The sequence below is a fragment of the Pempheris klunzingeri genome, chromosome 18, assembly GCF_042242105.1.
Source record: "Pempheris klunzingeri isolate RE-2024b chromosome 18, fPemKlu1.hap1, whole genome shotgun sequence".
NCBI lineage: Eukaryota > Metazoa > Chordata > Actinopteri > Acropomatiformes > Pempheridae > Pempheris > Pempheris klunzingeri.
Window position 1 is genome coordinate 18867136 of NC_092029.1, and position 133952 is coordinate 19001087.

The 133952-nt window shown below is 42.6% G+C and overlaps 7 protein-coding genes across 10 annotated transcripts; 4 read left to right on the top strand and 3 right to left on the bottom strand.

Annotated features, from left to right (window-relative positions):
* Positions 1-191: 191 nt before the first annotated feature.
* Positions 192-5458, top strand: LOC139218057 (uncharacterized). Its single transcript, XM_070849592.1, has 5 exons — positions 192-209; positions 449-585; positions 2290-2326; positions 3647-3704; positions 3781-5458. Exons 2-5 carry the CDS (start codon positions 461-463, stop codon positions 3858-3860), a joined length of 300 nt encoding a protein of 99 aa, XP_070705693.1. The 5' UTR covers positions 192-209; positions 449-460; the 3' UTR covers positions 3861-5458.
* Positions 5459-7697: 2239 nt separating this feature from the next.
* znf395b (zinc finger protein 395b) lies at positions 7698-17060 on the top strand. Of its 2 annotated transcripts, none has more exons than XM_070849920.1 (10): positions 7698-7819; positions 10198-10376; positions 10826-11016; positions 11098-11210; positions 11756-11955; positions 12151-12251; positions 12743-13037; positions 15132-15227; positions 15472-15578; positions 16196-17060. In XM_070849920.1, exons 2-10 carry the CDS (start codon positions 10245-10247, stop codon positions 16305-16307), a joined length of 1347 nt encoding a protein of 448 aa, XP_070706021.1. In that variant the 5' UTR covers positions 7698-7819; positions 10198-10244; the 3' UTR covers positions 16308-17060. The 2 variants fall into 2 exon arrangements, with proteins under 2 accessions (XP_070706021.1, XP_070706022.1); XM_070849921.1 differs by having other exon boundaries at positions 12746-13037.
* Positions 17061-19183: 2123 nt separating this feature from the next.
* On the bottom strand, positions 19184-24229 carry LOC139218223 (prepronociceptin-like). Its single transcript, XM_070849784.1, has 2 exons — positions 24092-24229; positions 19184-19949 (listed from the first exon to the last, which is right to left on the bottom strand). Exons 1-2 carry the CDS (start codon positions 24227-24229, stop codon positions 19308-19310), a joined length of 780 nt encoding a protein of 259 aa, XP_070705885.1. The 3' UTR covers positions 19184-19307.
* Positions 24230-42312: 18083 nt separating this feature from the next.
* LOC139218142 (serine/threonine-protein kinase pdik1l-B) lies at positions 42313-46843 on the top strand. The gene is made up of 4 exons (XM_070849698.1): positions 42313-42409; positions 42822-43575; positions 44254-44479; positions 46521-46843. The coding sequence occupies exons 2-4, from the start codon at positions 42853-42855 to the stop codon at positions 46763-46765; spliced, it is 1194 nt and encodes a 397-aa protein (XP_070705799.1). The 5' UTR covers positions 42313-42409; positions 42822-42852; the 3' UTR covers positions 46766-46843.
* Positions 46844-49468: 2625 nt separating this feature from the next.
* Positions 49469-65591, bottom strand: elp3 (elongator acetyltransferase complex subunit 3). The gene is made up of 15 exons (XM_070849775.1): positions 65457-65591; positions 65068-65167; positions 63929-64067; positions 63634-63704; positions 63298-63361; positions 63038-63106; positions 62258-62412; positions 59042-59203; positions 58783-58909; positions 54007-54200; positions 53584-53674; positions 52377-52442; positions 51992-52219; positions 51685-51766; positions 49469-50997 (listed from the first exon to the last, which is right to left on the bottom strand). Exons 1-15 carry the CDS (start codon positions 65476-65478, stop codon positions 50906-50908), a joined length of 1662 nt encoding a protein of 553 aa, XP_070705876.1. The 5' UTR covers positions 65479-65591; the 3' UTR covers positions 49469-50905.
* Positions 65592-65895: 304 nt separating this feature from the next.
* On the top strand, positions 65896-98046 carry LOC139217576 (kinesin-like protein KIF13B). The gene is made up of 42 exons (XM_070848925.1): positions 65896-66046; positions 66178-66269; positions 66562-66644; positions 67616-67709; positions 72023-72035; positions 72186-72246; positions 72750-72842; positions 74386-74566; positions 74814-74901; positions 75028-75162; positions 75621-75733; positions 76119-76230; positions 76639-76851; positions 76957-77067; positions 77430-77564; positions 77672-77802; positions 78895-78981; positions 79125-79315; positions 80306-80537; positions 80653-80815; positions 81077-81223; positions 81420-81569; positions 82818-82946; positions 83535-83708; positions 83844-84001; positions 84667-84799; positions 85068-85214; positions 85342-85371; positions 85472-85571; positions 86321-86447; positions 86949-87004; positions 87107-87225; positions 87365-87541; positions 87643-87735; positions 88812-88964; positions 89343-89420; positions 90073-90129; positions 90536-90629; positions 90932-91050; positions 94565-94630; positions 95471-96815; positions 96920-98046. Exons 3-42 carry the CDS (start codon positions 66575-66577, stop codon positions 97168-97170), a joined length of 6126 nt encoding a protein of 2041 aa, XP_070705026.1. The 5' UTR covers positions 65896-66046; positions 66178-66269; positions 66562-66574; the 3' UTR covers positions 97171-98046.
* A 4333-nt stretch (positions 98047-102379) lies between these two features.
* LOC139217849 (homeobox-containing protein 1-like) lies at positions 102380-116122 on the bottom strand. Of its 3 annotated transcripts, none has more exons than XM_070849322.1 (10): positions 115954-116122; positions 113037-113696; positions 109383-109468; positions 108511-108621; positions 106359-106512; positions 106047-106129; positions 105317-105412; positions 104553-104647; positions 103149-103232; positions 102380-102544 (listed from the first exon to the last, which is right to left on the bottom strand). In XM_070849322.1, the coding sequence occupies exons 2-10, from the start codon at positions 113690-113692 to the stop codon at positions 102401-102403; spliced, it is 1509 nt and encodes a 502-aa protein (XP_070705423.1). In that variant the 5' UTR covers positions 113693-113696; positions 115954-116122; the 3' UTR covers positions 102380-102400. The 3 variants fall into 3 exon arrangements, with proteins under 3 accessions (XP_070705423.1, XP_070705424.1, XP_070705422.1); XM_070849323.1 differs by having other exon boundaries at positions 104553-104644; positions 113037-113699; XM_070849321.1 differs by having other exon boundaries at positions 113037-113699.
* Positions 116123-133952: the final 17830 nt, after the last annotated feature.

Below are 133952 nucleotides of genomic sequence, written 5' to 3' on the forward strand. Positions count from 1 at the left end.
ATTCGGTGATGATAAAAAAAAAACAAAAAAACACAATGGGCTTTTTATGGGCTTGCGTCAACACCCCCTTCGGAAGAGACAGAGCGCCAATGAACTCTAACGAGCCCCTCCCTCAGTCACCTGCCTGCTGTGAGTCACATAAAGCGAAGGCGGTTGAATGACTGACAGCAGAGGAGGCAGAGCCACAGCGGAGTCAAGCAGCACACAATGTAAGTTACAAACCCTGGTTTGAGTTTTCTTTTTGCTATATTGTGTGTGTATGGTTCTGTTTGAAGACTATGCTCATCTGAAAAGTGCTGGACTTGGGCGTGTCAACTTCTGTATGTTTTCTGGACACCATCAGGATTGTAACTTAAGGGTAAAATTGGTTTGAACAAGTTCTCGTGAATCTTGTGTGTGTGCGCCTATTTTGTCGATACCTTTGACACACCTTTGCCATTCTTTACAGAGCACTAGGACGATGGCTCCAGTAGGGATGGTTGGCATGCTGGATTGGTTTTCATCCCCAGAGGTGGGCATCATCTCCCTCATCACGTTCTTCATCCTAAGTATCACTCTACTTGCCCTTTGCGCCAGTTGTCAAAGGTGAGGGAAACATTAAGTAACATTACTTTGAGTATGTTTGTGTCACACCATACCTGTTTTCCCTCAGTATACTAATAAACAGACCTCCCCAAATGATGTCACTCAAAGGAAGGTGAAGGAATTATGAGCCATGGCACCTATCATATGATCACGACAGACGCTGCCACCCAGTACAGAACAAGTCCGCTCCTGTTTGGAGTGGCTGATTCATTTATTCTGTCCCTGGACCTGCGAGGCTTCAATTGCTATTCATCACTTTTCAGCAGCACAGAACAGAGACTTGTTCGACCCGATAGGTGGTTTTTGATGAAGGGTGTTGCCTGTTTGAAGAGTAGAAAGCAAGCAAGAGTACAAGCAAAGCACAGTAAAAGTATCGTTTAAAAGCTGAGGTGGTTGAGCCGAATGGGCAGGGCTTGGACCAGTAACCATCAATAGCCTGATGTTCCCATCCCTCTTTGTGTGTGTGTGTGTATGTGTTAGTGTGTGTTTGTGCACACATCTACGTGTGCACGTGTGTTTGCACACCCTTTTACTGCTGTTGTCACGCCAAGTGACACTGACACAGAGGAACTGTGTGGCGAAACAACAGTCTTATCTTTTGCAGTCTGTTTCTGTACATTCCATGACTTGTTTGTCACTCAAAGGAATGAAACCTGAATGGGACTGTAGTGATAGATGGGAATCAAAACTCATAACTCAGAGGACTGTTTTAAAGGAGAAGGAACGCACTGCTGCTGGCGTCTGATAATTCAGTTTAGAACAGATGTGCTGTTTTTAGGTAAGTTGTCCGATTTGTGATCTCAGGGGTAGTTCAGTGGTTCAATAGTCTGATAAGTGCTGAAAAGTAGGTGCTGGTAATTATATTATTTTTTTCAATTACTAAGGGGGGATCCATTATTATAAACCTGTAGATATATAATTTTTGGAAATGCATATTTTAAGTCTTTTGATGAAGTTTAAATCAAGTTCCAGCAGAGACCGATCCCGGTGAAGTCACGAGGCTCGTCAAAGCAGGTCCAATTCAAGTCTTAAGTCTTCCTAAATCAAATTCTGATCTCACGTCCTTGAGAGCAAGTCCAAGTCAAGTCGCGAGTCCGGTCTCAAATCTTGTCATAGTAAGTTCATTTTTAGTTTCGAGTTTTGTGAAAACAAGTCTCAGGTCTTGTCAAAGCAAGTTCAAGTCCCAAATCTCTATACGTGCTGACTGTTAAAGTGATAAAGCATAATAGCATAAACTTTGTCAATTAGGTTTAGGAGTTTAGAGGAAAACAGTGAGTCCAGCATATTTTAAAACTTTTTTTTTTTTTTTGGTAAGAGCCAAAACTTAAATTAAGGCTGAAATTACTTATAGTTTGCAAGTAATAGTTTGGCCTTCCAGAGCAAGCAGAATTAATGAGAAACTCAGCCTGGGCTCATCTGAGTCAGTCAAGCCTAATAGGTTTAATCGACTCCAACTTTAGTTTAGATATAAATAGAGATTTACTGCATAGTGCATTAGATTGTTGAATGGTGCGGTGAATTTCAGGCCCTTTTGGAAGAAGAGCAGGGGACCAGACCTTTTGCATCCATGTGTGAGTGACGATGATAAAGACAGCAAAGGATGCAAACTTGGAAAAGAGACACGCACCTTTGTCTTCATACACACAGACCTGGGAAACCACCATAACACTTGATAATCTCACTCTTTTTTGCTGTCATTCATAGGAACAGTGGGAACACGTACGATGTGAGCGGCACAGCGGTATGAACTGTCTGTTTTTCATATTCCTTCTCTCTCTGTTTCCAGTTCTTTTTCCTGCATCAGTCTCTCACTAAAGACCTCACCACACTCACGCAGCAGCACCTTCGATATCTAAATATAGCGTGCACTATCTATTGCAGTTCGTTAGCTCCCAATTAAGAGCAATGAGTAGCTGATTATTAGCAATCAGCAGGAGGAGGCTGTGATAGTGCTGTTGCCTTTTTAAAGATTGAAACCATGCAAACCCATGGGACAAATGAAAAAAGATTAGGCCATCAATGAAATGTCTAATTTTGTGAGGTTTTGCTTCAATAACATCACAAAAAAACGTCACTTACTGCGGTGGCCAAGAACCTCACTTTGAGAGTCCCATCAATGTTACTGCATTCTGTGCTTAAAGTCCCACAAACCCATACGTTCCCCAACGTTCTTGATATGCTTCTGTCATCATCATCATACAGTCATGACACTCTTGACTATGAATGTTGCGCAGGTCTCAGTTTTACAGTTGTGAGCTAACAATGACGCACGATGAGCCGAGACGTTTAACCGGGAGATTCTGACAGCCTCTGATTACCAGTTTACACTTGCAAACTGTCACACTACATGAAAGCTACCTGACGCGAGGCCCACAAAAACACACTTTCGTCTCTGTCTTTTACAGACAGCACAAGCGATTTCCATCTTACACTAAAATGAAGTAGGCAAACAGTGAGCACCAGGAATACAGCCAAGAGTTGTTTCTGCTGTTTGGCCAGCAAACCACAGAATTATATTTTTTTAAGTGCAGCTGAGTACCTTTACCAGATTCACTTGCTCGTTAAGACAGGGTTAATTACATAGCTTATAATTAAGGAATACATTTGTCTATGATTAGTAAGAGGCTACCTCCAGCAGCCGGTTAGTTTGGCACAAAGACTGCAAAACTAGAAAATGGTCTGGTGGTATTCTTCTATTCTTCTCTTCTATTTCCTGGTGCGGACTATTTCCTCATCACTATGAGGCTGCCAGGCAACCAGCTGAGATTTCAGGAGGTGACTGCACCTGGTCACTAAATAATACAGCACATAGCCCCTGTAAAAGAATAACATGTTCCACTTTAGGATTTCTTTAATACGGATTTAATGTGAAAGACAAAGCATGTAAGCTTCAGAGATGCTGGTGGATGGACTGTGTTACCTTTTCCCATCTCCAGCCTTTGACTAAACTAAGCTAACTGGATGCTGGCTGTAGCTTCATGCTGAGCAGATTATCACATGTACTGCACATACAGTATGTCCTTAATGCTCTTATGACCCTTTCTGTCTTTCTCTGTGACAGACTGATGGAGCAGGGGGAGCCAACGGGACTGCTGGCACAAAGACGGGAGGAACCACTGGTGGGTTTTTCTGTAAATGGAAGTTTTCAATCAAACATTTGCATTTCAACTTACATTTTCTCATCTAAACTTTCAGATTCAGATACTTTGGCCTACTCGAATTGGAGGAACCACACGCTGCCTGCCAACACCCTAGAGAGACCTCCAACCAACTAACCAAGCCAAGTAAAGTCCTCAACAGTGACCCCACGGCCGCATGAAAAAAACACGCCAGAGAAAACAGAAGTGCCCTATTTCCAAGGCGAGAAGCAGGAAAGTGGACACGTCAAAAACCACATCCCATTATACAGGAACCCAGGTTTCCACAGTTGGCATTGTTCCAGATGCACAGATGGACAGAAAAGGGGAGGAAGGGTAGGAGGGAAGGTTGGCCCTGTCCTCTGCCAGCTTGAGCCACTATCCAGTCTTTAAGGAGAAAACACTTTTCTTTTTTTAAAGTCATCTCTCATTTATGGATTCTGAATCCACCTGACAAGAACTTTTCATCTGAAGACTTTCTATAGATTAGCTACTGACTAGTTTTTCTTACACTGTGCTTTTTTAAAGAGTTTGGATTCCGTATGTTTTTACGGTTGTTTTCTGTCATTACCTACGCGGGAACTGACTGGACATTCAGTGAACTCAGTACAGGGAGCTGAATGAAATGACGAGTAGAACGCAGTGGAGGACAAAAGTTAAAACGACTGTAACAGTAAAACTTTGAGCTTGTTAACTTGTAAAAATCCTGTTTCCTCATCGGTTCGACATTTTGAGAAATATGCTAATTGGTTTTCTTGCTGAAATTTAGGTGAGAAAATCGATACCACTCTGCGTGTCCTATAAATATGAAGCTACAGATGATGGTTAGCTGAGCACAAAGGGGAAAACACCTGGATCTGACTCTATCTATAGTTAATAAATCACCATTACCAGCTTTAAAGGTCACTAATTAACACATTATCATACTCACTGTCTCATACATAATCTGTACAAAAATGGAAGTGTAAAAGCAACACATTGTGGTTTCATATGGAGGTTTAGGCGCAGCACACTGTTTCCCTCATAGTTTTGACGGCAATTTTCAATTCAAACAACGCAAAAACAATTTGGCAGTTTCTGGAAACTGGCTTGAATTTTGTAATCCATCACAGTGAACATGAATTCATGTGGCAACGAGAAATTTTCAAGCGTCTGCTGACTGATTTTTTATACTGTTTGGATCTGAATAGAAACCAAAGGCTAGAACAGTGAGAAAGCTGTACCCAAAACTCTAAAGCACAACGGCAGGGTGAGTTAGGTAGTTTCCAAAAATTGGGATTAATGTATGAAACTATTTAACTCCACTGGAAGATCATGGAGGATATCACTTTTGATTATGTGTACGTTGATATTGATCACTTGTGATAAGAGGGGACTTTTCTAACCCTGGTGCACTTTGATTATCAATGAAGGGATCAGCTCTCTGTTTGTATGTGTTCTTTTGTATTTCTCTCTTTTTGTTTCAGAGTTTCACACCCTGATTTGATCAGCTGGTGCAGATAAAGTCTAGTGTTACTTAGTATTGTCAACATACATTAAATTCATGATACTGTCCTTCCTACCAAGCCGTCTTGGTTGACTGTGATGAGATGGGAGCGGCACCTCAGAGATGCAAAGTGGACAAAAGACCTCAAAGCAGGGTGGAGTTGTCGTTCTTGTCATGCCAGTTGTCATGCCATGTGTTGCCATATTAATCCGCTGAACTTTCCAAATAAACACACACCCAAGTGAGACAACACTGGTGTCAGTGATACTGCTGCTCTTACCATTGTGCATTAAAGGTCCTGAAAAGTGACATTTATAACAAACTGTTATGACCCAAAACTGATTGGTAGAAATATCTGATCTTATATCTTATCCAACTTTAATACATTTGATCTTAAGACCAATATACAATGGTTTAGTCCAAAGTGCAAGAGTGTGTATCGAATTTTGGGTTAAAAAAAATTGCTACTAATCAATATTCTTTTGAGTAACTAGATGGTAGGCACTCAGACACTTTCTGCTTTATGAAAATTCACGAGCATAGTAGTTAGCTTTAACATTTACTTTGATGGATGGCAATGTCAGTCTGTTAACCACTTTGGTCCCGACTGAAATATCTCAACATGGATTGTGCAGACAAACAAAGGATGAATCCCACTGACCTTAGTGACCCCCTTACTTTTCCTTTGGATCACCATGAGGTTGACAGAGCTTTGTTTTAGTGAAACGACTCCACAACTGACCCTTTAGTCGGTTAACTTAAGTATCGCAGTATGATTTTAGAGCTACACTGACAATACGATTTGTTGATGGAGTATTGTGAGCAAGGACGACAACCTGAGGGAAAAGATCACCAGGCACCCCACGCCTTCAGTTTGCTCAGTTTGACAGTGGTTGCATTGCTAACGACAGCATTCACCATTTCGGCAATATTCCCTTGTCATGAAACTAAAGTGTAGCTTGGTCAGCAAGTCAGAAAGAACGCTTGGCAGGCCTCCCATGCCCAGTTACACTAACGCTAACGTAAGATTAGACCGTGGCTGTTGATCCCTAGACTTTTCCTCCAGTGCCGGTGAAATGTCTGGTTTTGATCAAAATGTGTCAACAGCTATTGGATGGATTGTCACGTAATTTGGTACAAACATTCATTTTCCAATCCTTATTGACGATTCAACTTTTCATCTAGCGCCATCGTCTGGTCTAAAGTAACGGCATTCCTAGGGACAGCTGTGTCACGTCTTAAGTCTTTAGTGTGGATTCAGAGTCTTGTTTAAAAGTGGATGCCATTATTTCAAGTGATTTCATTTTGTAATGACCTAAAATTGGACAATTTCAAGTCTCCACCCAAACTGTAGGCAACACTGACCTGCTTCACACTACCCTTAAAATAACAAACACTCGCTGTAAAATAAATCTGCTATTGCCTAATGTCTGTAAATGTTTACTTGGTAGCTCCCACGCTATGTAAATTCATTATCTGTTCACTCCATCGGCCTCAGTCTGTCTAACCAGTGGAGGCAGATGCCAGAGAGCTCGTCGAGCTTACATGATGTCATTAATGAATGAAAAAGGAGGAGAAGGAATTCTGTCTGGTTTAGGAATCAGATTGGGACTAGGATTGGGTTACTGCTCCTCTCTCTCTCTCTCTCTCTCTCTCTCTCTCTCTCTCTGTGTGTGTGTTGGTGCTCAGACCCTAAAATCCCTGCTGACTGGATGTCTGGTGGAGAGGGTGCAGACAGCCGACACTAATCCGGTCTCTCAAACACACACAGAAACACACACACATACAGGCACAGGATCTGCAACACACATGCAAGTCGTGTTTGATCTCCGTGCAGGCCATGTATCCTGTGTCTTTGGGGGTTGATAATATGCTGTGCGCCATGGTGTCAGCAGTTTTATTAGTTTAGGAGCTTTTTCATCAAAACTGTTAATGGTGCTTGAAGGGGTCCGATCACTGATCTGTGCTTTTATAGTTCTTTCTCTGTATCAGCACTAAACTGCTCACACCAGTAATATCCCTCAGTAAACATCACCATTATGATATTGCTATTGGCTTAGTATCGTATTTTTTATTGGATGTTATATTGAGCTTATTTGCATTTCTATTTGTACATTTTAATAAAATGACACGTGGCAAAAACTGAAATCTCAATGCAGTCTCATGTAATGCATTCTATACTATATGAAAATATGAATATTTATTTAGTACTTGTTATTTCTTCTTTTTTTTAAAGCAATGCTCGTGTTGCTAGGAAACATCAGATGAACAAATATAAAGATTTGTATATGCTTGGCATGCAGACAGACAGACAGGCAGACAGACAGGCAGGGAGTAAGGATGCTGCTGCTGCTGCTGCTGCTCTAGTAACCCCTCACCTAGATCATCCTTTTGTGCACGGCGCGCTGCAGGTCGGTGTCTCTGCGCTCTCTCCAGCTGTCACCGCCCGCCTGCATTGGTTCACCGAGCAGACACACGTAGGCGCGTATCCGACCGACCGACCAACCCCCTCTTCCCCCGGCGGACTGGAGAGCCGGCAGGCGGCGGGACAGCCAAGGCAGCGACGGCCCGCTGCTGCAGCTCCGACAGGGCGGACAGGACGGAGCACCGAGTGAGTACGAGGAGATATGTTGCTTTTCTGCTAATCGGACAAGTTTTCGCGTCGCTGCGAGCACAAAAACAATATTGTTTTCCTTCAGCAGTGGGAGCTGGGAGGGAGGGAGGGAGGGAGGGAGGAAGGGGGGGGATATTTCTCCTGATCTCAATCTGCGTTGCCGGGTGGAGATCAGTGATGTAGTTCAAGGATGATAAACTATGACTTGTAGTCGATTATTATCCCACATCACACAACAACCACCACTATGAACAAAGTTCAATATATATTTTAGTGTTTCCTTGAAAGCTCCACTATCATCGCGTGGAATCAGCCTGTTTGAAGGACACGCGGGGATTATTGCCTCTTTATGTATAAATGTATGTAATCTCTCAGTATGTGGGTATAAAATGAGTTTATCTCCACTACATCAGCCAGGCGTTCTTTCTTTTTATTATTATCTTGCACACACTACATTTGATCCTTCTGTTGATCTCTGCACGACGTGTCATGTGTGGAATTTTTACATATTCATGCAACATTTTTTTTTATTTTTTTCAACATTTCTCTTTGCATTTAAAAAAAAAAACCAGGTTATTTCCACCAGGGTCCCTCCGTCCGGCTCCGTTCCTCCCGGCGAAACTCGTGTCTGAACACGTTGTTAGAAAGGGGGTGTGTATCTGAAAACCAGAGCCCAGCCAATGAGCGGCGGCCCCCCTCCCACACTGTGGCACTTGTTTACTACTGGAGGTCGACGCTGATTGGTGGAAAGGTGGGGAAAATCGGGCTTTATGCTGCGTTCGGGTGCAGAGGAAAGAATGGGAGAGTTGAGCGCTCTGTTTGAAAACACTGCAACGGGAAATGTTTTCAGTGGTAAACAACGTGGCACTGATGGGAAAATACTATTTGAGACATTATTCACTTTGTGACACAGGTGCATGTGGTACAATATGAAACGGCACAATTATGGCCTATTCTGATATTTTTGATCACAATAACAATGAATACTTCAAGCTAAAACATTCAAATGAATCATCGTCTCAATAATAACACAATAGAATCATTATTATTTTTATTACTAACTTAACTAATGTTTACTTTTCATTAGCGTTAGTCTGCAAAATTTCAGACTGTTGTGAGGAATTGCAGATTTCAAGGCAACATCTTAAAACTGTTTTTTTTTTGGTCCAAGTAACAGTGTGATCTGTGATTAATTCTTTCAGCTCTGTTATTGATATTATATCTTCATCTATTTGCTCATTTGCTCTAATATCAGCTCTGATGTTCTCACTCGCATTCATCATTCTGAACACGTGGCTCGAAAGATGTGGTTCAGTCGTGAAATCGCTGGCTTGGAGAAATCAGTCATTGAGTTTGACCTGCCTAAAACCGCCTTAAACATAGTAAAATCATGGGTTTTGAATGCTGCAAAAATCACTGCTTTGAGCCATTCTAACATTCCATGAGCATTTTCCCCACCCGCCCTGAACGCAGCACTGCCCCCATTTTACCTCTACGTCCTACAGACCACAGTGAACGCACCCAGACGTCAGATTACGTCTCTGGAACGCGCCGTTAGTCACGTACTCTATTAGAGTAGACAACAAAACTACAGCAAGATTATGGTTCAGCCACTTCCTAAATCCACACGAGTCCATGTTCCCATCAGATGTCTGCAGTCATTTTCAAACCACGGTGGGGGGGTTAGCTCTGCACTGTCAGGCAGAGGGATGCAAGATGGAATTAGAGATGGTGTTTGCCAGCAGTTTATTATATTGATCATAATGGCACCTCCTCTAACTCATCAGAGAAAGTACAATGTTTGGTTCATTAGGAGCATATTGGAAATGACCTTAAATCCCCATCATTTGGTGCTTTTAACAAGGAAGTTGTGCAACCATTACAAAAACACGTATGAACAATGTATGGGGAATGTTGTACGTCTTAAATATGATTATGATTCTACCACCACACTGACTTTAGATAGATAGATAGAGTCATTGTAAATAAATACAACGAAATTCAAAGCACAAAAAAAAAGTGAAACAAAACCATAAAAGTACAAAGATACAAAAACAACAAATGCCAAAGAATAAATTTGGGTTTGGGTCTTTGGGTTGAGCTCTTACGATGGAACATTTTTAAAGATAGATCCCCACTGGTGAGGAAACGCCAGGATAACTGGACTTCTGCATCAGTTTTCATGATTGTTTTTTTCTAATCTGTCTCTTGTGCCTCTTATTTTATGGAAGCGCAATATTGAATTGCTGGAGGAACCATTTGCCCCCCGAACAAGCAGTTTTAGGAATATTGCACTGCTGGAGAAATATTTGAAAATGCCGTCAGATATTTGGATTGGTTCAAATCTCACGCTGTTCCCGGCGTCTTGTTTGCAGGGAGGTGTGACACTGTGCTGAGTCCCTTCACTGTGTGCAGCAGCACCATGGCAGCTATGGGACCCGAGGACAGAGCTGGAGCCGGGCCAGGCGGGGGGGCAGTCTGCCCGTCGGGACTGCAGGCCTGTGTCTCTACGGCGACGCACAACAGCAACAGGCCTGGCACGCAGCACATTCTGGTGAGTAAATGGAGAGGGATGAGGCTCCCGTTCAGGTTGACTGATAAATGTATTATTTTCATGTATTGTATCACACTGTTACAGTTAGGAAAAGACCGCACCCCCAACGTGTAAAGCCTTACTAAGAAAAAGGAAGAGCTCCCACAAATGGATCATTATTTTTTCCCCTCAGTGTTAGACACAACATACTGCCTAGTCAGAGGCTGGCATCCACATGCTTTTCATACTGTTACACTGGCAGATCGTGCTGTCTGCAGGCAGGACGCCACAGATGGACAGGAAATATTCTTTTAACTGCTTTATTCGTGGCAACAGAGAGACTCAGTTGCAGGGCATCAAAGTCTCATGAAAACAGCCCAGCCTAGAATAAGGAAGCGAACCAGAGCGAGGCATAGGAACTGTTGCGGACTTCAACTGAGAACACGTTGATTTCTTCTTCTTCTCTGAAGATGTACACGCAGAGATGCGTCCAGCCGGAGAAAGCATTCGTGGAAAGCGGGCATTACAAGAACAAGACATCGGTTCACCTGCCGCAGAGGGAGGCCGAGCGAGGCTGGAGCAACCTGGTCGCTCTCTCACAAACTGCGGGACCCACGATGCACCACAGCAACATGTCGGTTAGCGGGGAGATGCCATACAGGTGAGGAATCGGTGAGTGTACATTACGTGTGTCAGGGTGGACCTCATCCCGCTACAGTCTATGCTTTTATGTTATCTCCAGTTTTCGTAGCCCAGAATCAGTGGAGATGGATGAAATCATGGCAGCCATGGTTCTGACCAGTCTGTCCTGCAGTCCTGTTGTCCAGAGTCCTCCACAAACGGATCCCGGAATAGGTCTGTCTCAGTGTTCCTGCTGTCTTCAGTACCATTTTATAATAAGACTTGCTTTATGAAGGATATGTTTTAGCAGTCGATATTTTAGCTAGCCCTGCAAAAAATAGATTCAGTGCAATGAACTCTGTCAGCAAAGCATGATTTGTATACTGCCTGGGCAATACATTAGAATGAGCACTAGATAACAAAATGTAATGAGCATTTGTTAGGCTAAAGCATTCAGTAAGACCAGTCGTGGGGCTTAGAAGAAACGTGATGTAGTGGCTACTACTGGGCCTACTTTCCCTGTTTAACCTTGATTAAAGTAACCAAACCTGCCTGGTTAGGGAGCAGAGAGGTAAAGAGGTGGTAAGGAGAGGCTGAGATGATGGAAAAAACTGCCAGAAAACAGATGTACATCACAACCAGTGGCACCAGTGTGGCACACCGGCTGTTTTCTGTGGGATCACCATGTTTATCGGATACACATCTCCACAGTATTGACAGGAAATAGGTTGTCCAGGGGGCTGAGGTGGACACTCATATTGAATGTTCCTGTTTTCCAGCCGGCTCGTCGTCGTCAGCCGACATGGAGTGCGGTGGCGGCGAGCTCTCTGACAGCGGCAGCAGTGGCTACTGGAGCTGGGACCACGGCAGCGTGAGTCCAGCCCCCTCGCCATCCGTCACCGAGATGGACAGCAGTCCCGATGAAGGCCTGCACATGGAACTGGAGCAGGGAGAGGAGCTTAATGCCAAAAAGCCAAAGGTACATAGCTGCATATGTGTGTCACCGATGAAGGCTAAGCATCATGTGGTGGAAAGTGGTGGTTCCTCAAAAGCCTCCATAACCAGCGAAGGAAGCGTGTTTGTGTCGGATCTTGCTGTGGGATTCTTTATTTTCTGTCCCATCCTCTCCTGTGCTTCACCTGTGCTGTCTTCTCTCTCTCTCTCTCTCTCACAGAGCGCTCTCAGAGGTGTGTATAAGTGTCTGTGGCCCAGTTGTGGCAAGGTGCTCACGTCTTCAGTCGGAATAAAAAGACACATCCGTGTGCTGCATCTTGGGTGAGTGGGTGTACTTTGGGTGGCTTGTTGTAGGTGGACATTGGTTGAAAATGCTAAACAGATATAATACCTGACTGTAGGTGCAGATACCAAAGGGATACTTTCTTGATAACCTAGGCACTGTAATGATGTTACACTTCTTAAAAAAAGGGGACATCGGACATTCTAGATTTTCAGCTCTGGAGCCTTTCCTCTACTTTAGACTGAGGTGAAGTGAAAACGAGACAGTTTCGCCCTTAAGAACATTTCTGAGCAGCAAAATAGCATTAAAAAAACAAGAGGGAATAAAATTTTCAGGTGGTGGAAGAGCTCTGACTTAGTTGCGGGATGTGATGAAACATTTTCGAGATTTCATATCTGGGCCACAGTGAGTGCTGCATTCAGTGACGCCCAAACAAACAACTCACTCTTTTTATTCTGTGTCCTCCATGTGCCAAACACACACGCACACCCGCAAACACATCTAACACGCTCCTACCACACGTGCGCAGCAGTGGGTCAGACCAGTCGCAGAGAGAAGAGGACTTCTACTTCACCAAGATCTCCTGTGAGACCACAGACACCAGCTCTGCTCCAGCTCATCCCCAGCAGGCTCTGGTCCAGGCCTCGTCCTCTCATCTCAGCTGGGCTTCTTGCGGCTCCCCTCCGGCCTCGGAGCTCCAGATCCCACCAGCTCACAGGCCCAGGTCCAACTCCAGCTCTGCGTCCGACCCGAGCAAGCCCAGTCAGCTCAGCCAGTCGGCCCCCAGCAGCTTCTGGCAGATCCACTCAGAGCATCTCTATCAGGTGAGCGCAGCAGAGCTGCTCTCTGAGGAGCTTTGGCTTGCTGACTGTGAAGTCATTGCAATCAACCAAGAAATAGCCCCATACATAACGCCCGTAAAACTACAAGTAAATAATGTTTTTTTTTCTTTCTTTGACACATTTTTCTCTGTGTGTTTTTTCACAGAAACATTATAACCTTTTAAAATATGTCACATCTCGTACATGATACGACATAAGTTCCTGCCAGATGAAAACAAGTGTTGTTCTTTTTAATACGAGTGAGCAGATGATAGAATTAGTACAGTGTGGGTGGATGTAGACCGGAATAACACTTCATTGAATCAATAGTCCCAATTTGATTTGAAATGCTTTGTTATTGTCTAAATGCTGTTTGCAGGCAGCAATTTCTTCTTGGAAGACATTCAATCTGTCTAACATATTAGATTTTTTAAGTTTGGGCATAAAATGCCTGTTTTACCGTCGGCATTTATCTTCCCTAGTTTCGATAAATAATTGTTTACTTCCCAGAATTTGAGTTTGAGACCAATGAAAGGAGACAGCGCGGCTCTTGTTAGCATGAATTATTAAACGCCAGGCATAGATTTTAGCGTGTGAACACAGGAATATACCTACCAAACATGTCTTGTTGCCCACATTTAACCAATTTCTCCACGAAATCAGGCCACAATGAAAACAGAAACTTAGGTATTTAGATTGGACAGTTTCTGTGCAGGTGCTTTTATGTTTTATGGTTGTTGTGGTGTTGTTTTTAGAGATCTGCGTGACCCAGAGCTCCCACACAGATACCCCTCTAACAAGCCAACGATCTACAACTTTTGTTCACGCATCACAAAGCAGCACATTTCACTGGTGACCTGCGTATAGCCTGCACCGCTGAGGCTGGAAATGGATGCTTTGTGACAGAGAGCGTAAGCAGTCGCCGTGCTGGCTCCCCCAAGGAGTCTGGAGCCTCAGCAGCCTGTAAAGGGCAGAAAAACACCACATGGATCTTATCATATCTCCATGTCCCCAGCAAAGTTTAAAAATATGCATATTTTTTTTTCTTTTTTCATAGAGATTTCTCTTTAATTTCCTTATAGATGCAGAGATGTAGTGGGGTCACGCTTAAGCGCGAGTGTGCGTGGAATTGTTGGCCAGAGCAGCTGGTGGAGCAGTGTTTGTGCGTGTGTCATGGCTGCCGGCAGCTTGTGACATGAAATGCCTGAACAGTGTAACTCCACATAAACTATGGTATGGCGTGTCAGGAGAGCGGCAGCAGTTACTTTATTCAGACAGGAAAATATACTTTCATTTGTGGCAGTTTGGATGCCACAGCAACTGGATAGAATGAAAAGCTATAAATTGATTAGTTGTAACTTTTTGGCAATTCATCCGATGCAAGGAGTAAAGTAAAACTCAAAGTAAAGGTGGGTTTCACTCTCCATGATATTAATATAAGGTGGTGTACATTTTGCTCCTCCAAATATCACTTTTCAGTGTCATTTTTCTGCCCCATCATCATACAAGCTGCTTTTTTTCTTCTTTTTTTTTTTTTAGCTTTTTTTCCTTTACAACAGGTAGAAGTAGAGGAAGATGGATAGATTATGAAATCCACAGGAGAGGGGAAAAAGTACAAACAAACAGAAACAAACAAACCAATAACACACAACAACAGAATTTACAATTCTAATATGAAATAAAAACAGTAAAGACAATTCCTGCAGCACGGTGGCAGAGACACCAGGCTCTCTGTATTTAAGAAAGGGTTCCTTAAACTTTTACGATACTCTAATGGCATTAAATCAAAAGCACTCTCAGCCAGCATTTAACACTTGGTACTTTTTTATCAATCCACTGCAATAAAATGTTCCTCCTCACTGCATAAGTAAGAATACAATTTTAACACTATAAATGACAGCTGTACTAGTAATGTGAAAGGTGTAACAAACCGTCAAAGAGTTAAATAAAACTCAGATAAAGTTCAAATAAAATGTTTTCAGTCCAGTTACAAAAATGAAACTAACTTTCTTTTCACATAAAATAGGCTGCCAGCCTCTTTAAGACCCCACAGAGTTGATGAATCATGTGTCGTCTCCTCTGTCCTTCTCCTTCCAGGCCTGTGGCCCTGTCCAGGTATCTGTGGCCACCAGAAGCCCCAGCTGCCAGGGTTGGACCCCCTCCACCTCCATCTCTGGCCAGAGTAACACTCCGGTGGGTCCTCTGACCTGCTCTTCATATGTGTCTGCTTGTTTTACCTCCCTGACAGCCTGTCAATCAGTTAGTCTCGCTCAAATGCTGTCGTTAGAACCTGCTGATGGAGAGAGCGCGGTTAAAATCTGTGTTTTGGAAGAGTGCCGGTACTTTTCCAGCACCACCGCATTTCCTCCCTCTGTCGTAGCTTATTCTACAGTCATCATTGTTGCGGTGCTCAGTGTGTGGCTGTGTGTCTCTGCAGTTGGTGAAACCACGCTGCCGGTCTGTCAGTGTTGGCGAACAGTGGCTCCAACAGAACAGGCTGCAGCCTTTGAGTGTGTCGCCCTCCCGCACCCACTGCTCCTTCAGGTGAGGCACCACCTACCTTTCATCGATCCTGTTCAGTGTTTAACATGTTTACCTGCCGTAGACAGATATTCAGTTTATCATCACATCACACGAGACAGAGAGAAGCAGCAAATCCCCGCAATTGAAACGCTGGAACAAGGGAATATTCTGCTTTTTTGCCTGAAATGTATTAAATTACTCAAACTATCAGCTATTGATCAATTATCAAAAAGACTGCATCTTATTTTTCTACATGTTGACTGATTTTTCTGATTCACTGGCACATTTTTTCAGCTCTAATCAAAGGTCCTGTCAGTTGATATGGAAGTGGTACGGTTGTATTCCTGGGTTTTGAAGTTAAGCGGTGATGCGAAGCTGCTGTAAAACTGTAAAGACACTGCAGATCACTTCAAGGAAGGTGACATGTCTTTTGAACATGGAGCGTTCTGCTTTGTTTCCAGTATCTGTCCTTTTATACATTTATTCGATCACCTCTTTGTTTGTTATCAGCCTATTTCCCCCTTTAGTTTAATTTTTTATCGAGATCGATCACGTCAAGCATGCACGGCAGCGCCCTTTACTCTCCCGCCCTCTCGCATCGCTTCTCATCCGCACGATCTGTGTCTTTACGTCCGCAGGAAAGGCCGCGGGGAGGCCAAAAAGTGCCGCAAGGTGTATGGAGTGGAGCGCAAGGATCAGTGGTGTACCGCCTGCCGCTGGAAAAAAGCCTGCCAGCGCTTCCCTGACTAAAAACAGCTATGTGATAGAGAGAGAGAGAGAGAGAGTGAGAGAGGTTGATGGGTGAAAGAGTGGTGAAAGAGACTTTTATCAAAAAGAGGATATAAATCAGGGCCTGAGAGCCTTCAAGAAAAACAACTGTTCTTTTATTACATGTGTTTTTTACTTTCAACCTGTTTAATTTCTTTCCTAAAGAAATGCAAATGGAGTTTTCTGTATCTTTGTAACTTGATCCTGAAAACTGAAGTCCGCAATGGTGCTAACTGTTGACTGACTTTGACCATGTGATGTGCTAAGCCAATACAATACTCTCCCACAAGGGTCATATTACTGCCCCCATAGCTCCACTGTGTTAGACTGCTACTAGGCTGTTTCCTTTATTCCACCCCTCTCTTCCAGTGGTTACACAGTGGTTATGGTGTACATGATATTGTGTGCTTTGAGTTACGTATGAGTATTTTATACCTTTTTTTTTTATCGTTTCGTTCAAGCCCGTGTATTGGGCAGATTATTTTTTTTTGGAATTTTCATGTTTTTTTGCACTTTGTTGGAATATAAACTCACAAGAATAAGCTACATTTGGTTTGACTAAACCAAGTTCCTATTTCCTTCCTGCCCGTTGGCATACGACCAGTGTTAATGGTTTTATCCGTGAAGCTATGGAGTCATGGCAATGGGACTACCATTAGGAGAATGAGTTTATAATAGCAATAAAAAAGAGGAAATATATTGTCAAACACAAATTAAAAAGCACTGAGAATTTGACACATTTTTTTTCTCGTCCTTTTTTCCCCTCTACATGACAGTCCACAAAAGAAATAGCAAACTATTTTATTGTAGTTTTTCTCTATACACATTTTGTATGAAGACTCAGAACAATGGTAGAATGCTAGAAATGTGGTTTGAAATGTACACTGTATTCACAAATTCCATTATTTGTGTTGGTTTGACAGGGAAAAGAAAGCACAAGCACACACACATGCACGTGCACAGTCACACTCAGACTCTCTGCATCCCCCATACTCTCATATGCACCTATTATTACATCTCAACTTCAAATACTAGTGAACATATAAACACTATTAAAATGCAAAAGAATGGATGTGACCTGCTATTGAAGGTAAATATCCTGATGGCAAAAGAAATGAGTATATTTCTTCGCCCAAGCAGAAACATCTTGTTCTGTATGATAATGACCACAGCTGACATGCACACTTCATTTCATCCCTCTGCTCTTCTGTGGTACATTAAGATGGTGGTTTTCAGGGCTTCTGTCATTTAGACACTTTCCCTACAGTGCCATACTCCCCCAATGGCCCTACCAGTTTCTACTGCAATTAGACCAAACAGCTCTGCAAAAAGCCGCTGCAAGAGCTGCAACATTTTTGACAACTGGCTTCGTATTAATATCTCCTCACTCCTCAGTTTCACCCAAGTAACACTTGATCTGTTTCTACGGATACAGGGGACTGTATTGATTAGCATGAAATCTCACTGCAAATTTATGTTTTATATTATTATCTTATTTAATCATTCTAATATTTGGAGAAAATTAATTCAGTGATAGCTGCAACATAACAATGGCTATAATATTCAACATTGTGGATTTGGAAAATTTGGAAAGTTATTATTCCATTTCTAATGCATTCATGTATATATATATATATATATATATATATATATATATATATATATATAAATTTTTAATTGACATTTTGTTATCCAACTGTATTAAAATTCTTTACATTTAGCATTTAGTTAACTCTAGTTTTTTTTTCCAAGTCAAAAAATATAGAACACTGCCAAGGACGTTTTTCTAATAGGTGAATTATAAAATCCTACCCCAATCCTTTTCATGCAGTTCCTTGGATGTTGGCAAATATGACAAATTGTGAGCTGGCAGACAGACACTACTAATACTGTGAAAAGCAAAACAGACATTGGTTTTCTCAGTTTTTTTTAGGAATTTTCTGATTTTTTTGTTAAACTGTTGAGGGACAGGTATCATTAATTCAGTGTAATTGCATGTTTTTCATATAGTTCTAATTTCACTGGAATTGTGAAAAAAGGGAGTCAGTCCACTGACGGCGTGGTGGAAATGATCCCCAGTCAGTGCCCAAGTATCTAACACTAGAGGACAGTATTGTTCCACTGAATGGTGCCAGTGGGAGCCTGCTAGCTAACCTGCTTGCTGCTTGTTCTCTCAAGTGAAACTCATTATTTGCAAGGTTTACACTGATAACCTCCAATTAATGGTCAAATTACTATACAATATAAAGAAAAAAGACATTGCTTTGTCCATACTTAAAATTAAGCAATGAGAGAACAGGCTTTTTTGAGGAGTGTTGCAGAGTTTTGGTGAGTTTGAAAATTGAGAAAACCAATTTAATGTCCATTGTGTTTAATTAATTAAGTTCTTTAAACAGGAAATTAGATTACATCTGATTGAACCACCTTGAAAGCAGAGTGCTGGTACACCTTTCAATCTGATCTGACACAGGGGAAGATTAGCAGTTACGGTCTGGTTAAAAGCAGACATTTATATATAATTTGTTTAGAGCCAAATCTGTAAAATGCCATTTTAAAGGGGAAAACTTATGCAGAGACAAGTAGGTCCATTACATGAGAGCTATAGAGTGCAAAAAACTGCTGGACATGAGTCCCATCCACACATGCATGAAAGTCACATTCTCACGTTTCACCTCCGGTGAACAGCTTGCAGGGTTCCACTTTTCCAATCTCATTTGGCCCTTTTTATTATACCGACACAGAAAAATATATTCAATTGCACATCTCTAATTCTTTTATTTCACAGAATGGCATGTAAATATGCTTAATAAGAAGAACATCACGGTCAAAACATTCCTTGTTACTTAGAGACACAAAGAGAGGTGCAGCGAGATGGCAGAGTCTGTTCTGATTACGATGGTGACGTCAAATTTGAGTGAGCTGCTGAAAACATGATTGGTTGAGGTAACTGGGGCAGGATTCTGTGAGAGCAACTGAAATACATTACAGTTTGTTTTGCCTCCAAACCCGAGTTACAGGGATGTTGTTGAACCTGCCGCTGCGGCTGCTCCTCATGCCTAGGTACTGCCTTAGCAGCTGGTTCACCCGTTTCTGACTGTTCCATTTGCGGGCAGATTTTCGGACGCCTATGAACCCGCCGTAGCGCTTTTGTAGGGGCCTCATTGGTGAGCCAATCAGCTTCCTGTATCCATGGCGCCCCCTCTGAAACCCACCAAAGCGCTTGGATAAGGCGATGGCCTCCGAGCCGTCATCCTCGTCCCCCTCTATCTGGCTGTCACTCTCCACATTCCTGTCCTCCCTCGGCTTCCTCTCTTCTTCCGCCAGACTGAGATCCAGATCCTGCAGGCCCTCCCCCTCCTCAGAGGATTCCAGCAGTGATGAGTCATACTGGACACTGCGCTTCTCGAACGGTGTCTCATTCAGATCCCCCTCTGCGGCTGCAGACTGCAGCAGCTCACTGTCTGAGTTCAGGTCAAGAGAGGTCAGCTGCAGCTCTTCTCCTGTTCTCTTGAACAGAGCACCTCCCTCAGAAAGTGCAGGGTAGTGCGAAAACTTCACGGCACGTTTACACACATCCCATGTGAATGAAGAGGAAACATGACCCTCACACTCCAACAAACACACCTGCAGAGGGAAGGAAAAAGAGGGACGTGTTGAGGTAGTGCATACAAGAATTAAAATAATGTGTTTTTGAACATTAAATCATTTAAACCTGTTGTAGTAGCGAGTAGTAGTAGTAGTGATTCTAAAAGATATAATTGATTCTACAACCTCAGGTCCTCTTGCATGGAGTTCAAGAGCTGAAGGGCCTTGACCGCAAAAGCCCAAACTACTGCTCTTGAGTTGGGACTGAGGCCTTTTTCACTTATTTATAGTGGGACATAAATTTACACATAATTTTGTATGTAAGCATGATATGTCCAAGTGGCAGCACAAATGTACAGAATAACAGAGGATCAGTGATGGAGCCCTGGGGAACACCACAGGTCATGGGGGCCACAGAAAAGGAGGCATCACAGACTACTTATAAAAAAAGTTCTGTTTGATAAGTAAGATTTGACTCAGTCTAGCTTAGTATTCCTAGTGCCAACCCACTTCCAAGGCAATGCAATAGAATGAAATGATGATCAAATGCTAAATTGAGATGGAGAAGATTTAAAATCAAGTAATCTACAGAAACAGCAACTGTAAGTAAAAAATTGTTTGAATTTGATAAGGGCAGCTTTGGTGCTTTGAAGAGAGCCACTGAAACCTGTCTGACATTTTGTCAAAGACAGATGCTCTGATTATTCCTAAAAGAAATCAGCTTGGAATGAAAAACCTTCTCTTAAAAAACTTCAGACAAAAAACACACACTTAAGTTCGACATGTCAAAATGAACAAACTTTGCATCAAGTTGAGTGACTGCTTATATATAAGTTGTCCATGGTCAACATCTCATTTATGGCATGCAATCACACTTCTTTTTTAACCTCTAGACTAGTGTTACAACTTTGCTGCACAACCAGACCTGAATGTCTCCTGACCTGAATGTCTTATGTGTCATAGGAGTTAATGGGCCTTGTTCCTGCTGAACACAGCAGGAACAAGCTATGTGAAAGTTATATGCCAATGTTATGTGCCAGACGTCCATCATTCGTTAAATGTGATGTACACGTCTACAAAATGATCGACACCACAAGATTGGAAGAAATTACCAATCAGTTTGAAGGACAGCAGATAAATTACGTCCTTTGCTGACAAAATGACATTTTTTTAGATTGGCTTCTGGTAATGATATTTTTGCTCTGAAAATAATATGCAGTGTTTTGGAAATGAACCTTTTATAGAGAAGGACCTTTGTCAGTGCTGAATCACTGACTCTCTGTGCAGTTTTAATGACCTTCCTGTATTATTATCATCACACAATTATACCTGTACTCTCTTGGTGGAACCACATCTTTAACAATGTAGAGGTAGGGATATATGAACATTTGAAGTGTATTTTTTGTATTAATAAAAACAGTCATAACCCCCATTATTTATTCTGCTCTATCAGAGATGAACACTTCAGCTCCAACAATGAGTTTCTCATTTATCATTCAATTATTTTGCCCTAATATTTAACCTGCTGACTAAGGCTGGATGTCATTCTTACCCTTAAATGTAGAAATCAAAAAAAAAAAGGGAAAAAAAGTGCATTAGTTCTTCAATATATCTGAAAATAGGCTACAGCTGCTTCTTAACTCCTGAGCCCTCTGAGTTAAAATTCAGTTTGAGGTAAGAAGTAAATCCCATTTACTCTTCAAATCTCGCTCAAATGAGATAAATTGCATTGTTATCAGAAAACCTGCTCACATCAAAGGAGTGAGAGAAGAGGGAGTTCCGCTGTGAATCTATCAACGGAAATTAATTATCCATGGTAAATGAAATGAGCACACCAGGGGATTCTCCACGTCAGATCAATGGAGCAATCTATGAGTTTATGAGTGAGAGCAGATGTGTGTGTGTGTGTGTGTGTGTGTGTGTGTGTGTGTGTGTGTGTGTGTGTGTGTGTGTGTGATGTATTTATATAACTATGAGGGCCAGATGACCAAATGTTGATGTATAGTCCGTTTGCCAAATCTACTTGTAGTGAAATTAGTATAGTAGTACTAGTATGATTCCAGTGCACTTTGTGATTTACATCCAATACCAACATTAAGTGGCAAAATAGGAGGTAATGTGCCTTTTTTGTGGTCAGTTAGGGTGTGAAAGTCGGGATGGAGTGCTGCTGTGTAACTTGTCTGACTTGCAGTTTGACTTTGAGCTTGAGTTTGCTTATACAGACTTACTGTATAATTAGGTTTGCATGTCTGTCTGCCTTTGCTGCAATCCGTCCCTACCCTTAACCAAGTGTTGTAGTAACTTAAGTCTGGCCATAGCTTATTACCACATAACCACATAACCACTGTATTTCACTGACCATAACCGCACTGTAGTTATAAAATCATTGCCAATGAACGTAATCCATGATTGCGCAGCATCTGCCTGTATTGACAAGCTTGTCTGGTGATAGGGGTGGTCAATATGTAGCAAAAAAAACCCATCTCAGATCAACTGGCTAATTGCAGCATACACTTCGGGATAAAAGCAACGGTAATGCTTAATGCATTTGTTATGCATATGGTACAGAAGGGGAAAAAATGTACCCTGATTTTTGTAAATACTAAAGATAATTTGCATAAACTGCTCAGAATGATGTGAATACTGTGGGGGAAACATAATTAGCACAAATGTAAGCAAATGAATGAATGGATGATGCTAGAAAATGCTTGGTGTGTATATCGTTCATGGGAGCGTAGGTGTGTGTGCGCTAATAAATCAGTGGCTCCTGACATTATACAAACACCAGCAGATTCGCACACACTCTTTCAGTCTGGAGTGGGAAACAATGGAATTGCTCAGTGGATTCCATCTGAGGCTCAATGGGGAAGCGGCTAACACAATGAGGAGCTGATAAAATGTGTCAGTCACCGATGTAAGCCTCGGCTGATGATACTGAGCAGCAGTCAATTACAGAGTTCTATTACAACTCCAAAAAAGGTCCCAGCTGTCTTTCTCTGCATCATTATCAGCTAAATTAGCCGCCAAACAGCTATTCATGGGTGCCCACAGACTATTTTTACCCACCGAGGTGTCTCGCACTGTTTGGAAATGAGATTGCATGCTGCACTTGAGGTTTTTGTCGGGAGTTCGTAGAACAATCCCATTCTCTCAGTACTCCCTCATTCTCTCTCTGCTGATATCTTCATGTTGGTCATGAAGCATTTGCACCAGTACTGTAGATACTCAAACCATGAGGCAGAAACAATACTAGTTTTGTCCAGTGGAAACTGGGTATCTCCAAAATGCCAACTGTTGAGGAACAGTTTTGTACTGTATTTGTGTTAGCTGCACTCCCTTTATCCCTATTTTAACTCCCATTATCAGACCCCTATAACCACAATGCAACAGGTGTAAGTTACTGGAGGGATTGCATTATAATAAGATTATATTGGTTCATTTTGTGTCATTATTGATTTAGCAAATAAAGCTGCTGTAGAAATCTCCAGATTTGTTTCAATAATGCCATGAGAAAATCCCCCTGTAACCACTAACAAGCAATCAGTAGCTGCAAATATTCTCAGCAACCAGTTGTTAGGTATTGTTATTTGCCCTAATGTGTACGCTTTTGGTTTAGAAATCATAATCTGCTTTATCTATGTTAGCGGTTCTCTTAGGATGGCGATGTTGGTCTTTTGTTTGGTCTGTTGGTTGGTCCATCACTTTGATCTAAACTAAAATATCTCTTGTTGCCTTTAATTATTAGCGTAAATGGTCGAGAAATGCGCAGAAAATATTCACTTGATGCACATCTTAACCACAAGACAACAATGGCGCCCAATACAAAGTCGAACCAATGAATTATTTGTACTATTTTGGGAGACTGTTTTGAAACACAATATTTCATTGCATGAGAAACGCTCAATAAAGCCTTCTACCCCTTTATTAACTCCCATAAACTCAAAGCAAGCAAAGTGCACACAGCACTATCAAACTGTACACACTGCATTTCGTAGAGGCTGAAACTTAATCACAAACGCAAACACACCTCTCTCAGAGTGTTGAAGGCTTGGTGCAGCTGCGCTTGCAATGACACACACGCTGCAGTGTTGACAAGACATTTACTTGACACTGACTCACGATGACCAACACTGGCACATTCACACACACACATTCACACACACACAGACACACACACTCACCATGCTGTCGAAGGCTTGCTGCAGCTGCTGCTGTTGCATGAGCAAACCGCATGCCATACATTCCCCCTGGCAGTCGCTACGTCCAGGGGTGAAGAGACATGCCAGCACCACCACCAGGTAACACAGAGGGATCTTCATCGCTTAGCACAGCCAGACAGGTAGGGACAAACAGGAGCCCAGCTGGTAGAAATGTAGAAGTGTCTAAAACAAGGGTCTGCAGCAGGAGAATCTGGGAGATGAAGCCTGTGGGATCTGGCCCCAGCCTACAGGGAGAAAGCAGACAGAGTGACAGAAAAATTGCATTAAGTCCATTTTATAGGGATCATTAGCCGGATTTGGGCAGTCAGTCAACGCGTTGGTGGGGAGAGAGTATTCAGTCAACACCGGGAGATGGACAATGTGGGTGGAACGGAGAGAGAGAGCACAACCTGAGGCAATAAATGAGAAAATTGGTATTTTCCAGTGGGCAAGAAGCGACCACTACAAGCTGGAGGCGCAGATCACTGATGGAAATCATACAGCAGGAAATGGAGATTTGTATGAGTGGATCAGTGCTCGAGGAGGTCAGGGTCATCATGGGCCATGCCCTGTATCAACAACACACAACACTGTGGAGGAATAAAGTAGCAACAATGTCAAGGGTAATGACGGGCAGCAACAAAGACTATCAGTGTCTGTGATGGAATGAATAATCGCAGTTAGATAGATAACTAGAAAACAGACATTAAGAGAAGAAATGTTAAACACCGGGCCATGTAATGTCAAAGAAGATGTACTTGCAAGCTGACGGAAGATATACGGAAGGATGTTGCGGTCTCTGGCTTCAGCTACAAATCTGTGAACGCATTTCATGCATGCGTGGATAGAACCAATACAGTGTTACGCACCAGGATGTGCTGGTTCACGCTGGTAACCATGGATGTAAATAATCAAAATACTTTTCAATTAAACCAATGAACTGATTAACTATTAATTAACAGATAACAAAATTCAACACCTGTACATATATCAATGTGATAAGAACTACCTAAAAGGACAGAAACCATCTTTGGGGAAAGCGTACTGTTTTAGTTTCGCCCATGTCCCATCCACTATTATGGAGGGAGAGGACACTATGACCTATACTGCAGCCAGTCACCAGTTTTGGGGAGCTGCCATGTCATCCATCTTTATATACAGTCTATATTTTAGCTCTGTCACCGAAAATATGGTTGCCATAACTAACTTGCTTTCAGGAGCTGATGCAGGAAACTGTTTGAGATCTTATGAAGCCTGGTGACCTCAATAGTAACGCTACCTTTTTGCTGTAAAATCACAGGGAAGGTCCCGGAGAGAAGTTTTTCATATGTTGCTTATTAAAGGAGAAACAGCAACAGTGTTGAACTGGTATATTACCAAATCATTAACTTCAGGTACTTATTTGTGTAACCTGGGGAGTCTTTTAGACCGAGCACAGCCGCTCTAATGAAAATGTCTACAGACAAGTAAATACAGTTCAATACAATAAAGTTTGCAGTAATAATAATGACTGAATATTTACTTGGGTTTCAATGGAGCATTGATTTCCAGAGGCTGTTCGCTAACTTTTTGTACATGACATGGTATTTGTTCTGCAAGCATTTTCAAGGTTACATTTAAGGTTACATTCAAAACCTCATACGAGAATTGTCACATTTTGCGACTCTGTGTCCCCACAGCTTTGGAGCGCAATTCACTTGTAACACCGCTGTCATAAACACAAATCGTGCCGCTTTGTTTCTCATCTTAGCTTCCTCCATCATCGTGCTCTTCAACACCCAAGGTGTTGGTGTGTGAGTGACATGGTGCTGCAAAGCGTTATGCACTTCTCCCGGGAGATCGTACCTACTCCACCTAAATTACATAGTGCAGCAGGATTTTGGGGTGCGGAATGAAGGAGACACCACTCTGCCTATTACCCTGTAGCTATAAGTCACTGTACCCTCAAAATTATGTAAAATAGCTACATAAGGTTGCTTTACTTGCACAACATGTTGTTACAAAAAATTGAGACGATTATCAAATGAAAAATATCGCTAATATAAATATTAGAACAACTTCATCACATATTATTGAGAGCAGCAACAGTAGGTGTTCTTCACAAGAGCATGATTATCAGGTCTTGATGGGGTTTGAAAAGATCCATGAGGACAACAAAGCTCAAAAATGAATATATTGACGATATAAGAGATCCTGTTCATGGATCAGTAGGTCCTGTTTTGTAAATGGAATCAATGTTAAAAAAAAAAAAATTTCAAAAAAACTGCTGAATGCAATGTTACATAACATCAGAGCTGAAAAATGTTTCCAGCGTCACGGCGACCCCCATCTGGTGAAATGTATTCACACGGGTCATGTTTGATGAAGACAGAGAGGAGTGGCAGAAGTCACAGCAAGTGACAGCACAATCCCCACAGTAAAGATATCATATTGATGAGAGTGAATGAAAATCGTTGACAATACACAGAGTAGGTGTTGTATTGATGGGTGCACTCAAGTGGAAAAAAAATTAAATAAAAGAGTAAAAAACCAACACGCCGTGACACTTTACCACATTACCATTCACAGTCAATAGCACATGAAACAGGTCATGTGTGTGACTCCGGCCCATTTGCAAATATATAAATGGCTTTATGGAAAATCATTAGAGGGGCCTGTTTGTTTGCCTCGCTGAGATGTTTTGTGCAATGATCATTTACTAGACTGCTGACTAAGCCCATTTGATATTTGGGAGTTGTGTTCTCCCTTAAGTGGCCCTTGCTAAGTAAAGTGAACAAATGACGAACAAATGAGTAAACACGCACGGTAAAAGTGGTAGTGTGGGCCCGGGATATGTTCCAGCTTTACAAAGACGCAGCTTTCACACACTGGTAATGTTTTGGTGAGCGTATTATTGCGAACGGGCGTTTTGGGACTATCATGACTATCATCGATAAACAAGGCTTGTCATAATTACACAATGGTGTCTCATTGGTTTGCCTCCTCACACTCAATGGTTCATGTTATAATACTGTGATTTAGGCTTTTTGGTGAACAATATAGGGCCCGCATCAGATATTCTGGCGTACAGCAGCACATTATTAGTACAATAATATCCACACGACGCTTTGAATTTTTTTTTTAATCTTTTTTATTTTCTTCAATAGTTTCAGCATATGTTTCTAAAATCTTTTTACACTTGCACTCATGTCATAAGATGGCAAGAAGCCTGCATGAGGTAAACCTTTCAACTGAGTTGCATTTCAGTGCAAACTTACAGTTTTTAACCACATGTTCCTAATGTGTCTGTTGCATTTATTCATTCGTTAGAATTAGCCTGTGGATTTGTTGAACAAAGATTTATTTTAGCTGCATCTGGCTTTTGATAAAGTGGCAGAGGAATGATTGATGTGTTTCTAAAGGCTTGAGGAATGAGTTATCAAGCCATCGTCTGCTGCCATCTCTCTTTGGAATGGAAGCCATTATTGTTAGTGAGAAACAATTGACAAGGATATTAAGTGTTAATGGGCTACAATGTCATGAATCCACGGCCTTGAGATATTTATAGTGGGTGTAACAGTCAGCTGGTTGTAATGATTTGTATTTGTTAACTTGTTGACACAGGGTGGTTTGAAGTGATTGCACTTTATTACGTGCTCACATCTGTTTGCACACCTCTCCTCTCAGCACAGCCCACCACACTTAACCCATTAATACCCAATAAAACATCCCATTAACGGGAGCGTGTCCTGCTTTGACTTTGCCACACAGAACATGCCGTCGCCGTAGTGTGATGCAGTGCACACGACAGGTTTCAGATTTTGGGCTAAACTTATCAGCGTGCACACAGAGCCAAACAATGAGCATCGTAGGTGAACATGAGCTGCTTTCTTTGTGTCTGCAGAGAATAAATGAACATGCTACAAACTGAAAAGAGCCCAAATAACACATACTGAATCCATGCTTTTACGACAGTATGATTTATATTAATGAAGATGTCACCAGGGTTTATCTAGCTCGGATTCAACAAATAAAAAGTTTACGTCACAATCTGGTTTTGACAGAAGGGAATTTGGAGACAAGGGTGATTTGATGAAACATGCCATCCAGTTGCATTATGGGGAGTGTAGAATTTAGTGAAAAAGGATACATCAGCCTCTGCCGATTCAATTTTGTCTTTTTAATACGTCCTTTGTGAGTCCCCCAATGTCATGGAAGTGCAGTACTAAATTGCTTGAGTGCACCGTTAATTAACTGGCTTTGCTCACTAATGAGCAGCGAAGGCTAGAGGATATTATTTTCACCTGCGATGGACTTTGATAATATCAATGGGGGGGGGGGTACTTTAGTCAAGTGGTAAGCAGGGTTTGGTTCTTGTAAACTACAAATTAAGAGCAGAAGGCCATCACGATAAGAGTTTCTTATCTTTTAGTAGGGACCCTGTGGGAGTCACCCAGCGTGCCAGTGCCACAGCTTCACGGATGTTGGTCTGTCATTTTATCCACTGCTTTGGTCTTGACTGGAATATCTCATGTGTACTGACATGAGATATTTCTCATGAGATAATGAATCCTAATGATTTTGGTGCTCCTCTCTTGCCACCATGAGGTAGACGTTTGTCGTTTTGAATAAAATGTCTCATGAAATGTCATGACATTTGGTACTGACATTCATGCTCTGTGCCAACATGTTAATGTTAAGATGGTGCTCAAGGTAAAAAAAAAAAAAAAGAGAGAAAAAAACTTGTTAAACATCAGCGAATTAAAATAGTTCTTGTGGGGAATGCTGACACGGTACAGAGGCTACTACTGGCTAGCATGGCTCTAGACAAAATACAACACTTAATACTATGTCATCATGCTATACAATCCATGTGGAGCTTTCTCCATGCTTCTGATACATCAGATTACAAAAGAATGCAATGATCAAAATCACTAAAAGAAAGAAAACTTAGCTTCATGCGAATGTTGGCACCAAAAACAGGATCAGGGTTTCACTGGCTAAGAAGCCCTGGCTAAAGTTATTTGGTGTAGTAGAACCACTTTATTGTATAGGAATACGGTGAACTGACTTCTTAAAGTCAAACACTTTTTGGGAACATATACAGCAACAAAAAGTTAGGCACCGACAAACCAGTGGATAAAGCGTAATTAATGTATCCAAGAAATGAGCCCCATGTCTAGGTTGTCACACTTCCCTTGGCATGCATGGATTACTAAATGAGCCAGTCACTGTGCCCAGGAGCTCCTGATAACCAGCGGCCAGAGCCAGTCACAACTTTTCCATATCTCAATAACTTCAAATTGAATCTGTGCCTTTCACATCTGTGACACTTTGAGCCATGAACCTACACACTCCTCTCTCTGCTCTCTGCTTTCAGTAATGAAATAGTTCCTAGTCCCGATATTGCCACTGGTCCATTTTAGCCATCCTTGCCTATAAATTTGCATACTATTTGAGCTATCCTTAACATTTCATATCATTTGCATAATCTGTCTGACAGAGCAGGCAGTTGACCGGGTGCAGGAGCTGATATATGATGTAATGTACACGGATAAAGTGGTGATCACTGGGAAAGGGAGGTGCCTATGCACCAAGAGGCTATAATCCATCCAAGAGCCTGAACTCATTACAGGAAGTTTCATATGAAAATAGATTTTCATCATTCACAAATACAAACAGCCTTGCCCTTCTAAATGAATGCTGGCATGAAAGCAGAAAGAAAATGGACTCTAGTGAAGGGCCCGATGTCCCTCCACTTTTAGATGAGTCTTTCCATCTTGGAGAAATGAATGCTCTTACTCACTTCTTTCCAAAACAAATAGATTGTTTTGTACTTCCATTAGACTTAACTAAGACCCTGAAAATGTGACGTGTTTTCAAGAGGAAAAAAAAAATGCTTTTTCTCTTTCAATCAAACAGGAAGCAATCAGAGCTTTCATAAAAAGGACCACTAGTCTCATGCATTTGGTTTTGTTTTCGGAGTACTTTTTTGTCTGAGTCTAAAATGCACAAAAGCGAGCACAAAAAAAAAACTGGACTAATGTTCCACCAGTTTATTGCTCCTAAAGGACTGTATGAAAATTATTAGGGGGAGCTGAGTGGGTCAGAAAAGGGGGAGTATTTGTCTGTTTTTTTCTTTTTGTTGAAGGAAGGTATTACATTTTGGGAGAGCTGGGGAGGGTCTTTAAATCTTTTTTTTACATTGACTATAAAAAAGAAAAAAAAGATGGAGGTGTAAAGATGGATTTGGCCACATTCAGAGGACAATTCTGACTATTTATAAGGGGCTTCGCTTATTTGGTAACTGTAATTATTTAGCAGCTTTATGCTGCTGAGTAAATAGGGAGTTTTTCTCTTTATGATTGTCTTGTGTTTGTAATAATGTATTGTCTTGACATATAAGTGGGAGGGAACTCCTTTTTCAGGGTGGTTTTGTTTTTCAATCAAATGAAATATCAAATACAGGCCTCCTCTCAGCCCCAACAGTTTTTCTACATCATATGGAAGGTTGGTGGTTCAACCCCTGGTCCCTCTTGTTGAAGTGTCCTCGGGCAAGACACTGAAGCCCAACTTGCTGAAGCAAGCATAGCTTCAGTGTGTGAAATTACAGTCTCCTCCTGCGTGAATGAGTGAACGAGGATGTCATGTCAAAGCACTTTGAGTAGTTGAAGTGACTAGACAATTATACAAACACAGACCATTTACGGCCCTTTACATTTTTGTGTGTGTGTGTGTGTGTGTGTTTCTTGCGAAAGACAACAAGTGACTGGATGAGATTTGAACCGAGTGGCCAGTTGCAAAGTGAAGTGCATAAATAAAGCTAATGGTGGCATAAATTAGCATTAGCAGCTTTAATGAAGGGTGGAGAGGGGGCCAAGGTGTCACGAATGTGAGTGGGGGAGAAGAAAAGCTCCATGCTCGTCTCTGTCAAAGCTCTGACTCACTCTATCCCATCCATTAGTCGTCTGCATGAATCCGAAATACACAAAGGAGCCTGCTAATGCATAGATAACCTAGGGGTCTCTCTCTGTCTTTATCTCTCTGTTCCCTCCTTGCTCCCCGTTATTCATTCGCTTTTGCCGGTGTTGTTGCTCTGCTCTCGCCTCAGCACTTCATTTCTTCCTGCACTCATCTCTCAGTGTATATCTCCTAGTCTACGTCCACATCTGCAAAATTATTTCCGAGATCTTTCATCTCAAATGACATATTACAGAGGTGTGCAGTCTCTTCCGGTGGTGTGTAGATCTTAACTACCCATCATTGCCAGGCCACCAAAGATGGATGAGATGAAGATGTGGTCACTTTGTAAGGGGGAAAAATGATTAAAATTCCTTTCTTACCCAATTCCTATCATGGACCATTAACGGTGCTTGAATTATTCTTTATGACCTGAGAAGATTCATGAGTGTTTTATCACCTTACATTCTATAATTGCTTGTTGAAAATGCGTTGATCTGAGATAATGGGCCAATGAAGTGCAGTTTAGTGTGTGAGTAGAGAGTGAAGAAAGACAAAGACAGGCCTCTTATTACTGATTCAAAATTCATAGTTTCGCCAATCTGGTTCATCCCACACTTTTGGTTTAGCTTGTCCTGGTTAAGAATAACAGTCTCTGAGATTCCTCCTTCCATTTTAACACAATTGAGGTAAATGGAATTTTTGTTCGTGGAAAAAAAACAACATGTTTTTAAAGTTCAACAGAGACATTTTCTCCATCAATGTTTCCCCACTGGTCACTGTTATCAGGGCTATTTCTTAAGCAGATAGTAGTGCTGAAAATCATTGACACCAAGGACTGTGGATTAGTTACAGGGACATTGTTTCTTTTGCAAAACATGGTGCTGTTGATTTTTTTTTTTTTTTTTTTAATTAATTACAATTTCAAATGAATTTTCATTCACCTCCATTACGGCGGAGGCGAATGAGATGACAAACACAGATATCTCAAAACCTGAATTAAAAAAAAAAAAAAGAAATCTACCACTAGAGGGAAGAAAAACCCTGTCTCCTAGAGATTCTGCCTATATGCAATCAATTCTTTTGTAAATGCATTTAGACTGAAACATAATGTCACCTGAATTATCAATCAATTTGTTTACTCTACAATATCCATTCTGGCAGTCCTGTGTTGGGTCATACTGTAGCTACTGAGGCACGATTACACTTTTTGCTGGTCGTGCTTAAGCAACAAAAGGAGTCAGTTGAGATTATGGAAAGATCATAGGCCTTTCATTTTAATACAGACACACGAAGCATGACTGACAACATATTTATCAGCATCTAACTGAAACAATAATCTTCTTAACACAGATGGGACACGGGACGTGAACACTGGTCTCAACCACCCGACCTGACCACTTAACAAGGACCTGTCTGTGCTACAAAATTGAATTACTTCCCGCTGGCTGAAAGGCTAATAACTATTTCTCAAAATACAATTGCAGCGTTTTAATATTTTTTTTTATATTCCCCAACAAAATAAGACTTTTGCTGCAGTTGCTATTAAAAAAAACAACATTGCAAAGGGATGTTAACCTTTAATGAGTTATGCTGAGGAGGTGCGCGCTCATGATGTGTATCTTAAACCATTTAGTCTTCTAAACCAGGCTCTTTGCAACATATTACTGCTCATCACGCTGTGACTCATCACGCTGGCCTCTCCACATGAGACATTGTATGTCTTGCAGGCCACTGATTGCCTGCAATTAATCTGTACTCAATAAACCCGTTTAAAATTGAAACTCTAACTGAATTATTTTTTAGATTGGTTTTTGGCTATTTTGCCTCCAAAATATATTGTGAACAGTTTTGGCTTTTCCTGTTTATATAATCAAGGGTGTAATTTCACTGGGGACATGTACCCCTAACTTTTCAAAAATCCTATGTTTGACCCCTCCAATCAGTAGTTTCAGGTTGACTTTCAAAATAAAATCTGTTCTCTGGCTTTCCAGCTGCCAAAATGCAGATTGGAGATCTGGAGATCGGCGCTCTCAGAAATGTTGACACACTCGTCTCCAGTTATTAACATGTGCTCAGAGAGATGACCTCTACAAGCATCAGCGACTGGTGTCGTGAGTGCCCTGAGATTTTTTGATGCCCTGTCTTATTGGTGAAGGTTGGCGGGAATATGTGAAACCTGAAAGGAATACCTGCAGACACTCCTCAAGGCTGAAAATGGCACTGATTCCTTTGTTTTTCAGGTACCTGCAGTTAATATTGTCCTTAAAAGATGCAAGGAATGAACCCAAAAAGGCAAGACAGTACAACACAGTGTGCTGTGGGCTGCAAATGTGTGAATGCAACATTATCATAAAGTACTCAAGTTTTATCTATGAAGGAAACTAAAACCAAACCCGTCCCTGTCACCTAAAACCAGCATGCACTGGCATTACGTTGATGTGTGTTTAACTGTTTATTCCACTTTTTTTTTTAATTAGCTTGTTAATTGGCTAGTATAAAAAAAACCAAACGCACTTTTCCACAGCCCAAAGAGACACCTTCAAATAGCTTGATTTGATTGAACACTCCAAAACTTAAAGTTTTACGGTGACGTAAAAGCGAAAAGCAGCAAATTCCCATATTTGAGAAGCTGAAACGAGCAAATGTTTGATGTTTTTGCTTGAGAAATTACTGCGTTTATCAAAATTGATGCTTCCCCCTCTCTCATTTTGTTATTCCACTGGTCTGAACCAACTCAAAACTCACATATAAGCCCAACGAAAACCACAAGAATCATGCAATACCACTAAAATCAACAGCTAATTGGGCCACCGCTCAAAACACCAGACAATGAGTTACTCCTCCTTCAGTGCGAGGAATGTTTACAGACAGGAGGATGATCTCTCACATCCAGGCTGCACAACCAACTGCACAAATGTTGCAGTTCAGCGGAAAGTTTAGAGGACCAGAAGCGGGAGAAGGTGCGCCTGCAGTTGTGCCCTTCCTCACAGTCAGAAGCATCCTGAAACGACTAATCTGAGAGAATTCGCTTAATCCGATTTAGACGTGTCTGTCACAGCTGCACCAGATTTCAGGATTGTGCCCATTACCTGCCTCACGTCAGGTTATCGTCACACAGAAGCAGGAATTGACAGATTATCGGGTCGTGAAAGGGAAAGAGTTCAAGAATAAAGGGCATCGAGGGAATGATTGTACTGTATATGCAACTAAAGCGTAACAGAAGATAACATGAAAATTCGTGCAATGGAGATACTTTTTTCCCCTCAAATTTTCTTTGTCTTACAATAATCATATCTACTAGAAGTGCCTTTAGGAAATTTTCCTCATGTAAACTGCAGGGCACACAAATCTCCTCATATCCTGCATAGGCAATAACACTCTCAGATACACATTTGTGAGAATATTAAGTGGAGATATGATGCTCCTCATGCTAATATTTGGTTCCTTTCGAGGCACAGTTATATCAGATCAATTGAGCATATCATTACTATTGTTTTCATCAGTCGCACTCGCAGGGTTCCTTTTAATTGGGAACACATTTTGCACCTGAGGGTAGACACTTAACCGGGTGACATCTCCTCCGCAATCATTCCTGCCATCAGATATGTTCTCCATGTGGGGAAAATCACACCAACAATCATCTCATTTAGTCCCCATGAAGCTGCATTTATAGCCCCAAAATAATAATCTCACAGCGCGGTTCAACCTGGATGATAGCACACGAGGAGTGGAAGGGAGAGCAGACACGCTTCTCCTTTCAGTTCGGCTGACAAACAGGCCGGAGCAGATGCGTTGTGTGATGTGTTAAGAGTCTGTGGGAGAGGTGGCCTTTAAAAGGAGAGAAAGCGTGTACACTTTGAGATTGCAGTGAAGTGCGTTCACATGAATCTGAACGCTTCGCTCCGGTGTCACCCCCACAAATTTCAGATGGTTATTTTTTCATATCTACAGAAGACCAGAGAAGGAAGTGGCACACGCTGACATAGGGGGGGGAAATGTTTCACGATGCTGAAATCGAGCCAAGTGAATTGAAAAGCTAAATCAGCTCTCCACTTGTGACAAAACCCCTTGTTTTCCAAAACGGGGACATCACGCCACGTAACGATGCACTCAGTCCTGCAGTGTTACTTCCCACCAATGTTAGACTGTATAGCTAAAACTCTGAAGAGTGTTAGGCAGCTGACATGGTGTCATCATTGATCTGGTTGCTGTTAAGCTGCGTTGACACCTGCACTAATCCATTGGACATGGAGCCAGGGGAAAGCAATCTAGCAGAGCCAGAAAAGCTCCCTACTTCTACTGAGGTGGGGACAGTGAAGCTGGAAAAAGGTATGAACTGCAAAAATACTTGTGCATGGGAGGGCAAGGGATATCTGTGCTATTCCTGTCCCTCAGTAAACCACTTTCTGATTATAAGGAAGATTAGTGATGTAAAACAGTCCAAGTAGTCTTAATGGATATTGACAGAGAGGCAGAAAATTCCTGTAAGCAGTGACATTAGTTAACTCTTCGTTTCTGCAGAGGAAATCCTAAAAGCTATTTTAGCTGATTAGGATTACTCACGATGTACTGGCAAAGCAACCTGTTTTTAACATGGCAAAATAAATCAATTCATGGCATCCTTTGCCAACAACGTGAGTTACGATTAAACAAATTGTATGACTAAAAAAAAAAAAAATGTAGAGTCGGATTCACAAAAATGAGATTAATTTTTATGGATCTTTGCAAGATCTGCTTTTAATCATTAAAACAACCAAATGTTGAAAAGGCCTCTGAAGCACAAAAATATATATTTTTGGGGGTATTTTTTGGTTTAAAGAGTCTATAAACTAAGTTATCTTTGCACTAGAGCGCTTTCCTTTTATGAAACGGGACGCGCTATATGCTTATATGCTATGCATCATCACACAAAAATAATACAGAGACGACTCAGCAGAAATTGAATGATTTAACTTCCTTACTAATTTACTTACTTACCACTTCACTTACTTAAATACATTTGTTCATTTAGTCTGAAATACTGTATCTGACTCCGTCCTGTAAACATGTTCCATTCTTCATAAAATATGGAGTGTGTGTGGAGTCATTTATCTGTGAATGGCACATTAAGCACCCATTTTCTCCCCTGTCTGTGCGAGTCTGTGCGAGTATCTTCTTTATTGATAATGGGAAAAGATTATGCACATTCATTACCATTATCATTAAAATCATCATTATCATGTGCTTGGCATAATAACAGCATTCAACTGATTCCCTTCTGCAGCTTTTTTCCCTGCTTGTTCGGGTTGACACTGCATGAAGCTGCTTTTGGGAGAATGAAATAGCCTTTGTCAGTGTTTCTTTGAAGATTCCATGTGATATATTCAGTCTGACATTGAATACTCTGTGATCAATCAAAAGAGCAAACCATAAATAAGCTGCTTTTGGGGTGGCATTCACCAACTTATATGCCTGCTATTTTGATCAATTCAGCCTGAATATCAGGGAAAACTAAGAACTAAATGAATGATTCTAAAAAGTATTTTTCTACACACTTTTATAGTATCATACATTTAAATTGTTTCATTTTTTTTCATTTATTTATATACTCTACTTGCGTTAGATTTAAGTCAGGTATACCTTAGTCAAATACAAAGTGCACCTGAGTGACTAAGTGCTTTCTCAGCACAATCTGGGACTTTCTCTTTCGTTAATTAAGTACTAATCAGCAGCGATGTGAGTACTGCTGACGGTGATTGTGATACCTTTAGACCCACAGGGAGACAAATAGAGTAATGGAAAAAAAAAAAAAAAAAAAAGATTACTTTGGGTGAGGAGGGTTATTTACTGAATCACCTATGAGGTCAAAATCCCAAATCATAGTGCCAGAAACAGATAGAGCAGAAACGACGGATAAAAAAAGAAATGAAAGAGAATGCTAACGTTGGTTGTCCTTAACAGTATTCCCAGAGGATTTATTAGTCAGTGGTTTGTGCATACAAGAGACACTAAGCCCTTTCCTAATTAACTGTTTTTTCGTCTCTAAACAAGCATCTTTCCTCGTCTCTTATTCATTTAGCTGCACACAGGTAGGCTCACGCTCATAGAAAAAAACTTCAGCACCTTACCTGTATCTGTGACGTTAAGATATTTTCTCAGAGTCCTCCTTCAGTGCCTACAGGAGAGTTGGGCAGCTCAGCTCGTATCCTTAGGCTAAGGGTTTCAACAACTGAATGCATGCCTCCTCTGAGGCTTCTTATAATGGCACACCCCTTCCCTCCTGGCTCAACCCTCCAGTTCTCTCACCCCCTCCCTTCCCCTGTATATCACCATTCACATCTCCATAGAGGAGAGCTAGAGAGAGGGGTGGATTCCCCCATTCTGTTACGCACAAACCGAGGACAGACACACAAACTGTGGCCCACGCTGACGTAGGAGGCGCTGCCTACGCCATTGGTTTCGTCTTCATTGAGCCAACTAATGGGGCTCTAAAAATATGCATCATCCGCCGTGAGATTGATTCAGAATTCCTATGTCTAAGGTGTCCATAAAACCCACAACCTCGACGCCAACCTGCTGCCAAGGTGAAGGGGAACAATAGCACTTTGAATGAGATGTTTACTTCAGGAATGTAAGTTGACTTAAAGTGAGAAAGGCAGTGCCATGGAGACCATCGTGGATCAATAAGGTTGTTTGTGTTGGGGCAGAGAAAAACAACCTTTTTTGTTGGTGGTGATGGCACCCCTGAAAAGGGATGAAAGAACGAACAATGTAGCGTAGGACAGTCAATGGAAAGAGCAAGCAGCCAGTGTGGCTCTACAGACAGGAGGTTAGTATGAGTCATGCAGGAGATTTGGGGATGGAAAACGGGACCTGCCACCTGCCTCTTGAGAGACCTGGATCCTTTCTCTGACGTCTGTGGTCTATAGAAATAAGTGTTTGTTTAAGTGATCAGTTAAACTGATGGTGATGCTGTTAACCAGCAGAAGAGCAACTGAGATTAAGCAGATTCAAAGACTGAAACAAGCGAAAGAAAATGAGGCTGACAAGAAGTAGGAGATGCAGGATTTGAGAACAGAACTACAAGACTAAAAATCATGCCGGCAGCTCTGAAGGGGAGTACTTGAAGCAGAGACAATCAACATTTTTAGGGGGGAAAAAGTACCAAAATGACATTGTGAAAACAATGTGACAATGTGAATTTATCAACTGAATCTGCAGTTCCCCTCAGCTTTGTGCAACCTCATGGTGAATTCATGCAGTAGTTGTTGCGACCTTTCACTACAAACCAGAAAATGGTGGTCATGGTGGTGCTGATGTCAAGGGATCACCAAAGTCATTAGGATTCATCAACTGGAGATCATGAATGTCAATTTCATGGCAAGCCATCTGATAATTGTTGAGTTATCTTAGTCCGGACCCACGGTTTGGACTGACCAACTGACCAACTGACTCCCTGACCCCACAGATTGACACTGCAGTCCTACAGCCATGTCTCTAATTTGACTAACAGCTGAGTAGCAATTAATTATTAATAGGATTACATGGGCTACATGTGATGGAAACAACTACGATCACGCCTCTGACAACAAAAACCTACTTTCTTGGTCTTGAAGTCACACTCTAAATTTGATTCCTTCTTCGCCGTGAGCTGACATTAGCCTTAGCTCCCTGTAGCGTCCTTCAGCTCCCGTGAATGCTGGCACTGAACCTGTGTGAGGTCTGATAGTGATGGATGAATTGTGTACATAGACAGAGCCCTCGGTGCAGCCGAGATAAGGAGCCCCGAAGAACAAGCTGCCGTTGCGAGGTCTGTCTGTCATTGATATTGCTGTTATCCACCAGCTGTCCAGTGCTCACAAACTGGTGGCCAAGAGGCAGTGATTACCTTGATGGCAAAGAGGGTTGTGCTTAACGTGGCATCAAATCACATTAAAATCATGTAAATACAGTTTTGGTATTGACGAAATTGTCCATTTTCTTATCCGTTTAATGAGCATGACATCAGTAGAATCCAGTCACCACCTATTTTATTTCAATACTTAGGGTAATCTATCTGAAATATCTATATTTTTCATAACTTCTTCCGAAGAATGGAAGGGTTTCATCATAAACTAGCCGGTCCGTGTCCACCCTGAGGTTTTGTCGGGATTCTGTTTTTGTCCCTTTTGTTGATCATTCACATGATGCGTAAAAATGGACTCAAGTATCAATTTTAAGGGACAATGTTATTATTTACACAGACAATCTTTTAAAAATTCATATATCTGGTGTGGAGTAGAGTCCAACCCATTCCAGTGATGAAGAACTCGTCTAAGGCTGAAGCTTTCACAATTCAATAATTCTTCACAAGGATTAGAAACGCAAATTACCTTCTACAGAAATGTGTAATTGGTTTCCAACCAGCCACAACACAACATCAAAGCTGGAGAAGGTTCATTTATGCTGATATATTAAAAATAATTGTATGTATTGATTTGTATCAATGGAAACAAGGTAAATAATTATTCTTATTAGCGCTTCAGTGAATCATCCCTTTAGCATGAATCAGAGAATGATGAATAAAATGCTTTATTAAGAAAGAAACAACAGCTTTCACTAGGTATCATGAGGTGTTTTATACGCACCATTTTAAAAAATTGAAGAGAATGATAGCTAATATAAAAGCCGAACTTGTTATGCAATCAGTGCGAATGTATTATCTGTCCCAAGATAGGTCCTTATAATGAACTCTATTTTCCAATACAGGCAGAAGCACTTGGTAGCATTTTCCTACATTTGCATACGCTGTACATTCCATGTTATTGCTGTTATGATACGTGACAAAAGTTATAGTTTTACTTCCTACACTAATACCTACATTTTGAGTGGTTCTAAAGATGAAGAAATGTTGACTGATGGATGGTGGGCTCCCTGCCAAAACAGTTTGTAGAACTCACAGACAGCTGCAACCAAAACTGACTGGTGCTTGGCTCGTGTCTGCTTTTCATTTCAAGCTGAAGCCCTTGTCTCCTCTCCATCTCACTGAGGTGTTTTACCGTCCTGCTCAACAATGAAACCCAATGATGTGAAACCAAGGGGGGAGGAAGGGTGGGGTGGGGTGGGGTGGGGGGATTTCTCTGCAGGTTTATGGCAGTTTGGAGCTTTCAGCTGTCAAGACACAAGTGACTGTTATTAACAGTGGGGCCGAAAATGAATTTTGCCTGGGAAAGAATTTCATGTCCCTACGAAAGCCCCCTTAATTTTGCACGGCAGAAGAATTACACCTCTGCCGGGAAAATCTGCAGTGTCAACAACCAAAAAACTGAGGAAAGTTTTATTTCAGGGTGTAAGCATTCAGCGACACATACAGCAGTATTTCACGTGTTTGCATGTATCAATCTAATTGCATAACTCCCTTCAGATATTTTCTTTTTGTCAGCTGCAGATACCAAGGGGGTGTCTGGAATCAGAAAAAAGCACTTTATTTCTGATGAAAACTGTGATGTAAAGACACTGGGTTTACACAATAAAAACGTGACGATGGTGGCAGACAATGTGACAGGCTTTCTAATGGAAAGCAGGCGTACTGAAGAAGAAAACCATCATTTGTAAAAGAGTGACTGCTGTGAAATTGAGTGCGGTATGCTGAGAAGTTGTTTACTGATGTTTAATCTTTGTGTGTGAGGAGTGCAGGATAGACCTCAGGATTAAATGCAAGAGTCCTGACCTCAATCAAGGAAATAATTACTGTTGCCCCTCCGGTTGGTGGACTCCATAATTAGCAAGCAAAGCCCCCACAGAAACACAATTAGTCTGAAAACAGGGGTGATTAAAACTATAATTCTTTTTGGACTCATTAACAGCTTTTTGGGGTGCCTGGAATGCTTTATTGAATTTGTTGAGAAATTCAATTTTTGATCCTTTGTGTGGTTCCCAAAAAATACGCCCTGGTAAATTCTTCAGCAAGACAGCACTCTATATTATGTCCAATGTCAGCATCCAGATATTTGTCAAGGCAAGTGAGATATGATAATAGAATAGAGGGCATTTGCTCCTGGATAAAAACAAGTCAAGTGTGACTGACTCCATCTTCCTCAAGTAATGAAGAGTATTCATGATTGGCATCACTGATAAAAAGCTATGGATCACATAAGCATGCACACGCACACATATCACATGCACGCATGCACTTCAAAGCTGCTCTTATCTCTCACAGTTTGCTTCAGTGCAATGAATCACCATGTTTCATATTATATTCTCTTAGAGGAACAAACAGACACACACACACACACACACACACACACACACACACACACACACACACCAGTGCTGTTATCTGTCATCACCACTGTTGCTGCTCCACCAAAAAACAGTCAATACCGATGCAGCATCCACTCATTGTACCTGTCTGTATGGGTGTGAGTGTGTTACATTCAGGTCTTTTGTGATTTAATAGGGCTGCAGCAATGAGGGAAGTCTGGTGTTTTTGCATTTTTTTTGTGTTTTTTTTGTTTGTTTTTTTGTCAATAGTTTGATTACAAAACTGTCCCAACTTATAATAGACTACTGATTCAGATTCATTACTTTAGTTTTGGCATTTACAGCCCTTCTACCATGTTTTGTACAAAATGCTTGACAGAACAGAAAACTGAGGACCCACTGCAGCATATATTTTAGTCTGAATGTGTGAATCTATCAAAATAGGCCAAATATAGACCCAACTTGGTATTATATTCTCTCTTTCTCTGAGGAATCTAACCTGTTGAATGATCAAATGTGCCAAAGGTTCTTCAAAATTAAGTAAAATTATAATGTTTCTTTTGGTGGCAGGCTATATATTTTATTTCAAAATTATGAGAAACATACTTGGCTATTTGTAACTAAAGTGCAAATGAAATTAGATATCTCCATGGTGATAAAGATATTAATCTAATGCCAGTATTTTTGTTGATTGCAAACCACGGCATTCAGCATTGTATTTGAGCTAATATTACTTTATCCTGTGAAACTTTTGACCACTGCCTTCTTCCGTAGCTCCTAAACACAACAGTCTGCGTCCGTACGATTAAAATGATAAACACAGCTGACAGAACGCGACAATTTCGTCATCAACAGCTGCAACCTGTAGAAAGCCTGTGGCTGCTTGGACAGTTTGAATCATATTACACTCTAGGGTTCTGCTACCAGCCAATCACAACGCGCGGCTGAATTTCAGTAGCCAATCACGGTGCACGTTTACACCGAGCGGGACGCTACGAATTTAGATACGGAAGTGTGCCCCACTTGTTCAGTGCTATTTTACCAACAGTTGTTTATCACCAATACAAAATAAAAACTCATTGAATATGATGTGCGAAGGCTTGTCAATCAAGTAGACTGCAGATTCAAGTCTAGTAGGTAAGTTAAAAACACTACAAAGATTAGCTCACCGTCAAACTAGCTACTTATACACATCACCATTTTAAATTCTATGGCAGACTGACGTCCTATGGGCTCGAAGCCACTTTAAACACACTCTCAAGGTGTTTGTGTGCCAAATGTGTTCAATGTACTGTTAACTTCGATTTGAACTGCGGTAGCAACGTTAGCTCTAGCACACAAGCTTACAGTACTTCACGTTAGTTGTGAAGTGTAACGTTACGTAGCGTAAAGTCAGCGTAAGTCAGCGACACGTCTGTTTACGTGTAGTGGTTAAAAGTTTGCAAGCTATTTCACAGCTACACTGCTGTTAGTAAAAACGTCAGTCAGTGTAACACCTGTGTCATCTCATTTCATCATGCTAACTTTAGTTGTTTTTATATTTTGTTAGTACTAAAATCACGCTCCAACTCCTGTGACACATGGAGGAACTCTACACTTTGGAGAAGGAGGTCGGACGAGGCAGCTACGGTGTGGTCTTTGAAGGCCACATGGCCAAAACAGGACGGAAGGTGGCTGTCAAGCGGCTGCCCTGCAGCAACCCAGAGTGTATTGAGCTCTACCTGCAGGAGCTGTGGGCCATGAGGGTCACGGCCAAAAATCATGTCAATGTCATTGCACTCCACAGCTGCCTCCTGCAGACGGGACCGAGGACCCTGAAGCCCCTAAAGCCAGGCAAACTGCCCCCACGTCTAGTTGAGAGCGTGCTGAAGGGCAGTGTAGTTGGAGCACGAAAAAGCCACGACACTGAGAGGAGGACTGACACTGTCTGTAGACTTCAAGACAGGACCAACACGGTTCAGGCCAGGGCCAAGCTCCAGGACAAGACGAAATCAAATGCATCCGAACCCACAACTCCACAGAGGCCTCAAAATAGAGCCAGAAAGAGACCGGCCGAGAGAGAGGAGGAGGACCAGCGGGGACCCCTGCGCTGCTTGGCCCTGTGGCTCGTGATGGAGTACTGCGACGGGGGCGACTTGAATCAGTACCTGCTCTCCAGGCCACCAGATGCCCAGCGTAACCACAGCATGGTGCAACAGCTCTGCAGTGCTGTGGCCTTCCTGCATGGCCTGGGCATTACGCACCGAGACCTAAAGCCTGACAATGTGCTGGTCTGTGTGACACCAAAAGGCCCCGTTTTCAAGGTTGGCAGGTTGTTATGTTGTGATGTTGTTTACGTCAGATCAGTTGGCATCATCCTACAGTCAGTATGCTTGTACAGTTCTACTTGTAAGGAAACTCACACTGTTAAAATGTTAAACCATCATACTACTTAGTTTGTTTTTTTTCCCTCTCACGGTGGTTTGGTTTTCACCGTAGCAATGAACTAATTTACTGTGCTTAGCCCTGTGTTCCAGGGTAAATCCTTCATTCAAATGCTAAGTAAAAAAAAAAAAAAAAAAGAATATAACCCTCGCAAACCTTCATCTTTGACATCCTAATGAACACATTATATAGTGACGAATTCCTTTTCCTATTCAAATATAGCCATGGTAATCATGCAAATCAAAACTCTGCTCCCCTTTTCATAGAATACATACTCAAAAGATGTGTTGTAGAGCTTTTTTTTTTCCTTTATCTTTGCCTAAAGCCAAGTTGACATTCAGGTGTATTGTTTTGTTGGTCTAACACCGTCCAAAGGTATTCAGTTTATTGTCATAGAACAGAAAGAAACACAGGAAATAATCACATTTGAAAAGTTGGAATTAGAAAATATTTCACTGAAGATTGTTCATGATTAAGACCATGATCAAAAAGATGGCCAGTTTTTCTGTCAGTGCACTCAAAAAAAAATTAAATGAATCTCCTTCTCCAACCTCTAGGTGGCAGACTTTGGTCTGAGCAAGATGAGTGAGGGTCTGGTGAACGGCGATCTATCCAGGCAGCACTTCTCCTCCACCTGTGGCTCTGACTTCTACATGGCTCCAGAGGTGTGGGGTGGACTGACCTACACAGCCCAGGCGGACATCTTCTCCTTGGGTGTGATGTTCTGGGCTGTTCTGGAGAGAATCACCTTCGTGGAAGAGGGGACCACACAGGAGCAACTGGGTAAGTACACTGTGGAGAGTCAACAGACTAGACTAGAGACGAAGAGATTGATAGTGCCTGATGCTGAAGCCGTGGGAACAACCACAGCGTGCCAACTGGACTAGAGCAGTGAACATATACACTCGCAGTGCACATTAAAAATGCCATTATATGAATACAGATTTTGTTGGAATTCACGTGGGACATGTTGAGTAACACATTAGCATAGGCCTGTCATGCTGTATCCAGCTCACCAGTCAGAGCTCTCGCAGAAAGGCTGGAAAGGTTGAGCGCGTGGTCGGGCAGGTTGATGACGCATCGCTCTGAATCGACTTTGACTTAATTAACTGGCACATATTAAAAATGTCACATACTATACATCATACACTCATCAAGCGTGGACGGTGCAATCATGGATCTAAATGGCAAAGAGATGAATGATTGATGCTAGGTACATTTTGATATGGATTTACATTGGCTTTATTTCTTATAATACAAGCTGACAGTACGTAATTCAGCCTTTGGGTCATGACACGCCGCTCTCGATAACACGAACCCACGTCAGTGATGATCAATTACGCTTTGATCACTTTGATAATGCAGAGATGCAGATGTGTTGGTATTTGTGTGATTTCGTTCACTTATTTTTTTTTTTTTAACGTCCTATTTCCGAGGCAGAGCTCCATGTGGCAATAGGTTGAGGACGCAAGGCCCAGTTGTGCTCCGTGCTCCACTGTCAGAGAGAGATGGAATGGCTGTAATACAGATGTCTCATTTTATTCAGAAAACTGGCCAGAGCCAACCTGGAGGCAGAGGGATATGAACCATTATCCCCAAATTTAGTACTGGGGAACCTCCCTATGTCACTCATACTCCATTACGCTGAATGAAAATGGTTTATTTTTTTTGGGGGGGGGGGATTCAGTGGTTTCAAATATAAAAAAAGCAAAAAGGAATTTAGCAAACCCCAATCACAATGCTCTTTGTCAGTGAGGAAACGGGGAGAGGCAGCTGAGAGCTTTTCACAGACTGACAAAATGATCCATTATTTTACTTCATCCTCTCTCAAGACCCACACGCCCACACAGTTACTTGGCTAGACAGGGGAGCGGCGAGAATATATTCTCAATGAGCGAAGCACAGCCTCTTCCATTTGTTCTCCTTGACGCCCAGCGCTCATTGGCTTTCTGCTCAGTCAGGTCAGGGGGTCACCGCTGGCCCTCAGCTCGGCCAGTCCTGCACTCTTACTGTAAACTTCACATCGAGTGTTTAGGTCAGACGTGCACTCGCGTGACAGATGTGTTAATAACGGTGCTCCATTCAAATTAATCATACTCCTACAAACTTGAAAAAGGAACCCTGAGATTAAGAAACAATTGATGCATTTTAATTACTCTGACATATAATCCTCTTTCATTTTTTTTTTTTTTGAAGTGCTGCAGTGCAGGGATACAGCTAATGATTTTCCTCCTCATTAATCTACTAGTTTTTTTGGATTAATCATTTAGTCTAGAAAATGTCAAAGACAAATGACCAATTTATGTTATTAAAGTCTTGTATTTCTTAATGATCAGCAGCCAAAACTCTGAAGAATTAATCTCATAATGGTGAGAATGAAAGAAGAGGAAACTCATTCTAGTACTTTAACTTTGAAGTCCATCTTCTGAAGTCCAGTCAGCCACACTGACATCCAAGAAACATAATGGTGTTTGTTTCCTTAAACTCTTGTCTTTGTTCCCACTAAATGCAATTAAACGTCTGTTTACTTACATACAAAAACTAGTTTATTGTAATTGTACAATTCCTGTTTAATAGCAGTTCAATCAATTTTGAGTGTGCCAGTGTTTTCTCAAAATCATCCACACACTTGTAGACATAAGGGCTCTTGGGCTCTGTTCGCAATTACTGGAAATATGTCACACCAGTAGGCACTTCCTTCCAATACGCGTGTTTCCCACAGTCACTGAGATCAAGTGGCTCCCTGCGGTGTCTGTTGTTGCCGTCAGTCAGGAACCTCCTGCACGACGACTCAACAGTGTCTCCCCTTGTGTTTCCTCTTTAGGTGCCTATGTATGCAAGGCCCGCTCCGGCTGGGTGATGCCGCTGGGAGAAGCTTTGTGGGAGAACAGCGACCTCCAGCTGTGCATCCCCATGAAGTCCAAGAGAGCGCCCCCGCTGCCACCCCCTCCCGGTCCAGCCATGTGCACCCTGCTTTTAGACATGCTCGCCTCAAACCCGGACACTCGGCCTCCAGCGGATCAGCTGGAGGCAAGAGTGTGCTCTGCTTTGAAAGAGGACTCCCACTGACAGCGGGCTTGCCGAAGAGACCATAATGGCCATTGCTGCTGTGACTGTGGACCCCCTGGCTGCAGTGCCTCCTGCATATGTGAGCAATAGCCTCTTGCTGCCACATGGAAGTGGGGGTAAGAAATATGTACACGTATATGCCGTTATGCAGGTACTATTTTTGTCACAGAAACTGAAGCTCAATTCATAAACTGAGAAGGAAACCACATGAAGGGAAATGCAAATGAATGAATACCCAGAAACGAGGACCCATTGGAGCCCCTGACTGCACCGCAGACGAAACATGCAATTATATTCAAACAAGTCCATTCAGAGATCTAGTGGGACTCACTCAAGCTGTATTTGATGTAAGCCCATGCTGTCGCTCAGGCATTCAAGGCTTTGACATAGAAAATCAATTTTAGTGTGTATGTATGGCTCAAATGAAATGTAAGGGATCACTGCTGCTGCTGGGTCCGCAGCGTTTTGGTGACTCCCCATTATCTGGTTTCATCGTATCATGGCTTTATTTTAGGTTTTCATTTTGACCTGATTTGCAGACACGGAGCTTTTTTTTTTAGTTGTTGAAGTATTTGTACCACACATCAGCGTAGCGTGGATCTGACAGTTCACTTGGCTTCCATATGTCTTAAATATGAGGGAGAAAAGGAGATACTGTGTCAATTCAATGCTGTAGTAACTTCTGAATCCATAGTTTGTTTTTTTCCCAAATACTTTGACTGGATTATATTGAGAGGTGTTTGTAATATAATGTCCAACTCAACACCACCCCAAAATATAGCCTCAAAATGTTAATATAAAAATGACTAATTTACTTAAACTATAAACTAAGCTATACTTCTTGCAGGGCTAACTTTGTACAGGTGTTTTTTTTTTTCTTTCTATGTATTTAAATACTTTTGCGGATGTGTTAGTGTGTGTCATTTGCATTACACACGAGTTTGAATATGACTTGAAAATGTATACTTTACTAAAACCATTTATTTTCAAATATTTTGTTAGCTTTTGACTTTCATAGAAGTTCGTTTTGTCTCAGTTACATTTCAGGATGTTGCTGTATTCAGGCTTTTGAAAGTTAAGTCAGCCCGAGACCGTTTGTGATACCTGCACTGAAAACTAAAAGGGCCAGGAGGATGAAGCCCCGCGGTGACTAACGATCACTAATATGCCATCGCCTCATGAACAGGAAATTAAAGCCAAGCATGAGGAGTGCTGCTGATCATATCCATGCTGAGTCCACAGCATTTATTACTGGTCATCGCTCTTAGTCAGCCACAGTCTTTATCTTAAGTGACTTACTTATTTCATTTTTTTTTTTTGTATTATTCCCAGAAAAAAAGTGTTGCAGCATCACATTTTAAAAAAAATAATGTCATTTAAATAAACATGAAATCTTAACTTGCATAATTGTTAGTTTAATGGTTTCCTTCTACCATCCATGGTAGCCAGTTTCTATTCAAGAAACATGCACAACAAGGTTTCAAGTTTTATAGTTCAGGTGGGTCTTGAATCTTGATCAATCTGAAGCTTCAACTAAGAGACATTTTGCTGATTGGCCGGTCTAAAGTGTCTTTGTCTTCAGAAGTACACTTCTAACGTCGCCTCTTGAGTCAGTCTTTGCATCAATTACTCGGACCCATGAGCCTCTAGGGGCGCTGATGTCTGCCACCACCACAATATCTCCTGTTCTGAAGTTTGTCTTGGTGCGATTCCACTTCTGCCTTGCTTGCATCATAGGAAGATATTCTTTTATCCATCTAGTCCAAAAAAGGTTTGAAACGTATTGGACTTGTTTCCATCTGCCTTTGGCATATAAATCACAAGTCCTTTGGAAGTTGCTGAAGTTGTTGTCAGAGGACGACGTTAAGTATGGCCTCAACATGACACAGAACTGTTTCTAAACTTTTGTCATCAAGAGTTTGCTGCTTAATGATGCTGTAATTCTCTTGACTGAACAGATCAATCTTTCCCACATCCCACCGTGGTGTGAACCAGCAGGTGGGTTAAAGGTCCACTTTACCCCTTTTTGGATAAGAGCATCCTCGTGTTTATGATCATTATCCTTGGCGTCATCATCAGGCAATACTTCTCAATAATTACTGTACTGACGGATGCAGCGCAGTAAAGGCAGCTCATCAAATCCCGATCCCAGTGCCCCGCCCCCCTTAAGGCCTAAACCCTGAACCACAAGTCTCAGGTTCTGCAAGGTAAAATGACTGCTTTTGTCAATGGAGTCTGGTGGCTTTGAAGAGAGTGAAATAATTGCCGTTTCTGGTTAAACAATTGGGCTTGTTGCCCTAAAAGATGACTTTGCAATCTACTGGAACAACTCTAAGCCCTTTTTTTTTTTTTTACCTACCAGTAACCTTCAGTATGTAAAAAAAAAAAAAAAAATAGGGCTAATATTTGAAATTGCCAGATTTATTCTTTTAATTGCATTAATAAAAGTGACAACTACAAGTGATATCTGGCATCCACAATCAGTCATCAGTATTCATATATTTGGGGAGCACAATATGTACACCATCACCTCGATTCTTTTTCTCTGAAAAAAAGGTTACAGGCCCAGTTACCTTCACTTCCAGAGAGTTTAACTGGACTTGCTATATACTTCTGCTCGTGTTGCAATGAAGACTAGACCAAACTCTGCCTTCTCTAAAGCACAAATCAGCCCAGCGCAGACTCGTCAAATGATGTGGTGGTGGTGGTAGGGGAAGGGGGGGGGGAGAGAGTCCTTTTAGATCTCACAAGTGATAGCAGGAGTGAGCAAGCGTGGAGAAAAACCCTGAACGTGGTCTATTCCTCGATGCGTCAGGACTGCAACACCAACACACACAGCACAGTCACGACACAGAGGCAGCATCCAGGAAATTACACATGGCCGTTCAGCTTCAATTGCCCCATGCAGTTAGAATCTATGAGACACAGGTCGCAGCGTGGGTCTTTTGTGCTTTATTGGTGGCTATTTTTCAAATGACAAACCCTTTCCAGTAACTGTGGCTGAGCATAGGGTTCAGTCAATGTTCAATAGACAGGTAACTGATGGAGATGTAATTGGAAAGGCCGTGTCAAATGAGCCAGTAAAACACTCTTATAGGGCAATCACCAAGGGTCTACCGCTAGGTCTGGCACCCTTGACATTGGGGAATACATTACAGGGCAACCCTCTTGCGACGTGACCTTTCTCGGTGGCTAAAACCTTTTAGGCTATTCTGTCGTTTAGGTTTAATCATTGAAATGCCTTTCAAAGATAATTGGCAGGAACTTCACAGGGAAGAATATAAGAATGTAACTGAGATATGCTTTATTCTTTGAGAAGAAATGGTCAGGTGACATGTTCAGCATCTGGAATTTACCAGAATACATGAAGCCGAAGAATGCACGAAAGGAAAAAAAAAAAAAAAAAAAAACGAGAAACAGGATTAACCGTGGGGCTTTAAAAAGCAATTTATGTAACACTAATATTCAATTTCCTGCCCTATAAATCAAAATTGTGCAATTACAAAAATGGCTGGCCAGCGAGGACACTTCCAACTGTTCATTCATCCACTGCCAACCATTAACGAACGCTTGGCTCATAATGGGGTTTCTATTTAATTGCAACATAAACATGATTAACTCAAACCGTGATGCTAAACAGGTTTCCCCGTCCTAGACGGAATTATTGATGGGATACCTAGACATTCAGATTTTTCTTCACCATTGAGTAGAATTAAAACACTTCTCAGCAGTGTTGTTCTCACCTCTTGTCAAACTGAATTGTTGCTGCCTGTTGAAGCTGAGATCTTTGGCAAGGCACTAGTGATACCCATTTGTTTGAATGTGGAGCGCTATCCATACCAACATGCCTTCATTTGTGTTTTTGTTTAGGGTAAAAAGAGGTTTTTTACTGTAACAGTTAAGAGCGTTTGCATCTCAAATTTAACACAAAACCTCATCCGCAAGATGCACCCAAATAACTTTATTCTTACACCATCTCCTTACCTGTGCCGCTAAAATAGCACGGACTGTCGGAAAACCCCGGCCATCATCTCCTCTGACGCCGATAAAACAGAACAAGTTTCAACAAACGTACTGTAGAATAATGTGTGCGAGTGTGTGTATTTGGATCCAGTGTCCACGTAAAAACGTTGTCCGGGTTCAGTTCATTTCAAGTCCATTCAGGTCTTTCACCATATACGGTCCTTCCAACTCATAGCCCATCTTCCTGTAATAGTTCCTTGTTCCTACACCTGCAAAACACACCACAACATTTACCAAGAGGGACGAGGCAGAGGACAACCACTGAAATTAAACAGTCAAAAATGTAACATAGCTGCTTTACATTATCATTATAATTTGGCTGGTGGAATTTGAGGTGTCGGGCCCTATTTTCATGGCAGTGCAACGGCCATGAAACGTTTGAAATGACCCTTCAGGTCCTGATCTCTGTCGGTTTCTGGCACAACTTCACTCTGCTACCGATTTGGTGAGCAAATACTCTAAGTAAAGCAAATGCATACGTCTCTATAAACCATCTTAAAAATGTAATTTATTATGTTACAACGTTCAGTTTTTGAGCTGATATTTTAAAGACGTGATAGCTAGGGTAGGCAATGCATTTTTAAAACACTTTTGATATTTATTGAAATTCTCTTTACATTCCGACAGCAATTAATAAAATGAAAAAAAAACCAAAAGCTGGTATCGTGGCTGTTGCAGACTTATTATAACCCTGTCCAGTCATTTCATGATGACTGGATGACCTGCCTGCCTCCCCTGCACTCATATTGCATGACCTTAGTTTTCCACAGCACTAGGGAGGGAGGATTGAAGCGAGGGGCTTTTCAGCTGGATACTTTCAAAGTCTAGTGTACTTTCACTGGGTTCTCTGCAGACAACAGGTAATCAATGCTCTCTTTTGCAGCTTTGTTTCTCACCTGAGATAACGGCCAATTTGCTGGAGCCATGTTCGTCTCTGGCGATTCTCGCCGCCTCCTCCATCAGCATCATACCAAAACCCTAGACAAGAATCAGGAAAAAGAACAGCTAAAGAGCGCTGCTTTGTCAGAAATCAGAATCAACATTTTGTGGTTAATTTCAGTCTTAAACCTTTCCAGTATCTCGTGGGCCAAAGAAAATGCAGGTTGGGAGTGATGTCTTACGGTGTCGGGCATCGGATTCAAAGCTTGGTAAGTAATCACAGTGCCTTATATGTAGGGTCAGGGTGTGTGAGTGTATAACCACCTGATGCTGGAACTTGCTGGGGTCTCGGCTGCTGACGGGGACGACGCTGCCGTAAACGTGCAGCTCGCGGACGATGGACACGCCTCCTTTGAGCTCCGGACGGAAAGACTGCGGGGAGCAGCGACGCAGGCGCAGCAGGCCAATCAGGATGTCCTGCTCCGGATCCTCGTAGGAGAGGAAGGTCTCCCAGCTGCCATTAGCCACGTAGTCCCTCCGCACCAGCTCCACCTGAACACACACACTCATCTTTGTTATTAAATGGAGCGGTTGCATAAAGAACACGAGCCATTTCATGAATAGAAGCCTTTTTCTACGATTAGCATCTTAAAACAACACAACATTTCATCCACTGATCTCCGTCTCCAGGGATGCGCTCCATCATCACCTGGTAAGGCCGAACTTTGTGGTGGATCTCCTGAATGCCCACTTCCCGAGTTCTCACGTCTCGACACTGCACACAGAGAAACATTCACATGGCTCAAATCAGTTTAGAAAGTCTTGGGAATCTTGGGATGTCCTGAAGAAAAGGCTGTTTGAAATATAACACACACATCAGTCTTATTGTATTTGTACGTGTTTAATAGTCACTTCAGATTTTCTAAAAAAATTAGACCTCATTTTTAATTCTATTTATGTCCTTTTTTTAAGCAATACCCACTCAGTGCATTAACAGTCAGTGAATACCTCTCCATTATAGTAGCTTTAATTGCTAGTGGAGGGCTTACCATTCTTTTCAGACGAAATAATGCAGCAATTAATGTAATGTTACCGTACTGTGAGTTAACAACCATACTGTTTACTTAGCTGATGCTTACTGTTACCACGGTAACCACAAGTGTTGCCAAATCAATGAGAACTGCTATCATAAGATCATAAGATATGATATCAGATCTTACTTTAAAAAGACTTTCGGTTACACGGATGAACTACAAATAATAAGAAAGAAAAAAAAAAAACCTGGTGGAATCTTTGGCATGTACAGTACAGTACATCTGCTTGGCAACTCGCAAGCTGCAAGCCAGAAACTCTGCGGAAAACTAGGTCGAATAATTTTAACTCACAAGATACTGTTTGGTGGAAACAAAGTGCGGGACATGAAATGTAACACATCTGAGATGGTTGCCACCAGTCTGCCTGTACAAAGAGATTTTAATGAATACTGTCTTTAATAATGAATAATGCGATAAAAAAGGTACAAAGGACAAAGTAGAGGCAAGCAAAAAGTTTTACTGGTAGTGGGAACAGAGCAGAAGCTGCCACTGATATCTGCCTCAGGTGTTGTGCTGCTGAGCCTGTTAGGTGCCCCCCCCTCCCTGGTCTGGTGTTTGCAGGCTGAATTATCTACTTTCAATAAATGTGGGGGACTTCTATGCTCCAAAAGTCCTAAACTATAATTGGCAGGTATTTCAATGCGTCGTTTTACTCTTTTAAAGAAATGAATGCAAATCATTGTGACACCCAGCCAGCAGCACCGGAGTTCTACTTTACCAATTTGGATCGCATCCCAGCTTGAAAAGTCCATTCGTTTCCCCAACTCAAAATAAGCTGACGCGCTGTCTTTTAGACTAATTTGAGAGGCGTTGGCTTCTCACCTCAGTGCCCATGTCCTTCATCCTGGCCAGTGCCAACTCTCTCAAGTTGCCGTGCTCCACTCCGGAGCTCACCAGCGGCATGGGGATGTCCCTGATGTGCAGCACGAGAGCAGGAAGCAAGGAAAAGACAGATGATACATGAAATGATTGGCTGCAAACATATAAAAATAACTCTATACCTGGGGCTGTATTGATGAACATCTTAAAGGATAAAAATAGCTCCTGTTGGCTACGTTAGAAGAAATGTATAAACATCTGTGTTAACTTTAAGACTCCATTTTTTTTAAGAATAATTCGCAAAGCAGTTTAGCACTAAAAGAAGTTGGAGGAGCCATTACACACAATGCGTTTTGTTGGAGAAAGAAATCAAAATAAAAATCACCTGCACTACCATCATATGCCAACAAGAAGAGAAATAATCACCTCTGCACCCGGTACACTCGCGTCCAGGGCGGCACCAGTGCCAGGATCCGGGCCACCAGGTCCACCAAGGCACTGGGTGTGTAGCTCTTGTACCGGCCCGTCTTCCACAGCTCATACAGACCGGTGCCTCGGATCACCAGTGTTGGGTACAACTTCAAACCATCGGGTCTGAACGCTGGATTCTCAAAAAACTCCTGCAAGAAACGCATAGATCCACGTCAGACGTTCTCAGCGTCCAAGCCACAGCTTCTTTCTCAATGAAATAGCACTAGTGACGTAAGTATTGCAACATGAAGAACGACAATGAATTCATTTACTGGACATGTACGCTGCTATATCTGCAGTGTGTTAAATTTAACTGTGATGCTAACAGATAGCATACCTGCATAGCCTCTTTAAATTGGGGAAAAAAGAATGAAAGAAGCGAAATAGAGGAGATGAGATGAGATGGCATTGGAGAAATGTATCAGAATTCAATAAGAAAGGGCTCATTTGCAAAGGCACTGACTTCTACATGTAAAAGCAGACATCCATTAGAGCTTGTACAAAGCAGATATCAGAAAGACGGCACAAAGTGCTCAGTTATTCAATTGAAGGAAACAAATTCTGCCGTCTGACTGAGTGCAGTGAAGGGAATTAGTGTGATTTCCAGTCATTCTCCTCCCCTCTGAACTAACTATCGTGAGCAGAGCCGTGAAGATCTGGAATCCAGGCACATTCTCCAAAATAGGCCGCATTATCAGTATCTTCTAATCTCTCTCGTCACAGCTCATAATCACATGAGGACACGTTCCACATGGCCCTGCGCTAAACCTGAAGGGAGGGAAGGGGAGAGACAGAGGGAGGGAGGGGGGGGGGGGGGGGGGCAATCTGACAAACAGCAATGTTTTGATACCAAAAGAAGGGGACTAGACACTATTCAGCAGAGTTTGCACCTGCTTCCATCTTGGATCACATGTCAGAGCTCCTGTTAGTCGGTGGAGAGGAACCCTGTTAAGAATGCTTCCCTCGGGGACAGAAAGCATCTGCACGCAAGAGATAAGTGAGAGAGGATCTCGGGCTAGGAGGAAGTTGTAATCGAATTTCATTATCAGGACAGTCGTGATAGACACAAGGAGGATGCAACGTTCTCCCCGCTGCTGCCCTGTGCGGCTTCTAAACTGGTCTGTCATCCCGGTTAACCAGGACAATACACACGAGCGACAAATAATGACTGAGAAGGCAGCATGTTTGAATAAATGTGATTAATGCCACAGAAAAGCTGCCAGCCAGTAGTGAAGAACTTGGTACCGAGAGGACCTGAATGGAATTATTATTACCAATTTACATGGAGGTTGCTTCATACTTAAGTAAACATCCCTCCGCTGAACACCCGGCTTCTATTTGCGTCACATTCGCATCATTTGCTTCCCATTCTCATCAAATTGGACGCTGCAAGCAAACAAAATCTATAGGCTGGAATTTATTTATTTATTATTTTTTTTATTCATACGGGCCATTCATAAGATTTTCCTGCTTAATCCTTTTAAGGGTCAGGGAGCAGCTGTAGTCTTTGTGTGGGACAGGCTGCACAATTATGGGTAAAAATTATTACCACAAAGATTTTGCTCAGTCAGAGATAAATATTCATCCAGATGTTTCATTTAGGGGAAATGTTAAAGATGCACAGTGGAGTTTTCTTGTAAACAAACAAAAGTTATTGTCTCATTCAGTGTTTCTTGCCAAAATGCATTGTTTTTATCCCCTGAGGTCTAACAATCATGTTAAATGCACTTCCTCCTTCATAAATCATTTGCAAAGCCAGTTTATTTAATATCTAAAATGCATGATACAACTAAAATGGGCCCGCTCCTGAAATACTGCTCCATAACAACACTAGTTGGTCAAAACTCCACAGAGTTTTAGGCATCCTGGAGTTGCAGAATCTAAATGCGTCCCATGATTATGATGATTTTCGAATATTTTCCGCTACTTTCACTGTCTGTCTTCCTCTCGGGATGCACCCTGCGTGTGAAGTGTGGCGGTGGAGTTTTTTTTTTTTTTTTTGGATTCCACGAAAGAAATCCTGAGATGCATAGTTTGGATCCTAGAGTGGAGATGTTTTGAGATCCTGCATATTTTTGCCACTCACTAGCACGAAATATGCCATGGAAGATTAGACGCGATGAAGAGGAGCGAAGGGGAGACAACGCGTAAGTTGTACGATCTGAAAGTGTCAGCGTGATAAGAGAGGAGGGGAGAGGAGCAGAGACAAGAGTGGGTTTGGATGAAGTGACAGGAGAGATGGAAAGAAGAGAGACTGTGACAGGAGTGCAAGCATCAAGTGAAAAGTTACGACAGGAGAGGAAAGAGAAGAAAAAGATTCGGTGAAAAGATAATGGAGACAAGAGAAAAGCACTGGGGAAAAGAGACAAACAAAGAGATGGGAGAGAGAAAATATTGAGACTGTGCACAGACAGAAGAGACAAAGAAAGAAATTAGGTCTGGGGAGAGGAGAGCTGACAGGGGAACGTTACAGGAAAGCAAAGAAAAGAGACTCTGAGGGCCAGATACACATTTAATCTGCCTCCTCTCACTGTGCCGACCTGCTGCTGCCCTCAACATTACCATCAAACACACATTCGCACACAGACGTGGATCGGTACGACACAGACACACGCACAGGGGTAATGTAACAAATCTGCAGGAAGACACAGACTCTATTCCACAACTTCATTTTTTTTTTTCTGTGAAAAAAGCGGTTGATGCTCAGAAAATTAGGTGTCCTAAACGCCTGCCTTGCTGTACACTACACTGCTACTTTCCTCTAACGAAATCACATCAAAACAACCTGAAATAGTCCTTTGCTTCCACACAACTCTAAATACCTCCAGCATCCAATCCAGCGTTTTCAGGAAAATCAATGAGACAACACACTCCTTCTTTCGGTCATTAGACATCCAAACTGTGTTGACATCTGGTCAGCAGTGGGCCAGACATTTTGGTTTCTCTGAGTCTTAGCTCTCTAAACCTCTGTTCTGTCCTTTCGTGGTGTCCATGACCACCTAAAGTACAATGTGTTTTAATTACAACTTAACCAACAGAGCAGCCAATATTAGCTTATCATGGCTACATTAGCATCATCATATATGTTGATCATATATAATAATTAATATGGTTCAGGTATTTTAGGAATAGTCTCCATTCCATTGTTCTTCTACCAGAGAGCATTAATGGTCCCCAGAAGAAGACTTTGGTATTCCCCTGACATTTCCTCTTACACCTGCAGCAGGTTGACTACTATAGTTTGCCACACACCGTCATGTCCTTCTGAAGGTGAAAAATTATCTCTTTGTTGATCCTTTAACGTTGTTGATCTCGCAACATCAGGTCAAAATTCAAATTGAAACTGGTATTCATCTTCCGACTTAACTAAAAAAATGTACTTTACTGCCACACAGTGGCCGACCGGACTTCTGTCATTATTTTACAAAAGCTACGTTTTCCCCCCTCTGCACTAAAAAGTGTTAAAAGTGTGTACAACCACGCTGCCAGCAATCACCAGCTACTACAAAGCACAGAAACACCCGAATTATCAGGCAACAGAGAGAGAGATTGTGACAACTGCTGCTTCTGAGATGAGCTTTTGATAAGAGTCACAGGACTGCTTCGGAGTGCCACTTGTACAGAAATATATTTTCTTTTCCTTCATTGTGTTTTTAATCACTTTCTGCCGAAATTGCGCACAGCCTCAAACTGAGTCGCCATTTACATCCTGCCGTCAGGCGTGTTGGGAAAGAGCATTGTCTGATCCCGCGCATTCATATTTTAGCTGTGTTCCCAATCAGAGCTGTAAAGTGAGCCTGCTGTTGAGAGACATCTGACAGGATTTTCTTTTGAATCGCATCACAGTTGGGACTATGAGTGACTGCCGCGGCTTTTCCGTTTCTATTTTAAGATGCTACATATAGGACTTAGTTGTTACTATACCACTGTGAGATAAGTAGTGATGACGCACCCTGACACCAGGCAAATGATTGCTAATGTCACAAACAATTAACTTAATGATCAACTTGGTGCTTGGTAACTTTTCTGGTATTATTTTAAGCCTGAAGTCTTTTTCAGTCGTTTTGTTGCAAATCATCGTTTGATCATCCCCCCCCGTCTCCCCTCCAGCATCCCTGTCTGTATCTAAACTATTTAACTGTCCAAAGAAGGAAGAAGTCCCAAAAAGGACTATATATATAAAACAGACTATATTTGTGCATCAATTAATACGCGATGTCCATCCAAACGGTTTTCAGCCCGCAGAGGAGTTTTCAAACCCAGAATAGATGAGTTAGATGATAAATATGTGACGCGAGGACGCACACATTTCATCCGGCGCTTGATGCATAATACTGTACACATTCATGACCAAAGCTCTATGCATGCACAAAGACAGAAATATGCTTAACCATTCATTTTCACTTGATACACAAATGCATGGGTGTATGCATGGTTTTGTTACATAAATCTCAATAATTAAAAAAAAAAAAAAAAACCTCATTAGCAGTCCCACAGTTAGCCATAAGTGGATTAAGACTAGCTAAACAAACTGTGTTGGGACAGCGGTATGTTTGTACAAATAGAGGCCTGGCAGCCGGAAAAGGCCGGCGAGAGATAATCGGCTCAACAGAGCGAGGTAGAAAAAAACAAAACAAAAGAACTTCCCAACCCTCTCTTACTCCTGAAGGTACATTTCTGTAGAATATGAAATGTTAGGAATAATGACAAATCATGTTTGTGAAAACTTACAATAAACTGCTCCACGTCCCTCTCCATGCCCACGTTAGGCAGATCTGGCATCATGTGGGCGACTACTTTGAAGCCAGCGTCCTTCGAGAGGTGGAAGGACTCGCACACAGCTCGCACCGTGTGGCCTCTGGAAGAATCACACATTTTTACCTTCAGGCACACTAACTCAACCGCGCATATGCACATCACACAGCACCAGAGCGGTTGCCGTCACACTATGTCCGCTTCCTTCTCGCCATCCCACTCCCGACCTACTGACCTGTTGGTGTCGCGGGCCACGTCCTCGTAGACGCTCTGGACTCCTATCTCCAGCCGGGTGCAGCCGTAGCCCAGCATGTCACTGAGGTGTTTCTTCAGGCAGTAGTCAGGCCGTGTCTCAATGGTGATTCCCACACACTTGGTATTACTGCGCTCGGAGTACCTGCGAGAGAGAAAACTAGAGTTTAGCAACACCAACTGACATGCTGCGAGTTTGCAAGGCTCATTATCCATAAACGCCAACCTCACATTAACAGGACAACAGGAAGGCAACAACAGAAACTGATGATAGCAAACATGTCTGTGATGCGAAAAATGTTAAGTGAGACATTGGAAGTATTTACCTTGCATCTAAAGCAAATAAATACTTGACGATTCAGTGATTTAGAAGCCACGACTGTGGTGCTGATATGTCAGTGCTGTGCTTACAGCTTGTTGTCCTCCTTTCCCAATAAGATAGTTTCGAGTAAAATATGCGGTAAAATGGACATTGTGTGATCATCAAACCGAGCACACTGAATCCTCAACAGCAGGCCGACCTTACACCTCTGCTGCTGATCACTACGCAAGTTTTAAGTGCACGCTTGCGTGACCGAGAATGGAAAATGGAAACTGCGTCTGCTGGCTGAAGAAGAAATAAAGCAATAACAGAAGCAGCCAGAAGTAGAAACTGGCAATAGGTGACGCAGCACAAGCCTTCGTCGATCTTTAAATGTAATCTCAAGACATCTAGCCTGAATCCGACTCCACATCTACTTCTAAACTTATTTGAGTCACTGATTGAAATAGCAAAAAAAAAAAATAATAATAACACAAGTGAGCGACCAGACGAATCTCATCCCGGCACACTAGCCAGCTGTCATTCTCTCCACTTCAGCTGCTCCGCTGACCATCAGCTCCCCTCATGCCAGCTAATATTCCTTCTGATTCTGTATCTGTGGCAATAAATGTCCATCTTCTACAGTGCTGCTGGCTGATTTACACCAATTACAGGAGTTTATGCTCCAGGGAGGATGATCAGCTTGTATGAGATGAATCAATAAAAAGTCTATTATCTCAGGCGATTATCTCGAGGTGTCTCACCGCTATGATCAGATCAAGAATGCGTGAGCATGGTGAGAAACAGAGACGTGAGCATCGTGCACGCACACTCTCCTCGACACACACACACACACACAGATAAGTCCTGTCCACGGCCAAACCAAGTGCCTCTTCCTCCACAAACTAAGCAGCAGCCTCCACAATTACTGCAATCTTACTATCTGAACGAAGAATTCTGATAACGGAGCAGGGCAAATGCAGGCAAACTCACACCCACGGTGAACCCATACACATACGGGAAGAGACACACACTCACACAAACTGGCCTCTCAGGTCTTATCGGGCTTTAGGGAATTACATAGGCCCTGCAGACAAACAAACAGCCTCTGCCCTGTTAAAAAAAAAAAAAAAGCCCCTATTTGTTCAAATCGTCTGTAAGACATCTTTGAGTGTCCAACAAATGGGTATTTCTACTTTGAATCTTTCTCTCAAGTCATCTGAAAAAGTTGCTACTCCTCCACAGTGAGCGGACATCTGGACAATTTCATTCAAAGCTGGCCTGGTTAGGTAAATGAGAAAAAAAACAATTGTAGTAACTGACGAGGACTTATTGAGAGTAGCCTCATTTATTTTCCTCTTGTGGAGATCATCGTCATCATCATCATCATATATTAACTTCCTGCAGGACGCTTGGCGTTTAGTTGAGGAATGTTTGATTGGAAAGAGGGGTGGGGTGGAGGTAATGTAAGCACATCATGCTTGGAAATAGTTCGGAGGGTGAGAACGGGGATGTTAGACTGAGGTCTTCATTATGGTCAGTGTTTTTTATCATTTGTGTGTAAAAAAAAAAAAAAAAAAAAAGCCAAGAATATTGTTAAATAAATTAGAGGAGGGGGCATGAACTTAGTAGGGCTGACGCAAGGGCTGATGGATTTGCTGAAAGACCTTTTGTGATAATAATTATTCAAGTCATTTAACCAAGGAAAAAAATCCATACTTTCAGTGGTTCCAGTGTATGTTCCATGTATGTGTATAAACTAGAAAACACATTGAGTAACAGTCAATAATCTACAGATGAATTGATAATGAAAATAATAGTTTTTTGGTGCCTTAACATTTGGGAAGAAAAACAAATGGTCACACTGCCATTCACAATGAGACCTTATTCATTAGCTCGAACTTTCTAGTTGATTTGAGGTTGATCTTGATGAGGGTTTGTGACTGTCTCATAGTATTGGCAGTGGGGGAAAACTGGCCAGCAGTAGAGGGAAAGCTAAATGAGTCAATGTTGGGGAAATGCTGCGTATGGTGGAATAGCTCACTCTGGTGGAGAATCCTGTTAAATATTCTCAGATATATGGTACTTAGCAGTTCAAATGTAAAAGGCAGCAAAGAAGACCAGCAATAAAATAAAAGCCGGGCTCAAGGGGAACTACTTAAGCAGAAGTATGCCAAGTATAATCACAAAAATGTCCTCCCAGTACTACAAGTAAAAGTACTCGATGCAGAAAAATGGCCTGTGAATGTCGTACCAGTAGATTATTATTACTCAAGCAGTAACTTAAAGCAGGATTTCACTGTTGTGGTTGGTTGAGGTCATTTTGAACCATTTTGTATCAAACTGCAGCTAATGATTATTTTCATAATGGATTCATCTGCTGGTTATTCTTTCCATCAACAAATCGTTTGGCTTTTTAAAATTCTCAAAATAGTAAGAAACACAGTCACAATGTTTGTTCTGCACCGACAGTTGAAACCTTAAAATTATTTAAGATGAATTAAAATAATCAAAAAAGTAAAAGCACTGAATCTTTTCGTGACGATTCTTTTTCTCTCAATGGACTGAACATGTCAGCTGTTCTTGCATTCTACACATTTTACAAACTCTTCATATATTTTGTGTGTTAAAATCTTAATCTGTAAAAGATAAACTAATTGTAGTTGAGCAAAAAGTACAATATTTCCCAAACCATCAATTGCACTAAAAGATTCTCACCATCACAGCAACACTGCATCCTCTTTACTCTGTCTCTATCCCGTTCCGGTCACTGTCGTTAACCTTGTGATGCGTTTACTGTCTCACAGAAGCAGTTGCTAACCGTTATGTTACGTTTGACTGACACGAGACACGGGGGAGGACACGGGGGAGGACACTGGCCGAAGCCTCGCTGAGTACCTGACGGCCTCGGCCACATTGTTGGAGGTGTGTCCCGACAGGGCGTCATGCAGGTTCCTGATGAAGTAGTCTCTGTACTCCTCGGGCAGAGCCATGAACGTCCCGCCCATCACGATGAACTCCACCTTGTCCACGCTGTGACCCAGCTGCTTCAGCTGCACGTCACACACAGAGCACAGAAGCTTTGAGTGCGGTTTGGTAATACTGAGGCATAGTAATTGGGAGTACAGTAAAGAGCAGTGAGGTGCACTGAGATAAGTTTTCTACAATAACGCTAATTACGTTTGAACACATTATGTTAGCAAAACAAATTGGAATTATACTTTTCAAGCAGCAACTGCACATAAAACTCTCTTCCAACAGCCACAGCTCGATGAAAAGGATGGAAATTGCAGCAAATTGAGATTCAGACGTAACATTTTTGCATGAACTGTTTAATGAGTGTTTTTCTTTCTCTCTGCTGCATTAGACTAATGTGGGCATAAATTCAAGCAATGGCGTGATTGGGGTCAGGTTTTGGCAGGCGGGTAAAAGCCACGACACTCATTACTGTATACTAAATATATTACCAGTGATTTAAACATGTATGCAAGCGGACTCTCAGTGCACAGAAGCTGATTTAGAGAAACGGTGGTTTTAGCATCATGCACATATTTTGACTGTGTAGGAAAAAGCCACTAAAAAAAAAAAAAAAAAAAAGAGGTAGTAAACTAAATTAAATGTTGTGTGATGGTGATGCCAAGCTATCGGAAACACTAAAAACTGCAGTATTATTCTGACCTGCTCCACCCGATGTCTGGTCTGAAGGTAGGGGTCGTAACGGGCTCGGATTGCTCTCATGGATGTCGGCTATCAGGAAGCGAGAGGGACAAAAACGATTCAAAATAAGCAATATCTTCAAAGTCAAAGTTAATTCATACTAATGCAAAAGATGCAATGATGAATTTACAGAGGAGCTAACAGAGAAGATTACTGTGCGCCTGAAAACCAACAGAATGGTGGTCCTCTTTGGATGCTGAGGCAGAATTAAACTACCTTACCTCATAGCCGGTGTAAGACTGTGTGGAGTACTCAAAGTCAGAGTCTGGTCCGCCAGGACAGTAGCTGCCAGAGGAGAAGGTGATGTACGAGTCGCATTGAGCAGAAGAACAATAAATCAAGTAACATATTACAAAACTGTACACGTAAGCAAAGATAAATGAAACTGCTCCTGAGGGGGTTCCATGTCGCTTTTTGCAGAATTGGTCATTTAACTTGCCCTTCTGTACATGAATTAACATACCTATTATATGCTCATATCTACAAAAAAAACAACAAATAAATCTTAAATAAATGTAATTAATTATCTGCAACTTAGAAAGCCAAGCAACACTTACACACAGATGTTGCCTGTGAAGCTGATGTGGGGACATCGGTGTGGTTTGCACATCACAGCCACAACTGCAATCTGTGACAAAGACATATTCATTGATTATTTAACTCCTTTATTGATGCATCATTAATAAGGAATCTTTTACTGGCTCAAATTTTGACACATTCCTAAAAATCATCTGTCCAAAAACAGTCTCACCGTCTCTTTCAGTACGCTGTAGTTTTTAATCTTACACAGCTCAGCGTTACTCTGCTGACCCCGGGTCAGTTTATCAGAAAAGGCGCTTGAGGGGTACATACCCCACTGGCAGTGCGGATGGGTTTGGCCTTTAGCTTGGGCACCAGAGCACGACGATACTGTGGTGGAACAGCTGCGATGATGTCTACCAAGCGAGGCTGGGCCTCAAGTCCGTATTTGGCCGAAGTCTTAGTCTTCACTCTTTTGAAAAACAGAGAAGAATTGAAGGAAGAAAGAAAAATAGTATGGTCTGGTGTACATGGTATTAGGAGAGGATCTTTCTAATCATTTGTAGTCCTGGGGTGAGTTACAGCATTGAGATGACTAGCCTAAAGTATCTTATAGTTCCCATACTATATCCAATATTTCTTACACTAATGACCGCTCCTGGCTCATACATACATTATTCAGGGGTCAAAACAGGAACTAGCTGCACACTGGATTAATCTTTGTAGCAATGTTTCATCCAACTACAGGTCTTCCTCAGGCAAATACCCACAGGAATGAAAGGAGGGAAATAAATACTGCACTATGTTATACTGGCAGGTATGTCTATCATTTGAGGTTGGGGTACGTAATAGAAAAAAACCTGTATAATGTAACACAGTTCCACAACACCACAAACTTAGATCCTCCAAAATGACCACACAGGTGAATTTACACCTCTCTAGAACAGATTCATCAAACACATCATGACCTCTGTGAAGGGAGCATTTATCGGAGGGCTGTTGAATAAGACTGCATTCGTTTTAAAATGATCTACAAAATAAACCGTCTTGCACAAACGTCCGAAACAAAACAAAAGATACGATGAAAATATTCGATACTAGATAATATTCTTAGTATAAATGCACAGGAAGACAAAGCTCAGCTTGAAAGACACTTGAAAGCATTTGCAACCAACAGCTGCATCTTTGACAAAAATTACAAGAAAGCCAAATTCCACAATCAGCAAATTATCATCAGTAGAAACTAACAGTTGACTGCCAGTTGCTTTATAAAGCTAATTCCAAGTGTTTATAATTCTTCAGCATTGCATTAAATCCACTGACTGACGTATAAATATGTAAAAAACCCACTATATTATTTCTGATGCAATCTGGAGCACAGCACTAGTTTCCATCCATACAATTAGCATGTGAGTGTAATGAAAGGCTCTGGGTGTGTGGTATGATCTACAGTGATTACAGACAAGACTTACTTGTTGAGGTTGATGTCTTTTCCCTCCTCGTGGGCTTCAACCAGCTGCTTGATGACATCAGCAATTGTCATCATCATCAGCTCAGCTCGGCTGAGATCACCTGCAACAATCAAAGTAGTCAGATTACTTCTTTTTTCAGAACTTCACTGTAGAATCATGGGAGTTTCAGCTGTTATTTACATGGGATTATATTGAGAGCAAGCACGGTCACAGACTCAATATTCAATAAATGGATTGATTGAGGCAACAGCATGACTAACTTTTTCATACCTCTGTCATCATGCAATGTGACGGAGGCAGATTTGCAGTTAGCATTAGCAACGAGCTACAGCCATCCTGCTCAGTTCAAAAAAAGCTATTCCACATATTCAGAGCACTTTGTCACTCACTCTTTTTCTTTGGCTTCCCCATTTCTTCCACAAAATGCACTTTCCAGCGGGTGTACGCTACACTGAGGGTCTACATCGGTCTTTAAAAACCGAGACGGCTGTCAGGGGTAGTAAACAACTCCACGTTGCGTCCGATTACGGCTTCTGCCGTACGTCAGTCGTAACAGTCGTAAAACAGCGCAAACGCCCTAACTGAATGTAACTACCGATTGTTCAAGTTTCTGAAAGGTAGCAAATGTAAAATAGTGCCACAATTTAAGCCTTTGCTATATTCGTTTAATTAGCATTAACTACGGGTGTTAATTAGTAGTTAATTAGTTAATTTCCCCTTCCGTGTTTTGGACGAATCTCCTTGAAGGAAAAGCCCAGACTTGTAATGTATGTGGATCCACGCTGAGGCGCTGAATTCCCTCTCAAACCCGAGTGTGCAAGTGTGTGCGGGGCAGAGCGCAGCAACAGAACCAGGGAACCTCACTAAACCTCACAGCAAATCTCCTTATCCGAGAGTCGACATGGCTTGACTGATCCCTGCGGGAAGTTTCAGGAAATGCAACAGGTGGAGGAGCCGAGGGAATGAACTCTGTACTGCCGTAAGTGTCTCTAAAACGTCCCAGACAGAAACAGCGGGCTCCCACGGCGCACTGTAGTGGGGGGGGGGGGGGGTCAGTCACATTTATGAAAACAGTGTTTGACCCCTCGCTTTATGTCTGCTGTTATCCAGCTCTCGTTAGCGTCCCGGGGCTAGCTGCCGTGAGACCTTCAAGGTGCCTGTTGGTGTCGAACTGGGAAATAAACTGCGCACTGTTTCACACGGTTTGTTCGCTGCTCTTAATAACTAGTTTGCATTTCAGTCTGTTCAGTCCAAAGGGAAGTTTTTACAAGCTGCTTTTAGTCGGCTGTGAATGTGAATATTGTTCTAACAAACAGGAGTCAGGGTTTATTTATAGACTTGGGAGGTGGAAGAACGAGATGTTGCGTTCAGGTGTTTTTTTTTTTTTTAATGCTATAACACGGAGTTGTAACGTACGTAAGCTTCAGGTTTAAGTGCACGCAGCAGAATAATAGTAACTGATGTTATTCGTGTTCATTCATTCGTTTGCCACAGGTCAGGTGGCAGCATGGATGACAACAGCCTGAGTGACTCTAATGTAAAGGTCGCTGTTCGTGTGCGACCAATGAACAGGAGGGGTGAGTACAATGTCGCGCAAATCTTGTGACAGTCACTCGGTCGTAGCAGGTATGAGCTGGACCACGATGCTCCTCGTTAGTTTGTTTTTCACGGGCTCAAACAAAGGCATTTTCAGCAACCCTGCCCTGCTCCAAAGGGACTTATCAACGCTGCAGCAGCCAGGGTTCATTTGTAGTTCTGCAAGTTGAACAATGGAGGCTTCATTCCTGTGTTTTACTGACATGGTTTTTTTTTCCCAGTTAGGCTATTTGCTCCTCTTTGGGAAAGTTTGGAAACATGAGTGTGGCATTCCAAGCCAACAGAGAAGGGACTATAATGCATGTAGGGTGACTTTATGTGTCTGACAACAGCTGAGCAGGACCACAGTTATCCCTTTCAAAATAAAGTGTAAATGCAATCATGCTTGTATACACTTTGATTTTAAATACACGCAGCAAACGCATGTGTTATGGGTTTATTAAAGATCCATAAAGACGTAACAAAGTGTAACAGTGAAAAATCTTACAGCACACATGTCCTAATTCCTGCCGTGACAGGAAGTTCCAGATCCATCTCTGACTGCTCGTGTAGGCAGGAATGAGGAAAAGAAGCTGTAACCCTGCTTTTCCGTCCCTGCGTGCTCAGGGAGCACTGAACTGGGTTGTAATGTTTGCGTAGGCGAGTCCTGGATGACTGGCACCATTAATAAAACTATTTCCTGCCTCTCCATGTTGGGCTGTTTGTGTCACGATCACAAGGAGCTGGCGCACACACAGCGTTATGCCACCTGTTATTCTGTGATGAGTTATGTCAGTGACTACCGATGAAAGTTAGGATGACGAGTGCATACACGCTCTGTAAGATATTTAAACGGTGCCTTGTGATGACGAGGGAGCCCTTTTGCAAAAAAAACCTTTTTCGTTCACAGGACATCTTTTCATGGTATCGTTAAAACACATCCGTCAACTCACTGATTCTTCTTTCAATCTAGAAAAAGACCTAAAGACAAAATGTGTGGTGGAGATGAAGGGGAACCAGACGGTTCTCCATCCAGCCATCACCAGCCTAAACAAAGGGGATCCGCGGTAAGCTGCAAAGAGTTCCACACAAGAGTTTACCATGTTAATACTAGTTGAATGCAGAACCATTCGACTTTGGAAGGCGGAGTCTTCTTCCGCTGTAGCAGATGATAATCTGTGTTTGGTCTGGGACTGTCTCCTCTGAGGTCACATTATTTATTTAGGTTTGTCTCTTATTCATGAAACTTTTTTAGGTGATTATGGCAGAGGTTCAGGCTTGACGCACATGACTTGTAGTCAAGACAGACCAAGGGTCATGTATCTGATGACTTCAGATTCAACTTGTTTGACTTGACACTAAAAACTAGATTTAGGATTTCAGTAGACAAGGAGGTGCCACTACCTGGGAATGAGCCCTATGAGCCCTCTATGGAGTGTGTACACATACAGTAATTACAATATAAGAGCTCCACACGTGTAGTTCCAGCAGGATTACTGACAGAAGAGTCCTTAAAGACTCAAACCAGCCCGTCTGGTTAGCACCCAACTCCCTAGAAGACTCCTGGAAGATTTAACCCTAACCCTAACCCACCACACCCATCCTTCTTCTGTTACTCCACTCCAATTCTTCCCCTCCCTCTGTGTCCTTCCTGCATCATTCCTGTCTTTACAAAGGGTGTGCCTGTTCCAGCTCAGCCATGCTCAGGTAGTCAAGTCATGAGCTGAGGGAAAAAGAACAAAGGAGATAACAGTGTCAAGATCCAGATTCAGGACTGAGAACATAAATTGCACTTTATACATCCAGTCAGTGTGGAGTAGTTAAATATTCTGATATTAGAACTCGCATCACTGCTACATATTGAAATAAGGGGGAAAAAGTGCATTGATCGTGTTAAATTGAAAATGTGCCAGTGGGCATATGTTATGTTTTCGCTTGCTGTTGACAAAGCAGTCCAGTCCTACTGTCCACAGTCAGCCTGGCTGTTAGTCAAAGCAGCGTAGGTAGATGCTCCCCGGAGATTTGGCCATTTCTCATGTTACATTGATCAGAAAATAGGCCTCAGGGCAATCCCCTCCAGACATGACAGTATGTGCCTCTGTCTCGTGCTTCCCAGTTATTTTATGCATTTTTTTTTTTTGAATATGTGTCTGTGCATCTCTTCTGTCCTGACACGCTTCAGCCGTGGTATGCTGCTTTAGGACTCAGTGCGAACAGGTTTTACAGGCTCAGTGCAATACAGAGGAGCACTTCCACGAGCTCTGAGCAGCACAGGGGTCACACAGAAGCAAAAGTGGGAGACTGATTTTGAGCAGCCAGTAAGCAAGTTTTCACTGAAAGGATTCGGTTAGATTCGGAGCAGACTTTATTCTATTATGAGCACGATCTGTGTTGTAGAAAAGCTTTTGTTTGTTGGAGGAGTGAATGATCAGCCAATCAGCCACAAGGTTTGTGCTTAGTCAGCTCGCTACCATACAGGTTTAACTCAACTGCTGCATGAGCCTCAGGGGGTCTTAATATGTTATGGCACCACTGGTAGCTGCAACCAGGAATACAGCAGGGGCTGTCAGACCCTCAAGATGGTGGAGATTAATTAAGCGGTGGGCACCACTCAAGTTATGCAAGCAGACCCAATAGTGAGAAGCCTGTAAAACCATGATGCCGTGGATCCCATTTTACTGCACATGCTGTAAACAGACTTCGAACTGTTGCTGGAATATTTATCAGCCCCTGCAAAATAATGTTAAGAAAATGAAACCGGAATTGAGTGCCTCTCTTATCTGGACTTGGCTTTGATAAGAAGCCCACTTTGAAGAGTTTTCTATCTGTTTATGCCATCACAAATGTGTTGCTTGTTTTTATATTAGCTTTAAGAACTCCTATGCGCAGAATCTCTGTGTGACCATTCACCGGGACGCACTGTGCCTTATCAGACTGCTCAAATGTGTGTGTGCAGACCTGTATGTTGTTGGCTATAGACCTGCTGATTGACCTACCTTCCTCCTCCCCTCTCCTTTAGTGACTCCTTGGAGCTGCAAGGCTGTGACAGTTATCTCAGGAATGTCCTTGCAAGCCCAGGAGACGACAGGACTTAATATTGCTCTTTCATGGGCCAGCCAAGTTCCACACAGGGAGGCCTTGTTTCATTATAGGCCTCCCATGTGTGTGGCCATGACTACATTTGCAGCGTTTAGACCCCAAATAGATATTTCTGCCTTAGTGAAGACTGTGTGTTTTTAAGTTAAGTGTGGTGCCACACTTCAGAAGGGTCTTCCCTGGAGACTGGATGCCTTCTGACAAATATAACGACATGTGTTTCTCATATGTTTGATGGTAAACTCAGATAGATTTGCCAAACAGTTGAGTGTTTTTGTGTTTATTATTTCTTCCTTTTTAAATGGCTATATGGAAATGCATTTGAAAATCCAGATTGTTTGAATTGTGCCAGAATGGTGCATTAATGGTGGTTTTAACATAGAATGCATTTTGTAGCCCTCCCACCCTCAGTAGGCAACCACCATAAAATAAGTATCTATTTGTGGGATACACAGCAAATGCTGACTCAATTTGTTATCCTTAATCCTTCTGTGATGCAGTTTTGTCTTTATTCTAGCTGTCTTTCTGCTCATCTCTTTCGGGCAGCGCTCTAACACTACATAGTAGTGTTGCTCAACCGATAGTGTGAGGACTGCTCTAGACTCAACTAGCATCTCCCTGAATACTCGACAGCCACTGTGAGAAATCTGGTCAAGCACAGCTTGCAGAATTTGTCATGAGCGGAAAGGAGGGCAGGAAACGGCTAAATGCAGACACAAAGCTGCCTTAACTGATTTTCTCCAGCTGGGGGCAGCAGAAACAAGCAGTAAAGCTGACATATCATCTCTTTAAGGCAAACTTGTTAACAAATAGTTGCTTGATTACTCATCCAGTGTTTCTGGCCACCTGTCAAACAGTCACTCTCCACCATAATCTAAAGCTCTTTAGCTCCTAAATGCTTCAATATGATCACAAGCTAACTTGGCTAGTTGCTAACTGTGTCTGTTGTAGTGCTGTAGGGCGTTGGGCAGGGAGCAAACAGTGAGGTTTCTTTTGCTGCTAGGTGTGGCTGCATACTACACTAATATCCCAAACTGTGAGGTTAGGATGCCTTTCCACACACAAGTTGATTGATTACAGCTGCTTTAAACACCACAGTGTGATTAGTGCTGGTTTACACTGTAAAGAATAGAATACATGAGCGGTTCTTCAAATTTGATGCACGATTGAGGATTAAGTCTCTTCTCTTGACATTTCCTCGCTGGAATGTGGTGATGTGTTTGCTGACTGATGCATGGGATACTGTTGTTGTCTGTGCTGGGATGAACCTAAAACCTAGTCACTGTATTTTAAGATGTTCTGGTAAGACTGCAGTGATTTATGCTCAGCCTGTGTCTGCGTGTGGCCCCGAAGGACACAATCCCCGCTTCATTCCCTGTGAGCCAAAGAGGATTATTCACCTTGATTTTTAAGCTTTGTTACAGTGAAAGCACCTTTGACTTTATGTCCTTGAAACTCTCCCTTCTCACACCGCCTGACTTTTCAGGTCAAAGGAAGTTTGCTGTACTTTTCTGAACTGCTACAGAGCACTTAGTTTTTGTCAAGTAAATGAAGTAACAAAAATTTGAATACAAATAAATATCAGATTGGACTCTGTATGGGTGGATACTTACTATTGACACGACTTTGATTGAGATCAGGAGGGCCAAACATGATTAGGACATCCCTCCTTTTAACTGAGCTCTGCATACAGTTCATCTAGCTTAGGGGCCAGTAACCGGTAAATACAGCCGGTCTCCTCTGTTTGCTTTATTTAGTTAATTACACAATGATGACTAAAGCTAGTAAATATTTCAAAAGTAAGCACAAAATAGACATGACTACACAAAACAGGCATTATAATACATTTGTATTAGAGAAATGTGTGTTTGTTTTTTTTTTCTTCTCATCCAAGAACCAGAACTAAAACTAGCTTGTGATGACAAGGTTGGCCACCACTGGCCTCCAGGTTAGAGAAGCAGTCTTGTACCTGAAAGGTCGGATGTTCCAAGACTTTGGGTGGGAAGATGCTGGTGGGGAAAAATAAAGTAGTCAAGCTTTAACAGCTACTACCAGGGCAGCTTATAGGCGTGGATGTGTGTCACAGTATGAAAGTGAAGTTGAGAGTTTTGCCAAATCAGGGCTAAGCTGACTTTCAGTTTTCATCATATACCTGGACCAAAACACTAGATGAATGCAATTCTAGTGCTGATAATGTTGTGATGAATACTAGTCTACATGCTCACGTTTATTTTAAAACCAATTGCTGACAGATACTTCCGTTTCTTCCCTCTGTTGCCCACAGGAATCAGCCAAAGGTGAGCGCCGAATGAAACCATATCATATCAAGATCACACAATGCTCTTTTAAAACCATTTTGATGTCGAATGCTGTGTCTGCCTAGTATCAATGCGTTAGTTGTTTTTGAATATCAACCCACCCTCTCGTACCTTGCGTGTTCTCCTCAGGTTTTTGCCTATGACTACTGCTTCTGGTCAATGGACGAATCTCAAAAAGACAAGTTTGAAGGTTGGTGCACGTTGTGTTTTGTACTCGACTTAATTCGGTGCCTTCTGTTTTTAGCTTGCAAGTAATTTCACTGTTTCACACATGTCTTAAACTTACCTCCTGTTTCCTGATATTCTCAACTATTTATGGAGTCTAAGAAAGGGAGTCGGGTGGATGGGCTGAAGAATTACACACTGTTTACCTCTAGATTGGTTCTTTGGATCTGTATAATGAAACGGGGTAGAACAAAACCGTTGCCAGGGGGCTTCTTAACAATGTGAGGGGTATTAATAGCTCAGCAGCCTGAGTCAGATGTATTGAAAATGAACAAAGTGCCCACCATGTCTACTCTGGGCTGTGAGTCTTGTGTAGAAAAAGAGAGAAAAAAGTCATGTTTCCCTTAAATATTCTTCTCTGTAGCTTCCTCCCCACTGTGCTTTGCTTGTAAAGTTATCTTGAAAGCACAGTTTGTGTTGCAGTTTGTGCTTTGAGATGTTAAAGTGTGTTTTTGACTGTGTGTGCAGGCCAGGATGTAGTGTTCCAGTGCCTTGGGGAGAGTTTGCTGGACAATGCCTTCATGGGTTACAATGCCTGCATCTTTGCTTATGGACAAACAGGTAACATTAAAACCTGCAAACATCAGAATTATGGGCCCAAGGTAATGTGAAATAGTACCACCGTGCTATTGTCATAAGCACAGGATATTAAGTTCATTGAAGGTGCTGTCACACTTCTCTGTAATTTCTGATTACAGTTCTTCTAAGCCCTTTTATATTGTAAGCTGTAGAACTCATTTAAATGTTTTCACGATAAGACTGAACATTCTCAGTAATGAAACTGTACTTGGTGACCAGTTGTTAGACACACCTAGCTAAACCTAATGGATTTTAATACAACAGACCTGCAATATAAATGACACGAAAACATGCCTAGCCGGTAGTTCCTACCTTTTAAAGAACATTCTAATATTATACCATAACCTCTGATAGAAAAGCTGGCATATAATAACAACAGTTCACATTGTAAATTCAGTATGATGTCCATTTCGACAGCACCAATCAGGACACACACTGCAGTCATGTTGTGCTCACCACCCTCTGCTCTGGGGAAAAATCTATTTTCATACCCTACTTCCAGTTTTTTTCTTCTTTGCTGTACTCAATCGTGATCAATGTCAACTAAACGCAGCACTTTCTGGTGTTTTATCACATTAAACCAGACTTTTGGAGGAAGTGTTGAGTTTTGTTGGCTTAACAACGTTAAGAGGAGAAAGCTAAGTGGAACACCTAACATTTACTGTTGTGCTGATGGAATCATGGCAAAAGGTAAATGGAGATGTTTTGAGAACAGAGAAAATTTGAAATTTGAGCCAAATAAAAGCTCTCTCTGCCATTGAGGTAAATCATTTGATTATTATTACATCGAGTTCTTGTTAAAACCGTTTTAGAAACATGATTTTACGACATTATATTGAAACGTTTTCTGGGTGTTTTTGTTCACTTTATTTACACATTCATAAACGAAGATGTCTGTCTTTGACAACACCTGTATCTACAGTATATATCCAGAAAGTTGTGTATTTTGATATCGTTTCTGACTTCACTGTGCTCCGTTACAAACCAGCCTTTCACTTCACAAATACAACAAGCTGTTTAATTTGCTTTTTATTTGAGGGTATCTCGTATCTCACTAACTCATCTGAATCTCTTATTCTGGAGTGTTAATTTATCCGTATTGAATTTGTCTGAAAGCTTTAGGTGTCGTGGTACATCTGTTTATTTATAGTCTTGCCTTCAGCTTTTTTTCTGAATCATTAGCAGTACTCTTCAGATCTGTGTTAATTCACTCTATGATTTAGCCTTTTTATTGTTCACTCGCTTCCACATTCAAATCACTGAAATCTCGACAGAGAAGCATCTACATAAAGAGACAATTCCTTTGTCATTTTTTAATGCGTGTCATACTTGATTGTTCTTTATGTTACGTGGGACTTATGTGAGCAGCTAATGAAGCTTTATTCATTGTACTGCGTGTGTACTTACTGAATAACTCTATTTCTACTTCTGTCTTCTATCTTTCTATCTACTCCTTATTTCCCCTTCCTCCGATTCTTTTTCTGCTTGACTTTTGGATATATAAACTATAGTTGTTTGTCTGCAGGCTCTGGGAAGTCGTATACCATGATGGGCACAGCAGAGCAGCCTGGTCTGATCCCTCGCCTCTGCAGCTCCCTGTTCAGCAGGACTGTCCAGGAGGCCCGGGAGGGAGAGAACTTCACTGTGGAGGTCTCCTACATGGAGATTTACAACGAAAAGGTCCGAGACCTGCTCGACCCCAAAGGGTGAGGAACTGTTTGCTTTGGTTGACTTTGGCTATGCTTTGTAGCTACTTTTGCTGTCATACAGCCCTCATATTTCAGTCTGGTACAGTGCAACAACTCTAGTTCTTGATTTTAAGACTGGATATTGTTTTGTATATTTTGAGAATGGAGAAACACAGCTGTCCAATGGAATCTCTCCTTTTTGCATTTGGGTTAGACACAATAGGGCTGAAAGATGCATGCTTAATAATCTCTCTTCCTTGTGTAGAAATCGACAAGCGCTGAGAGTGAGAGAGCACAAGGTTTTGGGGCCTTATGTTGACGGCCTGTCTCGCCTGGCCGTGGCCAACTACAAGGTGCTTGTGAACTGCTTTATGAACCGTGTCTAATTTCTGCTCCGTTGTTGCCCAGGGAAACAAAGAATTTCATAAAGTATGGGTAGAGACCAGACTTGTTTGTTTGTGGCGTTTCTACATCTACAGGACGTCGAGTCTCTGATGTCAGAGGGAAATAAATCTCGCACGGTGGCGGCCACAAATATGAATGAGGAGAGCAGCAGATCCCATGCCGTGTTCAACATCATCCTCACACACACTCTCATGGACCTCCAGTCTGGGGTAAAACGCACTCTCACACACACACACACTCACTCAGCATCAACTATTGACAGCTAGCAGGATCCTAATCCTTTTTATTTTAGCTGTCTGTTGACACCCTCTATTTCAACATACCTGTATGATACTGTATGATGCTCTTGATTATTTTTTACCGATCAGCTGATTTAAATGGCAAAAGGTGGTGATAAATGCCCCTCACCTGTTTCCAGAGCCCAGTGGACAAGGCCAGTTGCTTTTTTGGCCAAACTACAATCCAGACCCCAAAAACATTACATTTACTCTGACATAAAATTGAAAAAAGCAGCAAACTCTCACAAATGTGACCCTAAAAACAAATAACGTTATGCGATGTGTGATTTTTTTTTTTGCCTGATACATGGACAAAATAATTGATGATTTTCTGATGAGGCAGTTTAATGTCTTGTATATTTCTATGTAATGTTGGGTCTCCGCTGCAGACGAGGGGAGAGAAAGTGAGCAAGCTGAGTCTGGTGGATCTGGCTGGCAGCGAGCGGGCAGCAAAGACTGGAGCAGCAGGGGAACGGCTGAAAGAAGGCAGCAACATCAATAAGTGAGTCAACAGAAAATAAATATATTGCACAACACTTAATACCTTTTTACCCTCTGTGATCCAGTTTTTACTTCCAGGAACTAAATCAAGTTACCAAGCAGTGTTCCTTAAAGGGGATTGCTGGCTTGGATTGTGTTTTGTTTTCTGTCTCCACTCACTTTTGTTTCCTGCTCGTCTCAGTGGCTTGAGAGGAGGCTATTTCCCTATCATACTACTTTTACAACATAAAGAGTACTTCACATATTTATCAGGGTTTCAGGCCAAGATTGCCTTGTGGATTTGTGTTCTTTTTTTTGTTCTTCTCTGTTGCATTGTTTGCTATAAAAATGTCCCCTCTGTTTACGTGATTCTCCCAACCCTACCCTCTCTGTGTCCCTCACTCCAGGTCTCTCAGCACTCTGGGTTTAGTTATCTCAGCTTTGGCTGACCAGGGAGCTGGGAAGAACAAGAACAAGTTTGTTCCCTACAGAGACTCCGTGCTCACCTGGCTGCTCAAGGTACGGAGAAGAAAATATCGAACCCTGGCAAACACTTGCGCGCCCACTCTATTACAACAACACAATATGCAAGTTTTAAGGCTTTGCTGATAATTTTCATTAGGTATGCTCAGTTGAAAAAAGGCTCCTTATGCCAGCTTTGAGTCTTTAATTTCTGGTTTTTAAATTAGTCTTTAATTTGGCTCCTTATAGCATTGTGCAGCTGTCTAAATCTGCTGAAACTCTGTTCTCCCTTAAGCACAGCATGCTTTTCCACATTTAGAAGTAGCTTTATTCGTCCTCTTTAGTCCTTATTTATTTACTCATTACTTATTCATCCTTATTTGTCCTCTATACCAAAGTAGGAGATTTTCCTTATTTTGCACAGTGCAGTCTGACATGACTGAGTGTCTGTGTTTTTACCTGCAGGACAGCCTAGGAGGGAACAGCCGCACGGCCATGGTCGCCACCATCAGCCCATCTGCAGACAACTATGACGAAACGCTGTCCACCCTGCGTTACGCTGACAGGGCCAAGAGCATTGTCAACCACGCTGTGGTCAACGAAGACCCCAACGCAAGGATCATCCGGGAGCTCCGAGAGGAAGTGGAGAAACTGAGGGAGCAGCTCACAGAGGCTGAGGTTCAGATTATTTTAGCCTGGTTTAGCCTGTACAAGTACTAGATATTGTGAATAACACAGTAACGTGTCAAGTCTGGAGTGTAATGCAGCTTCTGTCACTGTCAGTCTATGAAGGCCCCCGAGCTGAAGGAGCGGCTGGAAGAGTCTGAGAAACTGATCCAAGAAATGACAGTCACCTGGGAGGATAAACTCAGGAAGACTGAGGCTATTGCACAGGTAACACACATACACATGCATGCACCTACACACACAGACACACATATATGCACTCTCTACACCCAGTAGAGATCAAGTTAAGAAGTTTGTCTTATTCTTGTTTTGCCAACCCATAAAAAGTGGAACAGACTCATTTAATCAAACTGAGATTATTAACCAGTGCAAATTAATTTTTTTCTGTTCATTCAGTGTGATTTAATTTAAATAAGTTTAGCTCAAGTCATTCTCCTACTTTTATTCAGAATGTAGATTATTGTCACAGTATTCTCTTTTTACCCTTGTATTTCTTTCACCGAGCAGCTAAAGAATAGAATAATCAACTAATACATGTATGCATTAAATATGCAATATGTTTCCTGTAGGAGCGTCAGAGGCAGCTGGAAAGTCTGGGCATATCCCTGCAGTCCTCTGGAATTCGAGTGGTGGATGACAAGTGTTTCCTGGTCAACCTCAACGCTGATCCTGCCCTCAACGAGCTGCTGGTCTACTACCTGAAGGTGCTGGGCACACACTCATCCAGTCCAGTCTGGTGCTGCTTACTGCTTGCATATACACATGTTCTACAAAAGTGCATTTTGTGACCATTGTTCCGTTCCACGTCCAGGAGCACACGCGTGTGGGCTCAGCCAAGTCTCAGGACATCCAGCTGTGCGGTATGGCCATTCAAGCTGAGCACTGCATCATTGACGTCACTGAGAACAACGGCGTAGTGCTCAGTCCTCACCGCAATGCCCGGTATGCACTCATACTAAATCAGGCCATGTTTGATTGACTGATTGCTGCAACTTCACAAAAGACCTCTCTGTTCCCCACTGATTCTGCCTTCTCGTATTTCTTAACAGATATTAAAAACTTTTGGAAAAGTTTGGAAGTATAAAAACAGGACACGTTATAGGAATATCTAGGGAAAAGCATACAACCAAACCAGCACCCTAAAAATCTGTAAAGATATACATTATACACTACTCACTAAAAGTTAGGGATATTCGGCTTTCAGGTGAAATTTCAGGATGAACCTAAAATGCATTCTAACCTTTCCAGGTGAACTTAATGTGACCTTCTCTAAACCTTTGAATGCACATGTCCAACTGTTCAGTGTCTCAGTACTTTTTGCACAAGTTGCTGTTCTCTAACAAGAAGCTTAACAGCAACATTCACAACAGGTTTGATCCTTGAATCCACCAATACATTTCCTGCTTCAGTTAGAATTGGTATTTAAACAGTCCTCCTCATCCTGCTGTTCACATTCTGACATCATGAGACCAAGACAACACCTAACAATTGATCAGCAGCACCTCGACACTGGAGGCTTCAAACAGGAAGTCCCTAGACGGAAGTGGCCACTGAGCTTAGAGTGTCATCATTAGGTTGCAACAGAGATACAGAGTGACTGGAAGAGTCACAGAAAGGAGAGGAGTGGACGTCCTTTGGCCACATCCCAATTTATTGAGACACTGAACATGTTTGTTGTGGTATACCTACCACTGTTGTTAGATTTTCTTTCAATAAATTGTTTATAATGAATAAAATTACCATTGCATGCTTCTACTTAAATGCCCTACTTTCATGATATAATATCACTGTAGCATTCACTTTTTACATTTTCCATAAATTTCACCTGAAAGTAGAATATCCCTAACTTTTTGTGAGTAGTGTATATTATGTTTAGTAGTAGAATTTGCAATTATATATCTGAAACTTGACACTCTCAAAGGACCTGTTTTTCTGCTGTATTGGTTTATATTTCCAGTATGTAGAGTGACTACTGTACCATCTTCTCATCTCAGATGCTGTCTGATGTTGTATAAATCTTTTTGCCAACTATAGAACATGTGTGAACGGTGCCGCAGTCACCAGTCCAGTCCAGCTTCATCACGGTGACCGAATCCTGTGGGGAAACAACCACTTCTTTAGGTGTGTTTCACATACAGAGTGTTGTAACTTTGGTGGCATTTAATTACATATGACGATGAGCTCTTCATTGGGCCACATAACACTTCCTCTTTCTTTCACCCACATTCACACACAACTACCTCCTGCTCACGCAACACATACAGGATCAACCTGCCGAGACATATGGTCCACGCAGGAGGTGAGGACGAGGAGGGCTGTGCTGCTATGAAGGCATGTTTGAGCACCGACCGGCTGGAGGTGGACTGTGACGCGTCCAGCGACGTGTCAAGCGAGCTGAGCTTCGGCTACGAGTTTGCCCAGGCTGAAGTCATGATGAAAGGCATGGGCTGCAACGGTGAGTCAGACTGAAATGTCAAACAGTAATGATCACGGTGCGCTCCATCAATATTCAAGTTGGGTTTTTTGTGTCCATCCATTGTCTATACCGCTTATCCTTAAGGGTCGTCGGGGTACACCCTGGACTGGTCGCCAGCCAATCACAGGACCGACACATAGACAGACAACCATTCACACTCACACCTACAGGCATTTTAGAGTCACCAATTATCCTAACCTGCATGTCAATGGATTTTTAAAATGATAAAGTGGAATATACACTGATGTGTTTTAGCTAAGGAGCTTTCTCAGACCATGTTTTTGGATTGGAAACTGTGGTAATCATAGCGACAGAGCATTATTCAGCTTTTTTACACGGTTAACTGTGCGGTAGTTATAATGTGATAAGATCATAAAAGCCATGAAAATGCGCACCCATAGAGACATGTTGTACTACTTTGGACATTATAAAGACAATTTAAGTTTAAACTAGTCCGTTGTGCCATTTTACACTCTCCCAACTACCAGATAGGATAAATACTGTAAATGTTTTAATTTGCATTCAGTTTGCATGATCTAAGAATACCTGACATGTGAGTTGCCACCTCATGTTTTTCTGACCTCCCCACCCACCTACATCATGTCAATCTGTCACTAAAAATGGTTTTGGACAGCAAAAGAACTCAAATAATTTGTGAAAAAGCAGAACAGCTATTTTAAGAATAACTTCTGCCAACAAATTCTAGGAAACCAAAACTTACAATGCGTTCCCTACCCGGTCAATGCCACGCCGCCACAAGCTTGTTGTTTTCTTCTGTGCTTTAATTTTGAACTAGACTAAGAGTCTTCAGCCATGCTAGCAGCTCTGTGAGCCTGTACGCAGCTGTAGTTTAAGCTAAATGCTAACAGCATGCTACCATGTTCAGCACAATAATGCTAAAACTCATTGCTCACTCCTCTCTTCCCTGGTCTTCCTCTCTCTATCCGTCCTCCGACGGCTCCTCCTCAGACCCCTTGCAGTCGGTGTTACAGACCCTGGAGAGGCAGCACGAGGAGGAGAAGCGCTGCGCCCTGGAGCGGCAGAGGCAGATGTATGAACAGGAGCTGCAGCAGCTTCGCCGGCGGCTTACTCCTGAGAAACCCTCCCATTTCTTGGATCCAACAGGCCTCCTGTCCAGTGCCACTGCTGCTGTAACATCACCCAGCTCCCACAAACGCATGCGGCGCTGGAGCGAGGATAGGTGAGATACAACACTGTGACATTTTTACTCTTTACTTACTACTTTACTATGAAGGAGAAATGGACTTCACAGATGCTTTTGTAAAACTTTAGATGTGTGTGTTTGTCCGGTTCAGAGAAGCAATGATGACCCGCAGCCTGCGACGCCTCAAGGAGCAGATAGTCCGGGCCAACCTGCTAGCACAGGAGGCTGGCTTCATAGCTGAGGAGCTTAACAAGAGGACAGAGTACCTGGTCACTCTGCAGATACCTGCTGCCAACCTGGATGCCAACAGGAAGGTAGGGTGTGTGTGTGTGTATACGTGTGAGAGAAAAGCAGCTACTTACAGAAACCTGAACTTCATCAACAAAACAGGAACCAGTGCTCAAATTACAAACCTTTTTGCAGCCACTGCTGTACCTCTAAACAGGTTCCTAGGTAGGATGCAATGCTGAGTATGGTTTCGATATATATGTGTACATTATACACTGTTGGAGTTCTGTTTGGATTTTCAGGTCATCATGCATTAAAGGCACTTTTCTCTCTTCCTTTCGTTACAGCGTGATGCAGTGCTGAGCGAGCCGGCCATCCAGGTTCGTCGCAAAGGCAAAGGGAAGCAGATCTGGGCTCTGGAAAAGATGGAGAATAGACTCGTGGACATGAGGGAGCTTTACCAGGAGTGGAAGGACTTTGATGAAGACAACCCTGTGCGTGAATAGAGCTAAGAGCCTGTTTTGTACACAGGCAGATATCCGATTAATTACTTTATAATCTGTAAAACATCTACATTTGTTCAGCTGTCAGTTGACATCTGGCAGGAGTCTGGCAGGAAGATCCTGAAGCCAAACAAGTCATTTGTTCATCAGTCTCACCCCATTGTTGTTCTCTTTCTCTTTAACCCAGGTGATGCGGTCCTATTTCAAACGTGCCGACCCATTCTTTGACGAACAGGAGAACCACAGTCTGATCGGTGTGGCCAACGTATTCTTGGCCTGCCTGTTCTATGACGTCAAGCTGCAATATGCAGTGCCCATCATCAACCAGAAGGGAGAGGTAAGAGCCCACTGGGACCAATGGATGAACTTGGATTGAACTCAGCTGATACACTCGTGGAGAATTGAGATGAAAATGTTATAAGCTCTGTAATTTGTAGCATGCTATGTTGTTTGAAAGTAAAAGTGATGGTATATGGTATTATTTAAAAAGATTAGATTTTCAATCGATCTTTATTTATATAACGCCAGTTCAAAACAAATCAAGATTCTCCATAAAGAGCAGGTCTAAACCAAACTCTTTAATTAAGAAAGAGACTCAACGATGAAAGAATTCTAAATTAAGGATTCAAGGATACATGAGCAGCATCAGGCAGTGGCAAGGAAAAACTCCCCTTTACTGGGAGGAAACCTCTAACCATGCTCAGAGGTGGTCCACCCCCCCGAAGCCAAACTGGAAGAAGACTCACAGGAGAGGAGCCTGGCACTTAAAAGCTCTACCTCCCACACTACTTCTGAGGACTTTAGGAACCACCAGTAGGCCTGCTATCTGGGAGCGGAGTGCTCTAGTGGAGTAGTACGGTCCAATCAACTGATCGGATTCATCTGGCTTTATTGATTGGGTGTTAATTGGGTATCATCTGCGTAACAGTGGAAATGAATGGAATGTTTCCTGATAATATTAATATCTAATAATATTAGAGGAATATATAGGCTTATATAAGGTAAATAAAACTGGTCCCAAGCACTGAACCATGTCTTACTTAAGTGGGAACGTACAAACTGAAATCAATCTGAGAAATAGGACTGAATTAAGTGTTCCAGTCTCTGTAATAGGATGTGATAGTCAATCGTATGAAAAGCAGATCTAACAGGACAAGTACAGAGAAAAGTCCTCTGTCTGATGCCATAAGGAGGTCATTTGTAACCTTCACCAGTGTTCACAGTCTCTGTGGTGGTTCGCTGACTGAAAATCCTCAAATAGACTATTGGAATTTAGAAAATCACACAGCTGATTGGCTGCTGCTTTCTCCAGGATCTTAGAGATGAAGGGAAGGTTGGATATAGGTCTATAGTTGGCTAATACATTTTGTCTGATTCATCACATTAACAAATCAGGTCAGTAGCAATCACTAATTTAGTGACATGATCGAGGAACCTTAGTTTGTAATCACATATTTTGTAATTACTTTGATTATGAGGCCTGCACTGTGGCAATGACATCGGTATGGTCTCATGGATAATAATAATAAGATGAAGTGAAGAAATTAACGAGAAACGCACAACTTCACCAGGAAATTTCTTTCAGGTGGCAGGCCGGCTGCATGTGGAGGTGTGGCGTGGTACGGAGGGCTCTGAGGAGGAGGGTCCACGGCAGTCTGACACTCAGCAAAACAGCACAGATGGAGACCCACAGGAGCGCAAGCTGGACTGTGTGGTGAGAACATGCAAATGTAGCTCAATTAATTATCATGTTGTTTTATTTATAAATCCGCCAAATCCAGGGAAGCTATTCAGGAAAAACCCCACTTGATAATCTGAACCTTGCGCTTCCTCTCACTGAAGTCCAGATCTACATGCAGTAGCTGCTCAGTATGAGGGAGTGTAAGTTCAGTATTGCCAGTGGGGAAAAATAGCTCCAGATTAATAATGGATCTGGCAGGCACTCAGGTTGTTGCGTCTTCCCCCTATTGTGAGTTTCTCCAGCTCACTGTACTGTGAAATGCGACAGGTTTAATTAACTCTGGGTCGGCTTTACATCCTGTCTGTTTTTATTTCATTTCTTGCAACAGACAAAGTCAGGGGGTCTTTGCTTTGAATTCTTACATATTGACCCAAAGCATTTTTCCCCGTGCGTAAAGATTTATTGCTTGACTTTAGGTTTAAGATTAAAGCCACCTTCTTAGGCACTTAAACACACAAAATCTCCTTTACGGTTGAACGTCTGGTTCGAGCCTGAGATTTAAACCAAAAGAAACCAGAATGACAAATCATCGTTCATTTTCCTCATATCCTCTGTCCTCAGGTGAAAATCCTCCAGGCCAACGGTCTGCCTCGCCACTTGTCCAACTTTGTCTTCTGTCAGTACCACTTCTGGGGGCAGGAGGAGCCCGTGTTTATCCCTCCGGAGGTGGCACCATCCACCTCGTCTTCTGACTCCAAAGATCCTCACTCCAATGTGGTCTTTGACAGCACCAAGGTAACACGCCCAGTGGAATTTCCACATGTTCCACATACACACAACACTTGTTTATTCCTTTGTCATAACTGCAAATAAATGTTAACAAAAACATCAATGATACTATTGTCCTGCCTCGTTTTAATAACCTTTTAGGAATTGTCAGTGCCAGTGTCGGAGGACTTTGTGGAGTTTTTGGCGGAGGGGGCGGTGGCCATTGAAGTGTATGGCCACAAGCAGGCCAATCATCGCAGGAACTTGGCGCTGTGGGACCTCGGAGTGATTCAAGCCAAAACCCGATCCCTCAGAGAAAGGTGCAAAGATGCAAAGGCACACATCCACGCAGTCATCAAAAATCATTGACAAAAACATTTACCTTGCACGGGAGTTACTTGTCTAGATGCTGTGACTTTGGTGCTTTAACACATCATTTTGGAACAAACACTTTAAAACACACAAGTTGCACAATAACACACACAAACAAAATTGATTTAGGCCGCTGTAGACCAGCAACTCCCGTGTTCTGCAAGGTAGAATTTTGTCAATAGAGTATGGTGGATTTGAAGAGATCTGGCTGCTTCTGGTTAAACAAAAGGAATTTTACAGGTCTATCCCAGTAGAGATTCGGTCCATAAGCCTGTCAGTAGCAAAAACAAGCACTTGAAATGGATGTACTTTGACTGGCGTGGTTGCCTAGATGGATGGACATCATGGCCATTGTAGCTCATTTGCAGCTGGTGCAGACTGAGATGATCTACTTGTCCAATTCTAAAACTTTTTGCACCTACCAGTCACTTTGAACCAAAAATATTTAAAATTATGACCAAGGTGTAAAAATGCCAGTTATCCCTTTTTTAAAAAGCAGTTTAAAAAAAAACAAAACATCAATCTCTACAAAACATGCTACGTGTCACAACATGTAAAGGTATTTGCTAATATAATGTGAAGCTTGGATGTGATGTGTTAATGCTGTACCTAGGTGGAGTGAGGTGACCCGTCGGCTGGAGTTGTGGGTGCAGCTGATGGAGCTGAATGAGGCGGGAGAGTTCACAGCTGTAGAGGTTCTTCCTGCTAAAGATGTGCGCACAGGAGGAATCTTCCAGCTGCGACAGGTATTGTGGATGGTTGTGTGTCTGTAGATTTGAAAACTAGTTCCGGTTTATTCACACGAATATGATCTGATGTGTACCGATGAATGAAATTGAGATCATTTGTATTTTATTCGGACATTTTCCAGATTCATTTTGTGTCTGCGTTCAAGTCAGTATCAAGTGATGAACCTACTTGTTGCTTTTTCATGTCCGTCTATTGCCACATCAGTGGTGAATAACGTCAAAGAAGTAAATATCACCATCTTGTCGTGTAAATCTCTGTCTCCAGGGTCAGTCTCGTCGGGTCCAGGTGGAAGTGCGCTCAGTACCAGACTCAGGCACCATGCCCCTCATCGCCTCCTCCATCCTCTCTGTGTCCATCGGGGATGTCAAGGTCCGACAGATGCATCCCTCCAAAGGCAGCGAACCACAATGGGTGAGGAACAAATCTAATCAGCTGCTGATTAGTTAAAAATGTGTTGCACAAGAGATTTAGGCCTACTTAGGCCATTATTAGAAACTGCTTGACTCATTAAACATTTCTCTCTCACTTTAAATTTCAGGATGGAGATGAAGAGATGGACAGCTACCAAGTAAGTAGATGATCAATATAACCAAGGCAAAATGGCAAGTGCTTACACTTTGTGTTTCTTTTATGTGAACAGGGAAATATCTCTGACTGTGTTTGTGTAGGAGGTAGACCTGGAGAGGATGAGGGAACAGTGGCTCAGCATCCTCACTCAGAGACAGGAGTATCTGGACCAGCAGCTACAGAAGATAGTTTGCAAACCAGGTACAGACGCCAGGAGTTTGTGAACACAGCTCTGACACAGACACAGAAATGATTGATAGCAGCGATGCTTCCAGTTATCTATTTTCTTGTCAGTCTGCACTTTTTATAGTGCTGTAACGTGTAATTTCCTCCCACTGCTCAGTGTAATTCAGCTTTGAAAGGCCAACTGTAACTTCTCTCCGTTCTAATATTCTGTTTATTAGAATGTATTTCCCAGCGTATAATTTTACAGCACAAGTACAGCTTTTCTTCATTCGTTTGTCATAACCAAGTGGCAGTGATGTACAGTTCTTTCACCATCAATATAAAGCCTCTATGAAGCATATTCCTCCTCAGCACTTCCAGGAGTAGAGCCATGCGATGAAAGGGAAGCACTTAAGTAATTACTAAGTGATTAGGATTTAGCTGACTGACTTTAGTACCTGATGTCTTCAAAGTGACACTGGCTGTGACGCTTGGTTGTGAGGTTTTCACAGTTTTATGCAGGTTGCTAGTACTAATGGGTAGTCACACTGTACTGTGTACAGTGTGGACTAAGGCTAGGGAAGGGATATGGTTAAAAATCAGTATCACAACATTTACAAGATAATTTTTCTGATAATGTCAGATAAAAAAGAATCAAAATAATGAATGATAATAGTATTCTGTTTGATAATATCAGTATAGAGGAAGGTGCACCAGTGTATTGTGCTTTTTGAGGTGCGCTCATCTTTATGTTTGCGTTTGCTGACACGTTTATGTGCACGTAGATAAGTCGGAGGACGATGTAGAAAGGGAGTCCCAGCTGCTGGAGTGTCGTTTGACACTAACAGAAGAACGCAACGCCGTTCTAGTGCCGTCAGCTGGTAGCGGCATCCCTGGAGCGCCAGTTGAGAGGTATGTGTGAAGTTGTTTCTGCAATTTCTCTTTAATCTTAGCTTACTGGAAAGGTTTGCTTCCTGTTCACACTTTGGAGTTAAAATATAAAAAAAAACGGAAAGTCATAGAATTGAACCAGCAAGTAAAACTTTGAGATACTTGTACTTTATTTCCATTTTAAGCAACTCCACCACATTTCTGATAAGAACGTTGTACTTTTTCCTCCACCGAACTCATGCAACAGCTGTGGTTACTACAAAGAGAGTCCTTGCTTACAAAATATATGGCAAACTTCAAAAGATAAGATGCATGGCTGTGAATTAAATGGTATGTAAAGTAAATTACATTTACAGCTGGTCATCCAATTTGACCTGAATGGTTGAATGGTCTGTGATTGACTGGCGACCAGCCCCCCCGCGACCCTTAAGGATCAGACATCTGACATCTCAGTGTAGACTGAATCTCTAATATAACTGCACAAATTACAATTCAAGTCAAGTCTACGCTGTTTTTTCACAGGGTACCGGTCCCCGGAATGGAAACGCACATTCCTGTCCTGTTCCTGGATCTCAGTGGTATGTTTTTCCTCACCATCTTTTGTGCTTGTGATTTGGCAAGACGCCACTGTCTTTATAACTACTGAACCTGCTTTCTTTCTGTCTTTGTTCCTTATTCAGCTGATGATTTCCAGTCCAGTCTTTCAGCTCCATTAGCCGGAGGGCTGGATGCATTACTCAGTGGGGAGGAGGAGGATGTCTTCTTTGACCTTCATATTGTCAAACACTATGATCCAGAGGTGAGGTGATGATTGAGTTGTTCTCTCTTATATCTATAGTTTCTGTATTTTCTTTTGCACGTCCCAAGTGTGCCACCGAGATAGTGGGTGGAGGGAATCCTTTAGCCGTTCATTGTGCACACTTTTTAATGTGGTCCAGGTGAAGGTGGAGGCTTCCTGGGACTCAACGGTCCACGAATGCCCTCAGCTTAGCCGCGTGACGTCGGCTGACCAGAGGGTCTACCTGACAGTCAGCACCGTGGTCGAGCTGAGCCACCCAGCTGACATGCAGCTGGTGCTGAGGAAACGCATCTGTGTCAATGTCACCGGGAGACAGGTGGGTGGCCCCTGGTGGTCTATCCTTCCCTGACATAATCACATGTCCATGGATACAGAGATGAGTTGATCTGACAAAATGGGGTTGTGTTGGTGCGGCAGGGTTTTGCTCAGAGTCTGCTGAAGAGGATGTCCCAGCGCAGCACCATCCCTGGCTGTGGAGTCACCTTTGAAATCGTTTCTAACATCCCAGGGGTGAGTACCAGTCCACAAAAAGCCTTTGTTTGAAGAGTTACAGCAAGGATGAACTTGGGATGAAGCTGAGTCGGGTCAAATTGACACAGAGACCAGCCTTTTAATAGCCTACAAATAAACCACTATTAAAGTTTTTTTAATTCTGCATGCTACTGTGAGTGTGAAGCCTGGTTTAACATAAACTGGCTTTAATCAGTAACCATAATTATGATGCACAGCCCAGAGGGGCCTGACCAGGGCACTCTCCACTGCATACCGTAGTGCAAATGGTAAAACTCAACAAGACTAGCAATGTTGCACATCTGTTGGGGAGGTAACATGACAGCTGAGAACACCAGGCGGCTGGACAAGCTGGTTAATAAGGCTGGCTCAGTGCTGGGTAGGAGCCGGGATTCACTCGGGGATGGTGGTGGAGAGACGCACACAGAGCAAGCTGCAGGCCGTCAAGGACAATGTCGGCCACCCTCCTCACCACACCGTGGCAGGGCAGAGGAGCAGCCACAGTGGACGGCTCCTCTCGCTGTGGGTGAGGACTGAGCGGTACAGAGGATCCTTTGTCCTCAGAGCCATCAGACTGTGCAACACTTCAGTTCTGTCAGTGCGCAATAGTACCTTTTTATTTATACTTCACTGACTTTATGACTTTTATTGTTTATGTATTATTCATATTAATATTTCTCCATTTTATTATTTGTCAATTAACTGTGAGAGCTACTGGATACCTACATTTCCCCCAGGGGATGAATAAAGTCTGTCTGTCTATCCATCTGTCTATCTGTGGCAACATTCTGTGGTCTTTGTTTTCTAAATAATCAAGCAGAGGAGAATTCTGCTGGATCTCAGCGTACTCTTGCTGTCATTTCATTTCCATTAGAATTATCTGCAGTCCTTTTATATCAGCAGTGGAGGTTTGTAAATGACTGTGGCCTCACTGTACATCAACATTTTGTGAGGGATGGTAGATATTGTGGTAAGCAGTCGTGCGATGTGATGCAGTATAATATGAATAAATGAAACCCCAGCAGGGTGAATCCACAGCTCATATTAAGCCTTTAAGTAGTACCCTGCTCCCACAGGACATCCATGGTCCAGAGGACAGGGAGATGTTGGCCAGGCTGGCTGCCAGCACAGAGGATGACCAGTCGGCTGACAGTGAAGCAGCCATTGAGAAATACCTCCGCAGCATCCTGGCTGTGGAGAACATCCTCACTCTCGACAGACTCAGACAGGTCGGGAAATGCAATTTTGGTTGGATCAGGTTTGCTAAGAATCTCCAGATATTGAATCCATATCAAATCATGTGGTGTTCACCATCATTTAGTTCATGCAAAACACCAAAATGTCCTTTCTTTGATTGGTGTTTTGCTGAAGCAGGAGCACGTTTTATCCTCATTGTTCTTTGCACTCTTTGTGCAATTTTGGAAAATGTCACCCGGAGCCCGAACTGGAACTCCAAAAAAAGACACAAGTAGAGCTGATTAATCCAATCATCGTACAAAGCATCCAAATAGACAACACTAAGTGGTATTGTTTCCATAAATTGCACAATTAGAAATGCTTACAAAACGTGTGTGTGTGTGTGTGTGTGTGTTTGTGTGAGATTGTAGGAGGTGGCTGTGAGGGAACAGCTGGCAGTCCGAGGGAAAGCTCCCAGACGCTGCCTGAGCTCTCCAAACATCAACCGGGTACGAGAATTTCTACCAAACATTAAAGGAAATAACTTGTTTTTGACTCGAGGTGCTTCTGACTTACCTTGCAAGGCAGCTGGATTTACCAGATCACAATGAATATCCATCTGGGTCTGAGAAATCTGTATAAGCTACGGGTGGCGCTTAGGCGTGCGGACAGCAAAAGCAACTGTTTGTTTTCAAAGATGTTAGCAAAGACGCTGCTTAAGCATTGGTTATGTCTGAACTGGAGTATTTCTTTATTAAAACAAGAGCAGAGAACAGCACTCCTTCCATCTGGCTTCGACAAGAGTTTTAACTAACTTGTTGATCTGATCGGTTGAAGTTAGCCTGTGCTAGACAGTAATATGGTTCATCAGGTCAGCTTCTGGCCTAAACAGGTAGTAATATTAGCTCAAACTATGGATTTTGTGGACAGAGAGCCTGTGGTCATGAAGGAGGTCATTTTAAACTGTGCCATGCGTTTAAAGAACATTTAAGCTCTGCCTCTAACCACATGCTTGCACCTCTTTTACTGCTGCTAACCACGAGATGGAGTAAATTGTTTCTGACCTGTTTGTCTTCTGGGGTTCAGGTTTAGTTCCTTCTCCTCAGCAGTTAACATGTCCCACTGACACCCTGGTTCTAACCCTCAAACCCTTTTAACTAGCTGTCTGCCAGCATCCCGGATCTCTGTTCCTCCGCTCATAAGCTTAATGACTTCAAGGTGAGGCACATAAATCATGTCCACTAATCTTCTCATGTATATCAGTTTATTTATAGTGTCTTAGTCTCCTATTTCTCATACTGATTTTTCTAGTCTTCTACTTCTCATGTGCAACACTTTCTCGATAATATAGACTAAAGGACTCCACTTAATAGAGTACAGAGTACTTAAATGATGCACCAGCTATGTCCAGCAAGTATATAGATTTTTTTTCTGGTTCCACTGTGAGGTGAAAATCCAAAGTGAAAGTCTAAATATTCATATAAAACAAAGCAGAAAGCCCAGAGTGAGTTAAAAACTTCAGTAAATATGATGAATAACTGGTTGAAATGACCGCTGGAGAGGAGGCTGATGCACGTCTAAGCTGCATGTGTGTTCTGGGTGTCTTTCCCTCTTGTGTATGCAGGCCTGGCAGAGCCACCAGGACCTTTCTGTTGCACCTCACTCGCTCAGACGCACTCTGCCCAGCTCCATATCCCAGAACCTAAGCCCAGAGACAGGTACGACTGATAAAACCTTTATCTTCTAATGGATTCCTTCTCTGGCTTTGTGTTATCGTTCCCTTTTTGCTGCCTTTGATCTCATCAGCTGTTTTTGCTTTAGCCGGTAGACAACTATATCTGTCCTTTTGCTCTGAATGTTAATTTGGCACCTATTTTTTTTTTTTCTTAGCCAACACATCTCCCAGCTTCAAAAACATATTTTCCCTGCTTTCCGTCTTCCTCCTGCCCTTGTTTTCTCCATCTCTGCTCCTGCAACCTGCTCCTCTTCTTCCCCTCTTTTCCCCTGTCCTCTCCATCAGCGCATTCAGGCTTTGCCACGTCTTATCTTCCTCCAGTGAAGGCCGTACCCAAGCTGCTGAAGTCACTGCTTCCTGGTGGGAGGGAAGATAGTCAAGACCAGACAGCCGTCCATCAGCAGGTACACTCATTCAGCTGGCTCACAGTGCTCTGGGTTTAAGCTTGTATTCTGCCCACTGTCTTATCAGGGATTTAAAGTTTATGTGCATCACCGCAGCCTGAATCTAAATATCCCCTCTACTCATCAGCACCGAGTCCTAGTCCTGCTGTTGCCACGGAAACAGAGCTTATGTAGATGGAAACACAAATAATAAATAGATGAAGTGTGTAAATGCATCAGTGCCAGAGATGAGTGGTTCTCAGAAGTTTGCAAAAAATAAAGGTGATAAACTTCTAACGGCTAAAAAAAACCCCATACTTTTGTGTAGACATGTCATGTTTTTAAGGTTTTTAGGCAGAACTGATCTCAAGTAACCCTGCAAACAGATGGAGATAAAACCCTTCTAGTCATCTGATGGGTTAAGATGAGTTTTAAAACGATGATTTGTGTATTTAGTATCAACGGCGATCTAAAAGTCGCATTATTGGGCACCTGGCTGTACATAAGGAAGCTGGACACTATCTCAGACACCACCCTGGTGAAGACAAGATTGCCGAAAGTGTTTGATAAATAATGCATTGACAGGAGTTTATTTTGGTGCATTACACATTTATAACATCAGCCTGTGCTACAAACTGGGGGCACTGAGTTGGACAGTTAATAGAATTGACAAAGATTCCCATTTACCCTTTTATGGTCCTGTTTGGTTACACTGTGAAACGGCAAATAAATTCAGTGTAAATGAGTCAAATATTTGTGCATAAAGTATGAAAACACTGCTGCTAGCTAAGTTTTACTTTAAAGAAAAAAGAATGAATTGTTATTAACAGCATTGTTACTTACAGAAATAATACCACTTATTATTGTGTCTGGTTTTAGAGTTTTAGAGTTTCAATGTTATAGGAAGCAATTCAAAATTGCACTTCAATTTGTGGCTTTGTGTTAATAGAATAAATCTAATTCGTTCTTAATCAAGACATGTTTTTTTGGATCAAAACCAGGTTGGCTGAGCTCCTGTGTTAGGACTTAAACTATTAGCACATCCAGTACAAACGCAGTTGGTGTGTCCCAAGTGATTGACATGCTGCGTAATGTTGGAGTCTCCACAAACAGCCCCTGCTGAGGCGGGAGCATACTGCGTGTAGAGGAGGGTTAATTAGAAGCAGGTGAACCTCGTTGCGTCGAAGTGTCCCCCCCCCTCCCACCCCCACTCCTTCCCCGTCTCCTCACCTACTGATCTCCAATCATGTGCCATCGAGACCCGGGAGTCTGCAGCTTTCCACTGCAGCCAAACACTACAGCTTCTGATTTGGCTGATTAGCACCTTGAGCCACAGAGGGAAGCTAATCAGGGAAATCACGAGCCGTGGTGTTTGGTGAGGATGGAGACCCGGCGGGCCTCGTTGGTGCATTGTTTGGAGCCATCGCCCTAATTTGTGCTTCACTCCACCCTGCCTGCCGCAGATGTTTAGAAAGGTCAACAGGAAAACAAAAGCCCTGCGTATGGCAAATATTAGCAGGTTGTTGACATAAATTGGATGAGTGAGTGATCGTAGCCCGGCGCAGAGCAGCAGACGGACTTTTTAAAGGGGGTTTGTAAAGTCGACAGTTATAAATGTCAGCTGACGTGAATGAACCACAGCTTAAATGTTTGGGCCTGTATTAAGGCTGCCATCTAAAAGCAGTTTTTTTAACACTCTTATTGCAATTAAATCATAATTGTTCAATATATTTTCATGTCTTTGCAATTTTGTTTTGGGAAATAACTCATTATTAGTATGCACACAAACACTTTTATGTTCTTTTTATTGTTTTTTTTTTTTTTATTACTCCAAATGCACATTCTGAAATTAAAATATCAATATCTGCTGGAGAAAATGGAAAGAGAGAACGGCAAACCACTTCGACGTTTTCTTTCTTCTGTCCCGTTTGAAAATAATTTTCCCATTTTAAGATTATTTCCAGTCGTAGCGTGTAACATGGAGGAAACGCACCTGTGTCTCTATACAGTACTCAGAGTGGCAGTCCTTAAGCAAACAGGAATCAGATAAAATCCTCAAGTCCATCAGTTCAAAGATGGAAGGGAACGATACAGGAAATCTCAGAAATGGAGAGAATAACATGCAGAGTTAGAAATGAAGGGACAGGGACTCTAAATACACTAAACAGCAGCAGATCTTGGGAAAACAAAGACATTTACAGACATTCTGAGTCAGTGCGCCCAGCTTAGAGGAGAAGACACACACACACACACACACACACTTATAAAAAAATGTATCAATCTATTTTTCTATTGGTTTATCCTGGCTTTAGTTAGTATAATCAACACCGCTCTCAGTCTCAGACTTGGACTTGAGTGCAAACACATCATGTACTCGTCTGTATTAGAAAGATTACAGAAAAGGCAGCCGTCCCTGTGCACCTGGCATGTTGTGTTGATTTGCAGGCTCACTGTCCTGAGGCAGAGAGGGATAGGATAGATGTGTTCGACCTGCTGTCTGATGGCACACAGAAGAATGTAAGTCACCGCTCTACTCGGAGCAAAAAAAAAAGTACAAAAGGACCCCGAATCGAAACCGCTTGATTCTGATCAGCAGAGTTTTAAAGCTTGAAGCGTTAATTCCCTCCAAACTTGGTGTCGGGGATGCACGAGAGTCAAACAATCGCCCTGATTAACATCCTTTTGACTGAAGCACGCAGTCGCACAATTGTCCTAATGTGGTAAATGTCTTCACATGTCTCAGGATAGAATATTTTTTTTATTACCCTCTTCAAAAACTACCATAAATGTAAAGATTAAACGTGTGCACCTCACACAACATTTAATCAGCTGGCAGATCATACAGGGTGTTAAAGCGGTAACTAGAATACTGAATAGGGATAAATGATTATGGGTGCAATTATAATTATAGTGCAATTATGCTGATTGTTTTACCAGTTTATCCTGATTATCCGTCTGACTGATCTGATGAACAAATATTTTTATTGCACCTTCTGCATCTCGTAGCATCTTGCCCGCCGAACACTACAATAAATGAAACCTTTTTCCCCTTTCTAATATATTGACGCACCAAAGTGATTAAACCTAATGATGACACACACGTCTGTGCAATGCTAATGTGTTCCAACAGATGGCCAACTGGCCTAGTTAGTTATCCTAGTTAAGTATGTTTTGCGGCTGCCAGAGAAAGCAGCACAGTGTGATGATCAGCCTACAGTATCTGTCGTCTTTTCAGAATCGCAGATCAACTTTTTTCCCTGCAGGCTCCAGTTCTGTCTTACTGTCACGCTGAAGCCTGAGCTTTATAATTCCCTCGCAGCAGCTAATCACCACTTCATGCACACTGCATAATGAACAGGTTTGGAAATCTACAGGCTTATATTAACACCTAATCTCCGCGTTGTAACTGGACTGAAATGACAGCGACTTGCCCGTGATTACATATTGAAATCAGCTCCCAATTCACAGATTTGAGATTTGTCTTATTTTCAAATGCCTTTCACTGAACGTCTTTTACATTCCCTTCCTGACGCAGAGTTTGCCTCGCATCATGGTGCAGTCAGCCAGCGTCGAGGAGGGCATGAGCAAACATCAGCAGCCCGTAAGTTCTCCAACCCCAAATGGTGTTCTAGGTATGAGGGACGCACACTGTTTCAGAAATATGGTGTTTGCTTCATTATCTGACTTGCCGGGCGTAGACTTACCAAAAATATGCTGCTTCAGTATTTGTTATGTATAGATGGGGTTTTTGGTTTATGGGAGGGGGGGTGATAGGTGCCACTGAAGCAGTTATGCAGTTATTTTAATACCTCTATGTTTCGGTGTGTGACGTTCCTCTTGGTTGGTAACAAAGCGACCATTCATTTGCTTCAATGGAACTCTCAGTTAAAGCTGCTGTAATCAGCATTTTTATATCAGCAATGGATCAAAGACGGTGTGTCACAAAGAGGTCACTTGTAACGATGAACCCACAAAGAACTCTCAAGAAGTTTGGGTCTCTACGTCGTGGCTACATCATCCCGATGTTGCTGACAGCAGTGTGAAGCTTTTTTCAGTGAAGTAGTTTGGAAAAACGGACTGAATTCTTCGTTCACAAGAATTTTGTTTGTCTGCTCTTTTGTGCTGGCAACGTAGTGGAGCACTGAGCAGCCAAATGTTGCTCCAAGGAGTCGGTTGAGACAAAAACTTCAACTCCAATTAAATGCTAATGTTCCTTTACATCTGCTGGATGTGTAGTCAACATTATACGGCGATGTCGATGTCTTTACAGCTTGTGTGAGTGCATTCTAACCAACAACTGAAGTAATTGCATAGTCATTTAGAGTAATGAAAGGTAGGCATTAGTCTATTGCTGTTTCCAAAGTTAAGTCTCCATTCTGACAGGGACTTTTGTTGCACTTTAAGTCTCAAATACCACTGTTGCCATGGTTTCTCCTCTTAGGTTCCGATTGAGGAAATCATTCCCCCTGACCTCCAAACAGAGAGCCCCCGATCCGTGTCCCTCCCTCCGCCAATCATCCCAGAGACGGAAGACTCCACCCTCAGCCTGGTGAGCGAGGCATCGAGCGGATACATCTCGACCAGCATCTCTACAGCAACTCTGTCAGAGGTCTATACACTGAGCTGGGACCTGCCTCCACCATCCAAGGCAGCACCTGGTGATGAAGAAGAAGAAGAAGAGGAAAGAGGAAAAGAGAAAGTGACACAACCTGAATCTTTTCTTGCGGAGCAGTCAGTGCCTCAGGAGTCGTTGCTGGTTTTGGATGATGAGGCAGCTGAAGAGAGGACTGACTCAGCACCACCTAAAGCAGACAGTAGTCCATCAGATTCAAACCGGAGTCGACAAGAATCAGATGAGTCCCTATCAGTCCAGTTGAAGGAGCAAGTAAAGCCTGATTCCGTTGCAGAATCAGACTTATCACGCCATCCCAAAGAGACCGAGCAAGACTCAACAACTGACGACATTAAATCCGAACAACCGGACAGCACGGAGCCCTCTAAACATTCATTGGTAGTACAAGAGAATGAAACCGACCACTCAAAACCAGAAACCCCTGTGACAGGAGAACTTAAGCCGGCTGCCACAGACGAGACCGAAGCTGACCTGTCACCCTGCCACAAAACACAACCACAGCCACAGCAGCCCAACCGAGACCAAGCAACCAGAGACGGCGATCAAGATCCAGCTCCAAACCTGATCCCAGTTGTGTCCGAAGTCTTGTTTCCAGCTCCTGTCTTATCTGGAGATTTAGTTCTGCCAGGTTCATCTGAGGAACGAGCCACTTCTGAGGCCTCAAACCCAAATGGCGCCTCCATTCAGACATCATCCTCGACCGCAGGCGACGTACAACAGGAGGCGCTTACCAGTGCATCAAAAGCCACCACAGCTCCTCCTCCTCCTCCTTCTCCTTCTCCTTCTCCGTCCAGTGACCTGCCTTCCAAACCTGACGCCTCATTGGCAAATCCCTTCAAGATTCAGAAAGTGAAGTCTTCAGACCTCAAGTCCTTTCAGCGTATCCTGAGCGCAGAGGAGGGCGACCCCGGGCAGGTTGACCGGGCCCGTAGCCTTGGGTCAGGACTTAACCTCTCTGTGCCGGCGGAAAGCCTGGAAATTATCTCGGACTGTGAGGAAGGAGACGCAGCTGCTTCTGCCGTTCTTCCTGACTGGTTGAAAGAAGGGGAGTTTGTGACAGTAGGGACCAATAAGAGCGGCACGGTCCGTTATGTTGGACCCACAGATTTTGCAAAGGGTACCTGGGTGGGGGTGGAACTGGAGGCACCAGCAGGTGAGTAGAGCAGTGCCCATTTTAACTGACCTTTTATTGCATTCTTTACAAACATTATATCATCACCTCTCAGCATCTCAAACAAACCTTTCGTCTCTCTCCAGGAAAGAATGATGGTTCAGTGGGTGGCAAGTACTACTTCCACTGTAACCCTGGTTACGGCGTGCTGGTAAGGCCAGACAGGGTGAGCCGAGGCGGCGCCAAGCGTCGTCGCCAGCAGCAGAAGCGCCGCAGTGCCAACCTGTCTGGGTCCAGTCCAAACCTGGCAGCGCTCACTGCTCTGGCCAAAGGTGAAGGTGGCGGGGCACCCAGCGGACGCAGCAGAGGAGAGAACCGCAAGTCGTGGAACACTTAAAAAAGGCTCCGAATCTGCTAAATGACTAATCGCTGGACACCCACTCACCCACTCACCCACTCACCCGAATTAGCTTCCAGAAAGAGGGACGGTGTAGTTGTTTTTAGCAGGTTTACTTCAGGCCTCACTGTATCTGGTGCTTTACGGTGTGTTAGCGTGACACGAGGAGTCACTTAACCCCCGTCAGCCATCAGATGTTCATCACTCATCATCTGTAAGAACACAATCCTTACCTAGTAACTGAAAACTGTAGATCAATATTGAATGTTATATCAGGAAATGTGAATGTCACGGGGTATGTAGATGCCAATAACAGCCATTTGTCTCATTTTATTTCAATGGCTACTTTATACATGTTGGTTTTGTCTGATTGTTATTTTGATCTTGTGCCTTGAAATATTTTAACTACTCCGCGAATGCGCCTTAGCGTTATGCAACCAAATGATGTGCTGCTGATGAGCTGAAAACTGTTTAACTGGAGCTTATTTTAGCTCTTGAATGTGCATTTCTACAGTTCTGGAAAAGAAAAAAAACATTCTACTGAAGTTTTTGCAACATTTTTTAATCAGATTTGTGTCCAAGATTGAAAGCGACTTAATTCTAGGGAGAGGTGTGTTTTTAAATTAGCATGTTTTGAATTCTACTCCGTATGAGGTGGTTGATTGGTATGAGATCAGGATATCTGAGGGATTGTGTTGGTTGTAACTCATTTAGTATTAATTGTTTGACGATTTTGTACTCGTGCATTTCAGTCGGTCATTTGGTCCGCCTGAAGGCTTATTTATTTAAATATGAAGACATGATATTGATAATGAAAAGCAAAAAAAAAAAATCAACTTTTATATCGTTGAATAAATCTCATTGTGCTTTCATCGACCGGTGTGTGATGAATGTGTGTACAGATATTTGGAGCCCAGCAGAGAGTAAAACCAGAGGGAGAGTCATTGATATAGCTTTATTCTCTTGTACATTATATATATATCATACTAAAATAAACACAAGTTAAAAAAATGAACAAAGAAACTGTACAAAAAAATGTATATATACTACATCTTAATTACAGAACAGTCTACTGTCCAAAAAAGGCACTAAATTCTGAAATGGGCAATACAGTAATTTTGAACATAAGTAGATTTGAGATTGATACAACAGCATTCAGTCCTCTTTTTCTGAGCTATATTGGGATGAAGTGGATGGTGTTTTCACTGGGGGGGGACACAGGAGGACATGTAGACATGTTAACCCTGACACACCACAAGAGGACACCCCTTCAGAGTAAGCACTACCACTGGAGCACACGTGACATTGAGTGGGGTGGGGTGGGGTGGGGTGGGAGGGGTTTGTTTCCAGTTGTCTCTCAGAAAAAGCCTAACTTCTCGAGGGTTCTCGCTCCCTCTTCCACCCACTTAACGTTTCTGTCAAGGTTGAACGTCGGATTTAAACTCGTACTTGCTAATTGGGTCACGGCGTCTCTCAAACACTAAGGCAATTCATTTCAAAGTGTCTTCTAGTGAGAGAATAATCTCTAAATGCACTCTTTGTAGTCTTTTCCTTTCATGCATGATTCATTTCACTATTTCTAACATAGACTATTCTTTGTATGGGGAGGGGGGGTGGGGGGGGGGGGGGGGGGGGGGGGTGCCACTCCAAATTTCATAGAAAAAATCTTTCTAATAGGAAAAAAGGGTTTGCCTTTTTAATTTAGTGTTTCATCAACATACGCTCGACACACATGCTTGGCAACTTTCAAAATCTGTATCTGAGGTCTTAAAGGAATAGTTCACCTCCTAATTCAAATGTTTTTGGTTTTCTGCCATTTTGCGAGTACTCAAGTTCTTTAACAGTTCACCTTAGTACAAAAACACAATTTTATTGCGTTTCTAATAAATTCAATCGTTACCACAGTGGCACGAGTCAGAGCTCTGCATTCTATTTCCATACTAACCTGAACAGAGATAGTATCTAGTAATAAATAATGTGATTGTGGAGGTGAGTTAAGCACTTTAACTTTAAAACATTATATTTCACAATGGAGCTTGGTGTGGCATTATTCTTAGGGAGGGAACAGCACTGACTGGGGCTTCGATTTAATATGATGATGATGATGATGATGGTGGTGGTGGTGGTTGTGGTGTGTGAAGCAGCTGTATCAAAATGTTTTTTCACACCAGCCCCGTAATAGTATTTTGGACGTTTGTCATTTCGAAGGAAGGTTTTAGGGGAGGTGAGGTTACATTTAAGCTTAACAGCGTTTCTTATCTTAAATAAGGTGCATCATCATTCCTCTTTCACAAAATAGCTTACTACTACCTCAGACACAAATGTGGAGACTGTTGTTCAGTCAAATAAGGGATGACAAGAGAAATAACAGTCAAACGATAAAAAAAAACAGTCAGGAAAAATTAAAGTGTGATTAATTTAACAATAAAATCATGTTTCGTTTCAAAACATGTCACTCTTTTTTGTACATTACCGTAAAAAATGAGTATAAATACATATTGTTTTTATCTTTCAACCCTTTCTTTTTGAAGCACAGGTCCCAGTACTGAGCGACTGTGTTTGCAGCTTCGTACACACAGAAGCGAGAGATTTAAATAGAGCTTTACTAGACTAGAGCCCAGGCTGGGAGCTATTCTACAAACAGGATCCAGAAAACAGATTATTTGATACATTAACCGATGTCCACATCTGACTACTTAGACGACATTCGTGTCTCCTGGCGAACTGCTTCGTTTAATCCTGCTCTCTAGAATACTTTTCCCAGTTCTCCAAAACCATCGTTAGGCCGGGACACCTTTTAATGCAACAGTTTGATAGTTTGGGAAATACGATTATTAACCATCTGACGATCGACACCACTCTTGTGCCTGTGCGTTAAAGATGAAGCGAGGCTGGAGGCTGGAGGACACAGCTAAGACTGGCTCCGTCCAAAGTTGGAGATGAGCTCAATAACTAGCGCGTCATGTTTTGTGGAACAGTATAAAATTGGCACAGGAGGTCACTGTGCTTTTGCACGTAACCATTTTGTAAAACCACAACTTGTCATTTTTAATGACAACGTTTTTTTTATGGCTTTAAAAAAAGTGAACTATCATGGTTCATCAGAGGCGCTAGTAGGCAGATGTTTTACCTTTGGACAGGAGGCCAGCTGTACCCCTAAGCTTCCAGCCATGTCTCCTGGGCCTAGCTTTATATTCAGTGTACAGCCATAAAGGTGGTGTCAATCTTTTAGTCTAATTCTTTGCAAAAATGTTTTAAAAATTTCCCCAGAAATTCAAACTCTTATTCTAGCTTCCTCGCCCTAAGGCCAAATTTTAAGAGATCAGTCTGAGACTGAAAAAGCACTAATACAATGACGCCCCTAGAAATAGGACCCATCCCTTTTAAAAAAAAACAACAGAGCACTTTGTCTCTGCTTATGACATTATGATGATCCTCAGTCAAAGATGGTTTTGGAAAAGTTCTACCTGGGGCAAGACAAAAAAAATGAAAGAAAGGAAAACTATTTCATAATATCACCACTTTAAACGTCTTTCCCTTCAAAGCGGTGCTTTAACCTTTGAGGCTATATAGATTCAAATAAAAGCAAACATCACCTCAGACGGTCTTTTTCTGATATTCTAAACCGTTTCCAGCGTGGGTTCAGTCAAATTTCATTCCACTGATATTAAAAAGAAATCTTCTGAAAGCACATTCTTTAGGCTATTATAAAGAGGCAGCGTCACAGAACGAGTAGTAAGTAGCTTAAGGGTAGCTTTTTATCATTATATGTTTGACTAATAATACCTAGTTTTACTGACACAGGCCTGCTGTAGTGTGAAGCCCACACACGAGGCTTCACCGAGCGCGACAAACGACCTACGCACGCCAAAAGGAGTTAGTAGAAATTGCTTTGGATCAACGTAAACACCGTTTCCAGATCAGCCTTTAGCTTAGCTTCTTAGCTTTTTGCTCCGAGCATCTTTTCCTTTGGCATCTCTTCCTTTGGAGGATGACATTTAAAACAAAAACACAAGTCCCCTTATTAGATAGCTTACATTTGCTTGATTATCACATTGACCCCCACGTTGATTCTCATAGCCTTGAGTAATTACTAGTGTCACTGGGAAGCTAAACACCGAGGCAATATGATTGTGTATGTCCAGTCGCCGTTTGGGCTGAAAACTGCAGGTGGAAGAACTAAAACTGCTGCTGTCGGATAGAAACCTTCATTCATTCATTCAGGCTTTTTGTTTTTTTTCCGTGTGCTAAAAAGTTTCTTGGTGTTCCTTGGTGCAAGGAAGAAAACCTGCTGTATACTGCCAAAAGTAAAAGGTGTGGTTGTCGATATGAAATTAAGGCTACTTCCTTTTTAGCCGGCTTTCAGAGGGTTTTCATCCAACAGCAGGTCTACCGTGGCGAAACAAGAAGCCACCGAGGAATGATTAACCGTGGAGAGCAGAGGACAGACTGGATGTCATCCTTTCTGACCACCTCGCTGCCACAGAGGGAGAGAGGGACACTCACCACCCATCTGTCCCCCACACAGTGGCTGGGAGGCTGCTCATCCAATGAATTGCACAATGAAGAGGGTTGATTTTGAGGGGTATGTCGGTAGGTAGGTAGGTAGGTAGGTAACGCACCATGAGGTGAGTGTGACTGAGAACCATATATATTATATATACAGTATACGTTATTTTTCTGAGGTTGACGCTGAGGTGAGATAGACTGAGGATCGGCTCAGACGACCAGGCTGGAGAGGGGAGGACGGGGGAGTAAGGAAGAGGCGAGGTATCCTGTGAGGAGAGAGTGTATTCAGGGAAAAGAGGGGAGTTCCTGGGAGACACAGTCCCAGACGAGGACCGTCGTTTAGAGGGTTAAAGCCCTGGGGTACTCCTTTTCTTTTTTCTTTTTTTTCCTTTCCATGGAACGTTTCCACAGAGACCAGAGGACGTACAGGGACCCATTTCCGCCAGCTGTGTCAATATATTGGGTGGGGATGGGGGTGGGGGTGGGGGGGTAATTACTGTTACAGTTACAATTACTACATGGAATTGGTGGGAGAAGGGAAGCCAAGAGAAGAACAGTTAGCAGGGGGGGGCTGGTTAAGGGACAAATTCAGAAAGGTTTACTGAGTAGTACTATTTTGGTCCCCCTCGTTTCCCATCTTTTAAACTCCTCCTTTCCCTCCCCCTCCCCCTCCCCCCCTTGATTCTCTCATCTGCTTCCTCCATCCCAGCCCCTCGGCCGCTCATTCGTCCTCCAGGGACTCCGTCTTGATGTCATTGGGAACCCCTCCGGTTCTGGACAGGGCCAGGATGGTGTGGTTGACGGCAGCCATCTCCACGGCCAGAGAGATGGGGTCCTGATGCTCGCTGTGCGCCGCGCTGTCATCCTGAGAGGGGGGGGGGGGGGGGACAAGGTCGAGGGATGAAACGGCACCTGGCTGTAAGCTCAACTTTGTAACTCTCGACAAAGGAAAACTCACAGTGCAAAGAAATCTACTCTTAAAACTCCATATCATAGTATAATAAGTTATTCCTCCTGATGCTACATTCGTTATCCTAACCAGCCACAACCAGCCAACATCTGCTGTTTGTGTGGTTAAGACACTTCAAGCTGAGGTCGCGGACGGCAGAAACTAGATGAGCAATGACGTCGACGATCAAATCAACTTCTAAGTGATTACTGTATTCTGAGGGCGATTTAAAGACGAGCAATCAGAGTGGAATTGTGATGAAGGGACCTCTTTTGACCTCCGTCTGATTTGACTGTGACTTCCCCCCGTTGGCTGGAGAACCGGTCCTGCAAGCAACCGCAGGCACAGAACTGTGCGGCAGTATAACCTGAATAGATTCTCGGAGAAAATGTGACCCCGGCCAAAGAAAATCAGATCCCGTTTCGCTTCAAATAAATATGCGGCGCTGCGGTAAACACACCGGCATGCCTCTGTGTGTGTGTGTGTGTGTGTGTGTGTGTGTGTGTGTGTGTGTGTGTACCTGTGTTGGCGAGGTGGGTTCCAGTCGGTAAAGGCCATAAGGTCTGCTGAGAGGTCTTTTGTCAAAGTAGGGCAGGTCACATGCCTGAAGGGAAAAAAACAAATGGTACCATTTTTTTTTTTTTTTTTTTTTAAATCAGAAGAACAATTCAAAGTATTCTGAATTACTGAACAGCTCGTGTTCGTTACTCATTAACAGGAGCGGCTGACTGGTGGGGTCACGTGAGGCACTTATCCAGTCGGTGTATAACCTCTACTACATGACAATATGTGGAATGTTCTCACATCAGACCTGAGACCATTATATCCGTCTGTGCTCTCTAGCCGGCAGCACAGCGGAGTTTTAACAAGTTATTCTGGATCACACAATAACGCAAACAAGCACACCAATCGAGGAAGCAGCAGACCAGCGAGCCACAGCGGCTACGCGGGCAAATCTAGTGTTCTGCAGGGTGAAGTGACTGCTTTTCGTCCCTGAAGTCTGGCGGCTTTGAGGAGATTAATCTCAGTATCAGTTCCCCGACAGAAAGGGCCGTCGGACAGCGAGGTAAACCGGGGAGAATGTTCTAAATAGAACGTGCACTTAAACGGATATTGATTTTTTTTCTGCTGTCCCCGTGTACAGCAGCGCGCTGCTCAGCTTCCGCGCTGGAGTGTGCCGACCGCCATCTACTGCAAGTAAAACACTTTCTACAGACAGCTGCTTTAAAAAAAAAAAAAAAAAAAAAAGCCTCGACAGGAAGATCTGCGTCTTGTGCAGTAAAAAGGACAGCTGAAGGATTTAAACAACACAACCATCCGTAGGGTCCTGCTTTTTGTTCATTTGTGCCTTGAGTAACGTTCCATGACAAACGTTTTTTTTTGTTTTTTAAACAATCATTATGTGCTCTCCATATTTGGAGATGGATCTGAAGGAAGACAGCGGTTCAAATATTCTCGGAATTTGTCTTTTTTGTGAACAGTAATTTTCAAGTAAGGCCACGGGGTTCAGCTCCGAGCAAACAGCATAAGCTGCTGACTCCAATTGTCAACTTTTACCACAGAGAGGGAAACTAATTAGTAAAGTCAACTGATGCATTGTTTCGCTGGAATTAAAGAAAAAAAAAAAAAAGAAGAAGTGCATGGTCCCATTTTTACTAATGATCGCAGTATGAGTGCTGTCCAAAACCAAAATGTGCACTTTGCTAAGAAATGGCTGTGGATGGTTAGCAAGAGGCTGAGCCGTAAACACAAAAAAGGAAAAACAGAGAATGAATAAAGAAAAATCAGACGCAGTCTACAATACACAATGAAGGCATGGAGCTGTAACACAAGGAGAAGTGACCTCCTCCTCTTTTATCAGACGAGCCGTTTGCAGTGCTGTCTGGAACAGGAGTCTGGTTCAGGAGGTCCTGGATCACTCTACCTGTTCTGAGAAGTCATTTCCATCGATATCGTCGCTGTTGGAGTGTCCCCCTGGACTCTGGACGTCTATTCCATGACTCTCCAGGATTGTGGCTTCTTGGAGGAAGAGGATGGATTATTAGATTTATGATGGATCACTGAAAATATCCCTCATTACACACTACAGAGCGCTTTCTTTTTTTTATTCTATCACTGAGGTCTTAGTGGTGGTGTTGTACTGAACTGTGTTAAGTTCATTAAGCTACATTAAGTGCTATATAACTGTATTAGATTGTTTCTCTTATTTTCTACTCGTTCCCAATGACATACGACATGACATGCATGTGACAAAGTGGTCACTGAGTGTATTGATATATTGAGTCGGCCGTAAAATCATTTCAAAAAATGTTGGGTGGTGCTGATGAACACGTCAGCGCACGATTTGGCCGAATGATACTGAATCTCCTCAGTTACCTTCTCTGCCGAGTCCTGAGGTTGTATTTCACGAAGCTAATTAGCATCTAGGTTAATGCAAGCAGCATTATTTGGCTGCAGTTACGGGGATACTTTGCCAGAGGTCAGGTGACTGATGAATCATCAGCCTAATTTGTAGTGATGGGATGGATTAATGGTGAGCCATTCAGTGCAGAAGGAAAACTTTTTTTAAATTGCCGTTATTAAATGTGAAGTAGTCATGTCAACGCAAAAAGGGGTGGAGCTAAAATGTGCAGTGCATTGGAATCTAAGAAGTCTCAGTGGACGTTTGTGGCCCCTCCCAAACATTACCAATGTTGGCCCGTCTCTTGATCTCTTTGCGACGGTTGGCAAACCAGTTGTAAACTTTCAGGGAGGTGACCCTCTCCAGGTCGGACAGCTTCTTCCCTGAAACACACCACAAGACAGTCTGGTCACTTGTTGCATTACTCAGGTCACAGTGATGAAGACTTGTTTCTTGTCTTTTTTTTAAATCTTTTTATACAATGTTGTTGGTCCCTCTGTTGTTTTTTTGTTTTTTTATTCATCTGCTCCCTTGAGCTGTGAATTCCACTCTTATTTGTGCCTTTATGAACAGCGTGGTTTCATAACTGCTGGTGGTAATACATCTGTTGGGAGGAAATAACTTGACTGAATAGCGTAAAGAGCGGATCACACTGCAGATGTGACACAGATCGAGTCCAAGACACATCAGATGCAGCGTGCCCTGGTCAGTGAAACACACCAGTACATACATTAGAGAAGCAGTTTTGCTAAACAATAAATAGATTGTATAATTGCTGCAGACTCATTTCCTGCTGATCGACTTATCAATGAATCAAATAATGTTTTCAGCTACATGTGTGCATGTACGACACATGAAATGTATAAAGACAAATGCTGTGGGGATAGAGACATTTACATGGTAATATTCAGAATATTAGAATAGTATACAGGAGGAAATAAAGCTCTGATCCACTCCACATTACTAAATGTTTACATTACATTTCTCCTCCAAACGTTCCTGGTGTCTGCGGATTACCTGGTTTCTGAATAACAGCATTGCAGGCATTTGCTATCTCCTCCCGTTTGGCCTCATCTGGATACTGGTTGTCGTTGAAGTAGCTATAAATAACACAAAAGTCACACTGATAAAACTCATTTCACTACACACAAACAGGAGTTACTGCTATCAAGCCAATGTTGGAGCTTCAAGACCAGAGTCGGACTCATTGTCCAGCTCTTTTCTTGAAGAGGTTTCCCCAACTGCATCTGGAAATAAGGCAGAAATTACGAAGCAGGCTCCCATTCATCATTTTTTATGTACTGCTCTCTCTCTCTTTGCCCCGCTCACCTCTCCATCACTGCCAGGCACTCTTTTCTCCAAGTGAAGCGGCTTCCCCGACGCAGCCGGAAGGTGCCGGGGGCAGTGGTGATGGGGGGTGGGGTTTGCCTCCACTCCATCTCCTCCAAAGGTAACGGTGCTGGCCGCATGTTCAGAGTGGCGCCTGCGGCAGGTAGCAGCAGAATCACTGGTAAGTTACAACTGAAGAGGGGGGATGTGTCGAGGCACGGTCTGCAAAGACAGTCTGCGGGCGTGTTTGTGGTTTGGAAGCGCAAACTGTGCCAGTAGAAGTCTTAACAAATGTAGTAATCACGTGCAGTGAGTGTTTGGACGGAGGAAGTGAACACGGCGCACAAAAGCTGGAAAGCCCGTTCCTTCGCGGAATCGAAGACGTGTGCAGAGAATGCACGTCGCCTTTTGCAAATCTCACAATGCATTCGGATTATAAACGCGACTGAATAGTGCTGACAAAGACCGCGCTGCCTCATCTCAAATCAGCAGAAGGGAGGAAAAACCACACAAAAAGGTTTAATTTGCACTCAAACCTAGAAGACTAGCAACATCATACCTAAAAGCTCGGAGCTCGGGTCAGGAGCTCACGCGCCGTATCATAACCTAATCGGACACGGACGCTGAGAACAAGGCCTAACTGGGTCACCCTGCAACAGCGGAGGTTATCAGAACGCCATGAATGGGCCATCCGTTTCCTCTGCAGCAGTGATGGAGGCGTGTGTGCAGGGTTGGGCTGAGCTGGGCCGAGCTCAGTCTGGCCATAAATAGCATAGAGCAGTTTCCACTGCTGTCGGTGTTGGCAGGGCTCCACAGAGGAACATGCCGCAGAGGACGAGGCGTGGGATGTCTGCTGCCTGGCTATAGGTTGACACAGCACACGTGTATGTATCTGAAGCTAGCATGAGGCCTCTTGCTCTTGCTGTTAACCGTTTGCAGTGAAAGTGTTTGTTTATGTTGTGCAAGACGAGAGATTCATCTTTTGACTTGACGTCTTCCTTCCACAGCAGCAAGTCTAACACTGAAACTACTTGAGCGAGACAAACCTAAGGTTCATTTTCTGCACATTAAATGCTTCAGGACTGAGACTGAAAGTTGAACTTCAGTTACAAAAATGAGAGAATAACATTTGATTGCACTGAGATTTGACTTTTTTTTAAGAGCCTGAAGGCTTGACCTGACTGGAGACTTGAAATCAAAAACATTTAAATGGTAAAATCCTAAAACAAATCAAGAAAATCAGACAGGCAGGCAGGTCATGCATATTCAGTAGTTTGGCCTTAGAGCTTAACTCTCACATATACTCTTCAAATTAAACAGGACAAACTGCAGCACTTTGACATTTCTAAAAAAGGTAAGCTAACATTATCAAGCGCTGTGCATTTCAGTCGGCCGTCTTCTGTACGGCTACTGGAAGGCTTGAGCAAGTTCCCGAATTAAATGTCAGCGTCCATCCGTCTAAATCTTCCTTGCTAGAGAAACATCACTACGTTACCCAACAACAGTCTGGATGATGACTTGAGAGTCACTCTGCAGTATCACTGCTGAGCACACGGACATGGACACGTGGGGGCAGCTGTCGCCTCAAAATGTTTGGAGGATCTAAAATGTAAAGATGCATGACAAAGGCAGCTACAATTTGAGTTAAACCAAAGACCATTTGCTTCAAAAGATGAAGGCTAAAACTAAATCAAAAGTGGCCAAAGTTAACACTGATATTGAGCTCCGACGACTTGCTGCAGCTACAGTTTGATCTTTCATTGTCTCCACCAGCCTCCGTTTCATTTTACACTTCAACAAGCTTCTGTTCAAGTCCGCAGAATCACATATATCATATCTCACTGCACCACATTCCACCACAAAACGCTGTCTACTTCTATTCATCTGACAGGAAACCGCTGGCAGCGGAGTGTTTTCCCACTGTGCGTCTTTTATTTGGAGCTGCCTCCCACTGCCACTTGCGAAGCTAACTCTTCTGCCGTCTTTACATCCAAGTTCGTTCATTTTTCTTCATTCGGTCGACCGAAAGCTTTGCGCCAGTGTTCAGATTCCATTTAGACCACGACGGCCCCCCCCTCGATGAGCTGTACACTTAAACTTGACCGAAACAGTCGAGAGCGAGCGGTGCAAGGGTTGACAAGCGTGGGTGTACCTGGTGTGGTTTTCTCCAGCGTGTACCAGCGGTAAAAGGCTCTCTTCTTCTGCTCACTCAGGTCAGAGCCGTGCTGCAGTAGCCAATGGGAGATCCTGCTCTGGCTGATGCCTGGAAAGCAGCCAGACAACGAATTACAACAGACTGTTTCGCATCAAGCCTCCGGTACAATTTGTAGACAGCCACTGGAAGAATTCAAGAGAGACAGAAGGAAATACTAGAGGGAGAAAGTCTTTTCTCTCTCCTTAGCTCTGAATTTACTTCCTCTCCGATCACATGTCTTTGCTGTGCACACAGAACTGTTGCTGGCCACAGTTGCCTGACATTTTGTAGAAGTGGAAATTAGGGTGTGATCTATGTGCAGTAGGCTTGCAAAGGTTGATGCTAGTATTTTGTACTCATCTCACAGCATCTAATTAAATAATTTTCCTATGAATTTCAGTCTTTGAATGGTCACTGAATCAACAGTCTTCCACACAAATTCTATTCTAAAAATTAATTAAGTGAAATAAACATGTGCACGTTGTGTACATCTGTTTTACACATTTTACAGACACTGTCAGGGAGCAACGTCTATAGTATTGACAATTGATAAGCACCCGTATTTACATAAAATATTGACATACAGATAGATCTGCTTGCTCATCAAAAAATTCAGAATCTATGAATATGCAAATATTGTTAATTTCCTTCTTTCCTAATAAGTCCATTGTCGATGTATGTTCACTGCTCACTAGTGTGAATTGTAACAGTATAAAATGAGGTTTCCCCATTTAAGTCGATGAAAAAGGGAGGGCAGCGGTTTAAGTCCAAACTTTATACACCTCAGATCGACACTGTGCCATCAACAGTACGTCAGCATTGCTACTAACCGGTAACTTGTGCCACCACTGCCTGAGAAATCCTCCTGTTCCCCAGGAATGCCTTGATCTCCTCTTTCACCATGCTGCTGTCCCTCCTGCACACACAAACACACACAGAGCACAAGTCAGACTACGGCAATGCCACCATATACAATGTCAGCAGGAAAACCTGAAGAGTGAAGCTGCTGTTTTACAGAAGTAAACAACAAGAGGACGTGGTTCACAGCAATTCAGAGAGCCACAGAATGTTTAACGCATTTACTGAGGTGGGTAAAACTCTGACATACTATCAAAAAAGCTATGTAGTAGAGATATCGTTTGTGGCAAGGATTCAAACTTGTATTTTTTCATTACTTGCATTGATTTACACATGTTCAATTGTGCTGCAAGCTGCCATGTCATCATTTAGCCAGCAGACAAAAGCCTTTCTTGTTCATGCCGTGTCCCTTTAAATCAGATTTCGTTTGGTATACTGTAACTGATTCACATGTCAGATAATCAGATCAGCGTTTTTGTATTGTACCCATTCATGGAGAGAACTACACAACTAAGGCTACATTTTAATCTGAGCATTGTCGGTTTGTTTTTTTTGGCTCTCGCATAATGTTGCATTTCAGAGGAGCACAAAGGCCACAGTCAGGTAATCTGGATTTTTTTTTTTCCCTACATGTATTTGCTGGACATGTTTCCACTATCTTAGTCCACAGCAGGGAGAAAATAAAATAAAAACATGCACAGACTTGCAGGAACGGAGGGTGATGAATGAACATGTGCATTCACACTGTGTACCCACCCAGCTTTCTGGCTTTGAGCCCAATCCCCTCCCCTATACATACACAATAACACACACATACGTACACACCGACACACCAACAAGCTTACGACTGTCTTGGCATAATTCTTCATCCTGTTACAGATAGTGAACATCTGTCAAACATTTAAACTGTCTGGTGCATTTCTCCATACTCAAAATGCATACTTTATTTCTGATACGCTGGAAAGTGTTTCATGGTGGGTGCCTTCCCCTACCCAACTTTAACAGCATACATGGTGCTGAAACCATACAATTACAGAATCCTTTGAACCAGTCAGTATCCCAGACACAGTCAAAATGGAGAACGCATCAAAGTCCTAAGTGCTCTGTTAGCATATTTCTGAAATGAAAATGCGTCACGACTCTTGACATCCAGCATCAATATCCTCCACACCAGCCTCTTGCGGCACTGCTAAAATTAGAGCTCAAAAACGCTGCTTGTATCGACACCAGTGAATCAATGTAGCACAAGCTGCTGTACAAGACTGAGGAAGAGTGGGAAGTGGAAGGAGGGAGGAGGAAGGAGGGAGGAGGAGGGAGGGAGGGAGGGAGGGAGGGGCTGGGGGGGGGTGCGTTGGATACCAACTCAAAGGCCGATCCCCTGCAGAGATGGAAATGTGCACTTAAAAGAGAGAAAAATCAGAGGGGCACCATGGGATTGTTGACAAGCTGAAACCTTGTGTCACGCCCCCACCGCCCTGCCGAGCGAGACGGCAGAGAGTCCTACAGGCGGAGAGGATGAGGGCTTTTGAACACTGCTAAAGTTCTTGTGCTGTCTAAAGAGGACATGTAATTTAATGCAGAGGCGGCGTGAGTGAGGAACAGGACAGCTAGTGCAGCGCTGAGGATGGAGTCTGGGCTCTAAACGTCTATTCTTACTCTGACTGTTCATACAGGGCAGCTGGAAGGCACAGGAGGAAAGCGCTAATGTGTAAAGTGCTCTGAGGAAGAGAGGAGGTGGCCAACATGTGGACTGTGATAGATTTTGAGCAGTGAAACTGTCACTGTAATGAGCCTACGCAGCTACCAAGCACATGATTCCAAACCTAATGCTACTTGATGTTACTGTATGTGATTCCATGTACTGTTTTCAGAGGGGCACGACTATAAAGCTTTTTTTTCTGCTTCCTTTTTAGCAAATGTCATGATGAACCCTGGAGGCTTTTCAAACATCTGCCACAGAACACTTCCTTTTTTATGTCTTTGTTGACTGTAGGCATAATCTCAACAAGAACGCCTTTATGCCTGTCTCTGTTATTTTAATGCTCCTTCACAGGATGTACATCTTAATATGGTACATGCTGTACAAGACAAATGTACTAATCACTACTGTCATGTGGCCTTGCTGTGCCAAGCCAGCACTCTTGGAAACAAAATGTCGATGCCAACGTTTCACCTTTCCCGTTTCTTCTTATAGTTTAAAAAAAAAAAAAAGTGTGTGAAAGCACACACATCCAAACACAATGAATCTCAGGTGCTGGAATGATGAAGGTGCTGAATTATATGAGACAGACAAAAAAAATAAAATAAAATAGAGTCGGCACCCTAGATTACGGCCCCATGGCCATTTATTGCCACCATGTATCATTCTGGGCACAAGCCCTTCTTCAGACAGGACACATCATGTTGCACCTGTGTTGTCAAGGTGTTGTGATGCCAGCTCTGTAGTTATCTAGATGGGTCTTCGCTGTAGCTTTACCGCTTCAAAACATGTAACTGCACAGCAGGGCTACAAGCCCGTTAAGATCGAGCCAGATTTCTATCTACAGTTTAAATCCTGCAACACCACAATTAAGTAGAATAGTACTTTAAAGTCTACCAATTAGAACGCACCAATGATCAGCTCTTTTTTTTTCTTTTAAATCCACCAGCATAATTACAATTTGGATAAAACACTTTTCGGCACAACTGAAACCTTCCCAATAATGAAATGTGAACCCACCAAGGATTACCTACTGTACTATGAGATTTTCTTGTTAAGCACAAAAGTTGTTTTTTTTAATTAGAAACTCCAGCACAGCTGCTACACTGGTTTTGTGATCAGAAAGGTTTTCTCAACTTCCGTCTCCCAGGTCAAGACTGAACTTTAAACTTCAGCTTCAGATCTCAGAGGTCAACAGTTCCATGAGTGGGCAATCTCTAACTTCTGATGAAGATCATGCGTTATGATCAAAAGCTCCAGAAGAAAATTAACTTTGCGGTGTGACTGTTTTCTCAATTGCTGTTTCCAAGGTCAAGAATAAAGGTGGTGCTTTTCAATCAGTCATGATATAAACTCTAGTTTCGTGCCTCATTGATGCAGGCGCTACTGCTAATGAAGACCGAACCCATGACTCCAACTAAGTACGGGTTGTAACACAAGCCATTCACAATGTATCGGCCTTTGAGGACACTTTTACTCACCCTTGTGAGCTTTTCAGCGAAAGACAACATATTTTAGCTGTGTCTCTTTACCAGGACTAGACTGGCAGTCAGACAGGGCAAACCTCCACCAATGGTTCGGTCTTTTAGGATATGCAAATCTGCGAGCGCAACCACTATATAGGTCTGGATTATGTAAAGGAATAGACACCTCAACAACATGGGTTATTCCTTGGACAACGCTACACCCTTCCACAAAGTTTAATGAAAATTAGGCCAGTCATTTTTCCATAATTCAGACGAGCACTAAAAAAATTACCTCCGTGCTGGAGGTAATGACCACAATCTCAGATGATCTAGTCTCATATGACCATAACCTACTTACTGTAAATACACTCCATAAGCAAACTAAAATTGACAAATGGCCACGAGTGAAAAGTTTCCAAAACAAAAGTTTTAGAGCTCACTTCTCCCCCGTTACTACTGACCTCATCAGTTCCTCCACTTTATCGTCAATGTCCAGGTCCTCATCTGTAGCTTCAAAACCAAACGCTCGCGCCGCAGCTGCGCTGTTGACTGGATACCTTGGAGGAGACAGCTTCCCATTGGGTGTGGCGGCGAGGCTATCCCGGCCGTTCTGTGACAGAGCCACCAGTGAGACCGGCGAGGGCAAGATGGCAGAAGGTGGCGGCGGCCCTGGAGGTGGGGAGGTGTCGTAGCTGTTGCTAGGAGATGGCGAGAGTCCCCCTGCGCTGGCAAACTGTGTCTGTGTGGCGGTGGATATTTTGGAGGTTGTGGAAGAAGCAGCAGTCGCGGAGTGATCACCAGTGTTGCCCTCGCCACTGTTGTTGCCATTGCATGACACAGAAGAGGTGGTGGTTGCCGAGGCAGTGTTGTTATTGTTGAATGATGTAGTAGTATTAGAGGCAGAGTTGTTGTTCGCCCCACCTACTCCGTAGGAGGACGAGGAGGAGGAGGAGGAAGAGGTGCGGCGGCCAAACTTGTCGCCATGCTCCCGGTCCAGCCGGTCCAGAGTGTCAAGCGCGTGCAGGATCTCCTGCTTGGTCATGCCAGTGCGACGCAGCCGCTGCAGCAGATCTATCTGCTCAATAGTAAAGCGCGGCTCCTCACTGAACTCAGACATCCTGCTGCTGGATGAGAGACAAGACAGACAGGTTGTGAGACAGAGGAGAAATAAGAGGAGGGGAAAGGAAACAGGAAATGCAGGGGGAAGTTAAGGAAAGACAAGTGAGTGAATATTCCAGATCTGAGAGAGAAATTAGAAGGGAAAAAGAGAGATGGCGAAAGGAAGGAAGGAGGGAAGTCGAGCAGCAACGAGACAGATCAAGGGGATGAGAGGAAAGGAGAGATTAAGTAGGAAAGAATGAAAAGGAACGTAGTTGCAGATGGGAAGAAAAATGAGAACGATGGGAAAGGGAGGCAGAGAAAGATATTAGGGGGAGAGTTAGAAGGGCAAAGTAGAAAGAGAGGGGTGGGAAAAGGAGAAAAACTGCAAGAAGAGAATAAAGAGGCAGCAAATAAGAAAATGAAGACAAGAGCGAGAGATAGAAGTGTGAAAGAAAAGGGAGGGAGGGGCAGAGCATAAAAATCTGCTATTTTTGGGAACCAGCAGGCAACACACGCAGAGTGCCAGAGTCACCTTGACAGCTGATGCTATCTTAACATTCTGACTGCCATTCTTTAAGAGCTATAATATATCTCTGGCTCTGCACACCACCCACGCTGTATGTTTTTCATAAGCAATTTGCTGTGCTCAAAATCAATGCAACTGGAATTAGACTGCGGCAGATTTTCCATCTTCTCTGCCAGCCCGACCTATGCTGATATGATAAATGCTTTAAAAGGGGTCAGTGGCATTTCTCTACATCTGTGTTAGACGAAGCTGGGCAGAGAACAGAAATCAAATGACTTGAGAGTGTATGCAGTGTTTGCAAGTTATCGTGGAGGAAACTAATACGCCCAGTGGTGAATACATGCCCGTCTGGTCTGTAACACCACGCTCTAAAAAAGGAGAGAGGAATAATTGCCAACACATGCAGGGGAAAGTCACTTTGGATGGGCACTTAAATGCATCATCTCTCTACTACACGGTAGCTTAGCAGCACTGGTGAAGAGCAGCTAGCCTCTTCAGTTATCATGAAGAATTCACAAGGATGGCTACAAAAGCTGTAAATCATCATCCAGCACAGTTACACTGCCAAGCCTGTCACATGAAAAGGTACGAGGAGCTGCAAGGATGTCAAACTACTCCTGCCAGACTAGTTGCTTTAAAATGCAAATGGGTGCACTAACTACTACTTCAATAGTCTGAGACATTTTGTGTTCTTTGACAGAGGCGTGTGTGTGTGTGTGTGTGTGTGTGTGTGTGTGTGTGTTGCAAACAAAACTAAGCATTTGGAATCATTACCCACACTCGTCAAGTATTTACAGGGTTAACTATTCACTTTGGCTCAAGTTGGTTAAACTGGTTGGAACACTGTGCAGAGGTTAACCCCTGCTGGGGAACAAAGATTCAACCTGGCATAGCTCAATCACTGGAAGTCACAGAACACAGACTGGACAGGTGACAGGGGGGGGGGGGATTATGATTGCTCCTATTTTTTTCTATCTGATTATAATAGAAAAGCAACTTAAATGGCCCGTCCTTGGCAGATGGTTGAGCAAACTTTAGCCATAAAGGACATGATCACTTGATAAAAGTCCAAACAAGTTCAGGAACTCTTTAAAAGCACACATTCTCAGAGACTCTCAGAGATAACCACACCGTGTGTGTTACGTTAGGTTTCTCATCGTGCAAGCCAAAAACAGCAGCTTTCTTACCCGAGCACAGGGCGCATGCATCAGATACTGCTGCCGTGCACCCAACTCGTTTCTTCTTCGGCACTGCGGTTCTCTAAAATCGTCCCGCTCCTAAAATTAACCGCTGATCTCTTTCTCCTCCATGTGTTTTTGTTTTGCTGACTACAGGCCCCGCAGCGAGAGCACAAATCTGTCGCTCATTTCAACGCTGCGGGCGAGCCGCCGGTGATGCCAGCTTTCACGCCCTTTGCCCAACAGCTAGCGTTAGCAAATGTTTTCAGCAGCAGACGAACAATGCCCAGTGTGACGGCAAATTAGCCCGTTTGCAGCCCGCACTCCGCACTGATTTCTGTCGTGCCGCCGCCGCTGAATTTCTAGTGACAACAGTTCATCGGCATCGCAGAGGACGGCTAACAACTTACCATGAGCTAATTTCATAGTACTGGGGTTATGGAATGATTAGCATAACATGCTAGCCATGCCAACGCTGATACTAGCTGACGTTAGCCGCTGTCGCTGGCTAGCGTATGTTTGATATTAATAACATCACTTTCACTGTTGTACAGAGCTAAGTACATGACTTACCTCGGTTCAAATCGTCCACTTAACCATTTAACTTTATAACTTGAGCAAAGACCCGCGGTGTCTTTTACTGCAGCCGAACAATAAAGCAATTTGATAACAGTGCCCTGTCCGACCCCTTTCCAAGGATTTCTAATCAGAGGCGAATTATTTGCCTCTCTGCTTTGTCTGTCTGACAACAGCCATATTGACAACTAACACCTCCGAGTAGCTCTGAGGGAACTGTAGTTTTACTCCTACAAAGGCCTCCGCCGCGCGCCGGCGTTCTTTACGCTAAAAACTACAAATCCCTGAGACGAGAGCGGAGGGGGAGCTGATGGCTCACTGATCTACAGTTGTCACAAAGGGCGATGCAGTTTTTAATGTGACCACAGCGGCTGCTCTCAGGCCACTGTGACCGCCTCACCAGCCAAAAGTAATTGATTACACGTGTAACTGCACTACACTTGCATATTTGCTCGCAGAAATGTGGCCTCTTTGTAGTTTGGAAACAGAATGATTATTCAAAGAGAGGCCGTTTGTTGCTCAAATGAAGTGGAGTTGATTGTTGAATTACTTTGTGATACAGTAATCAGCCAAAGGAGAGGGATTAGGTGATGATGATGATGATGATGATGATGGTGACTCTCTAAGATGTGAGAAACCCTCCTCCATAGTCATTATACACAAATATGTATTGATTATTAATGTAAGAAACTGAAAATATAAAAACTGTAGGATTTTAATGGATTGCCAACTGTGCAAAGTGCCCAGTTGCTAAGAAGCTCATTTTAGAAAGTTGATCTGGAAATGACAAATCTGTTTAAGCAGTCATATGTAGCATCATCTGCAAAAGCAGAGAGACTCAGTCTTGTAAAAAGTTAAAGTTAGAAAACTTGCAAGCGTATAGACCCGTTCACATAATTTGGCTGCTTAATGTTTTAGCTGTGCTCGGGAAGGAGCTGTTTGCTCAGCTGCTTTAGGAGGAAGAAGGTCAGCAGTAAGGAGAAATTAAAAGAGGCTTAATTCTGGAGGGGGAATCCAGATCCAGGTGGCTATCTTAGCATGCGCATCAATTAGACATTTTGACTAAAAAACACAGCCCATTTAAGTCAGCCATTAATATTTTTTTGCTGTGCTGTTTCTGCTTAATTTCAGTCTGCACCTGCTTTGCCTCTGCAGATTTACTACAGCCACTTTGAAACTCCTGGTCAGAGCTAAAAGTAAAAAAAAAAAAAAAGAACATGCTTAATGTGAGGCAAAATCCTACGGATGGTGATCGTCTAATGCGTTTGATCCAGAGGTCAGTGCAGGGAGCATCAGAGGCAGGGCAAAGTGAAAGTGATCTGCTCTCCTTTGATAATGGTCAAAGTGCTTTTGAAGGAAACTAGACCTAATCCACCACAGTGGAGATGTTAAGTAGTCAGACACATATGGAAACATTTGTATTGCACCAAAGAATATGATGAATATTATTGCTGTTAAAGCAACTCTCCGTGACCCCACTCCCATGAATAATGCATAAAGGTCCCTCAGCGCTCATATAAGGTGCTTAGGATGCCATATTTACCTTTAGCTATACGACATACAGCACAGTGGAGCCCCGAAGATTTTGCAGATGAGGTGAGACTGCTGCTATGCAGAATTTGTGGTCGTCACACTGCCCCCATGTGACAACTACTGTCCAAAAATAAGTCCAGGATAATAAACGAGTTGGTTTGTACTTGGCAATGTGTGTTGTTAGGTGTTGCGTTACCTGAGGTGGACTGATCTGATAAATACATCTAACTCTCTCATGTCCTTTAAGCCAAATAAGTTTCTTCACTGCAGTTTTCAGTCTTTTTTCAGTTTTATGCATGAACTCACTTTGGCCCCTTTTCTCCCTAAATGCTCAATTTGAGCCGTATATTCTGTATGTAGAGAAACACCACTGTTGTATGCTGAGAATACAGTGAATATCTATTGAATAAGAAATAAGAACTCTCTCAACCTCTTTCTGTGATTTCCAGTTATCTCAGTTAGGAGTCTGCCTACTGAGAAAATTAAGCAATTTCTTTTTACGTCTGGAGAACCAAAAAAAAAATAGCACATTTATAAATGTCAACACACTGCTCCCAGCACTAGCACTTAAAATCACAACAGTTTGTCCAGTTTGAGACGAGATTGCAAATAAATGTCACATATGAAACATCAAATGAATCAGAGTTTCGTGGAATACTCAGCAGAGTTGAACTTCTGTGACAACTAGAGGAAGGCAACAACAGGAAGACACAAATGAGTGTCGTTGTTCCTTTCGCTGTAGATAAGTTGTGTAATGTATTGCAATTGCTTTTCTCTCAGTCTCGGTGCAACGTGCTGCTTAATTAACATTAATTTTCTGCAAAGAAACTTAAGAACTCACAATACATGTCCTCATAATGGCAAAACAGACAAGCTGGTGATATCTAACCGGCCTGACATCTAACCGGCCTGACATCGTGCTGATTGACAAACAACAGAAGAAGGCAGTGGTGATGGACGTAGCAATCCAAAGCGACGGCAGCATCAGGAAGAAGGAGCATGAGGTTATGAATACCAACGGCTGAAAGATGGGCTTCAAAAGATGCGGGCAGTGAAGGCAGCGTGGTGCCAGTGGTGATCTGAGCGCTGGGGGCTGAGAGGAGCAGGTCCTCATGAGCTGACTCTGGTTTACTTCCATGTAATGCACTTTTGAACAGCAGAGGGAGACTACAACCATTTAATGGCATGTAATTAAGTACTTTAATTTGACCTGATTCATATTCTTTCAGCTATCCTGTATGGTGGATAGCAATCTTTTCAAATCAAACCTGTCATACAAACCAGAGCAGTTATTTTACATTGCCATTCTGTTTTGTTTTTTTTTGAATAATGTAGTCTTTTGGCAAACGGCAACATAAACTGTGCATAAAATGTTTTTCAAAGAGTTTTTAATTTCCAATAATAATTGTCAAAATGGAATGTTCCACTTTCTTCACTCCTCTTCATGAATGTGTTGTGGTTTATCTGTACTGCACTGTACTGTATGTTCACATTTAAACAGAAACACTGATTGAACAAGACTACCAAAGGCAACCTACGAGAAAAATTCCCAGAATGACATGAAAAACTCTTTAGCACTACGTAGACCACTAAGAGATAAGAGGCTAGGGCACATCGTTTCCTCCTAGGGCCCTTCGAAGTTCCCTACAGTTTGAGAGCTCAGTGCGCAGCTGCACACTCGCACTGGTTTGATGCTTGTGTAGTGGATACAGCAGCATCCGGCAAAAACTAAAGTAGAGGACCGGGAATGCTTTTACTTGACGACCATTAGCCGACGGGTGCACACGTGAGTACGCAGCTTTGTGGGGAAAAAAGCGCAGGGAAACCGCTGTTGTTCAGCCAGCTGTTCTGGTCAGTGACTGTAGCAGCAGCGGCAGCGGCGGCGGCGGCTAGCAGCAGGAGCAGGAGCAGGAGCAGCAGCGGCGGCGGCAGCCAGCTAACGTGAACTTAGCTAGCTCGGTGGGAGCAAATATCAACGTTGGCTAGTTTTGGTGGATAAAAAAATAACGCTAAATATCCAAAGTTGGGAGCTCTCGGTGATAGTGAGACAGGGGCTCTGAGTGGGCGGTGTTCCGGGCTCGTGTAAAGAAGCTTTAAAGGTTAGCGTTAGCTCGGCTGGTCAGGTTTACTGTGATTTGACATAATGTAAAGGCCGAAGCTGTAATGACAACGTCATCTTTAATTGGCAAGACAACAAAGTTTAAGCCCAAAACTGACATTAAACTCAAAAAGTCCCATAGCGACTCTTTTGAATATTATACACGTGCGAGCTTGTTTTTAGCTGTTGCTGCATTAAACTAGTACGATTAAAAAATAAATAAATAAAATAAAAATTTAAAAAAAGTTTCATTTTACAGCTGTGCGTTATTAGTTCACTTGAACGCAGCATCCCATTGAGAACCATTTGTGAGAAGCTGTGTTCTGTACTTTCCAAACTCTCTACTGTGCAACACATTCCTGTGCTCTGCTCTGCTCTGCTCTGCTCTGCTCTGCTCTGCTCTGCTCTGGGTTTGGTTCAGCTCGCCTTGGAGAGGAGAAGTTGCTCAACTCATTTATTTGAACACCTGCTTGTGGGAGTAGTAGTAGTAGAGCTTTCTTTGCAAAGAAAGGGGGACTCCAAAACACCGATGTCCATCAGTCCAGATGATTTAACACCCGAGCTTCTCAATCTAGAAGAGCTTCGTTAAAGTCATGCTATTTAATTCTGCTTTCTTCTTGTCTCTATGAGAAAATACCCACCTTCTCCTCTTTGGTTTAATACCTATAGTCTTAAAACAAATCCACCTTTTCCTACTTATTCCCATTCTTTTCTTTTGTCGAAATTGAAGTCAGTAATTGTGATCTCTTTGAGTATGATGGGAAAGTTTTAAGACCTTTTTTGTCAAGTTTCCTCTCCGTTTTTTTTTTTAATGCAATAACGTACAGCACCATCATCAAATCCCTTTTCCCAATTAAAACGTAATGGTAGTAAACTTCCAACTTGCTTTGGATTTTAGGAGACATTACTTATTTATGGGAAAAAGTAAAAAAATATCTTAAACACAGTGCATAAAGACTTGCCGGTGAGCTCTGTGTCAGTAGTTTTGCTGTGAAAGTGTTTCTCTCACGAGCATTAGCAAACTAATCCTCTTCTTATAGCTTCTCAACGTTAATGAACGTGACCAGCAGCTCTCAGGCCACATACCTGTGAGGAGACAGAACTGGGAAAGCAATAAAGCACTACGTCACCGGGTTTAACTGAGGGGAAGTGTTTGGCTTCAGTGATGAAACGATTGGAACCGTTGCTGCAGCTTTCTTCTGCCTCTTCTGAACCCCCCAAAACCCCCTAAAAACACTCTTGATAAGCTCATGAAGTGCTTGCTCTAATTCTAATTCTGGGTGTTAGAGAGTCCCTCTGTCTATGTTTAGCTTCGGAGACTCTGTTATTTTAATTTGTGAGTTATGATTTGCAGTCCTTATGTAAACCAACAATTATGCCACATATCCCTCTGGCTTGGTTTTGTATTTGCCAGATACTCGTACTTTATTAAACAGGATATTTATGAGCATTGGCAACAAAATGTAGACAGTTTGATCAATGCAAGTGGTCCATCGTGCTCGTCAGCATTCGTTTCCCGAAGGTGGAGAGTTCTATGTAGACCTTTAATGCAGGCCTTAGATGAAAACCAACGTGATGAATGTCAGTTTCTGGTGTTTTTTTTGGTAGAAATAGGGTGAGGTTTTGCTCCAATGTTTCTCACTGATCTCTTAACGCTTTTGTTTTATCAGAGTTTCCTGGAGGCTGCCAGGTGAGATCAGCGTATTACAAGGAAACACAAACACGGAGCCCATCTGAAGAACTTACAGTAGGTATCTGGAACATTTTCAACATCTTTTAGGCCCATAACGTAAGATACAGAATTACCCAAGACAATTGATGACACAATTTGTCAATTTACACACAAGATAATTACAGCTACATTCTTTAATTTGTATTGACATATAGTTTTTTTTTTTTTTATTTGTATCCCATGTGTTTGTATGGTCACCCCTGAGGCTGGCTTTCCTGTCTGGCTGTGATCCTCGTGTATTTGCATGTGTAATTCAGAGAAGACCAATAGGGGGCAGTATCTACCCAGTAGTCCACACGTACAGAGACATCCTTTTGTCATTTCATGTTTGATGTACAGAAAAAATGTGTGAGCTTGACTTTATCATCACAAGTTGGCCACAGTCTCAAAATGCAGAGGCAAATATGCACGAGAATGCCTTTTTCTGATTATTAGATTATACCTGCAATGCCCTTATCGCATCCTTAATTTTGAATTCCTGAATCGTTGGGTCTCTCTCTTAATTAAAGAGTTTGGTCTAGACCTGCTCTTTATGTAAAGCGTCTTGAGATAACGCTGTTGTGAATTGGCGCTGTATGAATAAAGATTGATTGATTGATTATAAGATATCTTGATGCCGTTGTGCAAGACCCAATGTTGCATTTAAAGCATCATCATAATAGCAATGCCGATGATGGCCGTGAGTCCTTTCCCCACTGTGATCAGAGTTAAGAAAGGTAGCTGGGATGGTGTACTACCAGCAGCTGTTATTACTAAAATAATCCTCACTGCGATATTCAAGAGAAAGGTTTGGTTTTCTCACAGATGTATTGTGACTTGTCTCTCTCTTTTTTTTTTAACTACTGCATAAAATACTGGAGCCTGTTCTCAGAGCAGTTATCTGTTCAGTTCCTGCATCTTGAACAGAGCCGAGTCTGCCCTACTGATTTCTACAGATAAACGTGTCCCACTCCAAAATGTGCCTCTTCGAGTCTGCAGGAGTGAACACATTCACTTAACTCCGGTCTCTCAGCTCCATGTCAACCCTCACTGCCTCTGTCAGCTTGTCATAGCCATAAGTCCCCCAACTTCTACATTTCTCTCCGAATCCCTCCATCCTGGCCTCACAGCCCTTATGAGCAACTGGCCCGGACAGCTGGCTTTAACAGCTGCTTGCCATCTAATTTTTGGCGTCCATCTCCATCTGGACAAGTTTTTCCACAGTGTTGTCTTTTTCGAGCCAACCTCTCTGTTTCTAAATCAGTCCTCGTGTCACTATTCAGCGAAAGGTAGCATCTTTATATGCCTCCTTTTGCTCTTCCTTGACTTGTCTGCTGCCGTTAGTAGAATACATTAGCCAGTAACTGATAACATGAATTGCTGTTTTCTACATCCGCATATTATCAGTTCTCAGTGTTGCTTTGTTTTCTTTTGCCCTACTTACCACTACGTCTTCTGCTGATGACACCAGTATTCATGCCCATTGCCTCAGAATGAATCCCATGTGTCATCTGTGCTACAATAGCCTTTTCTGAATCGTCTTTTGTCCATCTCCTGTAGTCTTTCCCAATTATTACCGTTGGCATTTAGTGGAGAGAAATATTCCCTGAGCAATGGCAGTAAAGGAAAGTGAGCTTATGCACAGTTATTTTTTGTTACAAGTGGAAAAAGAAGCAATAAATGGTTGACCTGTCTAAAAAAAAAAAAAAAGCTTAACCTGCCTGCTCCTACTGACTACATTAAAAAGGTTGGACCCTACAGAAATAAGATCTTGCCTCACTATGAGACATATCCTGTTATTTTTTTGTTTTTTCTCTCCCCGGAGTGACATAAGAGCAATTAGGCTGGGAGTTGGTTGCCACCAGAGGCGTGACTGCACACTTGCTGTCTGTAATTCGAACAGTTGAGCTGAAGGATGGAGACACCAGTGGTTCTTGTGGAACCCCATGACAACAGTGTGCCTAATCTGTGTCTGTCTCTATAGAAACGTCAAACCGTGACACAGAATGGATCTGTGAGAGAGAGAGAGATTTGTCTGAGATAAATATTTTGTTGTCTGTGGCGGTCCTGCTTAGGACTCAGAATTTTAAGTTTTAGGTTTTCCAACAGTTCCATAGTTGGTCCCATAGTGTGAGAATTAGTCTTTGCAAAAAGTCTGCCATTCTTTTGTTGGTGTTATGAATATTTGTAACCTGCAATGACTGATTTGTTTGGACGGCTGTGGCTCAGTGGTAGAGCAGGTTGTGCACTGATTCGATCGATCCGCATGTCAAAGTATCTTTGGGCATAATCCTGAACTGGTGTGAATGTATGTGAATAGCTGATAGCCGATATGTTTAGTGTGTGAGTCACTGAATTTGAATGTAGTGTTACAGCGCTTTGAGTGGTAGAAAAGGCTGGAAAGTACAGTCCATTTATGATTTGTCAGCAAACAGTTATTTACAGTATGTAAATTTGTATTTCTGGCCAGCTGGTGGCCAAGACAACTGCCTTATGTGCCCCATATCTTATTCAAAGGAAAACAAGCCAGCAAGATGCAGCAATGGAACTTGGTTTTCTCAGGATGCCTTTGCGTAGTTGACTCAAGCACTGATTGATTACACCCCCCTTTTTTTATTGTAGCTGGACTTATATGTTGGCTGTGTCTCTGGCATGTGGATGATCCCGTTAGGCAAACTTGAGTCTCAGCAGGCATGGCTCTTATCATGGCATCTCGCAGACCATCCATCACATCAACTCCTATTCTAGTGTCTTCATGGACCTCGTAATTGAAAGCAGGCTGCCTGCCAGGCCCCTTTCCTTTTGGTTGCTGGGCCTCAGATTAAAGAATAGTGCCTGGTGCTTCTTAAAATGCATATGTGAAATATTACGGGCTCTGGCCACTGCACTCTGCTTTTACCTATTAGACCTGAAGAGGGCCCTGTATGGGAAGAGGTGCTCCAAGAAACAACCCATGTCTCTATCTTTTCCATCATGCTGACCCAGAGGCTTGCCATTTCACTGCCTGCACCACAGCTGTCACTGTTTGTATATTTGATATACTGACAGATGCTGAAAAGCAACAGGTGTTGGATATTAGTGCCCCTATTTTATTCTACCCCCCCTCTGGAAAAAAGTGGACAGTGGTCAACTGAGTTGTCAGAGTGTATCATTGTGATATATGGCAATCTCACTTTGCTACAAAGCATTACCTTCACAGTTTGCTTGAGGAAAAGGAAGAGGCACAGAAGGGGAAAATGAATTAATGTGGTTCAGATGGACTGACCCCAATGACAGATCAGAAACATGGGAATGCCTTTGAACATTGACTTCTCAACACTTCTTCTCAGTAAGTTCTGTTGGTCTGTATTGAGTTTGTATGAATATCAACCACAGATGAAAACATATCCATGTTTGGTTTTGACATTTATTTCCTATATTTTGGTTTGTTTTAAAAATCATGGTACCTGCCCTGGTTTTCTTTTTTTGTCTACATTGCAATGCTAAGCCTATTTGTTACTACGGCAGTAACATTCAATCGTTACTATAACTGCACAGGAATCTCTACATTGCAGACTACCTGACTTTGACAGTTTTTAATGTGCTTTTCATCCTTTCAAACTACTGCTGTTATCTTAACCAAACAGATATTTTGTCATGGGTCATCACTGGCATATCAACTTGTATTTTCTGGTCATTATTTCATGCCTTGATTTTCAGTTTGGACACATTTTCTAATTCCTTGCCATGCCTTGGCCTAGAGTACACCGTTTGGCTTCTGTCACCTTATCAGCCTTGGTTTGTTCATGCGGTCTGTGCAGAGATGGAGGGTGTAAGGGAGTTTGTGGCTTGACTGCATCTTTTCCTTGGTTATGTAGCTCTTCAGACAAATCCCCACAGACAGGGCCCTGGTTCCCCCACAGAGAACAGCCTCATTAGGATTTGTTGCACAAACTAGAGAATGTTGACTGGCTGTGGGAGCAAAAAGGCCTTTCCTCCCAGGGGCACATGTTCCTTGCTGCGGCTTGACCCTGCAGCTTTGGGCCTTGTCGAATCATATTTGGCTGATACGCCTCCCAGTTAGGGGCTCAGTTACCCCTGGACCAACTTCATGCTTCTTCACTGAGGCTTGTATGCAAAATGGGAGCTTAAGGTTTTAGTAAATGGACAGCTTGTTGAGGCAACATTTTCCCATCACGAGGTATAGTGTTAAGTGAATATCGCACCCTGTGCTGTTACTCTTAGGGTGCTAATTTAGTGAAACAAAGGTCAGAGAGCTAACTGCACTCAAGCACGCTACACAGTGCACAGAGAGTCAAGTGGTGACGACGCTCGCTTATGTGGGGATTCTTGAATCCTTAATTTTGAATTCTTGAGGTCTCTCTCTTAATTTAAGAGTTTGTTCTAGACCTGCTCTTTATGGAAAGCGTCTTAAGATAATACTTGTTATTAAAAGCTATGTTTTTGATGGAGACCACATTTTCTGTTTGTGATGATGCATTACTTCAGTTGGAATCAAACTGATGTATGCAACAGTAATCTTTGTATTTGCACAGGAATGTGAAAAAGTCTGTCCAAGTCTCGACGTGAGTGCATAAACTGACAATTCTTGGACTGGAAATAGATATAACAGTGTTGTGCATGTATAACTGTTTGCTAAGATAGAGGTTAATGTGCGCGCATGAGCGGATTGAATCTGCTCATATGCACATTTAAATTGTAACAGTTTGATAATGAAGGATTAGGAAAGACAGTACAAAGCTACATTCTTAATTGCTCCTTTTTGAAAGTAAATTGCACCTGTGTAGGTCACATCATGATGGTATTGTAAGACAGAGGCAAAGCTATTCAATTACTCAAAGAAGCCACCCAATCTACTTTACAGGGGGCGTTCTGTTTATGACTTCCTCCACCGTCTCTTGATATAATATCGTCGTGGATGAATTGGGTAGTTCTTCAGGGCAGGGTTGATGGGCCAGGTCACCTTTACCTTGAGCTAATGGATATGAAGGTGTCATGCATAATGAGAAAAAAGAAATGGAGATCTTGATGTTTCAGCATTATTGAATCTCTGTTCTGTCTCCCGCTACTTTCCTGTTTCTCACAATACAGGTAGGATGTGGTAAAGGTGCTCTCTGTTAACCCGGTAGTGCTAGAATGTCAGAATATGAAGTTGGCAGAGAAGCACGGCGATGATTAATGATCCATCAGCCCTGTCCCTGACATCTATTCATGATGTGTCCACCTCCACAATTCCTCTATCACAGCCCAAAGGTGGCAGAGAAGAACCGCTACGCTGTACACCGTGCACCATTGACCTTCTCTAAGCTGATAGATGGGACAAGTCCACATTCTCTTAATTCTTTACACCAAAATGTACTGCTTAATCATTACTGACAAGCCCTTGACTGTGCCAGTCTGCCCACTTAGGAGATGCAGTTCTCCTCGTGGCAAGTCACCAAGATATCAAATGGAGGCAGGTAGAGGAAGAAAAGTGTGTCTGACTAATCTGTATGTTATCCTGTGTTGCCAGCCATTTTGGCAAATGGTGAAGGAAAGAAAATGAGGAATTTAAACGATCAGACAGTCCCCTCTGTCAGAACGATTGGGCTGGAGGCACTATGACCTACTGTTTTGGAAAACTGTAGAACTGATATTTTGACATTTTTACTCTTGAAATTCTTTCTTTTCTGAAAATGTCACATTGCAACTGACCTTCTCCGTGAAACTTTTGTCATTACTCAATCTCCCCACACAATGTCTGCATTATGGGACTGAATCCTTTGCTCTGAGTCTCTTAGTTCCATTTTGTGACACTGTAGAGACCCATAATACCTGAGAATGTGCCCCGCTACAGCCAAGAGTCAGCATGGCTGGAAAACTGGACCCTAATGATCACAGATGGAGAACTGGATTATCCAAATCCCTCCTCTGGCTTCTTTCATCACTGCCAGAACATTGGTACATGTAACAAGTGGTTTGCCATGACACTTTGCCTCACACTTCCAGCGGTGCTCCTCCAAGAACAATGATTTTCAAGGGTGAACCGTACCATTAGGCAAGGAAGGCAACTGTAGTAGAGTTCATTTCGATTATGAGATACTTGTACTTCACTTGAATATTTACATTTCATGCACCTCTACTCCACTTCTACTAGAAGGAATTTAATCCTGTCAAAATCAGGGTCTTTCTTGTTGTTGTTCTTGTTGGCTCCATTTATCTGACAGGTTCTCGCTGGTTACTTTGCAGCTTTAGGTTTTACACACAAAAAACAAGATATGATGCATTATTATTATTTATGCTCTTCAGCAGTATATGGAGCAGTTAAATGAGCCATTGAAGAAACATTGAAATAAGCACAAGTACAATACTAAGCCCTTGTGTCTTGGGCTGTATGTATTAGCTGCTACACTGAGGCCAAATCTTGACTAGATATAAACTCTAACCTTGCGTAACACACAGCGGCTGGAGTTCAGCCATGTTAGGTGGCCATTGTAGAATGAAACGTGGAGATTAAATGGAGTCTCTTCGGAGTAGGCAGTGCTCCCATCACCACCACCATCATCATCATCACATCATTGTATATGACCACTTCCAATCCTCGTACATATGTATCTCTCTTTTCTTTTCTTCCTCTGCTGTATTCTCCTGAAAGGCGTCCAGGAGTCTGAAACCTTAATTCAATAAGAGATAAATTGGAAAAATGTGCAAATGTAAGGCATATTTTGGGCTCGCCGGCCAGAGAAGCATTTTGAGTGTGTTTCGTACTCCTCTTTTTCAACTTAACTGTCCCCTCTTTCTTTCTTTCTCTCTTTCTTTCTCTCTCTCTCTCTCTCTCTCTCTCTCTCTCTGTGCTGTAAATCGTCCCAAGGTTCCATCTGCTTTCTTGCCATTGAACAGTTAAGAGACTGTTCATTAGACTGACACAAACCAGAGAGGGTTTGTAAGGGTGGGAAGGTGCTCCCAGGGAGGGGTGAAGGGAGGGAAAAAGAGAGCATTCTTGGCCATGGCCCAAGCTGCTGACCCTAGAGGGCCTGTTGTTTGGGTCAAAATGCAGAGGTGGATGGATGGATACAGATGGAGTAATGGAGAAATGGGCGGAGGAGGAGAAGGAGTGTCAGCTTAATCAATTTCTTTTGTTTCTCTTGACGAAGACCATGTTGTAGCTTTAGCCGATCCATATATTGGACTAAAAAGTTGCTGTAGAGCTGCTTCCAAACAGAGCAATTTAACATGCCTCCCTCCCTCTCTTAGTCTCTTCATCCCTGCCTTGTTCTTTCCTTACCCTTTTTTCCTCCGTATCCTCTATATCACTCTTTCTGCGCTGTTCTTATCTTTGTCTCATATTGAATTGACCTTTCCTCAGAGAAGTAGAGGTCAGGAGCCATTGTTTTCAGAGTTTCAGAGGTGGTTTAGTGGTGTAACTGTTGCTTTTGTAGGCTACTAGTGAAGAGCTAGATGTTTGTCTACCTCAGCCACCCCATTGCTCTTCTTTCATTATAATTGACAAAAACCACGTTCACTACACTGCATGCAAGTTTAATAAGTTATATTGACACACCTGCATACAAGGAAACACATATGGCACATACTTGCATACACATACAGGCATGGATGTACGAGCACAGACGCACACCCCTACATGTCAATATCAGTGGACTACAGCAACATTTGGCTTGCATTTCCTTGGCCTGTTTTGGAGTGGGGGATGGAGTAGATTGAATTAGAGCAGTACTTCAAAGCTCTGTCTTTTTAGTACAGTGTTTCACTAATGCTCATTTTGTTTCGGAATCTTGGTGGATGCAGCAACTATATTAACAGAGTAGCACTCTTGACCCTGGTCAGTGTCAGGTTAGGGACTGTGGGGGCACACAGCTTCTGTGGCCTCTTTGTTAGGGTCTATTTACTAGGGGCACTTGCTGGGGTGTTGGCAGTTTCAAATTTTCCATATTCTTTTCCATCCATCCATTATTTTAAGAAGGGCTGCAACCAACTATTATTTTCATCATTGGTTGTTGCTTGTTGCTTAAAATTAACAAATAATTAATAGAATGTTAAGATAGCTGCTGATTAATTTTCTGTTGACCATCTAATCAGTTGGTCAACTATATGTATCGGCTCTATTTGAAAGATTTGTTTGTCACTGCCATAGTTTAGCTCTGGTTATTTTCACACTGTGAGCATGAATATGGACATGAACAAAGCACATTCTGCCAGTCCACCTATTAATGTCTGTGTCTGAATCTAAAGCCCCAGCACCTCATCTCCTCTCAGTGATGGCGCTTTCAAAATATTTCAATGTTATGATTCTATGCTAGATATGTCGCTAATGTATAGGTTGATGTCATCCAGACAGAAATGATGTATGCATGTTTGGCACTTACTTGGCACAGTGTGTTCATTGCCATATTTTCTCTACTGTAGGTGTGTAGGTGCCTGGCTTTTGGCAAATGGCATTTTTAATTGCAGTATATCCCATATTTTCACTAATTCAGTGTGGACATGCATACATATTATTTATGTACATATAAACACATATTTACATACGTCTAGCCATAAAAGTATGTTTAGATTTAGTATAGTATACAGTATGTAATTGGAACATAGTGTAAGAGTCTAAAGGCTGTAGCCGCCATAGCCCTGTTGGCCAAAAGTCTAACTAACTAACTTTTCCACAACTGCTTCTTTGATAGCAAGGCTTAAAACCACAGGTTGAGGTGGCATGTGCACAGAATATGCAATCACAGGAAAAGTATGTAAGTTATTGTAAATTAATCTTTTACAAGAGTCTAGAAGTAGTATTGTTTTACTAATGTTGATTTACAATCCTACTGATAGATTGCATGTAGAAATACTGTTTGTTCTTTTACAAGTCAATGAGTGCAGTTGGTCTGGTTTCTGTCAGCTGTCAACAATACTCTGGCAGGTTAGACCTTAGCTGTGCCATCACTTCTATTACCGTAAGCACAGCAGGTTTATAGACCTCTGGAGACTTAGTGCTATAGTCAGCTGGCTGCTTCATTTGGCAGACTTAATTGTGATTTGTAGGGTTTTTGTCTCTAGGTTCCGTCACATTCTCGTTTATTGACGAACTGTGGTTCAGGTTAATGTTGTGATGACCCTAACATGTCGTGGGTCTGTGGATTCTTCAGTGACATCGCTTTAAGTCTGATTTACAACTCCCATCCCCATCTTCCATGTTTGCTGTCACTGTTTGGAGATGCTGTCCAGTGGGAGAAACGTTTGGAGCAAAAGCAGACAACACAAACTACACAGTTTTCACATTCACTATATGCACATCTGTATCTTGTTTGGGTGTGTAGTATTCCCAGAATTCTAAAGCATAATGGACTTACTATTAGTTGATTTTTTTTTTTTTTTTGTTTTAATAGCTTAGTAACAGGGAGTTACATCTCCTGATCTCATGTATTCTTTCAAATAATGGCTCATTATTGCAAACCCGCTGTCACACTCACTTCTCCTTCTCCGTCACTTCCATCACACCCTCTTACATCCTCTCTTATTAGAGAAACAGAACTAGCTTTGTTTTTGTAATAATCACTTGGGCCAAAATCTCATTTCCAAAGCTTGGGGGTCATAACAACTTCCCCTTTGGGGTTTGATTTAAGTGGCACTTAGGCCCGCTACTGTAGCTAATCACAAGGATTTATAGAGTGCATCACCAAGGGGCCGAAGGACCAAGGAATGTTTGCTGGCACCCTGCTGCAGGTGTTACAGACCTCTTTTCTTTCGTCCCGTCTTTCTTTCTTCTCATCTATTAAGGCTGCTGATGGAAGGCAGCTGGAAGACCTTGCTTGTTCTCCACTTGTTGGGATAAAAGGAGGGTTGTGTTGGTGGAACATAATGCTGGCAGCACCCTCCTCCTCCTGTTGCCGGTCACTCCCCAGTCCGGAAAGTCCTCCACGTAAAGCTTTCATAATTACATTGATCTTGAGGGGTCCTTTTACAACCTGCTGACGCATTCAATCACATTTCAGCATGGCCCTTGTTAAGGGCTTCTCTGTTTTGCATATTCCAAGTTCATGTCCAAGTGTTGGCACTTCTCGTGTTTCTGGTAATTGGGAGCTTTCTCATGGCCCTGAAGGAGAGGGGGAAAGGATGGAGAGAAGCGAAAAAGGAAGAAGCAAAAAAAGGGGGGCGGCAGCATGGATAGTTATTCCTCAATTGAGAGAGACGCTGTCAGGAATTCCAGAAGCATGTACTACAAGATCCAGGTGTTGTAACCCCCCCCCGCCCCAACATACATCCAGCCCCATCATACTCCTGTCTGCTGCACATAAACTTCGATATGGATTACATTACATTACAGTGAAGGCATTACAACACTCTTGGAAAGCGCTTGTGTTTGCACCATTGATGCCTCTCTGTTTTGTTTTCCAGGCTAAATACAGGAAGTCATTATTAGGCTATGCCTTATCCGAGGAAACATATCTGTTTCCTCACACCCCTCCTTCCTTCTACCCTCTTTGAATTTCCACCCGATCACGTCTTTGGTCTGGTTTGAGTGAATGCAGCAGCGGGCCAGAGTTAATGAGCTTGCTGTGATCTAAGAGCAGTGCCATCTATAGGCATTCACCCCGGCCTGTGCAAAATGCCAAACACTTTGAAGAAAACCTTCACATTTTAACCTTTAAAGAGGCCTAATGGAGAATTTAAGTCTGAGTTTATCGCTGGTTTCGGCATCACAAAGTGAGTCAAGGAATGTGACATTATTTGCAACACAAGAGTGTCAATCCAGGAAAAACAAGACATATGATGAGGTTAAATGAAAGTGAGGGGTCAGAGACAGGAGTGTTGTTCTTAGTCTCAACACTAGCTTTACTTTTTTTTTTCCCTCCTAACCCTTCCCTCCTCTTCCCCACCCTCTTCTTCACTCAGTAACCTTTGCCATGAGAGGTCAGTGTTGTGTTCCAGCAAGATGACCTTTGGTAATGAGAAAGCAGGTTAGTGGGCGACCTGGAAATGCTTTGTCCGCCTCCCCTGGGAACACAAACAGTGACGGTACTAAGGCACACGGGAACAGCTGCGAGACCGCCGTCTTGTGTGCCTCTGCCTGCTCTGATGCCCATTTGTCATCCCGCTGGAAAAGCAGAAACATAAACAAAAGAAGTCTCCTTGAGTGATTCTCAGGTGTCAGGGCACTACCTTTGCAAATCCACAGATTCTAGGCGATCTTTGAGCAAATGCTGCTGTCTGAAAATTGATTTAGGTGGGAAGGTGTTAACTTTGCAAATAGTTTTCATACTGGTTTAATTGAGAGTATCGGGTGACACATTACCTTATGGCTCAAGGCTTCAAACCAATGTCCTTGTTGTCTCATCTTTGAGGTTGACTTACTGCCCAATTTCCAAAGAATCAGCTCTTTTGTTATCTGTGAAATGTTGCATCTTCAAACTTGCTCCTTTCTTTATCTAGGTTGGATGAGTAACTAATCCACTCACAAAAGAATGAGGTGACAGGTGTGTATGTGGGTGGATGTGCACTTGCCTGCGCATGGGGGTATTCATCTGTGTTTTTACCTCGAACACTTTGGTAAAAGTATTCCAAAGTTCTGTGAAGGTAGTTTGTAATGGGATTAAAACTGAGGCCTGACTTGAATCTTGAGTTCATTGATCCCTTTTAACCCTATCCTGTGATCATTTAATTTCATAAGTCCACATTACCATTGCCTATTTTGGTCCTGCTGTTGCCTTTCGTGACTCTCTCCATATGCCACTGCTTTCATCACTGGAGATCTCGCATGTTGATATCCCTATGTCATCTGATACAGGCTTCTTTTTTTTTTTTTCCTTTTAAAAACAGACTGGTCCCATTTGAGTTCCTGTGTGACTTTCAGAAGCAATTTACATATCTGGCATTAAATTGAACAGCTGAAAAAAGACAAGTTGAGAGAAGTGGGTAGATGCTTTTTGGCTTCTATCCATGAGGTATAAAGGTTTCTGATCTGCTTGCACAGCCCATTCCATTTCTGCTTTTCACCGACTTTGGTGTACTTAAGAAAGGGGGCATCCTTCAATGCTCTTTAAACTACACACAGAATTTTAGTAGCATGTAAATTTATGGCATACCATTGACCGACCAGTGGAAAGTATCAGAAAGAGCCAGAAAGAAGAACAAGCACAAATGGCAGAATGCCACAATAATTCTTGGCATTGATCCCTTATTTTCTCAAGGCTGCTTGAGTTTGAATTGATCCCATCGCAGAGAGAGCATGCTCTGGCTTTCACGCTTTTCATTTTCTACTTGAAAGCGGTGCAGTTATGAGGCTACTTTGATCCCCTGCAATTGGGAGAGACTTCCATTTGTGCAGAATGAGACAGTAAGCCGTTCGGAATCCTATAGGTACAAAATAATCTTTGAAAATAAGAGTGGGAATTAGGGCTTCCTCAAAGACAGTGTCATCAGATTAATTTCTTGTCTAGATGGCCAATGACTGGGGCCGCTTATTATTCAGACAAAACAATCAAGTGATGAGCGATGGGCTCTCGTCCATGTCGAGTCTGCTGAGGTCACTGGAAAATATGGTTTCATGTACAAGTGCTTCATGCCAGTACATGTTTTCTGCTTGTAACGAATAAATGGTTAGAACATAGTTTGTATATGTGAGTGCATGTACCTCTCAACATAGACACACCAGTGTATAACATGTCTGCA

Coding starts and splice junctions, on each gene's coding strand:
- LOC139217576 (XM_070848925.1), top strand. CDS start 66,575: ATGGATGACAACAGCCTGAGTGACTCTAATGTAAAGGTCGCTGTTCGT. Junction 72,247..72,749: donor TCAAAAAGACAAGTTTGAAG/GTTGGTGCACGT, acceptor CTGTGTGTGCAG/GCCAGGATGTAGTGTTCCAG. Junction 78,982..79,124: donor GGAAACAACCACTTCTTTAG/GTGTGTTTCACA, acceptor CAACACATACAG/GATCAACCTGCCGAGACATA.
- LOC139218057 (XM_070849592.1), top strand. CDS start 461: ATGGCTCCAGTAGGGATGGTTGGCATGCTGGATTGGTTTTCATCCCCA. Junction 586..2,289: donor CTTTGCGCCAGTTGTCAAAG/GTGAGGGAAACA, acceptor TGTCATTCATAG/GAACAGTGGGAACACGTACG. Junction 2,327..3,646: donor ACGATGTGAGCGGCACAGCG/GTATGAACTGTC, acceptor TCTCTGTGACAG/ACTGATGGAGCAGGGGGAGC.
- elp3 (XM_070849775.1), bottom strand. CDS start 65,478: ATGGGGAAGCCAAAGAAAAAGA. Junction 62,413..63,037: donor CCAGACATCGGGTGGAGCAG/GTCAGAATAATA, acceptor TGTGACGTGCAG/CTGAAGCAGCTGGGTCACAG. Junction 58,910..59,041: donor GTGGCCCGCGACACCAACAG/GTCAGTAGGTCG, acceptor TGATTCTTCCAG/AGGCCACACGGTGCGAGCTG.
- znf395b (XM_070849920.1), top strand. CDS start 10,245: ATGGCAGCTATGGGACCCGAGGACAGAGCTGGAGCCGGGCCAGGCGGG. Junction 11,956..12,150: donor TTAATGCCAAAAAGCCAAAG/GTACATAGCTGC, acceptor TCTCTCTCACAG/AGCGCTCTCAGAGGTGTGTA. Junction 15,579..16,195: donor CGCACCCACTGCTCCTTCAG/GTGAGGCACCAC, acceptor TTACGTCCGCAG/GAAAGGCCGCGGGGAGGCCA.
- LOC139218223 (XM_070849784.1), bottom strand. CDS start 24,229: ATGAAGATCCCTCTGTGTTACCTGGTGGTGGTGCTGGCATGTCTCTTC. Junction 19,950..24,091: donor AGCAAGCCTTCGACAGCATG/GTGAGTGTGTGT, acceptor TTCCCTCTGCAG/GTGTGTTTGTTGGAGTGTGA.
- LOC139217849 (XM_070849322.1), bottom strand. CDS start 113,692: ATGTCTGAGTTCAGTGAGGAGCCGCGCTTTACTATTGAGCAGATAGAT. Junction 105,413..106,046: donor TGCTGTTATTCAGAAACCAG/GTAATCCGCAGA, acceptor GGTGTGTTTCAG/GGAAGAAGCTGTCCGACCTG. Junction 103,233..104,552: donor GAAATGACTTCTCAGAACAG/GTAGAGTGATCC, acceptor TTTTCCCTTCAG/GCATGTGACCTGCCCTACTT.
- LOC139218142 (XM_070849698.1), top strand. CDS start 42,853: ATGGAGGAACTCTACACTTTGGAGAAGGAGGTCGGACGAGGCAGCTAC. Junction 43,576..44,253: donor CAAAAGGCCCCGTTTTCAAG/GTTGGCAGGTTG, acceptor TCCAACCTCTAG/GTGGCAGACTTTGGTCTGAG. Junction 44,480..46,520: donor GACCACACAGGAGCAACTGG/GTAAGTACACTG, acceptor TTTCCTCTTTAG/GTGCCTATGTATGCAAGGCC.